At 44.7% G+C, this 144179-nt stretch overlaps 1 protein-coding gene across 3 annotated transcripts; it reads left to right on the plus strand.

Annotated features, from left to right (window-relative positions):
* Window positions 1–10443: 10443 nt before the first annotated feature.
* On the plus strand, window positions 10444–61159 carry Ndfip1 (Nedd4 family interacting protein 1). Of its 3 annotated transcripts, none has more exons than XM_059246040.1 (8): window positions 10444–10707; window positions 32896–32983; window positions 40450–40580; window positions 44192–44279; window positions 45341–45465; window positions 50909–50975; window positions 54329–54434; window positions 60209–61159. In XM_059246040.1, the coding sequence occupies exons 1-7, from the start codon at window positions 10645–10647 to the stop codon at window positions 54430–54432; spliced, it is 666 nt and encodes a 221-aa protein (XP_059102023.1). In that variant the 5' UTR covers window positions 10444–10644; the 3' UTR covers window positions 54433–54434; window positions 60209–61159. The 3 variants fall into 3 exon arrangements, with proteins under 3 accessions (XP_059102023.1, XP_059102022.1, XP_059102024.1); XM_059246039.1 differs by having other exon boundaries at window positions 60225–61159; XM_059246041.1 differs by lacking the exon at window positions 60209–61159 and adding an exon at window positions 60097–60191.
* The last annotated feature ends 83020 nt before the right edge of the window (window positions 61160–144179 follow it).

Genomic DNA, 144179 nt, shown 5'->3' on the forward strand with positions numbered 1-144179 from the left:
CATGCCAGGTCCAGCATGTCTGTCTGTCTGTCTGTCTGTCTCTCTCTCTCTCTTCCTGATGCCTGCAGATCCAGATAAAGAGCTCTCAGCTCCTTTTCCAGCACCATGTCTGCCCGTGTGCTGCCATGCTCCCCACCATAATGATAATGGACTAAACTTCTGAAACTGTAAGCCAGCCCTCAGTTAGATGCTTAAAAGTTGCCTTGGTCATGGTGTCTCCTCATAACAATAGAACAGTACCTAAAACAGTAGGTAAATTAGGAGAGCAATCAGGAAAAGTGAGCACCGTATTATTATAGATTTAAATTGGAGCCTTCACTGATAGAGTCTTTTGAGATTTAGAGCTATTTTTCCTGGCAGGGGAAGGAAGACACATGTACAAATAGAGATTTCATTTTGTCTCAAGGAAGCTGTGTCAATCATGTAGAGGACATGCGTATGTCTTTCCACAATGTCCAGATTTATTAAAAACAATAATTGATAAGCTATGCCAATTCCATTATCTTTAAGTCCATGTCTTTAATTTCACCTGGCACTTGTGACCACTGGCAAACATGGGTTCTTTCATTCTGTTCCAATCTTGATTTTGAGTATTAGCTCTCAGTTCCTACATGACATGTCGCACCATGATGTGTACATTACAGAATGGTTGAGAAGGGGTTAACCTGGCTGCAGGGTCTGAGGGAGCCTCACTGAAGGTAGCAGAGAGCCGATGTAGCTGTAAAGGGAGAGTTACTGCATGAGGTTGGCCATCAACATAACGAACCCAGTCACATACTCTTCAGGGGAAGGGCTGTCAAAGCACAGTAGGTCTACACAAATGACAGTTCTGGTGGGCAATGAGAGGCTCAGCTGAAGCCTCAGAGACTAGGTTGGAAGTTTGTGACCCGTGGCTCCTATGACACACGCACCAAATGGCACACCTGTTGTGTTGGGGGGTAACGTGCCTTACTGTGTTAGGCACTTTTCCTTTTACATGACCCACATGAGGGTGTTACATTATTTGTTAGTCTAGTAGCCCTGCTTCTTCTGACCTGGTTCCTGTTGTGTCCATGTGTGCCCGATTTAAATGGGTGGGTTCCTAGGTGGTGGTGTTTCATTGGCATCAATGAGTTGTCGGTCTGTGTATCACGGTTTGTGTGGGCAGATGGTGATTGTTCACACGCACCGACTAGATGCAGAGTCACTCTGCTTCCCAACTGCACTGCTTTTCAAAATGGAGTCAGTGAGGGTGAGGTCTAGCCTGGGAGCTTCTGATCTCTGCAGTGAGGGGTAACAGAGCAAAACACAGTCAGATTTCTACAGCTATAGACGCAATTTCCCCTTACAAAAGAGTCGCTTCTGCTTTCATGGTGGCTCACGTCTGCTATTTCATGAAATAATCAGTTTGGAATAACAGTGAGCATCATATGTCAGGAGCACAGAAGAACATGTTTGTGTCTTTATACAATATCAGAACTTATTGATTAACAACAAATTAACACGGTATGGTGGTTTCAATGGCAGTAATTTGCCAGATAGTCCCACTTTCTTCAATAGCCCTGAATAACATGAATACAGATTCTTTTTTTTTTTTTTTTTTTTTTGGTTTTCTGAGACAGGGTTTCTCTGTGTAGCTTTGCGCCTTTCCTGGACCTCACTCTGTAGGCCAGGCTGGCCTCGAACTCACAAAGGTCCGCCTGCCTCTGCCTCCCAAGTGCTGGGATTAAAGGCATGCGCCACCCCCCCACCCCCACCCCCACCCCCACCCCCCACCCCCGCGAACACAGATTCTTTGATTCCAATATTTTAAACAATTCTCACTACATCTCGTTTATTTATTTGTTGTGTGTATGCACTCACACTTGTGCCTGTATACTTGCCCACAGATGCTTGTAGGTCAGCAGGAATCTTGCAGGAGTTGATGCTCTCCTTCCGCTTTGTAGGTCCCAGGGATTGAACTCAGGTCATCAGGCTTGGCAGCAAGTACTTTTACTTGCTGAGCCATCTCGCTGGCCCCTTTGATTCCAATCTTAATTCCTAATAGTAACTCCTAGATCATAAATTATATCACACAGTAAGTTATCTGTCTATCTATCTATCTATCTATCTATCTATCTATCTATCTATCTATCCATCCATCTATCCATCTATCTATCCATCTATCCATCTATCCATCTATCTCTCTATCTCCTATCTATCTGTAGATAGGTTACAAAAAGGGTTAAGGGGGCAAGGATCTTCGAAAAGGCATACGAGGCCAAGGTTTGGCAACTGATAGGGATGCCAGAGTTTCGATAAGATAATGAACCCAATTGAGCAGCAGCAGAAGCTGAGGAAGCTGTTATCTGCTGGCCATAAGGTTAGGCGTTCGGATCAGAGTTCAGCTGCAGGAGCAAAGTGAAGCCAAGAGCAGTGCCAGGTCTAGATGAACAAGTGTGCAGATGGGTAGAAGGTCCAGATGGACGCACAGCAATCTGAGTAGGCCACATCAAAGGTGGGGTCCCGGTCAAGTGGAAGCTCCCGAGATAGTTGAGAGTTCTCTCCCTGTCTGTCCCTTGATGCACACACGGGGTGGTCAGATGACAGGTGAGGGGGTGCCCTCGCCACCGGTGCTGTTTGTTCACCTCTCTACTGGGCCCAGATGAGAGAGTCACACGCGTCCCTTCGTCTGGTGTGTACACTAAGTTCTTGGGATTGGTTCTCCTGATATTTTAATACACACATTTGTCCCTAAAATCTCACCTCACACAGAAGTTTATAGAGAACATTCTACTCCCAGGAATAAGTCATTTATTGGTCCCTGCCATGTGGGCGGTGCCAGACAGATGGTGCCGTTCACATGTCCACTCAGGGGATAGTCATCCCACACCTTCAAAATAGAGTCAACTGCTGCTTGTAAAATGGAATCTCTTGGGGCAAGGTGCAGTTTGAAAAAAAAAATCGCTGTTTTGTTTTGTTTTGTTTTATGGTTTTTGGTTTTTGGTTTTTGGTTTTTGGTTTTTCGAGATAGGGTTTCTCTGAGTAGCTTTGGAGCCTGTCTTGGAACTCACTCTGTAGCCCAGGCTGGCCTCGAACTCACAGAGATCCACCTGCCTCCGCCTCCCGCGTGCTGGGATTAAAGGCGTGCGCCACCACCACCGCCCGACAATATCGCTGTTTTATACAATATAGATTATCTTTGGGCAGGGCGCAGCCTGATCCCCACACAATCCTCCCCTCAAGAGTCACATTTGGGGCTGGGGACATTGTTCGGTTGGTAAGATGCTTGCAGAGCAAGCCTGAAGATCTGGATTCACATCCCCAGCACCTGTGTAAAGGCTGGGTAGGGAGGTGTGCATCTGTAACCCTTGCACTGGCAAGGATGATAGGTGGAGGCAGGGGATCCCTATGGCTTGCTGGCCAGTCAATCTAACCAAAATAGCACGGTTCAGTGAAAGATTCTGTCTCAAAAAGCATGGTGAAGAACAGTGGAAGGAGACACCCAAAGGCAACCTCTGGCCTCTATATGCACAGAAGCAAGTTCAAGTTTGGGCAAGCACACACACACACACACACACACACACACACACAGTTGGTTTTCTTTTTTACTCTTTGCTCTTTAGGGGCCCGCCATTCAGGTCACAAATAAATACATGGAGATTTATTCTTTCTTATGAATGCCCGGCCTTAGCTTGGCTTATTTCTAGCCAGCTTTTCTAACTTAAATTATCCCATCTACCTTTTGCCTCTGGCTTTTACCTTTCTCTTATTCTATCTACCTTTCTTTACTTCCTATTCTGTAGCTGGCTGTGTGGCTGAATTCTGGTGTCCTCTCTTTTTCTCCTTTTCTTACTCTTCTCCTCTTCTATTTATTCTCTCTTCATGTCAGCCCCACCTATTTCTCTCTCCTGCCTAGCTATTGGCCATTCAGCTCTTTATTAGACCAATCAGATGTTTTAGACAGGCACAGTAGCACAGCTTCACAGAGTTAAACAAATGCAACATAAAAGAATGCAACACATCTTTGCATCATTAAACAAATATTCCATAGCATAAATGTAACACATCTTAAACTAATATCCCATAACACACACACACACACACACACACACACACACACACACACACACACACACCTTCAGAGAACAAAAAAAAAAACCATAAAGAAGCATATTTTTGAGGTGGCATATTTTGGTCTCTTTAAACCCTTAGCTATAAAATAACTAGTAAGCCATTTTTCTAGGAGAGGGATCACTCAGAGCCAGGTGTGGTGGTGCATATCTGTAATGTCAGCACCTCAGAGTGTAGGCAGGAGGAATTCTGTGAGTTCAAAGCCAGCCTGGGCTACACAGTGAGTTTCCAGGTCAGCCAAATTTGACACAGCAAGATACTGGCTCAAAACCAAAACCAAAACCAAAAAAGCACCAAAAACTAATCAAACAAAAAAGAATAAAAAGAGGAGGAAGAGAAGAAGGAGGGAGAAGAGGAGGAAGAATTACTCAAACATTTTATGGGGCAAGCTCCTTTGACTGCATGGGTTATATTCTGTCCAAATACAGAGTTGGACATGTCATTTGAATACAATGTGATGTCTGTCATTGGAGATGGGCAGTGCACATTTGTACATTCAAATGTGGCAACTCATGTGGTCCAATTGTAGCATCATTCCTGGGATGAAGGGACACTCAAACTTGGTGGGCTGGAGAGATGGTTCAGTGGTTAAGAGCACTTGTCTCTCTCTCTCTCTCTCTCTCTCTCTCTCTCTCTCTCTCTCTCTTGTTTTTTGTTGTTTTTGTTTGTTTGTTTGTTTTTGTTTTTGTTTTTGAGACAGGGTTTCTCTATTTAACAGTCCTGGCTGTCCTGGAACTTGCTTTGTAGATCAGGCTGGCTTTGAACTCACTGAGATCCACCTGCCTCTTTCTCTCTGCCTCCCAAGTGCTGGGATAAAAGGCATACACCACCACACCCAGCTTGCACTTGTTCTTGCAGAGGACCTGGATTAGATTTCTAGAAACCACATGTTGGCTCAGAGCCATAGTCTATATTTCCAGTTCCAGGAAATTTGATGTACTCTTCTGATCTCCCTGGACACCAGGCACACATGTAGTGCACAGACATACATGTGAGCAAAACACTCATAAACATAAAATAGACAAATCTAAAGCATTTGCTTTGTTTCAGATAAAGGATTAGTTCTAGCATATTAATAATCGTCCCCCCCTTTTTTTGTATTTGTAATTGAATGCTAGTGATCATCCGTGGAAGAAATTTTTCTATTGGTCTTGGTGTTATCTCTTAACTTCATTCATCTCAGGGTCATTATTAACTATGTATCAACCAGGCCTCTAACCTAGTTGACTCTATGTCAAACCTATGGTGTATTTGTAACATTTATAACCTTTTGTTTGGTTTTTGAGACAGGCTTTGGTTAGGTAGCTTGCACTGTCTTTGGAGTGGCGATCCTTTGCTTCAGCTCTTCAAGTTCTGGGATTACATCATGACTGTATCCATACAGCTGCACTGGGAATGACTTTTGGGCAATGTTCAAACCATAGCAACAGCCATGCCTGTTTGTTTGGTAACATCTATGGCAGCGTTTGTAATCCAATGATGACAGAATATCTGTGATAGCCAGTTTATGGTCCACAGAGCCGCAAGTATTTACTATTTGTGCCTTTCCATAAAGGGTCCCTGAGTTCTGTGCTAAGCTGGGCAAGCACACTCATGATTTGGTATGCTCTCCTCTTCCCCGCCACAGCAAAGCCCGTTTCTCATTTAAAACTCATTCTCTCCAGTCCTTACTTAATTTTCCCACCTGCTCGCATCATTTCCTCCACTATTCCTCAGCTCAACAGTACTGCAATTAAGTGGTACTCTGTGTGTGTGTGTGTGTGTGTGTGTGTGTGTGTGTGTGTGTTGCTGAGTGTTAAACCCTTGCTCATGGCACACAAGCACTCTATTACTGAGCTGTCGCCTTAGCTTCAACTTGGAATTTTTTTTTTTTTTTTTTTTTTTTTTTTTTTTTTTTTTTTGGTTTTTCGAGACAGGGTTTCTCTGTGTAGCTTTGCGCCTTTCCTGGAACTCACTTGGTAGTCCAGGCTGGCCTCGAACTCACAGAGATCCGCCTGGCTCTGCCTCCCGAGTGCTGGGATTAAAGGCGTGTGCCACCACCGCCCGGCTCAACTTGGAATTTTTACATGAAAAATAATTGTAAATGTGTGCTTACTAAGCCGGGCAGTGGTGGTGCACGCTTTAATCCCAGCACTCAGGTGGCAGAGGCAGGCAGATCTCTGTGAGTTTGAGGAGAGCCTAGTTTACAAAGTGAGTTCCAGGACAGCCAGGGATACGCAGGATTACACAGAGAAACCCCGTGTCGAAAAACAAAAACAAAAACAAAAAGTGTGCTTACTATCTACTCTATTTATCCGTAAAGACCCAAAGGTTGATCCTTCAATGTCCTGTATTTCTTTGTATGCACTGAGCAGTGGTCATGTCTTTAAGTCAGGCAGACCTGAATCTTCACTTTGGCCCTATCCATCCCTAGCTGAACAAATGCCATGAATTTCTTGAATCTCGTCATCTGATGAGTGCATTTGTTATGAGGATTAGAGCGATGGTGTATGTTAGCTTCCGAGACCCAGGAAGTGCTCTATAACAGTGTTGGTCACCAGCAGCTAACCTTTATTTGGAATATGAAGAAATTACCCTTGCCCTTAAGAAAACTCATGGTGTGGCAGTGTGACTAAAAGAAAACACTCAGCCAGGAGAAATGAAACTGCATGGTTCAGGAGGAGCCCTGTAAGATTAGCTGCTGCAGCTAATGCCTCAAACGAGACGCTAGACTCACGAGGCTTTGAACAAATTGAACAGACACTTGACTGCTTAGGGACCTGAGCGCTGCCTAGGCCGAGCATCCTGTGCATATGGAAGACAGAAGACCACATTTATTCCAGAGATTTTTATCTAAGTTTGAGGAGGAGAGCTGTGCAGACACGAGCTACGTTCCCACTTCTCCATAATGTCTCCTTTCTCTCCTAGGATGGATGCGTCAGCAAGTCCCATAAAGAGGATTGCGCATGGAATGTCTGACTATGGCTCTCTGGGGAAATAAGTTTCTAAGTGCAGCAATCTGAAATTAATAACTTTCTTAGGGAAGTTCTTTTGACAACATCTGGAGATGAAGCCTGGTGCAATTTTCACCACCTTGAATTACCCTCCCTGTTTGCTTGGCATGTACCAGGCACGGATCCACCCGGCAAGCAACACAGCCTCCTCCTTTCTCCTGCAGTCTGCTCATCAACTGGAGACCTCTTACAGCAGTGACTTGGGGCACTCTGGGGCTCTGACCTGGAGGCTTTCGTTCTTTCTCTCAGGGTTCATTGGATGTCATTGGAAAGTCAGGGAGAGAGAAAGATGTTTTTCAATTTTCAGTTTAGACACTCATTGAATCAAGACAAAATAAATCTTGACTTGTGTATTAAAAGCTTAGGGATAGTTGAGTGGTGGTGGCATGCGCCTTTAATCCCAGCACTCAGGAGGCAGAGGGAGGTAGAGCTCTGTGAGTTCGAGGCCAGCCTGGTCTACAGAGCAAGTTCCAGAACAGACAGAGCTGTTATACAGAGAAACCCTGTCTTGAAAAACAGAGAGAGAGAGAGAGCAAAATATTTGTTACTCAAAACGCTATGGTTGAGGGTATCAAAAAAAAAAAAAAAAAAAAAAGAGTTGGGAGGGGGCATTAGAAGGGAGAGATGGGTTTTCTTTGGCTTTTGAGAGCGATTCCTGTACGAAAGGCTGTTGTTTATAGTATGCTATTATCTAGGTTCACATGCAAGCGGTATGTAGCTATTAAGGGAGAAATAAGAGTGAAGAACAGCAACTCCTCCTCCAGAGGAAGTCTTCGAGATGATGGCAGTTGCTGCACTAGCCATATGTGACAGGACAGACATATGCTTTTTTATTCCTCCTTACTTATAAATTTAGACAAAGTGGCCTGATTTCTATTTTCCACTGATGATATATGCTTTTAAATTTCAAATCAGTCTTTCCCCTTTCCTTATATAAGACCACATGGAAGGACATTGTGTTTGTCTGGGTCACTGTAGCACATAACATTCAAAGTTTGTCCTTCTGGATTTGACATGCTGCTCAGAGGTAGAGTGCTTGTGTGCTCAAGGCCCTGGCTTCAGTTCCCAGCACTGAAGAGGAAAAGGAAAATTAAAAGAGAAAGGGTACAAGCAGCCTAGCGGACCTCTCAGCTTAGCACGTTGCTAAGTATCTCCTCTCTCAGCACGTAAATAAATATCCAACACTAATACTTAGAAATAGGGAGCTATATAGGGGCTTGGATGTGGAAAAATGCCAGAGTGAAAAATATGCACATCTAGATATTATTCAAATGCAATTTAAAAATTATTTTGTGTGTATGGGTGTTTTCCCTGCATGTATGTCTGTGCACCATGTGTCTGCAGTGCCCTTAGAGGCTAAAAGAGGAGTCAAGTCGCCTGGAACGGGAGTTACAGATGTTTCTACCATGTGGGTGCAGAGATTGAATCCGGGTTCCCTGAAAAAGCAGCCAGTGCTCTTAACAACTGAGCCATCTCTCCCTCTCTATAGATTTTTTTTTTTTTTTGAGACAAGGTTTCTCTGTGTAGCCCTGGCTGTCCTGGAACTGGCTCTGTAGACCAGGCTGGCCTCGAACTCAGAGATCTGCCTGCCTCTGGCAGAGTGCTGGGATTAAAGGAGCAAGCTACCACTACCCCACGAATTTTTATTTGATTATAATGCACTCCTATTTATGGAAATCTTAGGGTAGTTCAAAACAGCTATGTTTTTAAAATATAGCCGACACAAAGATATATCTGAACTTCAAAATTAGAAGCTGAGATAGCCCTACTATTATAACCAACTGCAGAGTACTGACTTGGAAAGACAGTAAAAAAGATACAGGAACCAGATGGCAATGGTGCACACCTTTAATCTTAGCACTCTGGAGGCAGAGGCAAGCAGATCTCTGAGTTCAAGGCCAGCCTGGTCTACAGAGTGAGTTCCAGGACAGCCAGAGCTATACAGAGAAACCTTTTCTAAAAAAACAAACAAACAAAAAACAAAAACAGGAATTGCAACATGCTTTAAGGAGTGAAGGATTCTCCCCATCCCTCTTCCATGTTAGACATGTGCTTAGAAGTAATTCTAGACAGCTGATGTGTTAAAAAGAAACAACCCCTGAACTATCTGCTCTGCAGGCATACTGTTCATTCGCTGTAGAAAATGGAAGGCCTGTGTTAATCCCACCGGTCGAGAATAAGACACTACCACAGTTCAAAGTCAAATCTGAAGCAAGCTTTAATTAAATACTGGCCAGGTTGATGGACTCTCGGGGTAGGTCCATCTCTGGTTTCCCGGAAATGGCCCCCCAGTCACAGTTTGCAGGTCTTAAAGTATTTTCCATGAGGTCCAATCAAGGGCAAGCATACATCCTGACGTATTTCCCACCCATGAACTTCCTACCCACATGTGATCAAGTCCATCCCGTGCAGGTGGGTCAAACAAACTTGTTTAGGGGAGTGAAAACATGTGACTTGTTATCTCCCATAAACAATAGCCTATAGCAATTCAGGAACTCTCTGTCCTTGGGCAAAGGGCTTGCAGATCAGAGGCATTTTTGTCTCATAGATCTCTTAGACACAGTAATTAACACTTAAAACTTAACTGGCTCTCACACCTGAGAGACACTCTTCACAAAGCTTATAATTTACACTGTATGATAATGGTTGAGAAAGCTGGCTTCACGGGCTTGCCTTCCAGCTTTTCCTTTCATCAGCCCAGGGTCAGTGGGTGAACACTGAATCCTTACACACAATTTCCTCATCTGTGAACCACTGCTCACAGTAACTCCTCCACCCAAGTGCTGAGAGCCTTTCAGTTCTGCGAGGCTAGCTCTCTGTCATGGCCTCAGCACATGTTCCGGCTATCTGAATAAAATCCTTCAAGTTTTGACTTTTATACCACTTCCTCAGAGAGTTCTGTTTCAGACAATACGGTTTCTGTATCAACAGGAGATCTATCAAAGGGTCACATACATTAGGCTCTATTATAAATAACCCAGTCTAAGATTTAGGGTCAGCATTTTTTTTTTTTTTTTCCTATAAAGGGTCAGGCAGTACATTCTTTATAGAGTTTGCAAGCCACACTCGACGGGGAAGAGGCCGTGTTACAATAAAACTTTATTGGAGGATATTTAAATATGAATTTACATATATCCTCGAATTTACATACATCCTGAGGCTCTCGACTGGAGGGATGAGGCCCCTGCTCTACGGCTGGTTGACGTCTGACGTCTGAGGATGGCAGGTAGGAAGGGAACCCGGCAGAAAGGCAACTTCCCGGGGCTGGGGCCAGGGGCGCGGCCCGGCGGGGCGGGGCGGGGCGCGGAGGGGGCGGGGCGGGGCGCGGAGGGGGCGGGACGGCGGCGCAGCATCGTCGTCGTCGTCGTCGTCCCCGCCTCCTCCCCAGGGGCCGCGGCGGAGCCTCGGCGGCGGTGCTCAGTGCCTGAGGAGAGCGTCCCAGCGCTAGCAGCGGCCCTCCGCACGCCGCGCCGCGTACCTCTCGGCGACCCTCGGCCGCGGCGTCCGCGCCCCCCCTCAGCTCGCTCGTTCGTCCTCCTTCCCTGAGGCCCGCTGCGCCATGGCCTTGGCGTTGGCGGCGCTGGCGGCCGTGGAGCCGGCCTGCGGCAGCGGGTACCAGCAGGTGAGCTGCCCTGGGCCCGGCCCGCCCTCCGCCGGCCACTCGACGCCGGGGCTTTACAGGCCTCGCCCGGCCTGGGCCGGACCCCGGGGCTTGGGCCTGTCGCGGCTCGGCTCCGGGCCAGCCGGGCGGGGACCTCGTTGACTCTGGTTCCTAGGTCGGGCGGGGCCCGGAGGCCGAACTCGTGGCGCTCTGGGGGCTCCGACCTGGAGGCATCCGTTTTTTGTTTTTTTGTTTTTTTCATTTTCTCAGAGTTGGTTTGATGTCATTGGAAAATCAGGGGGAGAGAGAAAAAAATTCTTTTAAGCCAAAAAGGTAAAGGAAATGGGTTCAGAAGCAAAGATCATAATCGCTTGTGCTGCCGCGGGCGGCTGTCCGCAGCGAGGTGCGATTACTCAGGGTTTCAGAGCCTCGTTTCTGTCCAAACCCATCCCCCTCGTTCCCTTTTAAGACTCGAGTCAATAAATTGAAGCGAGAGACGAGCCCTCAGCTTTCAATCGATTTGCAAGAGGCGATGTTTGGCTGGAGAGAGGCCCCAAAATGTAGGGCTACGGCGAGGCTGCAGGGCGTGTGCCCGGGTGTATTTTGCACGCTTGGAAATGACGTTTTAAGAGATTTAATAGCATATCTAGGGAGGAAATATAACCAGATGATTGGATTATTATCTGCTGTGTGATTCTGTAAATTGAGGCCCCAGGGAAAAGAGATTTTTTTTTCCCCCTCCCAATCTGTGGCTGTGTTTCCTCGGGAATTTAGAGACTTTGGGGCGGGGGGTAGGAGGGTGGGATTAAAGATATTAACCTAAAACATCCCGTAATTGTGGGAGTTGAGCCAAACAGTTGTTGACTGAACCGCGGGCAACTGTTTGTTTTGTCAATTTTCAAATGTTTTCAGTATAACTTGCATACAAAAATGTCAGTCCTGATTTTTTTCGATATAAAATGGCGTGATTTAAGTGATCTACGTTTACTACGTTGTAGAAATAAAACCAGTACGATTAAAGCGTGTTACAGATTAACCCTGCGCGGTCAGTTACTGGTTTGTTTTGCTGTGTTCAGCGGTGTGTTGTAATCCGTCCTCCTTCCCGCCCCCGCCCCCGCCCGCGCTCGGACTCCTGAAATGACTAGTTAAGGATTTAGCCTCTTGGTTTCATAAACAACCAAAATTGTGGCCGCGCAGCCCAATCTTTAAGTCTTCACAGCCTTTATTCTGTGACCTTGGATGAGACTCCGGGTGCTTCCCTGCTTTAATAAATTCAAGTCATAGACTTTTTGATCAACCTGTTTACAAATCCCCTGAACCTTACAGTGTCAATCTTTTCATCCCGACTTGGATAGGCAAACGAGCAGAAGAGCTGGGGATTTTCTTTGTACTGCCATCTTACTGAGCTATGGGGTAATGCTGGTTAGTGGCTAGAATAGAGAGAATTTGTTAGAGTATTAAAATTATGCTTTTGTTGGCTTACGTGTTTATTAGTTTTTTGATTATGCAGAATTTAGGTATGTTAGAGATAGGCCATCTTTTTATCATTACTCTAAAAGTAATTATTTTGCTGGGCGTGGTGGCTCATGTATATAATCCTAGCAGTTGGGAGGCTGAGGCAGGAAAATCAAAAGTTTAAGGCCAGCCTGAACTGCCAAATTAGTTGCAAGCTGCCTGAGGTACAGGAAGATCCTGCCTCAACAAAATAAATTTGAAGAAATAATCTTCAATAAAACAAGAAAAAAAATCTTCCTAAAAAAAATTATAACATATGAAAGCAAAAAAAAAAAAGTCTCAGCAAACACCAATCTGTCCCCATAGAGGTAAGCAAAGTTAATGCATGGGTACATGTTTTTATGGATTAGAACTATGTAGATAATACAAAAGTGTGGTCAGTGCGCATGTGCATAGATAAGGAGTGCTAGTGCTGATTTACTGTGTACCAGTCACAGCAGACTCAGTTTAAATCCATCTTCATTGAACCCTTACAACGCCTTTATGAGTCAAGGTTTGTTCTCATTTTATAGAAGACATTTTATAGAAGTCAAGTCTCTAAGGATCTCAGTGACTTGCTCAAGTTCACAAAGCTGCTAAATTGTGATTACAAGAGAATTTATATACTTGCCTACCTAAAAGGCTTATGGCCCAAAGACAGGCTGTATCCATTAGCAGATACGTATGTATGTGTACGTGTATATTACGTGCTCATGAAAGTCTATACAGGCACATCTTTATACATTCATGTGGTTCCACGGGCTCCTAATCTCACTTGGATGTGTCCATGGTCTCAGTCATGTGCATTCATGTTCATGTGTGTGGTCTTGCACATATGTATGTAGAAAGACACACAATTATTAATAAAATTGGATTTTTATATCTCCTGGTTTTCTTTCTTTTTTTAATCTGCTGAGAGTAGGGCCTTACACTTTCTAGGTAAACCCTGTACCACTGAACTATATCTCTAGCCTCTTTATCAGACATTTTTAATGCCTGTGTGGCATGTAATTGCATGGCTGAGCTATAACCTAATTATCTACTGGTAGTCCCTAAGAATGTTTATAATTTTTTTCATTCATTGAGTTTGTTTTCCACACACTGTTCCTTTGTAGTGTGTGATCAGAGACTATACATATTTAAAAGGCTTTTGAATTATAGAATGCTGGTGAATTGTCCAGGCCACTTGATAGGAACATGCTACTCTTTTGATCTGGTTAGTCTAACCGAGGTGGTCCTCCAGCTCAGTGACTGTAATGGAAACTTTATGATTCATTCAGAAATGCTAACACTGCTGGTTTCCTTTTCTTTTATAGGTTTTTATTAATGTGTGCACATTTGTGCACAACTTGAATTTAGTATAGTGACAATTTATAGACAGTCTGGGCTCAGTTTCCCTGTAATATGGTCCCACCCCCACCCCCCATCACCCCATTTTTTTGCAGTTTTAATACAGACAGTATCCAAATATATGGAGCAGTGTTTCAGAAAGGTTTAGCTGTGGCTAGCTCAAAGAGGACATTAATTGCTGGTCATCCATTTTCTTTATTGTAATAGATCTTTGCCTCTATATCATGAATTTTGCTACCTCATGCCAGATGTTTTAAGATACTTGAATTTGAGCCTGGCAGTGGTGGTGCACACCCTTGATCTCAGTGCTCAGGAGGTAGAGGCAGGCCGATCGATCTCTGTGAGTTCAAAGGCAGCCAGGGTGGTTACACAGAAAAATCCTGTCTCAAAAAACAAAAACAAACAAAAAAGTTTGGGTTTGGGTCCTATGTAAATGGACAGTGCTGCAATATATATTAAAAAACAAACCACAGGCTGTGCCTGTTCCTTGCCTGCTGAGGAAGTTGCCTGCCTGTAGTCCTCACCACTAAGTCTGTATAGCACTCAGATGACATCATAAACCAGGCATGGGGTGATAGGTTTTCGGGTTAAGTTCTGAGAAGTCTGGAAGGGCATTTTGACAGATTGGGGATGCATTAGGCAGAGTCACCTCTAACAGGTGAAGCCATGTATTTGGTGAAGTTAAGATGTTGGAGGTCTAGGTAGTACCCACGTGGTTGTTTTTTGCATGTTTGTTACAGAGTTTCAGAAGTTACAGCTATATCACAGGTTATCTCTTTTGTGTCTTGTCATTTTTAAAGATTATTGCTGCATTTGTGGCCAAATGGCTAGTCATCAAAGACAGTTATAAAAGCCCTTGAAGCAGGCAGGACACAGTGGTTGGTGCACTCTTGTGATTTCAGCCCTCTGGAGGCTGAAGCAGTAGGATTGTGACCTCTAGTCCTGCTGGATTACATAGCGAGATCCTATTTGAAACAAACATGGGTAGATTGTTTATGGAGGATAGATAAATTGTTTCTTTGAAATGCTTTAGAATTGTGTAAAATAAACATAAAATATACCACATTAACTTTTCATCCCTTGCCTCTGTTAGTGCCAGGGATTGGACCTAGGGCTTTATACATGGTAACCATGTGCTCTGCCACTAAGTACCTCCCACCCTAAGCATTTTTATTTATTTGTATTTTATGTGCATTGGTGTTTTGCCTGTATGTATGTCTATGTGAGGTTGTCAGATCTTGGAGTTGCAGACAGTTGTGAGCTGTCGTGTGGGTGCTGGGAATTGAACCCTGGTCCACTGGAAGAACAACCAGTGCTCTTAACCACTGAGCAATCTCTCCAGCCCGCACCCTAAGCATTTTTAAGTATAAAGTCTGACAGCATTAAGTGCATTCACATATGTATGAAACCAGTCCCGTGTCTATTACCCATGAAATAATACTTCACCTTTACTTATTCCAGCCTGTGTCAACTAGATACCAGTGTAAGTGCAATCAGCTGTTTATCCTTTTGTAACTGTCTTTTTTCATGTGACATGTTGCCAAGGGTCATCCATATAGTAGGTGTCAGAATTTCTTTCTTAAGGCTGTTTGTTTATACTTTCTTGTTTGTTTGTTTTGAGATGGGGTCTCTTATATCAAGGCGTGACCTCACCGTGTGTGTGTGTGTGTGTGTGTGTGTGTGTGTGTGTGTGTGTACACACATATACTGGGGCTTAGCTTGAACTCCTTATCCTCCTGTTTCTACCTCCCAAGAGCTAGGATTACAGGCTGATGGCACCAGGCCAGCCTGTGCTACATTCATTACATTAAAAAATAATTCATTTGCTGATGGACATTTGGTCTTTGTGCATAATGCACTGAGAACATGGGTATACACCTATCTCTTGGTCCATCCTTTTGAGTTTTATGAGACTATACCCAGAAGTGGGATTCCTGGATGGTTTGGCAATTCTATTTTTAAGTTTTCTTAGAACTACTGTTCTGTTACCTATAGCAGCCACACCATCTTGAATTGTTGCCAACATTGTACAAAGATTCCAGTTTCTCCATATTCTCAACAACAGTTTCTCTTTTTTGTTGCTGTTGTTTTGTTGTTTTTTATGGTGCTAGGGATAGTAGCCAGGCTTTGTTCATGGCTGGCAGTCACTACCCACTTGAGTTCAACACCAGCCCTATTCTGGTTTCTTACAGTAGACATCTATTCATTGGTTGTGAAGGCATCTCCTTAGAGTATTGATTGCTGTTTCCTAAATGATTAGTTATGTTTTTCATTGCATTGCCTGTTTGTATATTGTCTTTGGAGAGATGGCTATTATTATAATTGTTATTTGAGACAGACTAGCTTAGAACTCTCTATGAAGATCCAGTTAGCTTTGAACTTACAGAGCTCTGACTGACTCTGCCACCTATAAATCAGGATTAAAGGTGTATATCATCACACCTAGCCTGTAATTATTTTTATTTTTAGATTTTTTTTCAATTTTATGTGCGTTAGTGTTTTGCCTGCATGTGTGTATGTGTGAGGGTGTCAGATGCCCTAGAACTGGAGTTAGAGACAGGTGTGAGCTGCCTTGTGGGTGCTGGGAATTGAATCCAGGTCCTTTGGAAGAGCAGCCTGTGCTCTTAACCACTAGCCATCCCTCCAGACCCCTTAATTATTTCTTAATGGTTTTGTATTTTCAGATTCCCCCCCTCCCTTTTTTTTTTTTTTTTTTTTTTTTTTGAGACAAAGTCTCAGTACTAGCTCTGTCCTGGAACTTGCTATGTAGACCAGACTGGCCTTGGACTCATAGAGACAGATCTGCCTGCCTCTGCCTCCCGAGCACTAGGATTAAAAGGAGTGTACCACTATGCCTGGCTCAACTTTTTTCAAATACATACAAAATAGGATAGTATGATAAACTTTATGGAAGCCATCACCTGCATTCAGTAAATACCTATCAATAGCCAATCTTATTTATATTCCTGGATCCAAAATTCTCTCTTGCTATTATTTATTTATTTATTTTAATGTTTGGAGATAATAGAATATTACACTGTAACTCGGGCTGACCTGGAACTCTCTGTAGCTTAGGCTAGCCTTGAACTTGCAACAATCCTCCTGCCTTACTTAGTCTCCAAAGTGCTGGGCTTACAGATATATACCACTATGCCTGGCTGTAATCCTATAATTTCATTTACAAATATTTTAATGTGAAATAGAGAAAAGAATGATACTTCAAGTGGGTATTGTCACATGAGGTCAGTATCATGAGAGCGTTAAAAAAAAACTTTTATTATGTTTATTTTTTTATTTGTGGGTGTGAGTAGAGGTCATAGGACAGTTTTCAGGATCTGGTTTTCTCCTCCCGAGCAGTTCCTGGAGATGGAATTTAGGTTGTCAGGCTTGGTGACTAGTGCCTTCTACACGATGAGCCATCTTGCCAGCCTTGAGAGCTCTCTTTGAATCTGTTAGAAATGTGGAAATAGGATTTATAAATGTCAGGAACACAGAGCTGTGAGTCCTTTGTTTTTTGAATTGGCTCGCTCTTGGCAAGCCTTGTTCCCTGTGTCATTTTTGGTGGCACTGGTAGATTCTTGATCCATTCTTGCTTTCTGGCTGTGTCCACTGGTGATCACTTGTTAGGGGAGATTTATTGGCTTCATCACTCTGTGCTCTGTAAACAGAGCAATACTTCCTGGTTTGCATAGAAACCAAGACTCAATTGAGCTGCCCTAGAGAATCCTGTTCTAAGGACTGGTCACTACTGGCCTGTACATACATGTTTGTTTAAAAAATTAGTTATAATACACTATACTATATTAAGTTATAAAAATGAATTTTACCATGAAAATAATGTGGTTTTTTTTGTTTTTTTTTTGTTTGTTTGTTTGTTTTTTCGAGACGGTTTCTCTGTGTAGCTTTGGTGCCTGTCCTGGATCTCACTCTGCAGACCAAGCTGGCCTCAAACTCACAAAGATCTACCTGGCTGTGCCTCCCGAGTGCTGGGATTAAAGGAGTGCGCCACTACTGCCTGGCTTGTTATGTTTTATTTTAGATGAGGTTTTACTGTGTAGCACAGACTGGCTTTGAACTTGAGACCCTTGTGTTTCAGCCTTCACAGTGCTGGGATTATAAAGGCTTTAAAATAAATACTTGTATTTCTTTATTTTGATTTTTTTTTGGATAAGTACAATTGCTTAGTGAGGAGCATATTCTTGTAGAAGGCCATACCTATCTAGATGAAGAAATTTACTTTAATTGCAGATTAATGCTGAAAATAAGGTTGAAGATCTTTTTTTCCCTTTCAAGTAATTGTTGCCAATAAACTAGACAAGTAGTAAATGTGTATCAAATTTATTGTGCTTTGCAAACATTTTAAGTACAATTGCTTCTGGTGGCTGGCAGGTAGAAGAACAGTTTCTATTAGTAATTTCAAATGTAGTGTTAAAACAAGTGTGATATCACCTAGTATATACACCCTGCCTGTAAATTAAGCTCTCACTCAGTTTTCTGAGTACATAATTTCTTTTTTGTTTGTTGAGACAGAGTCTCCTCCATGTAGTCCTGGCTTCCCTGGAACCTAGTATATAGACCAGGCTGGTTTCTGACTCTTAGAATCCACCTGCCTCGAGTGCTGAGATTAAAGGTGTGCACCAGACTTTGTGTTGATTTCTTATTCCACTAACAATTTGGAAGTATGGCTCAGTAAAAGCACCTGCAGTCATAAGGACCTGAGTTCTGATTGCCAGCACCCATGTGAAGTGCAGGCTGGTAGTATGTATATGGCTTTAACTCCAGAGTTGGGTGTGGAGACAGGAGGATGAGGATCCCTAGGGCTTCCTGGCCAATCATCCTTGTTTAATCAATGAGCTCCAGGTTCCGTGAGAGATGCTGTCTCAACAAGTGAAATGACAAATTGAAAAATGATAGAGGAAGACACCCTCAATCCACCCTTGGACTCCACACATGGCTGAGCACATTACTGCTTATGGCTGTGGTAGTGTTTGTCCGGTTCTCTGTGTAAAGGTACTCTTCCCTCCTGCAGGCCATGCTGTGTGAGAAGAATGGCACTCGCAGCTTGTGTGAAAGGGGTGACACTAACACTGCAAGCAGGGATTGACATACATTATGTGCCATTTTTATATGTGGAACATACATTTCTTCTCTATTAACTTATTTAGTCATTTATCTCTGGACTCAAAAATATTTATAATTACTTGAGAATATAATTCCAGTACCGCTATTAGTGCTGCCTTTGACCATTGGGAACTCTTAGTTGGTCCTGTGTCTTATACTTGGTTCCCTTTGGCACACCTACATCTTTGTTTTGTTTTAGAGCACTTCGTTTTTGGACCAGTCTCATCTAATGCATTTCTTACACCATCTTACCAGAAACCAGCTCTGTGTCCTTGTCCTGGGTGTTGTTAGTTTTTGGCCTTCTATGGTGGCAAAGCCAGGAAATAAATGCCTGTGTACTTGTTGTTTCTTTAAATGCTGAGCATTGAACCTGAACTCTTCCATGGGCTGCATGTATGCGTTAGAACTCAGTTACACCCTCAGCCCCATGAACAGTATTTGTATACATAAATTATCCAAAGCCAAGTTCACACAGTGTCTCTAACTTTAATTCAAGCATGTGCATCACGCCAGCTTACTCCCCTAATCTATAAACTCCCACTTCAACAGTGAGAAATTTGGCTCCCACCATATAGCATCTGTTTACTTAATTCTTCAGCCTTAGTATGCATATATAAAGTGGTCTCAGAATTATTAACTCATATGCATATGGGAAACTCTTATTCTCCAGAAGATAGGACACATACACAGTTGTCAACTACTAGGTTCTAGGGTGAACTAAAATGGCATCTTTGTCCTCACCCTCTTATGAGAGGTGGTTTCCTACTTTTTTTTTTTTAAGTTTTCCAAGACAGGGTTACTCCATGTTGCTCTAGCTGGGGAACCTAGGGATTTGCATGCCAAGAATTGTGTTCTGGTATACAACAGATAGCCTGTATTCAGTGTTTGTTATTGGGAAACTTAGAAATGTTGAATGAATTCAGTTCTGCATCAGATACATCTTGATTTTCTGATGTGTATATGTGCGTGTGAAGGTCCTAGGACTGCTCCTGGGCTCCAGGGAATAAAACTAGATCATCAGACATAGTAGGAAATGCTGTTACTTGCTAAGCCAGTCTTGAGGGCTGGTTTGGTATTTTTACTTGTTTTGAGTGTCATTATCTTTGAGTCTTTTCTTTTGGTCTGGCCACTGTCTGCTAGTATCCTCAGAAGTGATTGGGGGAAGAGGTTGGGAGAGCTCAGCATTTAGTATACAAATCTTTCTACCAGTTTTTTTTCTATTTCACCCATTTCCTTAAACTGATGTCTTATCTGGGTGGTAGTGGTGTCCACCTTTAATCCCAGCACTGAGGCAGCAGAGGCAGGCAGATTTGAAATTGAACCCCTCTGAGTTCCAGGACAGCCAGGGCTGCGTAGAGAAACTCTGTCTCGAAAAAACCAAACAAACTAAAAAACAAGACACTGATACCTCCCCAGAGCTCCCTCCCTGTCTTAATACTCTCCCAAGCATAGCTTTTTTTGTACTGGGGATTGAACCTGGTGAGCCTTCCAAAGGAGACCTGGTAGCTGCGTGTTTAACTGTTCTGCAACCTTCCTTTCGGTCTTTAAATCTTTTTTTACTCAGTTTATCAGTACCTGGTGTCACCAATTTCTGAGATTTTGGGGTGTGTAAAATAGGTAGCTTGTTTTGTGTTCTGGTTTAGGATTCAGCCTTTCCCTGTCTACTGAACCAGTCCCCTTGTTAATCTTACTTGTAATTGTCAGGGTTTTGTTACTTTCTGTCTTGTTTCTTGGCTTTATAGGTTTTTCTGTTTTTTGGGTTTTTTTTATGATTTGTTTTTATTTTATGTGCAGTGGTGTTTTGCCTGCATATGTGTTTGTGTGTGGGTGTTGGATCCCTTTGAATTGGAATTATAGATAGTTGTGAGCTGCCGTGTAGGTCCTTGGGAATTGAACCCAGGTCCTTTGGAAGAGCAACTCTGAACCACCGAGGCATGTCTCCAGCCCTGGTTCATTTGTTTTTTTGTTAGGATCTCACTATGTAGCCCTGGCTGGCCTAGAACTCACTGTATAGACCAGGCCATCATGGAACTCATCTGCCTCTGTCTCCCAAATTTTGAGATTAAAGGTGTGTGCACCATGCCTGGTTTTTTTGTTTGTTTGTTTTTTCTTTTTGTTTTTTGTTGTTGTTAGTTTTGTTGTTTTTCTTTTTTTTATGAGTTTATTAAGTATACAGCCAGCAAAAGTAAAAGAATAAATAGCAAGTGATACAGATAGCAAAACACCATCAAATTGATAGCTTATAAACCTTGACCAGAAGTAACTAGGAAAACCAGTTGAGGCAGCCAGCTGGAGTTCCGGATTGAGAGCTACCTAGGCAGAGCAGAGTGTCCCCTCCAGTGAGGCCCCCAAGCAAAAGAACAAATAGCACAGACAGATATCATCATCAAATCTGGCACATACAGCACCCAGCAGAAACCTGCTGGGGAAGTTGAGGCTGTCGGCTGGAGTTCCTGATTGAGCTTTCGCTTCATGGATGGGTTCCCATGCGTTTTTATATTTTGGGATAAATAGTAGTAGCCTCTGTTGAAAATGGTTCGCCTTCTAGTTCTCAAGGACACAACGTTTCTACTCTTGAGCTGTTTTGCTGTTTCCTTTTGTCTCTGTTACAATTAGCAGGGAGGAGGATCAGCCAGCCCATCCCTAGACAAGGAACCCTGAAGGACATTTTGAGATAAACATGCCTGATTCTGAAGGGGAGGGGAGCAACCCTATTTCCAGAGCCAGCTTTTCAGTATGCTCAAACAGCACACCGTGTTTACCAATGTGATGTACGTTACAGTATTTCTGTTGACTTTCAGCCTGTACATCTAATTGTGCTATCTTGTCAATGGAGAATATTGTATTTAGTAAATATGCTAGTTGATTCTTTTTAGAAGGAAAAACATTTTAGGAATTACAATGTGATAAAAATACCAAATTTTTCTTTATGTGTACCACAAGCATCTATTAAATACTTACTTGTATTCAGCAGGCTATAGTATGTGTTAGATTGACTAATGAACATCCAAGGTTTCTTTCTTTAAAAAAAAAAAAAACATGTATTTAGTGGGCATGTGCACACACGTGCGCATGTGCGCGCACCTGCACCTGCATGTGTGTGTTCACACCATAGTTACACATTGGAGGTTAGAAGACAGGACTTACAGGACTCCATTCTGTCCTTTCTCTCCTTCCACCATGTGGGTTCCTGGGATTGAATTTGGGTTCTTACTCTCAGAGCCATCCTGCCATCCTGTCACCCCATTCAATATTGTTTTTTAAGGAGAATAGACTTAGAGATATCTTTCTTTTTTTTGTTTCTAATTTTTTGTTGCCATTTCTTTTTAAAGTCATTAATTATATGACTACCATCTCTTCCCTTATGTTACTAATTTGATACACAGGAAAGGAACATACGATAAGTGTGTGTATGTATGTATGTATATGTGTGTGTGTATATGTGTGTGTGAGAGAGATGTATATATCTCTGCCCCTAGGAAGAGTGATGATAAATCAAGCACTAGTGGCTTTATATCCTAGGGCATAGTATGTTTTATTTTGTTTAACGTTTGTTTTTCAAACAAATTTGCTTTTACATTACATGGTAATGGTGAGCCTTCCGTACTTCATAAGGCTCTTTCCCTTAGTGTCTGTCTGTCTGTTTCTAACACATTTATTTCCATGGACAGTAGTGATGGGGATACTCCCTGCCTACAGATCCCTCCTGGAGCCATTGTCATTGTCCTTCCTTTGGTTGTAGCATTCATCTATAAGTAGCTCAATTTTTCAATTACCTTTTTAAAAAAAAAAGGAAAGTTATTGAATATTGCAAGGGACAGAGTACTGCCTGTCTTCATTAAATTTTAATAAAGTTTTTTTTTTGAGATAGGGTTTTATTGTGTAACACTGGCTGGCCTGGTGTTCACTATGTAGACTAAGTTGGCCTCAGACTCACAGAGATCTGACTGACTGCCTCTACTTCCTGGGTGCTGGGATTAAAGGTGTAACTAAACACCTTTTTTTGCAGTGCTGGGAATTGAACCCAGAACCTTGTGTGTTAAGCAGGTGCTCTACCAGTGAGCTGCATGGGAAGCCCTAGCTTGTATATGTGGGTGGGGAGGGGAGCCCTCACACTTGTGCAGTGGCACTTTATTTACTGAGCAGTCTCTAGCCCCTGTAATTTATCATGTTATGAGTAGTTGCTTTGAGCATCCTTATATGGATTTTTTTTTTCTTGCGATAGGGTCTCACTATGTAGCATCGAGATCTGGTGTTAACTATCTGAGTTTGGGCAGTTGTCCCTCTTGCTGTATAAACTGATGACATGACTGCTGTTGTATACCTGTGTGGGTGTGGGTTCACACGGGTCCCGTGGAATCAAGAGGCAGAGGCACCCTGAGGATGAATCCTTAGACTTTCCCAGCTGCAGGGGGATTTTGTGTCTCTACTGACTGGTCCACTGTAGCTTAGCAAAGGGTCCTTTTATTATTCTCCAATTTACACCTTTTAGCAAGTTAATCTTCATCCTCAACACCTCTTATCTAAGCTTCCCCAAGGGACAATACCAAATGCAAATTCTCAATTAAGGAATATCACAGTTTTCTGGATTGTTGCGCAGCCAGGTCTGCATAGGCTTTGCACCCTTAGAAACTCTTGGAAAGATTCACATACAGGGTAACAAAAGAAACAAAGGGTGGGTTAAGGATAGGTGCTAGCACTCTGGAGCCGAGCCAGGGGTAGCTCTGTAGAAATTGTCCCCACAACTGTTCCATGGTATGGTTAATGGAGCAAGTGTGTATTGTAGATATGAGAGAACAAGCAGAGGCATCTGGAAGAGTCCAGAGCTGAGAGAGAAAATAGTAGACTGAACATGGCCAGCACACTGGACCTGGCCATGAGAGAAGCAGGAGCAGAGCAGAGAGATGGTGGGGAGGGAGGGGAGAGAGAGAGAAAGAAATAGCAGGGTTATATGGAGAATGAATACCTGGGGGAGGGAAGCCCATGAGTTGAAGGAGTTTAGGGTAGGTGGGGAGGTGAGAGCTAGATGCTAGCATGGACTTTGAAATGTGTAACAGGTACTTGTGATACTGAGGGAGCCTGGAAGCCAGCTTGTGCTTTGGTATGCCAATAGGCACCACAGGTAGCCATTTGTCTCTTCTGCATTTTGGAATTTGGGGAAATGGCCTTTCCTTTAGACCTGACACATCTCCTGTCTTTGTGAGATCCTGGCCCACTGAGGGCAAGCGATAGCCTGGAAGACTCTCCTTGGCTTCAGGTTTTACTGAAGCCGGGTACCATTTACTTAAGTGTCTTGGTAGAGCCATCAGTTCTGGAAATAATTTGGATGTAAGACTGATTCCGTAGGTCAGTAGGCTGATGACAAAGTGCTGGCACCATAGTTGCAGATAAGCAGTGACTTTGCTGAGAGTTTGGCTTTTTAGGTGAGTTGAATTAGAGATGAGTGCCTACTTTGTGTCCACCTTGTATCTCTTGTCAGTATGACCTAATATGGACAACAGGAAGTTGAAGGAAATGCAAGATGGTGAGCTCAAGTGGCAGAGTTTGCTCTCATTTCTAAGGATTTCTATAGATAGAGACTGCTGGTATTTCCCCCTGTAAAACCAACTGTTAGTTGGGCAGTGGCGCATGCCTTTAATCCCAGCACTCAGGAGGCAGAGCCAGGTGGATCTCTGTGAGTTCAAGGCCAGCCTGGCCTACAGAGCGAGATCCAGGACAGGCTCCAGAACTACACAGAGAAACCCTGTCTCAAAAAAAAAAAAAAAACCCAAGTGTTCATCTGTTGTATTTATGTTACCAGCCAGAGACAGCCACTAAAGTCTTTAACCATAAGCTCTATGACCGTGGCTTTTCTAAGAGTAAACATTCTGTCTGTTAGGCACTTTTAAGTCATTGTTCTCATCACTTAATTTTCCTTGCTTTGGTGCATTTTTATGTTTTCATTTTGGTATTAGAAGATTTACACACATTTTTTACTTCTGATAGTCTTAGATATTCTAAATGCTGCAGTTGTGCGAGATACACACACACACACACACACACACACACACACACACACAGATGGCTCTGAAGTGCAGTATGGGTGCTGGAGATTGAACCCCAGGTCCTCTGGGAGATTAGCCAGTGCTTTTAATTTTTACCTATTCACAGACATGTTCTGTGGTGATTTGTGGAGCTGTTGATGGGATCCTTTTCATTGAGGGCAACAGATACTGACTTAATAAGGGAACAGTGATATAGGATAGTTAAATTGAAATTTTATTTAAGTAAAATTATACAGTACAGATTTGGCTCTTCAGAAATAGAAAACACTATTACTCTATTCTTTTGAGATTAAAATTTATTCCTTTAAAAATCTTTAGATTTATTTATTTTTATATTTACATGTGTGAATGTTTTGTCTATATGTTTGTACACTCACCATGTGTGTGTCTGGTACTTTGGATGTCAGAAGAGGGTTCAGATCCCTTGGAACCGGAGTTATGGATGGTTATGAACCACCACGTGGGTGCATGAAATTGAACCCAGGTTCTCTGCAAGAGCAGTAAGTGCTCTTAACCTCTAAGCCATCTCTCCAGCCCAAGCGTATTCTTTTAAAGTATAGAGTAATTAAAAAAAAACTATTTCCATTAGGCTATATAACCATTATCCCCATCTAATTTTTAAACTTTTTTTATTACTATCCCTGATCCTACAAGAACCTCAGACATAGCAGCAGTAAGCTGCTGTTCTCCCCCTTTATCCTAGTTACCAACAAGCATTAATCTTTCTCTATGAAATCGGTACTCCAAAAGGGAGCATTTTCTATAAAGAGAAGCATACAGCATATGGTATTTTGTTAGTGGCTTTATTCTTAGTATAATGCTCTCAAAGCTCATTTATGCTGCAGCAATTTATCTTTTTTTCTTTCTTTTTTTTTTTAAAGGTTTATTTATTATGTATACAGATTCTGTCTGCATGTGTCCTTGCAGGCCAGAAGAGGGCACCAGATCTCATTACAGGTGGCTGTGAGCCACCATGTGGTTGCTGGGAATTGAACTCAGGACCTCTGGAAGAGTAGTCAGTGCTCTTAACCGCTGAGCCATCTCTCCAGCCCCCTATCCTTTTTTCTTGATGAATAGTGTTTCATTGTATGGATAAACCACAGATCTTGTATCTGTTTGTATGTTGAAGTATTGCTATACCATCAAATTTTGTGTGGACATATGTCTTAACTATTTGAGAAACACACTTTCCATTCCCACTAGTAGTTTGTTAGAGTTCTAGTTTTTTCACATGCACAAGAACCTGTTACTGTCTTTTTAGTGGATATGAAGTATTAATTAGCTCATGGTTTTCTCTGCTGACCTAACAGTGTTGAGCATTTTGTGTCTGCTGGCTGTTTGCATACTGTCTTTGGAAAAATGTTTGTTCAACTCCTGCTAGTGTTTGTTTGTGTGTGTGTGTGTGTGTGTGTGTGTGTGTGTGTGGTTTGAGTGTGCATACATGTGTGCAGGTGCACTTGCCCATACAAGCATGTGTAGAGGCCTGAGGTTGATTGACATCAGGCTGCCTTTCTTAGTTGCTACTTTATTTTTTGAGATAGGTTTCCCTGAGCTTGGAGCTGGACCTTGCCATTAGGGCCACACTGACTGGCCAGCAAGCCCAAGGCATCCTTTTGTCTGTGCCCCATTGCTAGGGTTGCAGGCCTGCAGTTCTGGGGTCTGAACTCACTGCACTATGCTTGCATGGCAAGCACTTTACTCAGTGAGTAGACTCTCCAGCCTTTGCTCATTGTTAGAACAGGTTGCTTTTCTTACTTAAAATATACCTAATACATTAATAGCAAGTTAGTGGAGAATTCTTCTTGCAAGTAAAGAATTTGGAGCTGGAAAGATGGATGCTCAGTGCTTAAGAACACTTGCTAATCTTCCAAGTTCAGTTCCCAGGGACTGTCAGGTAGCTCACAACTGCCTGTAACTTGAGCTTCCCTTCTAGCCTCCAAGTGGGTGTACACACACACACACACACACACACACACACACACACACACACCATACATACATTTGTACAAACACAAGTTAAAAAACACTTTTTTAAAGAAAGTAAAGAATTTGATGAGGTTAAAGTGTCACAGTAATTGCATTAGATGTAATAGAAAATGTACAGTTCTTATTCTCTGGCTGGATCTTTTATCCTAGGCAGAGTCAGAGGTAGATCTCCGAGTTTGAGGCCAGCTAGTACAGAGCTAGTTCGAGGATAGCCAATGCTACACAAAGAAAACCTGTCTCAAAATACCAAAATAAATAAATAAAGTAAAATTAAATAGGACCCAACAACAACAGATTAAGTAGTGTGAATATTTGTAATGTTAGGGATTTCTTGATTAGTTTGGCATTATTTATCATATATTTTTTGTATTTGTGGGAGGTCGATGTTGACATCATAGCTCCTTGGGTATAAGATTTGTGAGTTTGGTTTGGTTTGGTTTTGGTTTGGTTTGGTGGAGACTGAGTAGCCTGAGTAGCCTGGATAGCCCAGAACTCAGATGTAGATCAGGGTGCTGAGCTTGTAGAGATCCCTGCTTTTGCCTCCTGAGAGCTGGCCCTACAGGTGTGCACCACCACACCTACTTTATTCAGTAGGATTTTTTTCACTTTTTTTCAGTCTTTAGAGAATGTAAATGCCTGTGGCTAGTACCACTCGTTGTAAGATTAAATGTTGTCTCTTAGTGAGACCCATCCTAGCTCTGCTTTGCTGTTCCTCAGAACACAACTGAAGAGGGGTGTGTGTGTGTGTGTGTGTGTGTGTGTGTGTGTGTGTGTGTGATCTATGTATGTATGTATGTATGTATGTATGTGAATATTGGCACTTACATGATGTGGAGTGCCTGTGGAGGTTCTCTTCTTATACCTTGTTTTTGAATAAGGCCCTTTCTTAATTTCTGCTGCTTGACACACTCTAGGCTATATGGCCCAAGAGTTTCTGGGAAAATTTGTCTGTTTCCAATATCACAGTAGGATTGCTGGCCATCACTGAATCTCTGGCTTATATGGCCCAAGAGTTTCTGGGAAAATTTGTCTGTTTCCAAAATCACAGTAGGATTGCTGGCCATCACTGAATCTCTGGCTTACCCTGGTTGTCAGGTTTGTGGCAAGCACCTGTCTCTCCAGTCCCCTAAGTGTCTTTAAACTAGTTAAATTCAAAGTTGCTTCTATTAGAACTAAGTATCACTGGGTGATGGTGGTGCACACCTTTGATCTCAGCACTCAGAAGACAGAAGTAGGCAGATCTCTGTGAGTTCGAGGCTAGCCTGATTTACAAAGTGAGTTCCAGGACAGCCAGGGCTATTAGCCAGAGAAACGCTGTCTGGAAAAACAAAACAAAACAAAAAACTGTATGATTTCTGTAGTGAGGATTTCTGGCTTCTACTGACTATATGCAACCAGGGATGACCTTGGATTCCTGATTCTCCCATCTCTCAATCTCCCAAGATTTGGAGGCTTGTGCTGCCATCCATACCTACTAGATTTTTTTTTTCTTTTTTTAAAGATAGGAATATGCTTGGTTTCCATGTTCCACAGCTTGGCCTAGGTCATTGAGGCTTAAGTGATTCTTTTGTCTCAGTTTCCCCACAAGTTGGGACTACCAGTGAGTATCATTGTACCTGGCTCTTGCAGATTTTGATTTTAAATGCTGTATTTATTTCTAATAGGTGCAATACTTAGATTCAAAGGAGGGGGATCCCTTTGTTTTAGATGTACTATATTTTATAGCCTTAACCTTAAAAACAAAACAATAGCACCTTTTTAAAGATTTATTTGTTTATTTTTGGTTTCTTGAGACAGGATTTCTCTTTGTAGCCCTGGCTATCCTGGAACTTGCTCTGTAGACCAGGCTGGCTTACAAAGTTCTACCTGCCTCTGCTTCTTGAGTGCTGGGATTAAAAAGGTGTGTACCACCACTGCCTGGTTTAAGATTTATTTTTATAAGCTTTTGATCATTTTTATTTATATGTCTATGTGTGTCTGTATGTATGTATGCCAGGTGTGTGCAGGTACCTGAGGAGGCCAAAAGAGGGCATTGGAGCTTTTGAAGGTGGAGTTATAGGTAGTTGTGAGGTATTTGACCATGAGTACTGGAAACAGAACTCAAGTCCTCTGAAGAAGAACAAGCATTCTTAACTACTGAGCTGTCTCTAGTCCCAAAATACATATTTAAAAAAAAATTTAATTTTATGTGTATGTGTGTTTAGCCAGCATATATGTTGGTATACCACATGCATAGTTAACAGATGGTTGTGAGCTACCACGTGAGTTCTGGGTGTTGAACCTGGGTCTTCTGGGAGAGCAGTTAGTGCTCTTAACCACCAAGCTATCTCTCCAGCCCCCAAGACACATATTTTTAAAATCCAAGGTTATTAGGCCAAGGAGTATTATGGCAGATTGGGATCATGCACCAAGTGGGAATATGGGAAAGAAGTCAGGACGCAGTGTATGAGTGTGACAAAGCAAAACACCACTTGAAAATTCAGACTGTTGGATTATTGGCTTATTTCATCTTGGTAGAGACATACGTAGTTTCTCTGTATTAAACTCAGCATTGTGTATGGCTTTTCTGATGGGCAGGCAGGGTCTCACTGTATAGCAACCCAGGCTGGCCAGGAACTTGCCTTAATGTTCCAGCTTCAGCCTCCCAAGTATTGAGATTACAAGTGTAAGCCACTACACCTGGCTTTTTCTATGTCATTTGTGAGTAATTTTATAGTTCTATTTGTAAACAACAACAACAAAACATTTTTTAAATGCCATTGGTGATCACAATAAAGATAAAATTGGTCCAAAATTTAACAAAAGTAATGGGGTGAAAAATCTAGCTCCAGTAGTATTTATTAGTCTCCAGAGTCACCATCAGAGACTATTCCCTCCCTCCTCAGTTACACTGTGTGTGCTCTGAGGTAAGTTCCCTCTTTCAGACCTGCATCAAGGACCCGCTACATTGAGGCCCATACTGTGACAGTTAAGCTGGATCTGGGCTCACTCGACCCAGCTGATGGAAGAGTGAGAGCCTTTCTAATGTTGTCCCGGAAGTAACATGCTCACTCTCTGAGCACCCGGAGAAGGATCTCCAAGTTGAAGGGACATGGCTGGGTAGGCTGCACCAGAAAGGTTCTCAGGGACATAACAGGAAAACGTGCAGAACTCATCGTGGGACCAAGTGAACTGTATCCTCAACAGTCTGCACTCTAGTTCATGGATTTCACTCCTTCATTGGTGATGGTGGACTTGAGGTCCCACTGTTGTTCAGCAGGTCATTACTAACATAGATGGTGGTCAGCATATATGGCCTTTGGAATGTGATTACCATTGTTCCCTCTCCCCATAGTGTTTTTACAGCAGCTTTCTGAGCCCAACCTTATCACCAGCAGTGTAGAAGTAATTAGGTTTCTATGTGAGGAGGAGGCTGTCAGAACAGTGAGGTGGTGGCTCAGCCCAACATGTGGAGCCTCCATAGTTGTAATGGGTTTTTTGGGGGGGGGGGTTGCTTATGTTTTTTCCCCTTTTTAGTTTGAAATGTATGGTTCTAAAACACTGAATTTTAAGGGAGAAAAATCTTGACCTGGTAATGTTTCTCTTTTCTTCACCAAAGAGATAGCGTTTCTGAGAAGGCTGGAATTTCTCTGCTGTTATCTGTTACTGTGCTGGGGAGTGATCACATTTCACATTTCTAGGTTGCTAGGAGACAGGCAACCTATCTTACAGCTACTGGCATGGCAGACCTTTTTACCTTCTGATTTTTTTGAACGTCTATGTTTCTTAGAACTGCAGGCTTCCTTTCTGAAACCAGATTGTGTAGAGAAAACACGCTTGCTTTGACCAGACTCCAGAATTAATAAAGCAGGTTAGAAGTGCCAAGCTCGGTTGAAATACAGAATGGTACTAGCTGCCACAGATAGGACTGCATTCTTGAATAATCATTTTCTTCTCTCTTGGTGCGCGTTCTCGTTCTCTCTCTCTCTCTCTCTCTCTCTCTCTCTCTCTCTCTCTCTCTCTCTCTCTCGGTGCTGTCTTCCCATACAATGGTGATTAGTCATGAGGAGGCTAAGAATATCCTTCTAAGGCTTCAGATAATGTTAAGATCATTGATTGAGGAGACCCCTGCTCCCAGAAGTTCTTTAAATAAGTCACTGTTTGATGTTCCTGGAACATTTGCTTTCCTATAGCTATTTTGCCTGTATGCTTTCTTTTCCAAGGGAAAAATTGCCTTAGGTTATAATACAATTATTTTGGGAGTGCCTTAAGTTTAAGTTTAGATTGTTAGAACTTAAAAATGTACCTGTAATCCCAGTTTTTGAGACAAGGAGATTAGAGGTTCCAGGCCAGCCCGAGGTACACATGAAAATCCTGTCTCAAAAAAATCAAGGCCTGGAGATGAAAGTCAGTGGTAAAATGTTTGTACTAGGTTTCATACCCAGCACTGGGAGACAAAAAGGGTCTAGATGGTAGATGCTGCTAAGAATATGGCCCAAGAACCCATGTCAGATTGAATTCTTTGTAGTAATCTGGTTACCTAATTTATAGATAAATTTGTGTTTGTAGTAATGTAGTAGATGGTACAGCATTGGAGATAGATGCAAGCTCTGCTTCATGTCAGAACCCCAGGCTCTGTTCTGTCTCAACTCACCTTGGACTTCTTTGTCAAGTGTGCTTAGGAGCTGGTGTGTTTTACAAGCACCTCGGTTGACTTCCTGTGTGGTAATACTGAAAATAGGATCAGACCCTTATTGCCTACATCAGCAAATTCCCTTTATAGTTTAACGCCTGTGTAGACCAGCTCATTTAAAAAGTACAATCTATTGAGACATCTTTGTTTCATGACAGTGACTTGGGTGAGCCATCCATGGCAGCAGCAATAGGCTGACAAACACACATTTAGTGTGAGATATTTAAAATAACTGGAGGAGCTGGAGTCAGCTCTGCTCTAGAACATTGCCTGGGATTCTTAAAACCCAGGCTTTGATTCCCAGCTCTGAAGCACTGTCAGATAACTGAAGATTTAGCCACCTAGAACAAGGCTGAGATCGGGAAGGACAGCGCCGAGAGAGGTTAGAAGTTTGTTTTCGGGGCTGGAGAGGTGGCTCAGAGGTTAAGAGCACTGCTTGCTCTTCCAAAGGTCCTGAGTTCAATTCCCAGCAACCGCATGGTGGCTTACAACCATCTGTAATGAGATCTGGTGCCCTCTTCTGGCCTGCAGGGATACGTGCAGACAGAACACTATACATAATAAATAAATAAATCTTTAAAAAAAAAAAAGAAGTTTGTTTTCATAGCTATCTTAGTTACTTAATGTTCAATTTCTGTGCATACACTAAATAAAATAGTACATTTTCAATCTTTGTCTAACTTTAAAGAAATTATACAAGCAATGAATGTTCAGTCCCAAAATTAGAGCCTCAATGTAAACAAGAAATCTTTTATACTTTGATTACCTAGAGATAGTGCTGATTGTAGATACCTGTCATTCTAGCACTTATTTCCGTTATATAATTATCTTTTTACAAACAAAATTATACAATGCATATTGTTTGACAAAAATCAGACTTTTTTCATGTAATAGTTCTATGAATATCCAAGTTGTCAACTTTTCTTTGTATTTTTGACCCGCCCCCCCCCAAAGCTGAGGACCGAACCCAGGGCCTTGTGCTCAAGCACTCTACCACTGAGCTAAATCCCCAATCCCGATTTTTTTTTTCTTCTTTTTTTTTCCCCTTTTCTTAATCTTATGTTTTGATAACTGGGCACAGTGGTGTATACCTGAAATCGGGAAGTAGAGGTGGAAAGTGAGGCAGGCTTGGGGTAGGTACATTTGGCTTTTTCTGTTTTCTTTTTAGATAGGCTTCATATTTTATGTAGCCCAGGCTTGTCACAACTCTTGGTTATCTGCTTCAGCTTCTCAAGTGCTGGGACCACAGGGGAAAATATATGTGTGTATACACACACACACACACACACACACACACACACGCACACACACACCCCATGTGTACTCAGAATATGATTCTTATGTAACATTTTCTTTTTGTCTCATTATTTCCATAAAATAATTTCCTGGGAATATAGTACTTTTAAAAAGGGATTGCACACTTTAAGACTTTGGAAACAAGCACAATGCCAGATAGCCTTCCAGATAGGCTACTCTGATTTTTAGGTTTGCATCTTTTGATTTTGTTTTATGCGTATGTTAATATCTGACGTTTTTATTCAGTTGCAGAATGAAGAGGAGCCCGGGGAACCCCAGCAGACTGCAGGTGATGCTCCTCCACCATACAGCAGCATTTCTGCAGAGAGTGCAGGTGGGTACTGAGGCCAGGGCCAACACTTACACATAGACTTGTCCAGGAGATGCTGTTTGCTTTTGTCTCTCATCAGCTTTCCCTAAGTTGTCTTTGCCTTGAGTTCTCACTTGTAGCCCAAGGTGAATACTCAAGTTGTTACCTGACTTTAAAAACCAGATTAACACTTCTCTCTTTTTTTTTTCCCCCCAGCTGGTAAAGAAGGGCTTTCATTAGTGGTGAGGAAATAGACACACACTGGAAGGCACATAGAGAGGGTGACCCTCTGCACAGCAGAAGGGAGACTCCAGAAGCCAAAATCCCAAAACCCACTTAAAGGGCTCGGTTTCATTCCAGCTGATTCAGAAAGGAAGGGGAAACTGAGGAACAGGCTTGATGTAGTGTCATATGCCTGCAGCCTCAGCACTGGAGAAGTGCTTAGCAAGTTGGAGGGCAGCCTGGACTGCGTGAGACCTTGTCTCAAAAAAACAAAACAAACAAAGACACAAGGAAGAAAGGAATGAAGGGTTGAGAAACCTAGCAATTGCCTTGTTTATGAAGTTTCTTCATTATAGAAGAGCTCCCTCCTGTGTAGGAGAGAAGAAACAATGTCTAAAGGACTTTTGATAACTAGAGTTTCTAATAATCATTTCTTTATAGTTCTTAAAAGTTCACCAGTTTTGTTTTAAAATTAGATTTATACATTTTATTTTATGTCAGAGTGTTTTGCTTGCATGGAGGCCATAGGATTACTGGAACCGGAGCTACAGATGGTTGTGAACCACCATGTGGGTGCTGGGAATCGAACCCAGGTCCTCTGCAAGAGCAACAAGTGCTCTTAGCCACTGAGCCATTCATTTCTACAGCCTCAGTTCACCGGTTTGATAGAGCTACTTCCATATTCTATAAAACAGGATTGTGGCAGAGTGGCGAATAGAGAGCCATGTGCCCCTACTGAACCCCAGCCTCCATTTTATCATAGGAAAATTGAAGACATTCATCCGTGTAAAGCCTTGACAGACTTTGCATCCTTTTATTATGGCACTTTGGGAAGCCGTTGACAGTTGATATGAGATTGATTCCTTTGGTATTCTGGGACTCTGAAGCCACCGTTTTAATTGTGTGGAACGCCAAGAGATGGGAGTGTAGTTCAGTGGTGGAGAACTTGCCTGGCCTGTGTGAGGCCCTGGGTTTGTTCCCCAGTCCTGTAGGCAATACAGTTTTTTAAAGAGTAGAACACCAAAATTTGGAAAAGAAATCACACAATTCACGGCTTTCCTACTGTGCGGTCCTCTTGCTCCCCAGTGCTGGGATTACAAGTGTGTGCTGCAATACTCAACCCATGGTCATAAATTCTGGTCTTCTCTTAAATGTACCCAACTCATTAATAAGAGTTTGGATTCACTGTTTCATTCATGATCAAAAGTTCTTTATGATTTGCTACCCAGAATCATCATTTTTTGACTAGTATTTGAATATCTACCCTCTATAGTTGTAAATTTTTTTGTTCTTTGGGGGGTTGGTTTCGTTTGTTTATTGAGGCAAGGGTCTCAGCCCATACAAGCAACTCTGTGTAGCTGAGGCTGGCCTTGAACTCCTGACCCTCCTGCCTCCAACTTTTAACCATTTTAGATATTCTTTCTCAAATACTTCTGCCTTATTCATCTACATTTTATATTTCTAAAAATTCTTTTTTTTTTTTTTTTTTTTTTTTTTTAAAGTACAGATAGTGAACCTAATGTACCAAGTATCCTTTATTTTTTTAAGATGTATTTATTTATTATGTATACAGCATGTATGCCTGCAGGCCAGAAGAGGGCACCAGATCTCATTACAGATGGTTGTGAGCCACCATGTGGTTGCTGGGAATTGAACTCAGGACCTCTGGAAGAGGAGTCAGTGCTATTAACCTCTGAGCCATCTCTCCAGCCCCTAAAAATTCTTTTGACATAGAGATTATAACTGGAAATAATCTGATAGATAAATCCCATTAGATAGTAGAGTCTGTCTTTATCAATTGAGGTTTATGGATTGAGTGTGTATGTGAGAGAGACAGATAGATAGACAGATTGACAGAGTTTGAGACAGAATCTCGTGTATATCTGTATCCACAATGTTAGTGGGCAGAGATAGGTGGATTCCTGGAGCTCTCTGGCCACCAGTCCAGCCAATTGGTGAGCTCCAAGTTCAGTGAGAGACCTTGTTTCAAAAAACAAAAAACAGTGAGAGTAACAGAGGAAGGTATCCATTGTCAGCTTCACATTCGCACACACAAACATGTATACAAGCATACACCATACACCCAGACACCCTGTCCCACACAAGCCCATGCACAAAAAGGGGGAGAAAAGGTTGAAAGTAGCCAGGCAGTGGTGGCACACACCCGCATTTGGGAGGCAGAGGCAAGTGGATCTCTGAGTTCAAAGCTAGCTCTGTCTCCAGAGCAATTTCCAGGACAGCCAGGGCTACACAGAGAAGAAACCTTGTCTCAAAAAACTGGGGGGGGAGGGAGGGGGGGGGAGTGATAGCGGAAAATAGGCAGTGTTGACTGACTTCTAGCTTCCTTCATCATGTGTATGCATACTTACATACATGTTCACCACAAACATATATGCATATACCACAGACACACACACACACACACACACACACACACACACACACACACACACAAAAACAAAGTTAGCATCTGTGTAATGCCTTCCAACTTAGGAACATGGTCAAATACCCCCCACCTTATTTATTGAGATTTTGTTTGTTGTTGGTATATGCAGGTACACATATGGCTTATATTATATCCAGAAACATTGCTGTTCATGCACTTGACTAGCCTTTGGATTATTTTGGATTTTCTGTGTATGCAGTATCATCTGTGATTGCCAATTACCATTAAATGTTGCTTTCTGGTTCTTCTTCTTTTTTTTTTTCCATATTCTTATTGTATTGCACCAACTAAGATTTCTGAGAGATTTGGTTAGAGATGGTGATGGTAGACATTTTCATCTTGTTCTCTAATCTATCTATCTATCTATCTATCTATCTATCTATCTATCTATCTGTCTATCTTCCTTCCTTCCTTCCTTTTTTTCTTTTTTAAAGATTTATTTATTATGTATACAGTGCTCTGCCTGCATGCCGGAAGAGGGTGTCAGATCTCATTACAGATGGTTGTGAGCCACCATGTGGTTGCTGGGAATTGAACTCTGTTCTGCAAGAACAGCCAGTGCTCTTAACCTCTGAGCCATCATCTCTCCAGCCCCTAATATTTATTTCTTACTTGTTTGTTTTTACTTTTTTTTTTTAGTTTATATATCCATGCTTTTGTATGTGTATGCAATGTTTGTGTGGGTGCCAGCAGAAGCCAGAAGAGGGCATGGGACCCCTGGAGCTGGAGTTAGAGGGGTTGTGAACTTTGCACTCGGGGTTCTGGAGTGGCAGCAAGCACTTAGAACTGCTGAGCTGTCTCTCCAGCCCTTTTTCTCTAATCTTGAGGAAAAAACTTTCCATAATTTACCGATGACCATGTTTTCTTTGGGTGTTTGTTTGTTTGCATTACTGGAGACAGGAAGGAAGCAGGTGCTTTGCCACTGCGGTGTTATAGCCCAAGTCACACTAGTGAGTATTTTCTAGACAGTTGTGACCAAATTAAGGACGTTTTTGTATTTTCCTTTTTTTAAAATGGATATTGAATTTTCATACCTTTGTTTTGAGAAAGTATCTCTATAGACCAGGTTGTCCTCAAATACTTTGTATAGGGAGAGTGACCTTGAACTCCTGGTTTTTCTGCCTCCACCAGAAAAGTGTTAGTATTATAGACTGGGCATGATGGCTCATGCTGAGACTGGAGACAGTTTGAGTACAGACTGAGTACATAATCCTTTAAAGATTACTTATTTATGTATTTTGTGTATATGAGTGCTGTATTGGCATGTATGCCTGCATGACAGAAGAGGGCATCAGACAGAAAAGGGCATCAGATCCCATTATAGGTGGTTATGAGCTGCCATGTCCTTGCTGGGAATTGAACTCAGGACTTCTGGAACAGCAGCCAGTGCTCTTAACTACTGAGCCATCTCTCCGGTCCCCCAGACTGAGGGTTTTGTTTTTTTTTTTAACATGTTTGTATATTTCTTTTTTTTTTTTTAAATTACACTCATGATATTCATTAATTACACTCATGATATTAATCACATTTGTGGTATTCATAGATTACATTCGCAGTATTCATTCAATTTTTATATATATATATTTTAATTTTCAATGCCTAATGTCATTTATTGAAGGAGGGAGGAGGTCTTAAATACAGGCTTACAGCACAATGGGAGAACCCCGGAGGGCAGAAGTTCGCTACTGATGTTTTACAATCTTGCATCTAAGCTGTTAACACCCATTATTCAGGATACACGGACAAGGAACTTCTCTTAAGCATTCAGGAGGGTGGAACCTGGCAGGGAATTAGCATAGGGAGGATATCAAGGTCAAGGTCAACAAGCAAGGCAACAGTTAACCCAAAACAGGGGCCAGGGACTTTATTAAAAAATGAGCTTCTGACTTGGGTTGTGTGGGACGTCAGCAGGTCACCTTACCCATCATGGAGACGCCTGCCCAGAGACGCCTGCCCAGGCCACACAGGTGCTCTGCCAGACTGAGTTTTATATGGCTAGACCCTATTACAGAAGAAGAGGAGGAAGACAAGGAGAAGAAAGAGGGAAATTATTATTCTCTTTTTGTTTTCTGTTAATGAGGGGCATTGATGATTGACAATTTCAGTAATGGATTATAGTAAAAATGTTAAAGTTAGCTAGTATAGTAGTTCACACTTCTAATATCAGTACCCTGGAGGTCAAGGCAGGGCAGTGGTAGTTTTAGGCCAGCCGGGGCTACACAGCAACAAAAAAATTTTTTTAAATAGATTTATTTATTATGTATACAGTGTTCTGCCTGCATGTTTGCCTGCACACCGGAAGAGGGCACCACACTAGAAGAGGGCACCAGATCTCATTATACATGGTTGTGAGCCACTATGTGTTTGCTGGGAATTGAACTCAGGACCTCTGGAAGGGCAGTCAGTGCTCTTAACCTCTGAGCCATCTCACCAGCCTGCGACAAAATATTTTATGGAGAAGTTAATTTATAACTAGAGAATAAAAGTAAGACAAATGTTAGATGAACTGTAGAATTTTCTTTTTTCAAAACTTAAAAAATGCTTAGAAGTTTTCTGTTATGCTACTTCTTTTGTAATAGAAGCCAGTGAGCATGAAATACAGTGTTCAAAAGAGGAAAGGAGTCAGGTGGCGGTGGTGGCGCATGCCTTTAATCCCACTGCTTGGGAGGCAGAGCCAGGCGGATCTCTCTGAGTTCGAGGCCAGCCTGGTCTACAAATCGAGATCCAGGACAGGCACCAAAAACTACATAGAGAAACCCTGTCTCGAAAAACCAAAAAAAAAAAAAAAGGGGGGGGGGATGAAAGATTTCTTAGAGAATTATTTTTATAACCAAATTAGTTACCTCAGCTCATCAGAAAACAGTATGAAATAAAAACATGAGTCCAAGTACAGGAACACATGGGTATTAAGCCTTTTCTTTTTTTCTCCACCCCTCCCCCATTAATGAGGCATTTAATGTTCCTTATATTCTCTTCTATTAAGCATTTTAACATTAACATTGTTAAATTGTGTTGACAAAATACACACATTGGGAGTACATCATCTATTGTTGGACTTGTATTCAGGAGGCAGTCACATGAGGATCATGAGTTCAAATGTATCCCTGAATAATTACTGATATTCAAGTCAGGGTGAATAACAAATGACAAAAATCTCAAGAGAATATGTGAAAACATGAAAAACAAAACCAGAAACAACAACCCACCACCCTTTCACAGACACCCACTTGAAAAGTGTGATCACACACTACCTGGTATTTAAATAAACAATGGACCACTTAGATGATGTGGATCCAGTTCTGTACATCGCAGCAGAAAAATACCTGTCACTAAGTAAAAGCACAATAGAAGATGAACAAAAGCCACAGAAGGAATATAAAGACCACAAAATAAACTTCACTAAATAAATTTGTCACACATATAGCACACTTGAGTATCTACCTAAAATGTTTCAAAATAGAAACCACAATGCATTGATCTCCACCATCAGTGTTGAATGAACATGCTAAGTAATTTACTTACTTCAAGGATATGATGAAAAATCAATGAAATGTGATTTTTTTTCCTCAAAGCTGAAGATAACTCTGATGTATAAAGTCTTTATCAAACTGTTAACATGAATAGGGTTTTTCTCTTATGAGTTTGTCCCTATTCCATAAATTCAAAATGACATAAGTAGGTTTTAAAACATTTACAGCACTAGAGACAGTTGGGCAGTTAAATCTTCATTCCCAGCACCACAGTCTGATTTTTGACAAATTCCTGCTACAAAATCTAAGTGTCTAACATTCTCAGCAACCAGAATGCACAGTCACACACTACCACAAACACACAGTGACATCAAACAATTACAAGTAAAACAACTCTTTAAACAATTTTACATGAAGGTTTTTCTCTTGTAGGCGTTAATTCCTGTTAAAGGTGTTGGAGCATCGACAGGCTTGCAGTTTTTCTTCATCATGAATTGGTTTATGTAACAGAAAGCTAGCATGTAGGCTTGAAGTCAGAAAAATCAAACCTTCCAAGTAGGTGGTATCATTTGAGAAAACATGAGTCCAAGTACAGGAACACATGAGTATTAAGCCTTTTCCTTTTTCTTAAGGTTGATTTTTCACCTTTTTTTAATAAGAGGAAACCACAGTATAGATCTTAGTGCACATGTGAAGGCTTTTTTTAATCCTTTGACAGGAGATCTTGCTGTGTTTCCTAGGCTGGGCTCAAGCTTGTGACCCTATAACATCATCTTCCAAGTATCGGAGATCACAGGCACGTGCCACCATGCCTGGCTCATGTAAAGTGTTAGCCTAAGTGTTTTCCATGACTATTTAAATTTCCAGGTCTGGTGGTCACTTATGAGTCTGGGACAGGAAGATTCTAAGTTCAAGGGCAGCCTGGGCAAAATAAAAAGTAGAATGGGTTGGAGATGCAACTCGATGGTAGAGTGCTTGCACACAAGGCCCTGGATTTGATCCCCAGTACCACAGAATAAATGTCTCTTAAGAGTGGTCCAAACAATTGGAAAGAAGGATATAAAGTGAGTTTTTAATTTTAATTTATTTATTTTCATGTATGAATGTATGTGTGTATTTTGAGGCAGGGTCTCACAATGTAGCCTTAGCTGAATTGGAACTTGCTATGTAGAACAGGTTGACCTTGAACTCACAGATATCTACCTGCCTTTGCCTCCTGAGTGCTAGGACTAAAGGTGTGGTGAATCAAGTTTTTAAATATACACTTAAAAATCATCCCGAGTGTCACATTCATTTATAAATAAATGTCTTTTGCTTCAGATGGATTTTGTTACTTCCTTTTTTTCCTGCAGCATATTTTGACTACAAAGACGAATCTGGGTTTCCAAAGCCCCCATCTTACAACGTGGCTACAACACTGCCCAGTTATGATGAGGCTGAGAGAACCAAGACTGAAGCCACGATCCCATTGGTTCCTGGAAGAGTAAGCAGTTTGTTTTGTTTGTTTGCTTTTGTTTTTGTTTTATCTATGTTTTGGGGCTACTTAGTTGGAATTAAGTTACTTTCATTATCCAATATTGAGTTGTCTTGGTTACAGCTGATTTTAAGCAGGGAAAGACACTACATAGGGCATGGGGTATCTGAGGGAAAGGAATCTACATTACACTACGCTCTTTTGTCCGTTAACTTTATTCCTCAATGACAAAACTCTATACAGCTTCAGCTCTGTCCTCACAGTCAGCTCCTCTCTGTGCCCAGTTTTCCTGTCCTCGTAGTTTTAGTAAGCTCCTATGCTTTTGACCTGTTCTTCGTCCTCCATCTATCCTTCCTGGCTCCTTACCCCTGGCCCTGATAAACTCTACAAGAGATCTACTTTACCCTCTACAGAATCTCTGTCTTCCTCTCCTCTCTCTGGCCAGGCCGTTCTGTGTCAGTCTGTGGAATTCCGCTCCACTCCTTACTGCACCTAGTTATGCAGAAAGCCCTATAGTTCTCAGTCAATTGCTCTGGAATGCCACTAGGCTTGAAGGCAAGGGATGGTATGAGCTTCTTTTGCACAAGAAACAAAGCTATGCATCTGCCGCTTGCTAGTCTCCTAGGCCTTGTAAGGGTGTTAGCTATTAGTGGATCAGCATCTGAGAAGCTTAGCTGTTTGCCAGTATAGTCTAGGAGTATTTGGGTACGCAAGAATTTCATAGCAGAAGACAGCTGAAATATTAAGGCTATATAACACCAAATATTCCGTGATAAATGGCTTCCCATTTGACGGACCTTTGGTCGGTCAAAGTATAGCTTTAATACACAGCTGGATCTCTATAATATATTCTTGTGGCCCGCAAGACTCCTGGAGTGGAAGGAGAGGACTTAGAAAATACACTGACTTTGCTTTGATTTACACACCTAATATTTTGGTATTAGCTCATAGCTATAAGGGATGCCTGTGGAGAGAAGAAATACAAATGACATAATTGAATGAAACTCATAAGAGACCTAGCATCATCTAGGTAAACCTTGTGCCTCCAATATCCCAGATCATGCCATTTGTAAGTTCAGATCTTGTCTAGCTTGCTGGAGATGGGATGGGAGTGGGATGCAGTTTTAGCAGAGATTTAAGATTGATGCAGATTGGAATAGGAGTGTAGCTCAGTTGGTAGAGTGCTTGCCTACCAAAGCCCTGGGTTCCATCTGCAGCACAGCATATACCAAATGTGATGGCGCACACTTGTAATCCCACCACTCAGGATGAGGAAGCAGGAGGATCACAAGTTCAAGGTCATCCTCAGCTGCACTCTTGAGTTCATAACCAGCCTGGGATACATGGGATGCTGGAAGGAAGGAATCAAAAATAAGCAAACATTCAGCAAAGTGGCAGCAGCAGGCAGAGCCTTCTAGTGTGCCAGCTCTTGTGCAGCCTTGGATCCCCTAGCTCTACTTAAAAGTAAGCAAGTAAGCTGGGAGTGATGGTACACGCCTTTAATCCCAACACTTGGGAGGCAGAAACAGGTAATCTTTGAGTTCGAGGCCAGTGTGGTCTACAAAGTGAGTTTCAGGACAGCCAGGGCTACACGGAAAAACCCTGTCTTGGCCGGGCGGTGGTGGCGCACGCCTTTAATCCCAGCACTCGGGAGGCAGAGCCAGGCGGATCTCTGTGAGTTCGAGGCCAGCCTGGTCTACCAAGTGAGTTCCAGGAAAGGCGCAAAGCTACACAGAGAAACCCTGTCTCGAAAAACCAAAAAAAAAAAAAAAAAACCCTGTCTTGGAAAATAAAAAATTAAAAAAAAAAAAAAGAAAGTAGGCAAGTAAAGACCACATGAGAATCCTTTATTGGGTCTAACATTGCAGCACTGAGGAGGCAACAAAGAGAGTTAGTCTCCTAGCCAAGTTAGCAAGCAGACCCAATAGTCAGTGAAGGGGTGTTTGCACCAATTACAGCAGATCTTTCATGCAAGGGGAGGGTTCTGTTTATGCCGTTCATGTATCTTAAGGCCACCAGAAGAAGTGCTCCCTCTCTGGAGTAGCCCTTTTTTTTTTTTTTTTTAATTTTTTTATTATGTATACAGAAGAGGGCGCCAGATCTCATTACAGATGGTTGTGAGCCACCATGTGGTTACTGGGAATTGAACTCAGGACCTCTGGAAGTACAGTCAGTGCTCTTAACCTCTGAGCCATCTCTCCAGCCCTGGAGTAGCCCTTTCAATAGTACTTAACTTCGGGCTGGAGAGATGGCCCAGCAATTATGAGTACTGGCTGTTCTTCAAGAGGTCCTGAGTTCGATTCCCAGCAACAACATGGTAGCTCACAACCATCTATAATGGGATCTGATGCCCTCTTCTGGCATGCAAGCATTAATGCAGACATACATGCAGACAGAACACTCATACCTCAAAAAATAAATTTTAAAAAGAAAAAAGTAGTTCTTAATTCCTGCCCAGTGTTCCAGTGAGAGGTGGGTCTCCTTTATGTATTTCATGTACTCGGTCCATGTACTATACTCTGCAGACCTGTTGGACTAGACCAGTGTAGAAATTAGCTCTGATTAATTACAGAACACTTAAAATTCTTTAGACAGCTGTACATACTTAGGAAATTCTTAAAGGTAGATATATAGAGGTACTTTTTAAGGTATAAAATAGAGGTATTTTGCAGTGGGTAAGGAGATTTGTTTGCATCAGTACATGGAGCTTAACATCCAGCTTAGTTGTAAAAGGCTTCCAAATACTTGTATCCATACTACGTAAGAGCTGTGGACATCAAGAACTGTGTCTTTTTACTAGATGATCCAGGTTGGCCTTGAACTCACAGAGATCTGCCTGTCTCTGCCTCCTTAGTGCTGAGATTAAAGGTGTGTGCCACCACCTCCTGACATATCCAGTTTCTTTCAAATCACTCAATACATAGTCTACATCATTTGAAAAGGTAGGCCACATACGTTGGCCAGGAACATGTTCTTCTAGGCTGTACTAACTGTCTTTTCAGATTAGGATGGACAGATCCCGTCTGTCAGTAGGGAGGCACTTGAGCTGCCAGTGTTACCTCTTCAGTGGGCTCTAGATTCCTGATATTATAGGCCCCTAACAGATGCTGGGTAGCTGGTACTGTAGAGTTTAAGTCACATGTGTAGATAACTTTTTTCCTTTTTGAGGTAGGGTCTTACTATGTACGCCTTAGTGGGCTAGAACTTGCTGTGTAGACCAGGCTAGCTTGGAAGTTAGAGATCTACCCGCCTCTGCCTCCTGAGCGCTGGGGTTAAAGGTGTATGCCACCATGCCCAGCTGAGGGATTTTCTTGAAAGGATTTGGTATGGGGCTAGAAATGTAGCTTATGGTAGAGTTCCTGCTTAGCATTTGTGAGATCCTAGGTTTAGTTCCCCCACAAATAATAACTAATAATAAGAATAGTAACTTGGACTATAAATAAAAAATAGTTTGGAAAGCTGGAGTTACTAAGATGCTGAACCTTTAAAGTTCTGAATTCAACCACAGTAATAAATGCACTCCTAGATACTTGTATTCACTCCTTGTGTTTTCCTGATGTCATTCCTTTGTCTAGAAATAATTCATCGTGACTTTGTCTTATGCTTTTTCCTTCATTTAGGATGAAGATTTTGTGGGTCGGGATGATTTTGATGATACTGACCAGCTGAGGATAGGAAACGATGGGATTTTTATGTTAACTTTTTTCAGTAAGTATATACACAGCAGTCACTTCCTACAAACACAAGTGCTCTGAATTCATCAGTGGAAAGTATGATTAAAGGAGTTAAGATGCTCCTTTTTGTTTGTTTGTTTGTTTGTTTGTTTGTTTGTTTGTTTTTTGAGACAGGGTTTCTCTGTGTAGCTTTGCGCCTTTCCTGGAACTCGCTTTGTAGACCAGGCTGGCCTCAAACTCACAGAGATTCGCCTTCCTCTGCCTCCCGAGTGCTGGGATTAAAGACGTGTACCACCACCGCCCAGCAAGATGCTTCATTTTTAACACACGCCAAGTCTCGTCTTCCAGGCCCACCGGGCTCATTGCTGTTACTGCTGCTTATAACCAGGCGGCAGAGTAGGAATGCAAAAACTTTGTCTGATGGATTTTGTTCTGTACATTTCTATTTTTCTGATAGATCAAAGTCAATCTGACTTTCTCCTTTTTTTTTTTTTTTTTTTTTTTTTTTTTGGTTTTTCGAGACAGGGTTTCTCTGTGTAGCTTTGCGCCTTTTCCTGGAACTCACTTGGTAGCCCAGGCTGGCCTCGAACTCACAGAGATCCGCCTGGCTCTGCCTCCCGAGTGCTGGGATTAAAGGCGTGCGCCACCACCGCCCGGCGACTTTCTCCTTCTTAATATTGTTTTATATTCATCTTTTTATGCACCTCCCTTACCAGTGAGCACCTATTTTATTTACTCTATTAAAACACAAAACGCAGTGCAGAAGAAGTGATGGCTGTGAGCTGTTAGAAGACACAGAGCAGGAGGACGAGTAACTTGAGTCACGTTTATCTGGAGGCTCCAGTTTACTTTCCAAAGTGTTTAGTTTACTTACTAACCTGTGTGGTAGCAAAGACAGGAGCAGGTTGGTGGGCACGGACGGCAGCACACAGGATGCAACCTGAGATTCACAAAGTCCTTCCTTGCTTTGGAGGGAGATCGAAGAAGGGGCATTTGTGGGGAGGCAGAGATGCTTTGTCAAGGACGGCTGCAGAGGCTGCTGCAGAGAACACTCCTGTCCCTTGGCTAACATATCTTCTGCTTCCACTCTTACAGTGGCATTCCTCTTCAACTGGATTGGGTTTTTCTTGTCTTTTTGCCTGACCACCTCGGCTGCGGGAAGGTATGGGGCCATCTCAGGATTTGGTCTCTCTCTAATTAAGTGGATCCTTATCGTCAGGGTAAGTTGCATAGCAGAGAACATAGATCGTAGAGAGAGGCAGTAATTAGAAGGACTTTGAGTATTTGATTTTCCATTTTCATTTTTTGTTATTTTGATATTTAAAGTGATAATCTGGTTTGTCTTTGTTCTGATTCCATGATAAAGTGAGCTAAAATCAGTTGCATACAATTCCTGTCTCCTTGTTCTATGTTCAGATCTAGGAGATGATCTGTAGTACAGCTGGTTTTGATGTGTATGAAGTGCTGATGGGTGTGGACACCTGGAGTTTCTGTGATACAGAGGGTATCAGTTCTTTGCTGACTCAGAAAAGGCAGGCATTCTTTTTGTTAATTCTGGTGAAATTTTCATTTCATGGCATTGTCTACCCTTCCCTAATTTTTCCTTCTAGGACTGATTATGCAGAAGTGTCCACTGCTCCATTAGGGAATTTCTTTTGACAAAATTATAGCAATGTGTGTTTTCTGTGATATGTGAGTTCCCAGTTGATATTGCATAAAATAGTTTAAATTATAGAACATATAGACACTTTTAAAAAAATAGCTCGAATTTCTTCAAAGCCCCACAACTGTATAGAAATGGTTTCAAAGATGGAGCCTAGGTCCACAAGATGCTTGGCCTAGGGTTCTAGAAATTCTTCAATAAGCCCAGGATGTGCTTATGCTCAGTCTCTTGGAACTCAGGGCTCTGGTCATCTCCAGTGTTCTCTGAATACTCCTTGATGATATGCCTGATGATGCTGATAGAGCTGCTGTGCATGTCAGGATCTGCTACAGAGTATACTTGAAAAACCTGGATGTTGAACCAGATTACCAGTGGGTTCAATACATTTTTTTTTTTTTTTTTTGGTTTTTCGAGACAGGGTTTCTCTGTGTAGCTTTGCGCCTTTCCTGGAACTCACTTGGTAGCCCAGGCTGGCCTCGAACTCACAGAGATCCCGCCTGGCTCTGCCTCCCGAGTGCTGGGATTAAAGGCGTGCACCACCACCGCCCGGCCAAGGGTTCAATACATTTTTAAAGTATACTTTGCTGCCATGCATAGGGACATACCTTTAATCCCAGCAGAGATGGGTAGATCTCTATGGGTTCAAGGCCACCCTGGTTACATAATGAGTTCCAAGCCTGCCAGGACCATACAGGGAGATCCTGTCTACAAACAGCAAACCAACAAATGAGTTTTCAGATGAGTTTGTTGCTATTGTCAGCCTGGCAGAGAAACCAGGATATTTTAAACTGGTTTACTGTGGCTGGGGAGATGGTTCAGTGGGTATGAGCACTTGCTCTCAAGCATGAGGACCCCAGTTTTGAGTCCCCACTCACATAAAAGGTGGGCATAGCTACATGTGTCTATAACCCCCAAGCATTGGCGAATGGAGTTAGGCAGATCCCAGAGCTCACTGCCCAGTCAAAAAGGCAAGCTTCTGATTCAGTGAGACTTTGTCTTGAGGAAATGAGGTGAAGAGTGATAGCGGAAGACACCTAAAGACACACACACACACTCTGGATTCTGTGTGTGTGTCCATGCACACCGGTGCATGTTTGCACCATGCATGCACACCACACATAAACAACACATATAACTAATGGATGTTAATTGGCCCTTGCAAATTTTCAAAGCAGTTCTAGAGAACTCATTGGCTATTTTAGGAATCTAAAATCCTTTGAAATTTAGGTAATTGTGGGTCCCCCTCACCCCCCCATAGTTCATTTATATTCACCTAAAAACATGAACTTTAGGAAGCACAAAGAAACAGTCAAAACCAATGGACTTTAAGACCCAAGTCCAAGAGAAGTTGTCATTTCTTTTATAGATTTTAATTGTTGTTTCATTAAGAAATAACATATTAGGAGCTGGGAAGATGGCTCAGTGGGAAAGTGCTTACCACAAAAGCATGATGTTCTGATTTTGGATTCCTAAAACCTGAGTAAAAGCCAGATACAGTAGTATATGCTTTGTATTACCAGCATTCCTGTGAGGAGATGAGAGGCAAAGACAGAAGAATCCCTGGAAGGGAGCAGGCCAGCTAGTGTCTCTATGTAGCATGGGGAGACCCTTTTTTTTTTGGTTTTTCGAGACAGGGTTTCTCTGTGTAGCTTTGTGCCTTTCCTGGAACTCACTTGGTAGCCCAGGCTGGCCTCGAACTCACAGAGATCCGCCTGGCTCTGCCTCCCGAGTGCTGGGATTAAAGGCGTGCGCCACCACCGCCCGGTTGAGACCCTGTTTTTAACAAGGTAGAAAGCTAGGACCAGCACCTGAGGTTCTTCTCTGCGCGCACGCGCGCGCGCGCGCTCGCACACACACACACACACAGAATAGAAGGTATGCATGCACAGAGCCTCCTGTATCTCTGCTGCTCAGCTTCTGAATTTTTCAGAAACAATTGATAAGGTTTGTTTTTGTTTGTTTCAAGACAATGTGATGGGTAATGTCCTTTTGTATGCTATGAATATGTGTTACTCTGATTGGTTAATAAATAAAGCTGTTTGGCTAGTGGTGAGGCAAAATAAGGTTAGGCGGGACATTCTAACTAGAAAGAGGGGAAGGAAAAAGACAGAGCAGAGGAGACACTGCTAGCCACCGCCAGGAGAAGCAAGATATAAAGGTACTGGTAAGCCACAAGCCATGTGGCAAGGTAGATTTATAGAAATGGGTTAATTTAAGATATAAGAGCTAGCTAGCAAGAAGCTTGCCATGGCCATAGTTTGAAAATAATAAGCCTTTCTCTGTATGTTTATTTGGGTCTGAGTGGCTGCAGGACCGGGAGGGTCACAGAAAAAAATCCAGCTACAACAGTGTCTCATTATTTAGCTTTGGCTGGACTGGGACTTGCTGTGTAGACCAGACTGGCTTTGACCTCACAGAGATCCACCTGCTTCTACCTTCTGAGTGCTGGGATCAAAGGCATGCACCACCATGCCTGGCCCCAGTTCATGAGTTTTAAATGGCATACCATACAGAACAGAATAAATTCTCAAGCCACCCTGTTCAAAAATTACCTTGCTTGGGAGCCATCCTGGTTATCAGACCATCTTGGTATCACAGTGCTTGTGGTTGGTAATCCTTATTTTAAATGGTGATGGTCCCAAATTGCCGACATAGTGATGCTGGTAGTTTGGATATGCCAAAGAGAAGCTACGTGCTTTTAGTGAAAAGTGAAAGTTTTCATACAATAATGAAAGAAAAAAATTTATATTGCGGTTTCTAAGTTCTTTATGGCAGCAAGATTTTTTTTTTTTTTTGGATGAACCATGTTTATATAACTTATCACAGTATATTGTTAGTTACTTCAGTGACCCTTATCATTAATCTCTTATTGTATTCGGGTCATAATCAAACTTTATCAAAGGTCTGTATGTATGGAAAGACTATATGCATAGGCTTTGGAACTGTCTGCCATTTAAAGCATTCATGAGGGTCTTGGAAGCTATCTCCTTTAGCTGGAGGCTTTTCTGCTTCCCACCTGGTCCTGCAGCCGCTTATAAAATAATCACTCAGAGGCTTATATTAATTATAAATATTTGGCCTATTGCCCAGGCTTATTACTAACTAGCTCTTACAACTTAAATTAGCCCATTTCTATTAATCTATATTTTGTCATGTGGCCATGACATTACCAGTCTGCTGGCATCTTGCGGCAGGATAGTGTCTGCTTGACTCCGCCTTTCTTTCTCCCTGTATTCAGTTTGGCTTTCCCACGTAGCTATATTCTGCCTTACCATAGGCCAAAGCAGCTTTATTCATCAACCAATAAAAGCAACGCATAATCGAAGCATACAGAAGGATATCCCATATCAATCTCCCATAGACAAAGAGGGAATATGACATTTTAATTCTCAGACTTTGGACAAGGGGCCTCCAAAGAGAAGTAACATTAGTACAGATCTATTAAAACACAAAATTTTTAACTGAATGGCCAAAAAAATGTAGACTATTAAATAGACTGAATTTATAATATTAGGTATCTTTGGAATCTAAATGAAAACAAAGGTCAAAGTAAGTTAGCAAGTCAGAAAAAATAGGGTAAGTTTTCATTCCTCACAAAAACAGGTCCTGCCGTAGAGGTTCATTAGATCAGCAATCAGCATTGGCAGGGAGAGCTGGAATCTCAGTTGTTGCTGTAGTTCTTGCTCCCTTCAGGGTTAAAGGCTGGTGGTTTAGGTATCACTCTAAAACACAGCAGTACTTCACAGAAGAGCGTGAACTGCACATGCATTTAATATATTTACTCTGCCGAATGGTACAGCGTGGTATCATAGTATGCTAGTGCACTGGCTGTTTACCCCATGATCTCAAGGCTGACAGAGAGCTGCAGCTGGCTACTACCCAGCATCCTGAGAGACTTTGTTTCATCCTGTCTATCACAAGGCTAGGGGAAGACTCAAATGCAAAAGATGGTTTTTTACTGAGTGCATATTGCTCTTTGTTCTGTCATAAAATTAGTTACTATTGTTAGGGACCATCTGTATTCTTTTTCTCTTTTAAGAGACCTTTGGTTCTTACTTGCCAAAAGAATACCCTGTGCCAGTTCCTTGCAAAGGTATAGGATTACCATGAAGTACATGATACAAAGTTCAGAATTCAAGGCTAGGAACAATTTGGACCTCACTGGCCAAGGAGACAGTGACGCCAACCAAATAATCAGCTCTAGTACTGAGTATATATAGTGAAACTAGACACATGCTTAGGTGGAAATGCTTTGTGGAACATTGCCAGGATTACAGGCATGCACCACCATGCCAGAGATTTTAAAGATTTTCTAACAATGAAGAGTTGAGTGTGGTGGCACAAGTGTGTTATCCCAGTGCTTAGGAGGCTGAAGAGAAGGAGTGTGACTAAACCTGCCTGAGCTATATCCCAAACCCATCCTCAACACAAGCAAAACCCATTCTTTGGTGTACTTGCAAAATAAGGAGTTCGTAAGAGAACTTTATAAGTTTCTTCCGTTTGAAGAAGTCTATTTGCATTTGTTGAAACAATTTCAAATTAGATGTAAATAGACCTTATTTCCAGCATCCACATGGTAGCTCACAACTTTTCGTATCTCCAGTTCCAGGGGATCTGATGCTCTCTTCCAAATTCTTCAGGCACCAAGCTTGATGCATGTGGTGCACATACAACAATACAGGCAAAACATGCACATTAAATAAATAAATTTAAAAAAATCTGTACGTGGTCTAAGTGACAGTTGTGTGGTTTGGTTTGGTTTGGTTTTTCAAGACAGGGTTTCTCTGTGTAGTTTTGGTTCCTGTCCTAGGTCTTCCTCTGTAGACCAGGACGGCCTCAAATTCACAGAGATCCGCCTGGCTCTGCCTCCTGAGTGCTGGGATTAAAGGTGTGTGCCACCACCGCCTGGCTGACAGTTGGGTTTTGTGTGCCCCAAAATTAGTAAATTAAATTGCTCTGTTAGCCTGTGATAAAGTCTCTGCCTTTTTTTCTTCTTCCAGTTTTCCACCTATTTCCCTGGATACTTTGATGGCCAGTACTGGCTCTGGTGGGTGTTCTTGGTTTTAGGTAAGTGCTTTTAACAAAAGAAAATGAAGTAAGTTAAAAAAAAAAAAATCTTAAATTAAAAAAAAAAAAAAATGTCTTGAGCCGGGTCGTAGTGAACCATGCCTTTAATCCCAGCACTTGGGAGGTCAAAGCTACACAGAGAAACCCTGTCTCGAAAAAACAAAACAAAACAAAAATGTCTGAAATTAGACAGCTAAAATTACTTCGGTAAAGCCTCATCTCACTGTATTGTATTTAGCATCAATTTAAAATGCCGTTTTTAGATGTTTCTTCCTTGAAGCTTAGGGAGTCTCCACCTGTAGAGTAGCATGTTAAAACAGGTCTGTGAAGTGCTTTTCCAGTTCATTTATTGTGATCAGCGGGGCACACTAGTGACAGTACAGTGTGGATTTTTTCTACTTAGGAGGTGTTTCCACAGAAGGTTTGCCAACTTAACCCCAAGTTAATACAAATGTATTGTAACCAATTGAATTAATTCATGTCCATTTGTGAGCCATCTTTAGTTAAACCTGTCAGTAGTCCACAGAAAATGTATAGCTCTAATACATTATAACTTCTGAAATTATGGGGTTTCCAGAATTCTGTAGTTCACCATTGATAAAAAGACTTACTTTATAGCGAAAGGAAGTTTTAAAACTATATACACACACACAGAAGTGAGGCAGTGGTAGTGCTCGTCTTTAATCCCAGCACTCAGGAGGCAGAGGCAGGCGGATCTCTGTGAGTTTGAGACCAGCCTGGTCTACAGAGCAAGTTCCAGGAAAGCCAGGGCTACCAAAGAAACCCTGTTTTCTTTTTGATTTTTTCGAGACAGGGTTTCTCTGTGTAGCTTTGTGCCTTTCCTGGAACTCACTTGGTAGCCCAGGCTGGCCTCGAACTCAAAGAGATCCGCCTGGCTCTGCCTCCCGAGTGTTGGGATTAAAGGCGTGTGCCTCCACCGCCCGGCGAAACCCTGTTTTCTTAAAAACCAAGAAACAAAACAAAAAAAATTGGAAAGGAAACTATACGCACACATACTCATACACACACACACACACTCTTACATACTTACATATGTGTGTGTTCATGCACACATGAAGGCAGTCTGGCTGTTAGTCTCCAAATTATAATTACTACTTTGCTTGTTTATTTTATATTATTTTCTTTTTAAATCATTAAAGCAAAGAAATTAGTATTGGGGTGAATTTTTTTTTTTCATGTATATGTGATACAATAACAGAAACCACCCTCATTACTGTTGTGTCTGCAGAGCAATAGCCACCCAGGAGCTTTTAAAAATGATGGGGCTGGAGAGATGGCTCAGTGGTTAAGAGGTCATAGTGTTTTTGCAGAGGACCCGAGTTTGATTCATCATCACAAGATTTCTCTGTGTAGCCCTAGCTGTCCTGGAACTCACTTTATAGACCAGGCTGACTTGGAATTCAGAGATCCGCCTGCTTCTGCCTCCCAAGTGTTGGGATTAAAGGCTTGTGCAGCTACACCTGGCCTTCTTTGTGGGCTTTTTTTTTAGAGTCCCAGTGTAGGTCAGGCTGTTCTTGAACTTGCTATGTAGCTGAGGATGACTAAATTACTGATCTTCCTGCCTATACCTCTCAAGTACTGGATTATATGAATGCACCACCATGCCTGGTATTCAGATTCATAATTTGACTGTCTTCTTTTTTGAGACAAGATCTTGCTATGTTCCCTATGGCTGGCCTAGCACTCACTGTGTAGATCAGGATGTCCTTGAACTTGCTTTGATCTTCCTGCCTCTGCCTCCCATGTGTCCACCACCATGTCTAGTTCCTGCTTTACACACCTTGAATCCTCTGTTAAAGCTGTAGGTGTACTGTTGCTCATGACTCTGGCTGCTCAGCCTAACACCTAAGCCCAGCAGGAACTTGAGTTGAGACCTGCCTTTCTTAGCCAACAGATCCTTGCATTTGATCCTGCAGCTTACTTAGAAAACTCAACTTGTCCATAGTGCCCTTCCCTGACTCCTCCACTGAAACATTGTCTACTCCTGCTCACTGGAATCTAGTGACTCCAGAAAGGGAAAGGGTGAATTTGCTCCTCCTTCGAGTTCCACAAGTTTAGTACCAGTGAGTGGCAAGAGAGTAGCTCAGAAGGAGTCAGTTCTTGGCTTATTTATTCTCTCAGATGGACTCTGAAAGGCTAGGGAGAATGTTGAGCTCAGTGGCCTAGGACCTCTGGATCATAGGAGAGACAGTAAACATTTTCAGATCGGTTGTTTGCAATAAAATTTAAAGGATTGATCTTCATATTAGTGTTTCATGGAAGACAGGTTGATATTTTACTATTGATTATTCTTGCTCTCTGCTATTAATGTATTATGAGCAGAAAGGGGGACTTTGGAGGGGCATTGGTGGCACAGGCCTTTAATCCCAGCACTCGGAAGGCAGAGGAGGTAGATCTTTGTGGGTTTGAAACCAGCCCAGTCTACAGATTTCTAGGACAGCTAGGAGGACTGTTAAACAGAGAAACCCTGTCTTGAAAAACAAAACAAACCAAAAAATATATATATATATATTGTGTTATACAAGTCAGTAAATACATTAAAACCCAGTGTATTGTATTCAGTGAACTTTATAACATGCAATTGTATCTCAATAAAAGTATTGAAATCTTGCTCAACAAATGTCTTGTTCAGAGTGTCTCTGAAGAAAGGTCAAGAGTGTGTTTTCTTTGGAGGGACATCATCACCTGAGGGGTGAATGTGTAAAAGTCTGGTGCTGTCAAACCACCTTTGAGAGTCGAAAACTGGAGTTTACACAGTGGATGCTGACACCTAGTGGACAGTATTATGTACTGTTGCAAAAAAAGAAATAACAGAAAAGATTAGAATTATGCTTGAGAAAAGTAAAGTTGTTATGTGTTCCTGTAATCCCAGAACACTCCAGAGATGGAGGCAGGAAAATTAGGAGTTCAAGACCAGCCTTGCTCACATAGCAAGTTGGAGACCAGCCTGTGTACTGAGATCATATTTCATAAAACTAAACAACAAAACCCATCTGTAATCTCTCCTTTTGGAGTTAATTGTGTGGATGCTGTTTGGGAACTTGGCAGGGAGATTCTGTAGGCTTCCCAGTGAGACCTCCACATGTAAATGTTTGGTCCCATTTTACATTCCTTTTGAGACCAATTAGATCCTATGCAAAAGAGGTGTTTATACTTGAGATTATGTCTTCCCATTGAAAAGTAGATAATTTGATAGGAAAGCCCCTTGGCAATGACCATGTTAATAGGCTTCAGCAGGAAAATGACACGTTCCTGTTACAGGGGGATGGTTCTGGGGAAGGATTTAATGTAGAAATTAGAAGTTCACTCTTGACTTTTCTTTTTTCAATTAGGCTTTCTCCTGTTTCTCAGAGGATTTATCAATTATGCGAAAGTTCGGAAGATGCCAGAAACTTTCTCAAATCTCCCAAGGACCAGAGTTCTCTTTATTTATTAAAGGTATTAGAGGGATGGGGGAGGTGTTTGTAGTTCCATTGTGATCATGTGATACATTGCAGAATTCCAGTCAGTTTGGAGTGAGACTTGGTGGTAGGGGTACTACAGATGGTAAGGAGGGCATAAAAAGTCCTTGCCTTTCCCTTCTTGATTGGAGGGTTGGCATCTGCAGAAAGCAGTTGAGGAGGGAAAGAGAGAAATGTTTTGGTAACATAAAGGCCAGGGGCACAGGCAGTAGCAGTAGGGAACAAGTAGGGTACTGATGGTGTGACTGAGCCTCTCAGGCCCCTCCCTCTTCCCGAATCTCACAGAGCCCAGAATTCCCTGCACAGGACGCTCTGAGGGATGTTGACAGGCACATTTGAAGCAGTCCTTTTGCTTGAGCTACTGACAAGCCCACTAAGGCATCCATCTCTTGAAATTAGTCCCTGAGCCTTTTTTTGCTGCCTGTTTCCAGGTCATACCCAGATTTTACCACTCTGGTAGAGGGGAAGCTCAAATCCAAGGGAAGTGCGGAGCCCTGTCCTTCACCTGGAACAGACCTAAACCCTGAACCGTGTTTGATTCACACGGTTTCCCCAATGGCTGACTCCCGGCTTTCACCAGCAGCTACCTGAAGGGGAGGGAGATAGCTTGAGAAAGAAGATGGCGGAGGGCCTTCTTGACAGGCAGGCAATGCCTTTGTGAGCTGGAGTCTTTGCCTCTTGGGCTTGGGGATTTGTGTGTTGGATAGAATGAAGTCTGAAGCACCACCTGACGGAAGGCCCAGAAAAGGCCTTGTGATACCTGTGTGTAGCACTTGTCACAAATCTTAAATGATGGGTCGAGTTCAACTTGTGGCTCGTGTGGGAGAGAACTTCAGGATGGCTGTGGGCTCTCTTTGTAAACAGTGCTGAAGTCACTTAGTATCTCTCCAAAGCATCACTGCTAACCACAGTAACCTAATGGGACGGACTTACCTATCCTGGGGAATGGGATAATAACTGAATTTCCCTGTGGACTGAGATCACCCCCACTGTCTCTTGTCATCATTTCTCATTTTCAAGGACATTTGACAGGCTTGGGGTTTGATTTCCCCTTTGAAAAGGGAACGGAGGAAAAGGAGAAGCAGGGAAGGTTTGAGTATGCTCTGGGATTTCGTACTTTCTTCATCTTCTAATGTAGAACAAATAGTAACGAGGACGAGGGACTGCCTAACACTCCATTTTCCTATGTTAGGGATTTGATGGGATTGTATTATTCTACAGCTTTGATTTTAAAAATTTTGGGATATTTCCAAGTTGTCTAGATTGAAAGTCATGAATCTGCTGGGCCATGACTTGGAGCACCAGTCTTTAGGACAGTGGTGTGGGAGCTGGTCAGGAACTGGTTTGAGCAGGGCTGCTGCAGTGTGCTTTAGAGGTAGTCAGAAAAAAGAAAAAACAAAAAACCAGCACACAGGTAAATGAGAGGCCCTGTCTGAGGGCACCAGACAATATCAGTGTACTGGTTGGTGTGACATCACTCAGATATGCCCAGAGAGTCTAGAGTGCCAGGGGAAGGGAATGAGATTTGAAAGCAGTGCTCACAGTTTTGATTGCTTCCCTACCAATTGGCTCTTGGAGAATCCTTGGAGGGAAATGGTAAGGTTCTGTAGGTATGAATGATCCTTGTTTATTGAAAAGACTAAAATCTCTGTCCAGATCCATATGTAGAACACTTGCTTTCTTTAGTTGACAGACATTTTGGTTAGAAGTTACAGTAAAACCTCATTGTGTGAAGTATTACGCCATTACTTCATTGCGTCTGACTTTTTTGGTGGTGATACCCTTCATTGAAAGCTAGCTGTGGGTTACCTGTGCCAGAAAGACACAGGTAAGGAGTTTCAGAAGTAACTCCATGGCAGAAAGTAACACACCTTTCATTCTGAACTCAGTTTGGTGCTTATAGAAGAGGGTGTTAGAATAGAGACTTCTCTTACTGGCTGTGATGGGAATCAGGCAGATCTCTGTGAATTTGAGGCCAGCCTAGTCTATATAGAGAAACTCTGTCTAAAAACACAGAAAACATAGAGACTTCTTTAGGCTATCCAAGATCTAGGACAAACAAAAATACTTATAAAGTGATCCCAGTAGACTCATCTGTGGGACTGGAGCAGTGGCTCTGCAGTTAAGAGCACTTGCTCTTTCAGAGGGCTGGGTTTTGGTTGCCAGCTGTCCTCGAACTCTGTAGACCAGGCTGGCCTCAAACTCAGATTTCACCTGCCTCAGCCTCCCAAGTGCTGAGATAAAAGTTGTGCACCACCACCACTTGGCCCATAAGTATCTTAAATAAAAAGGCCCATCTTTAACTATCTGAAGCAGGAGTTACAGTTTCTGACTGTGGTAGAGAGGACTCAAACACCCTTTTACAACTCCCTCAGGCTCCAGGGGAAAAATGGTACACTGATTGGCCATCATCCATAGTTCCAGTACTGGGAAGACAGGAGGATGGGAAGTTTGAGGCCCAAGTTAGATAAGGTAGGTAGTGAGTTAAGGGCCAGCTTTTAATATGTCTCAAAAAAACAAATGAAAGTATATAGTTAACTAACTAGCTCAGTCAACACTTTGCCCTCTTTATAAGAAAAGTCAGAAGGGGTCTCTGTGGGTGGGCATAGTGGCATCACTTGTGTGGCTGTGGAAGCAGAAGAACAAAAAATACCTTTTGTATTACTTAGAAGCGAGCCTGTCCTTCCTTCACTGGAAAGTGTGCTTTGTAGAGTACACCTTGGTGCTGGCCGGGAGCGAAGGCAGCTGCTGTGCTGGAGGTGGTGGATGGTGCTGGAGCTAGTGGCACTCCAGAGGACTGCACAGTGAAGCACCATGGAGCTGACTGTCTTTTTTTTTTTAGCTGCATTAACCCTTTTACTTCTGAACTTGAAGAGGAAAAGGTTATTGCTTACTTTTTTTTTTTTTAAGAATTTCATACATGAGCACTGTATTTACATCTCCACCTCTTCTCCCCTCCAACTACTCCTGCATCTCACAGCTCTCTGTCAAATACATGACTTCATCTTCAATTATTTTGTTACACACATATATATTATATATACACACATAACTTGCTGAGTCCCTTTAGTGTTGCTCTGATTTTTTTTAAAACAAACTTGTTGGGGCTGGAGAGATGGCTCAGTGGTTAAGAGCACCGACTGCTCTTCCAGAGGTCCTGAGTTCAATTCCCAGCAACCACATGGTGGCTCACAACCATCCGTAATGAGATCTGGTGCCCTCTTCTGGCCTGCAGGGACACATGCAGGCAGAATACTGTATACATAATAAATAAATCTTTAAAAAAAAAAAAACAAACTTGTTTTGTTTTTGATGGTTGTTTTGTTTGTTTTTTTGAGACAGGGTTTCTCTGTGTAGCCCTGGCTGTCCTGAAACTCTCTCTGTAGCCCAGGCTGGCCTCAAACTCACTGAGATCAACCTGCCTCTGCCTCCTGAGTGCTGATATTAAAGGTGTGTGCCACCACCAACCAGCAATTTTTTTTTATTTTTAAAGACATTGTCTACACAGATAACTCAGACTGGCCTTGCCACTGTGATCACAGGCATGCCACCAAACCCGCTGCAGTGGTTACTTTACTGTGTCCAAACACCCACCAAACCCACTGCAGTGGTTACTTTCCTGTGCCCAAACACCCACCAAAACCCGCTGCAGTGGTTACTTTACTGTGACCAAACACCCACCAAACCCGCTGCAGTGGTTACTTTACTGTGTCCAAACACCCAACAAGCAACTTGAAGAGGAAGGGGCGAACCGTGCCTCACACCCGGTTTGAGGAGACAGTGGTGGGGAAGGTGTGGGAGCATGACCTGAGCCAGCTGGTCACGCTGCACCCTGCATTTGAGAAGCGGGGATGCAGGAGTGCTGCTGCTCAGCTCGCTCTCCTTTCTTCTTCAGTCTGGGTCCTCCAGCAGGATTTTAAATGACTGCTGAGTGTCAGGTTTCGACTTTGTGAATCCTGTTAAAGCTGTTTATAAAGCAGCTTGAACTCTGTGGCTGGGGAAGTTAGCTGTACTCCAGTGTGTCCAGCACTTTGACTTAGTAGTCATTGACTATTGGTTCATCTGTTAAACAAAGCTGATAAAGGTGAAATGACCTGAGTTTGTTAGGCCTCATTAGAACAGCCTCCGGGCTGTAGCAATAAGCTTTCCTTTCCTGCTCACCTTTCCAGTTCTGACAGTCCTCTGTGGTGTCAATAGTGAGCTGTAGTCTATTTGTCACTTTGTCTTCTTGATGTAAAAGACAGACACACTTGGATCAGTCATATCAGTGGTCTACCAGACACAGCTGAATTTGGAGTCGTGGGAAATGTTGACAGTTGTAAAAGATTATGTTCATTTCCCCCACTGTTGAATCTTCTTTGCATGTTGGTGCCTTTTAAATTTATACAATCTGGGCTGGAGAGATGGCTCAGAGGTTAAGAGCACTGGCTGTTCTTCCAGAGGTCCTGAGTTCAATTCCCAGCAACCACATGGTGGCTGACAACCATCTGTAATGAGATCTGGCGCCGCCTTCTGGCCTTCAGGCATACATGCAGGCAGAACACTGTATACATAATAAATAAATAAATCTTTTTTAAAAAATTTATACAATCTAAGGGGAGACAAAACAAAAGGAACAGCAAGGATCTGTGTGGTTTTTACCGTAATCTGGAGAGATGGAAAAAAGGACACTAAAAGACTTCTAGATGGGCCTATCTGGTTGTCACCCAGTATTGGGTGCCAAAAAGTAATTCCTTATACTTGTTAAAGTAGTTGGTGTGCCTTGTTAGTGCACTTGACATTTTTCCCCATACTGCTTCCACAAGAACTAAACCAGTGTGTATATACAGGACTGGGAACATGGCTCAGTGACACATCTCTGCTTAGCATTCAAGGCCCTGAGTTCAGTTCCCAGAGCAGGAGAGGAAGGCAGAGACACACATTGACACAGATATCACCTTAAAAATATCCATTTCTATCCTATTACTTTTTAAAAGTTGGTTAGGAATTGCATATATTCTGAAAAACATGCTTCCCGGACATAATGGTTCTTGAAATTTTCTGCAGCATATTTGTGGGATAGGACAAGTGGGTTTACGTTCACTTTTTAACTTTGCCACAGTTTACGTAGAGAGTAACATCACTAGTATCCTCACTGGAATTTTCCTGTGTGAGATCTGACAGAATTGTCAAGTGAATGGTAACAACAGGTGTTTTAGGAAATGGTCCTGTTTTAGTCTATCCTAAAGAGAGTAATTGTAGGATGAGGAATCGCCACTTCTGTTTTGTGCTTAGAACAGAAGAGAAAGGAGTGAGAAACTCCTGATCTTGTTTTTAAGAGAGAACATACGGCGACTGGAGAGTTGGCTCAGCAGTTAAAGAGCACTCACTGCTCTTCCTGAGGACCGGGGTTTTATTCTCAGCACCCACATGGTGGTCAAAACCGTCTTTAACTCCAGTTCCAGAGGATACAGTACCTCTTCTGATCGCTGAGGCACTGCACACATGTGGTGCAAAGATACACATGCAGACAAAACACCCACACACATAAAGTAAATCTTGAGAGAGTGTCAGTTATTTGGAGAGTGTCAAATCTTTAGAGAGGGGGTGTGGAGGGCTTAATGTTAAGAACTGAAAGTTGACTGTTTATTGGCTACTAGGATGTCCATGTATGGTCATCTTCAAATTATGTTGAAATACAACATCTTGTCTTCTGTGACTACATCCTGCTCTGAGCCAGAATAACAGGCTAACTAGAGATTGACTATGCAGTGTCCTTCTCTGGCAGATGTTTTCTGGCAAAGGCCTTCCTGCACTGATGAAGTCCTTCGAGAAGCGAAAGAGCACCTGCAGGAAGTGAATCACCACCAGAATGGAGGAACAGTCACCTGCTTTAAAAAATAAAGTACTGTTGAAAAAGATCATTTCTCTCTATTTGTTCCTAGGTGTAAAATGTTAATAGTTAATGCAGAATTCTGTAATCATCGAATCATTAGTGGTTAATGTTTGAAAAAGCTCTTGCAATCAAGTCTGTGATGTATTATTAATAATGCCTTATATATTGTTTGTAGTCATTTTAAATAGCATGAGCCATGTCCCTGTAGTCAGTAGGGGGCAATCTTGCTTTTTTCATTCTCCATCTCAAAGCAGATTTGAAATTACAGATTAGTGTAAGCTATGCATAAGGCTGGCTGTTTGAAAAGGGGTTTTCTCAAAAGTCAAAACTTTGGTTATGACTGCATTTCTGCATATAATCCATATTTCCTGTTCAAATTAATCTAGAAATATGTTTAATTGTACTGTGTGTGAACATCTGGAAGCAAAACCATAGTGCAAAGTTCATTGTAGTGTTAACAAAAAAATGTTCTCAATTGGTAAATAAGCATTAATTTTTCATAGTCTATATTCAGAAATTACCTTTTCATTCTGTAGTTCTGTGTACAAAGAAATTCTAAAGGTGTTTGTCAGTATATAAAATGGAAAGGGCAAAGACAGATTCAGACTAAATACTAAATATTACTCTGAAAACTGCGAATCCCAGAGGGTCAGGAACCAAGAATTAGTGTGGAACTTTTGAGAGGATCCCTAACATTCTGTACTCCTTGCTTTTACAACTGTTATAACTGTAGAATGATGTGCTTGCTGCCCAAGTGCTAGCTCACTTTGGTTGCTATATTAAACTGTAAATACAATAGAACATTAATAAATGTCTCTTGTGTAGCACCTTTTACTGTAATCAGTGTTTAATTTTGGAGTTTAAAGTTGCTGGTTGTGACTACATTTTCTAATCTTACACAGTAATACAGAATATATTCTAAAAATTAAAACTTTGTGTCTTAGTTATGGTTTTATTGCTGTGAAAAAAAACAAAAACAAAAACACCACGACCAAGCCAGGTATGGTGGTGCAGCCTTTAATCCCAACTCTCAGGAGGCAGAGGCAGGTAGCTCTTGAGTTCAAGGACAGCCTGGTCTACAGAGTGTGTTCAAAGATAGCCAGGGTTACACAGAGAAAACCTGTCTCAAAAAAGCACTATGACCAAAAGCAACTTGGGGAGGAAAGGGTTTATTTCAGGTTATAGTTTTATTTCAGGTTATAGTTCCACAGCAGAGTCTATCACTGAGGGAAGTCAGGGTAGGAACTCAAGGCAGGGACCTGGAGGCGGGAACTGGAGAAGAGGCCATGGAGAAGTGCTGCTTACTGGTTGGTTTCTCAAAGCTTGCTATATTATACCTCCCAGGACCACCTGCCCAGGGTTGGCACCACCTGCAGTGAGCTGGGCCCTCCTGCATCCATTATCAGTCACGAAAATGCACTACAGACTTGCACACAAGCCAATCTGGTGGGGGGGGGGGGAGCGGATATCTTCTCCATTGAGATTCCTTCCTAACTCTAGCTTGTGTCAAGCTGACGTAAAACTAGCCAACACACTATGATTGCACTTCTGCACACAGTTCTTTTTGTATACTCACAAACTGGAGTAGAAGTCTCCTCTTTCATATCTCACTTAGTACCTTCCTACAAATATGTGAACATTGCCCCTACAAAAGACAGTGGACCAAAGGAGGAAGAACATGGAGAGCCTACAGAAGCTGTTGTGGAATTTCCAGGAGGCTTCATTCTGGAGCCACAACCATAGAAAGCCTGCGTGGACCATTGGCTCTTTTCTCCATTCAACACAACCTGTGACTTAAGTCCTACCTGAGACAAAAGGGCCTTCATTCCTCCACATCTTTATTCCTGTTCGCTTGTATTGAGTTTAGAGACTAGTGGTTATATCAACCATTTGATTTTTTCCCCCGTATTCTATTTAGATGAAATATGAAGAAAAATACTGCCACAAGGTTGTCAAACTACCTCATAAACCAGCACTAGCATGTATGATGGTTATAAATTTTTAAGTGCTTATTTGCTGCCTGGGAACAACATAGGAAGTCTTTGGAGTGTCAATATACAACACACAGAAACATCAGAGCCTCCTGGAATTGCTTTGTTATGTATGTGTGTATGTTGTGTTATTTTACTTAGTTTTTTTTTTGTTTTTTTTTTTTTTGAGACAGATGCTCACTGTGGAGCTTTGACTGGCCTAAAATTTAGTGTAGACCAAGTAGGCCTTGAACTTGTATCAGCTCTCAAGCCTCCTGAGTTGCTGGCATTAAAGGTGTGTATCACTGTAACCTGCCTAGATTGACACGTCAATAATTGCAACCAGGTTATTGGCTGTTAATGCTGTTTTCTTCTTGTTCTGTTTTGTTTGGGGGCTTCCTGTAGAGCCCAGGCTGGCATTGAATTCTCGGCCCTCCCGCTGAAGCCTCATAGAGGTGTCTACCACCACGTCCAGCTGTGTGTGCTTGTTTAAAGGTTATAATCTCTGAAATCCCCTGCCACTAGATAAACCAACAGTAGACTGTAGATGTTTTTATGACCTCTTATGTCTAAATTCCTGAATGAAAACAACCTGAATAAATAGAGAAATGCAGGAGAACTATTAAAATTGTCTTGCAGAACAGAGTGAAATAGGATAAAGGGTAGAGATTTGGAATAAATTATTTTAGAAGAAGATAGGAAGGAAACAGTATTTGCTGAAGGTTTAGAATAAGTTGACTTGAGTCAGCACCAGGGATCATTCAGGGCCACAGAGCTCTGTGTCTAATTGCCATTTGAAGTAGGCATGCTTATGCATAAAGGATTCTGTAATTGTTTCTTTTTCTAGAAAGATCGAAATTGTTTGTGTGGCAACAAAAGGCATTAATAAATTTCCTTATTAAGAAATAGTAAACACAGGGTTGGAGAGATAGCTCAGCGGTTAAAAGCACTGACTGCTATTCCAGAGCACCTGGGTTCAATCCCCAGCACCTACAAAGCAGCTGACAACTGTCTATAACTCCTGTTTCATAGGTTCTGACAACCACACAGAGACATACATAATGACAAAACAATGTATATGAAATAAAAATAAATACATTGTTTAAAAAAGAAATAGTAGACACAGGGCTGGTAAATGTAGCTTAATAATTTGTCCCCTTTGCTGGTATCTAGCTGGCCTGTTTCCAGCTAGTTGGAAGATACCTTTCAGTAAAGCTGATTTGGGGAATAATGGGGGTGTCACAAGATGCAAAGGGTAAACGTGTTTCCGTAGATGGGTAGGATTTTTTTGTTGGTGGTGGTCATTTAGTTTTGTTTTGCCTATTTTGGAGCCTATATAGTATTTGTATCTACTGCAGTTGGTAAGATGGATTGGCAGGGATCGTTTACCAAACCAGGACTGAAGGATTCAGTTTGGGTGTGCACCCGTGTAGTGTGGCACAGTAGTTCTCCCTGAAATCACCCACACGAAGTTCTTCGCAACAGGAAGGCTCTGGGGATTCATAAGCCACTAGGGGAAAGACACCTCAGGAAAAACTCACTAGGAGTTTCCAAAGGGAAAAGGAAGTTTAGGTTGAGAGGAAAAGAGGAAGAAAAGATGGTTATGAATCTGTTACTTTATCATCCTCATTCTTTGTTGAAGATTGGTTTTATTTATATATGTGTGTATGTGTGTGTCCCTATGAGTGTTTGTGCTAGGGTGGAGGTTCCCATGGAAACCAAAAGAAGGTATTAGATCCCATGGAGCTGGGGTACCAGTCGGTGATTGTGAACTGCTGGGGTTTGAACTCAGGTCCCCTTTATTGGGGAGCAAACACTATCCAGCCCTATTTTTGTTTGAGACAAAATTGCTTTTTCTCTGCTTGGCTAGAATTTACTGTATGCCTAAGGTGGCCTTAGACTCAACAGCATCTTCCTGCCTTAGACTCTCAAGATGACAGACGTTTGCCAGCACACCCAACCTCATACCCATCCCAGCAGGAGGCTGTTTTGTAGCCAGCCCAGTGTATCACCTACGACTTCGTGGCTATGAAAGAGCTGCTTTTGTGGAAAGTAGAGAGAGGCTGATTTCCCTGTTGGTAAGATAACGTTTTCGTTTTGTTTCATGTTTTGAAGCAGGATCTCACCTTGTAGCCCAGGCTATGTAGACCAGGCTGACCTTGAACTCATAGTTTTGCCTGTCTCTGTGTACAAACCTGTACCACCACACTCAGCCCTACTTGCATAGTGTTTAATCCCCTCGTGCATCCTTGCCACAATTTGCTGCTTGAAGGGTAAGTGTATTACTAGCAGGTTCCAGTTTAATTTGATCCTGATCTTACTTAACAGTTTTGTTTTCGTTTCTTCTTTTTCCAAAAAGCATTGTCTTCTGATTGTGAGTTTTAATCCTAAATTCACCAGTTAGCAAAGTAGCGGGGATGGGGTGTAGAGTACCTACCTGCCTAGCATACCTGGGGATCTGGGCATATCTCCAGCACAGCCCCTGCTTCCCCCCACCAGCAGCCAAAAGTCAGATGAGGCTGGAGAGATGGCTCAGGGGGTTTACCACTTGCTCTGCAAACTTGAAGGCCTGAGTTCAAGTCCTCGGGACCCATGTTAGTGGGATGCGATAGTGGGTGTCTGTGACTGGTGCGTCTAACGGGAAGATGGGTAGAGACAGGAGCACCCCTTGATGCTCTAGGAGCCAGTTAGTTTGTCATTCTGGGGGGGAAAAAAGAAAACCTGACTCAAAGTAGAAGGCAAGATGGTCCTCTGACCTCCAGACATCATGCATTCTGTAGCATACATGTACACACACACACACACACACATTCACACAGATTTTTTTTTTAAAGAAACTAGTAATTTCAGTGTAAATCATTTAAGATTTGTTTTTGTTTATTAGCTTTTGAGATGGCCTTACCACTTAACTCTGACCAGCCTGAAACTTGCCTCAATCTCAGAGATCCACTTGCCTCTGCTTCCCATGTGCTGGAATTAAAGGCATGCTTCGCTTTTTACTATTTTTTGACTATTGCACATGTGTGTTGCTCTGTGTGGGTATGTGAATGTGAGTACAGGTGCCTATGGAGCTGCAGTCACAGGCAGTTGTGAGCTGCCTGACGTGGATGCTAAGAACCGAACTCCAGGAAGAACAGCATGTGCTGTTAACCACTGACTCAGTGGAAATATCTTAAACCCAAGTGTGGAGTACTGCAAAGGAGGAAGGGTGGCCATGCATTTGTGCAGATGCTTGCACAGGTTGGAAGCTGGCATGGGAGTTGTGTGAAATCCACACCACCCAACTTGCTTCGTGTATCGTTCATCCTTCTCCAAAAGCAATTAATTAAGATCACTTACGGGCTGGGGTACAGCTCAGTGGTAGAGCATGTGCTTAGTATTTGCAAAGCCTGGCGACCACTACTCAGCACCACAAGCACAGCCCAGTCATTTATGTGGGAAATGAAAAGCTGCTTCCCATCTGTTAGTGATCATGTGCTGATAAATATCCAAATTGAGGAGAGTGGTTTCCTTGAAATCTTAGAACATGTGTCCTGGAGGTCTAGGAAGAAGACAGTGTCCGTTGTTTTGGTTTAGTTGTCTGGTGTATTAGTTAATTTTATCATTGCTGTGAGCAAAGGGAAGGAGGATTTCCTTTGGCTCCGGGCTTAAGCAGGGAGACAGAGCAACATGGAGGGGAAGGCATGGTGGTGGGAACAGCTTGGTCCATGGCACTGAGCAGCAAACAGAGAAAAGGGAGCTGGTGCCCCCCTGCTTTCTGCCTTTTCCTTTAGTGTGGAGTCAGTACCCAGGCCATGCCAGGGTGCCTGCCACCCTCATTCAGGGTAGGACTTCCCTCACATGAACCTGGCCTGGAAACAGCCTTATAGGCATGTCCAAAGGTGTGTCTCCTAGGGGATTCTAAATCCAGCTAAGGGGACACTGAAGATTAACTGTCACATCTGAAGAATGATACAGCCTGGGGGGAAGAAAAGAAAATAGAACAAAATCTAAAGAAATCTTAAAAAAAAAAAAAAAATCCCTGATACAGCAATATTAGAAAAAGCAGAATCCAAATGTTACTTTTTGGTTAAGAAGTGCTGCCTGCTGGACAGTGGCGGTGCATGCCTTTAATCCCAGCACTCAGGCAGAGATAGACGAATTCTGTAAGTTCAAGGCCAGCCTGGTCTACAAATGGAGTTCCAGGACCACAAGGACTGTTAAACAGAGGAACCCGGGTGTGTGTGTGTGTGTGTGTGTGTGTGTGTGTGTGTGTGTGTGTTTCCCTTGCACACGTAGGCCTTGCACAGGTTCAAGCCACACAGGGTCCCAGGGCAGAGAGGAGAAGTGGACATGAATTCCCAACCCTAACCCAGAAGCTATCTCCAACTTTGATCAGCTTTCAAAGGGAAAATTAGTTTTCTGCTATGGAGTTTCACTGGCTGTATTAACCACGATTGGGTTAGACCCTATACCCAGCATTAGATGGTCAACACAAAATTAACTCCCTGGTATTTGTTAAACTTTATGTCTCATATTGCTTTTGGGGGCATTTTTTTTTACTAGTCTTTTGCTTGTATATTATGGTTTCCAGTTTTTGGTTTTTTTTTCGGGGGGGGGGCTTGTTTGGGGTGTTTATGTGTATGCCTGTGTGTGTGTATGTGTTTCAATATGCTTTTTTTTAAATCCTGGGTTGGTTTGTTTGTCTGCCTGTTGGCTTTATAAAGAAAGAGAAAAAGAAGGGTGTAGAGTTTGGGGAGGAGGCTCTGGGAGGACTTGGGCGAGAGGAACCTGATTAGAATATATTGTATAAAAATTCTTTTTTTTTCCGAAATAAATCCCAGTATCATGTGTGTGTGTGGGTGCCTTGGTGGATCTCTGTGGGTTCGAGCCAGTCTGTCTACATAGTGAGTTCCAGGTCAACCAGAGCTACATACACACTGAGACCCTGTCTCAAAAGAAAAAAGAAATGCAGCCTAAACAGAGCGCTGCAGCTTTCAGTGTGCGCTTGTGTTCGCATGTGTGGCCCTACTAAGAATCGCTCCCTCTGTGGGCGGCAGGCTCCCAGAACCAAGTGGAGAGGACTGGTTATTACATCCAGCCCAACACCCCTGGCATTCCACCCACTCCTGGTGATTGTCACACGAGTCACCCTTGAGGGAGCATCCCACTTTATTTGCACATGTACACACAGAAGGGCACACACACAATAAAATGTAATAAAAACAAAATCATGGTAGATCCTCCTATAGTTGGAATGGTTCAAGGGTGAGGAATCAGAAGCTTCTGCAAGACCTCTGAGTTCTGGAGGTTTTTAAGGGCCCATGTCGGTGACAGTATGTCCAACAGATGTCCTGTCTGCTGCTCTCAGCCTGTGCTTTCTTTTCTTTTTTAAGATTTATTTATTATGTATACAGTGTTCTGTCTGCACATATCCCTGCAGGCCAGAAGAGGGCACCAGATCTCATTACAGATGGTTGAGAGCCACCATGTGGTTGCTGGGAATTGAACTCAGGACCTCTGGAAGAGCAGCCAGTGCTCTTAACCTCTGAGCCATCTCTGCAGCCCCAACCTGCACTTTCTTTGATGGGACCTTCTGTGTTGTCCTAGGTCATCTTGCAAGCGGGAAATGAGTGAATGATTGACGCTCCTGATAAACTCTGGGTCAGCTTATTCCTATTGCTACTTCATCTTTAAAGCTCCAGTGATTCAGAAAGGTTTGATCTGCCCAGGATTTTTTTTTTTATTTTTGTGTGAGAAGTGTATGTGTGGGAGTATGGCTGCACATGTGGAGGTCAGAGAACTTTAGGGAATTGGTTTTCTCTGTCTTGGGATCCAGGAACTAAACTCAGGTCGTTAGGTTTTCAGGACAAGCATCTTTACACACTGAAGCGTTCTCACCTCTCACCAGCCCTTTATCCAGAATTCTTACATAAGGAAACAAAGAAAATCACTGTCTAGATCTTAAGCTATTTTCAAACGTGTTGATTCTGAAGGAATTTTTTTTGATGGGCCATTCTAATGTTACCATTAGAATACTTCCACTAAGAGATTGTAGGTAGAGAAGATGAGAGATCCTGGCAAGGACGATGCCCTGGGAAATGAAGCCTGCTGCGGTGATAAAGGAAAGGACTGGGAGGAGGGGGAGCAGATGAACACCTTCTGGTTTTTGTTCCACTGTGATCATCCAGACCCCCTGTGTACACTGCCAGATGATCTCAGGAGCTCCCTGGCCCCTGTAAGAGGAAGTTAGCCTAAGTTAAAGACTAAGGATTTTTAAAAAGTCCTTTTCTCGGGTCATTTTTCTTTACATGTGCATCTGTCTCCAGGAAGTGGCTGGATACCTACCTGGAGGTTCTCCTTTGCTGCCCCTCAGTAATTTCGTGAGAATGTGAATTAAACTTGCCAGACAGCAGTTTAAAGTTAAATAAACAAAACAAAACCCCCAGAAGTCTAATGTGTTTTATGGTGGCATTTTTACACAAGTGACCCATTGCTAGAAGTATATTGGCCATTTTAACAGGCAATCCGATCTTTCAGATGGAGACGCTGAAACTCTTGGGACAGACGTTGCACTTGGACAAATGACTGAGCTTGTGCCTCGGCACTAATCTCAGTCCCGTCCTCATTGGGTGCTTGTTTTCAAGTAATGCCCGATCCATCCAAAAACAGTATATTAAGACTTGTTGGTGAAAACGTCAAGTTTAATAGCAGGCTGTAGATATTTTTACTGCCTTTTATGTATTAGTGAGTGTGTTTTATTAGAAGGAAAGGTAAATAAATGTTTGCAAAAAATAATATGTAGTGTAAGCACCGGTAGCTGTTACTTTTTAACTGGATGGCGGAGCATTTACACACTTAGTTTATTAGTGACCTTCCCATAAAAGTTTTAGGATCCAGGGCCAGGCAGAGGTCATAAGTTTATCCAAGTCTTCTCTCTGGGGCACTTGGGTGACATCAGACAGCTGAAAAGAAGCCAAGAAATGTTGCCTACATTTTCAAACCCCAAGCCACTGAAGCATCCTCTCCATATATGGCCTTTTATCCTCCTCAGAAACAATAAAAATGAGAGGTGGGTAATCTCTTGTGTGAGCAGGGACCAAGTTCTATATTGTTTTGTTTTTGTTTTTTAATGATTTATTTGTGTATGTGTGTGTCCCCGAGTGGATGTTGTCCATGTGAGTACAGGTGTGCCCATGGAGGCCAGAAAAGCCCCGGAGCTTGAGTTACAGGTGGTTGTGAGCTGCTGACATGGGTGCTGGGGACCAATCAGCTCTTGTAGGAGAGCAGCAAGCACTTTTGAAAAGACCTTTTTTTAAAAATGTGTCTGAGTGTTTTACCTGCATGCATGTAAGTGTACTGAGTTCATGCGGTGCCTGGGTAGGCCAGGAGAGGGTGTCAGACCCCCTGGAATTTGAGTTCCAAGTTGTGAGCCACTATGTGGGTGCCAGGGATGGAACCTGGGTCCTCTGTAAGAACAGCAAGTGCTCTTAAACTGTGAGCCCCAAGTTCAGGTCCGGCTGTGGTGGTGCATACCTTTAATCCCAGCACTCAGGAGGCAGAGGCAGGCAGATCTCTGAGTTTGAGGCCAGCCTGGTCTACAGAGTGAGTTCCAGAACAGCCAGGGCTACACACTGAGAAACCCTGTCTTGAAAAACCAAAGCCAAACAAACAAAGTTTCTATATATTATTATACATAATTGCACTTTGGCTTTGTTGTTGCTTTGAGACAAGGTGTCACTATGTATGTATCCCTAGCTGGCCTAGAACTCACAGAGACCCTTCTGCCTCTGTCTCCTGAGTACTGGGATCAAAGAGAAGCATCACCTCAGCCAGCAGAGATTACTTTTTTTTTTAAATTCATTTCCATATTTCTCAAGTTTGTTTTGTTTTGTTCAAACAAACAAACAAAATGAACTAAAGCCATTTGCTTGCTTAAAATAGCGTCTTACACTGTGTCTCAGGCCTTTGGAACTTACTGTGTTACCCAAGCCATGGCCTCAGACTGAGCAGTCTTCCTGCTTCAGCCTCCTTAGTGCTGGGATTGCAAGCCTGAGCCACCAGGCCTGGCTGTACATGGTTTCTTGTAGCATTGTTTGGGTCTCTATTTGATAAATACTTACTCTGTACAGTTGTGGGTATGTGACACTGAAAATCAGCCCTATGGCCTTTCATGTTTCCAGGTAGCCCTTCTCAGGAGCTATACCTCGAGCCCAGTAAACACTGTTTTTACAATTCACACAAAGTTCCTCTGCCTTGATATAATGGTTAATCCCAACTGTTGATAAGATCAGCTGGGAAATGTCTCTGGAGATGCCTGCGGGGGTGGGGTGTGGGGGGGTATGTATATTGATTAGGCTAGTTAAGATGGAAGAATCCTCCACTGTGGGCGGCACCATTCCCTAGGGTACAGTCCTGGACTGTATAAAAGGTGAGCTGAACAGAAGCATTAATGGTGCTCTTCTTGTTGTGACTGCTGCCTCAACTTTCCCGGCTTTGGTGGACTGTGCCTTGGACTAGGAGCCCAAATAAACCCTTCCCGTGGCTCTTGTCAGGACACTTTATGACAGCAACAGGAGAGTAACTAAGACTTTGAGTGGCACTGGAAGCATTTTCGCCTTTGAAGCTGTGATTATCATCTGCTAATTTATTTTATTTGTTTATTTACTTATTATCCAGAAGTCTGCCAAAGTTCTTCATAAAGCTAAATGCTTCAAAAGAGGGAAAGCTGACTGCTCACTGAAAAGGCTACCCCAAAGGGGGCCTAGAAGGATGCAGAGGGAAACACCCCAGGACTGTGAGCCTGCGTCTTTGAATTAGCTGCAGAGGGAGGTTGTTGGCCTCAGGTTCAACCCTGCTGCCCCCTGCCAACCAGCTCATTTGCTCATCCTGCCTATACTTTGGTGTTCCTGTCTGTATGCTAACTAACCTATTTTCTCTTAGGCTGTTTTTATTTATTTTTCTTTTGAGACAGGGTCTCATGCAGCCTTGTCTAGCTGCAAACTCACTCTGTGCCAGAGGATGACCTTGAACTTCTGATTCTCCTGCCTCCACCTGAGTTCTCAGATTACAGGCATATAATACCACACTGGGTTTATGAGGTCCTGGGGATTGAACCTGGGGCTTTGTGTGCTGAGCCAACTGAGCTTCATCCTCAGCCCAGGGCTGTTTTAGTTCTAAATAAAGATAATGTAGGTAAAGTCTGGAGAGATGGCTCAGCAATTAAGAGCACTTGCTGCTCTTCCAGAGGACCACAGTTCAGTTCCCAGCACTCATGTCATATGGCTCACAACCTGTGACTCCAGCTCTAGGGGATCTAGCATCTTCTCTGGCCTCCATGGGTGTCTGCACATACATGCATATATTCATACACAAACACGTATTTGGAAAAAAAAAATTTAAGAAGATAAGATAGGAACTGGACAGTGGTGATGCATGCCTTTGATCCAGCACTTGGGGAAGCAGAGGCAGGCAAATCTCTGAGTTCAAGGCCATCCTGGTCTACAGAGCTAGCTCCAGGACAGCCAGGGCTACAGGGAAACTCTGTCTTGAAAAAATAAAATAAAGTAGGTTAAGATGCCGTGTCCATAGTACTGCTCTTTGCAGGGCTCCAGTCAGCTCCAGCCTCAAATCCAGAGACAGGACACTAACAGCCTGAAGCTGTCATCCAAACCTAGGTGTTCATTTCCTTCTCAGGACTGCAGTTTCTTACACACACACCCGCCTCACTCCTGCAGTCCTGAAGGTTGTCATTAGGCTATCCCTGATTAATCAAGCCATTCTTTCCCTCCCACGTTCCCGCAGCCCGAATGAGAGAGTATGCGGCGTGCTGCTTTCCCAGGACTGCCATCAAGTATTTGTGTGGGAACTCCTGTGCGTGTTTGCTTGATCCCCGAAGATTACTAGAAAAGGGATTATTGTGCATTCTTTACCACCAAGCAAGCAAAGCCCCTCTCCCCAACAAATAACTGTCAACACTCAGTCCCCTCAAAACACTGTAAGTTTCATAAGCACTCATTGCTGAGTTCTAGAGGCTGAATCTGCAACGCCCCTTAAGCCATTTTACGTGACAACATTGGTCATTGATGATCTTTGTAGGGTTTAGGTCTTCCCCTATACAATATACAGAGACCCAGTTTCTCTGTTGATTAGAAATTCACACAAATGACTCCATGTGAAGCATTAAGTATGTAATGACTGTCACAGACGCCTGTCATGCAGACAAGTGAGTTTCATTATTTACTATGTTCTCAGCACTCGGTTCCATTCTTCCTGGGCTTTATTTCCTTTAGTTACCTCAGGGTTCAAACCCAGGACCTCGTGCAAGTGCTCTCCCACTGAACTATACCCCCAGCCCTGTCTGTGTCATTAGATGCTGTCCACTCTTTCTTTTTTTAATTTTTAAAATTTTTATTTGTCGTTATTGTATAGTATATGTATATGAGGTGTGCATACATACATATGCATATGTGTGTGAGATGTGTATTTGTGTGTGTGTGTGTGTATTTGTGTGTGTGTGCATGATAGGTGTAGGGGGTATTGCATGTCACGCCCATGTATGGAGGTAAGAGAACGAGTTTGTAGAGTTCTCTCCTTCCACCTGTATGTGGGTTCCCGGTATTGAACTCCACGTTCTCAGCCTTGCATCTTCAGGTCACAAATGCCCTTTGCAGAGCCAGCCACCAGCCCGAGCTACCTGTTTGTTTTGAGACTGTTTCTCACTGGCCTGGAGCTCACCAAGTAGGCTAGGCTGGGTAGTCGGCAAGCCCCAGGAATCTGCCATCTCTCCTTTCCCAGTGTTGTAGCTACGAGTGTGTGAGGCCATCGACTTGGGCTTTGTGGTGCAAACTCACCCCTCATACCTGCAAGCACTTTACTATAAGCTGATTTAATGTCTCAAAGTGGCACTCACGCTAATGCATTCAGGAAGACTCTTCATGTGAAGAACACACAGTCTTCAGACCTCTGAGGCTCCTCCAGTCTTCAGAGAAGACTGAAGCTGCTGAAATGACTGAAACACTGAGATATTTATAGGAACGAATTCATTTACATTTAGAGAGCTCATGATGGTTATTAGTCTCCTCCAAGTTGAACTTAAAGATTTATTAATTTATTATGTATACAGTGTTCTGTCTGCATATACACCTGCAGGCCAGAAGAGGGCACCAGATCTCATTATGGATGGTTGTGAGCCACCATGTGGTTGCTGGGAATTGAACTCATGACCTCTGGAAGAACAGCCAGTGCTCTTAACCTCTGAGCCATTTCTCCAGCCCCCAAGTTGAACTTTTATTCCCCTTTGAGACAGGGTCTCTGTGTGTAGCTCTGTCTGTCTTGGAACTCGTTCTGTAGACCAGGCTGGCCTCGAACTCACAGAGATCAGCCTACCTTTGTCTCCTGGGATTAAAGGTGTGTGACACCATGCCTGGCTTGAACCTTTTTTTATTTTAAAGTCAATATGTAAGTGGAGATCTACAGCAAAAATGTAAGGCACCAATCCACACCTCTTGCTCTATTTTACATATCTCCCATCAGTTTCATGAATACCCAGTCCTGTGCTTCCTGACATGAACTTGGTGGGAATACCCTGGGCATGGTGAGACTGTGAACTTGGTGGGAATACCCTGGGCATGGTGAGACTGTGAACTTGGTGGGAATAGCCTGGGCCTGGTGAGACTGTGAACTTGGTGGGAATAGCCTGGGCCTGGTGAGACTGTGAACTTGGTGGGAATAGCCTGGGCATGGTGAGAGTATGAACTTGCTGGGAATAGCCTGGGTCTGGTGAAAGTGTGAACTTGCTGGGAATAACCTGGGCATGGTGAGAGTGTGAACTTACTGGGAATAGCCTGGGTCTGGTGAGAGTGTGAACTTACTGGGAATAGCCTGGGTCTGGTGAGTCTGCAGCTGTGACTCTATGTCTTAACCAGAAGGCCCCCAGGAAGCCCAGATTGCCCAGGGTGGCAGAATCAAACTCTAACCCACAGTGATAGTCAAGAAAGATTCACAGCCAGGCGGTGGTGACACATGCCTTTAATCCCAGCACTCGGGAGGCAGAGCCAGACGGATCTCTGTGAGTTCGAGGCCAGCCTGGGCTACAGAGTGAGTTTCAGGAAAGGCGCAAAGCTACACAGAGAAACCCTGTCTCAAAAAACCACAAAAAAAAAAAAAAAAAGAAGAAAGAAAGATTCACATGGGGACACATAGCTTTACAGAGCTGTAAGTATTTAGTGGTTGTAGAAAAAAAAACTCACACAAACCCTATCTGAGATATTCGGATTCCAAAGGAGTGTTTCTTGGCTTGATCTAGGAAGGAAGAGCAGGTAAACTCCCCAGGTCCTGAAGGACCTCTCCCCATCTAACACACACCTCTGCTGTGGACTGAGTGAAATCTCTCTTTCCAGGGTGATAGAGGAAAGGCCATGGTTTGAGCTGGCCACATGTCCTGCTTGGATACTCCGTAGAGAATTTTTAGAAAACTTTTTCTAAATGTTGATAGTTGAGAATCTGTGAAGTGATAGATGTGGAGTCCCCAGGGCTAACGATAGTCTTCTCTGTATATGTTTATCTGATAAGATGTAGGAAACACTGCCTTTTTCTCACCATACTTCACCACCGGGAGCCACGGCTTGTCCAGATTGGACCCCAGATGGCCGCTGTGGATGCTTAGAACACAGAAGGCTTTCTGCTTGCCCAAGGGTCTCTCAGTGTTTAAACAGAATGTCAGAAGCCCAGGCCCACTCCATCAGCAGCTCATCTGGCCCAGATTTTTCCCTCTAGACTCACCCATCATCTGAATGTATCAACCCCTTCAGTGCATGGGCAGGCCCTACTGTACTGACAGAGAGCGGACACAGCAGGCCTTCTACCCATGTGGACACTACAGGTGGCATGGCCTGGGTGCTAAGGGGCTCCCAGGGGCAACGGGAGTCTGATCAGGAGTGCACATAGAGGCAAGGCGACTCCAAGCCTTAGGAGTGGGGAAGTAGATGGAGATGGCCCTTGTTCACCAGGTCTGTAGTATAGGCTAAAGAGGGTACTAAGTAGAGCTGGAGGTTTGTGAGCTCTCTGAGATGGGAAACACTTGAAGATATCTCTGTGCTTATTTCTCAGGAACAGTTCTTTGGCAAAGATGGTCCTGGACAGTATGGGTTATACCTTCCTGGACACTTATCTCTGGGTAGAGAGGGAGGATAATAGCCCGTTTTGGAAATGAGACCTGTGAGGGCAGGCCTGGTGTCACAGGCCTGTAGCCCCACCCCTCAAGAAGCAGAGGCAAAAGGTTCTCTATGAGTTTGGGGCCAGCTTGGGCTACATAGTGAAAGCCTGTCTTGAAAAAAATCAAAACAAACAACAAACCAAAAAGCCACACTAGTGACATGGCTCAGCATGCTGCCAAGCCTGAGGACCTGAGTTCAATACCTGGGCCCTGCTGATGGAAGGAAAGAAGCAACTCCCAGGAGTTGTCTTCTGACTTCCATGTCTGTCCACCCTGCCCATTGGGGCACACATACCACACGTGTGCACGTGCACACACACACACATGCACACAAACACATAAAGTCAATTTTTAAAATAAAAAGTTCTTAAAACAGAAAAGTGTTCTTTGCATTTGTTTGAACGCCTTTTAGATTTATTTATTTTATTTTTACGTGTGTAAATGTTTGCCTGCCTTCATGTAAGTGCATCTTGCGATGCCTGGTGTCTGCAGAAGTCAGAACAGGGCATCAGATCCTCTAGAACTGGGGTTACAGATGATTGTGAAGCACTATGTTGGTACTGGGAACTGAACCCTGGTCCTCTGAAAGAACAAGTGCTCTTAACCACTGAGCCATCTCCCAGGCCCCTGGCCTCAGCCTTTTGACTAAAAGCAAAGGCAGTATTAGTTTTTACACTTATAAGTCCCCCTGCTTTCCAAGCCCTTAATATATGCCAGTTGCTGCTAATAGCCTCATAAGTATTACTTAATTCTCTATCTTCTGGGGTGGAATTTTTAAATTCTGTCTTACAGATAAAGAAGCTGAGGCCTAAAGAGCTGTGACTTAGCTGAAATCCCAGCACTTGGGAGATGGAGATGGGAGGATCAGAGTTCAAGGTCAGCTTCAGCTATCGAGAGAGTTTGTGGCTAGCCTGGAGTACATGAGAGCTTGCACAGAGAGACACAGAGAGATGATTTGCCCTGGGTGAGCAAGGTAAACAATACCTCTAGGATCTGCACCTTTTCTGGTACATTTCATTTGGTTTGGTTTGGTTTGAGACAGAGTCTTGCCGGTCTAGCCTCAAACTCCTGATCATTTGCCGAAGCATTCTTTTTTTTTTTTTTTTTTTTTAAAGATTTATTTATTACATATACAGCATATATGACTGAAGGCCAGAAGAGGGCACCAGATCTCATTACAGATGGTTGTGAGCCACCATGTGGTTGCTGGGAATTGAACTCAGGACCTTTGGAAGAGCAGTCAGTGCTCTTAACCTCTGAGCCATCTCTCCAGCCCCCTTGCCGAAGCATTCTTGGTGCTGAGATTACAGACATGAGCTACAATGGCCAGCCCTGAACCTGGGTGTTCTGAGCTCACAGCTCGGGGGGTGAGGCCATCTCTAGACCCTTGTGTTTTCACACACACTGGTTAAACTACCTAGCTGGCACACAGCGAGGAGGGAACATTCCTGTTTCCTGGATTTTGTGCTACTTGTATATCATTATACCAATCAGCTTATTACTTAAATTATCTAATTAGATTGGTCATCCTAAATAATATCATCAGCCTCATCCTAATTAATTTAATCCTATTTAGGTCAGCCTCATCCTAAATAATATCCATGAGCTAGCCACTGATGTGCTAAAACTTTAAAATGAGAACATCCTTTAGCACACAAACACTGTGTAACTGTAATACCATGAAAGCATCCTTTAGCATGCCATCATCCAGTTAGTATTACCTGTGAGAACAACCCCAGCACTCCAGCACTGTGTTGGTATTACCCTGTGAGGACAGCCCAGCACTCCAGCATTGAGTTGGTATTACCTGTGAGGACAGCCCAGCACTCCAGCATTGAGTTGGTATTACCCTGTGAGGACAGCCCAGCACTCTAGCATTGAGTTGGTATTAGCCTTGGAGAAACACGGTACAAGATTTAAAGACTATGTGTCTAGCAGAGTGGTGGTGATTACATGAACAATTGTGGTGCACACCTTTAATCCCAGCACTCGGGAGGCAGAGGCAGGTGGATCTCTCTGAGTCTGAGGCCAGCCTGGTCTACAAAGTGAGTTCCAGGACAGCCAGGGCTATACAGAGAAACTCTGTCTCAAACAAACAAAAAAAAAAGAGAGAAAAGAAAAAGGCTGTGTCTATATAGATAAGGGCAAATTAAAATCACCTTCACACCACCTACCCCAGGCAGTATCTCTTATCAGAAGTAGCTAGGGGTGTGGTGGTGATGCCCAGAGCCTCACCAGTGACTGGGTTGACCCCACAGATGCACCTCTTCTGAGGGAGACGATGCCTTTGTCTTTCAGGACCTGCTTCAATTACTCTAATGAGGCAATGGGACAAAAGAGAAAAACTTAATTCCAGAAACCGGCAAGACTCTTGGTGCTTTAGCTGTGTGCTCCAGCCTAGGGACGTGGCTGGATCCTTGGGTGGGGGTAGAGGGTAATGGAGAGTAGTGTTGCCCGGGGGGGAAATCGGACAAAAAGCAAAAAGGGGTCCCCGGAACCTCTGGCTAAATATCCCCTGTTCCGTTCCCATTCTTACCCTGTACTCCTTCCTAACTAAACCCTATCCCCACTTAGGCAAAAACTAAAGGGAAATTTAGAGCCCTGTTATCTGAAACTGTATGCACATTTTACCTGCCCAGCTGTCTTTAATACAAACAGGGAGAGAACAATTCCTAATTCCCTGCCTTCACTGTTCCAAAATGTGCAAAGGGCCTGCATGACTTTCTCCTCACCGTGACAGAATAACCAAAGGAGAAACGGTTTCCACTCACTAGGCAGCCAGGGGTCTGGGGATCAAGAAGTGAAGGTCTCAGACCTGAACTTGAAGAGGATGTCACCCTCCAGACCCACTCCCAGCATCCCATTCAGCTAGTCAGGCTACAGTCCTAGAGGGTGTACAACCTCCCGGAAGAGGAGGCCACCAGCTGGGGCCCTAATGTCAAACACATGAGTCTGTGGGCCACATTCCTCATCAAAATGATAACAGTGATTATGAGCCACCACCCCCAACCCTCAAATAAAGCTGCATTTTACATATTAAACGATTAAGGGGGGGGTTGCTTTTGGACCTGGCTCGCGTTTATACTTGTGTGTTTCAGCAGTAACTGTCTAGTATTCTTACCCCCACCCCACCCCACCCCACCCCACCCCACCCCACCCTCCATTCGTCTTCTACCCCCATTCCTCCCAACATAATTCCCAGTTCTCTTCGGGTGCACTTTCTAGTCTTCCTCGACTGTCTCCACCTCACAATGTCGTGGTCTGGCCAAGGGCTCCCCAGCCCTGGTTTTCAGAAGGCTCCTTCCTCGGCAGCCCCGAACAGCGCCCGCCCGCGTCCCCTCCTCCCTGCCAGCCCGGCTGGAGTCCGCAGGCGCGCCAGGCACACGTGGAACGCTGCCAGTCGCAGGAGATCCCGAGGGAGATAAAAAGCACATCTTTGACCACTTCTTTACCAAACAGACCCAAGATGTGTAATTAAAGGCCCAGGGACTCTGCTGGAAATAGGTTTAAACTTGAGGTAATCCCTTCTGGCACTTCCTCTTCCTAATAACCATCAACAGAAATCAAACAAATCCACCTGGCTCCAGTCAGTAAGTCTGTAACCAGCAAAGGTCACGGGAGGAGCGATAAGAACAAGAAAGCGGCCACAAACCGCGTTACTGGAAACACATGTTGGGACGTGTTGGAAGGCGACTCCCGCCCGGCCCGGGCTAGCTCTGGGACAGCGACAAGGGGAGCAGCATTCCCGCCTCTGCCTCCCCAGCCGGCGCTTTACCGTCTAACCCGACTAGACTGGACCTGGGCATGGGGGCAAAGGCAGAGGTGAGACCAGCCTTCCAGGGCTGACCTGGGACGGCAGATTCACCCCTCCTTCTGCAGCGAGGACCCCCTGCAGACTGCCCGGGGGACCTGCCTGCAGTCTCCTCCGTTTTGCATGTGCAGATAGCCAGAAACACAAGCACACTCGCGTGGGAAAGTGTTTCTTCAAACTTGGAGACCGCGCTGCGCTGTTTTATTACCCGGTCGGGCGGTTGCAACATACCTGGCCAGCGTGGCTTAAGCAACACGAGTAATTTTCTCACAGCTCAGGAAGCTGGGAAGTTCAAGGTGTTCGGCTGGTCCCTGGTGAGGACTTCCCTTCTTGCCTGGCAGTGAGAGAGCTGCTTCTCTTTAGAAAGGTGGCACTCAGTGTGTACACCATTAAACCCGTTACCTCCTCACTGGCGCTGTCTCCAAAGGCAGTCACCCTACGTGGCTACAGCTTTCCCGGAGGAATTTTAGGGGACACAATTCAGTTAGTGCACACCACTCAAGTGTGATTGGAGTGTGTGAAGGACAGCGAGGGGAACAGGACCACTACGTGATGGGTCTTCAAGTCCCACTCAGAGAAGGGGTGTGTGTTGGGGGGCAATCAGTATACCACAAATTCAGTGTCTCCCAACACAATCGAGGAGCTCCTAAGCTGAGCTGTGGGTTGTGTGTTCGTGAGAGGAAAAGACCCCACTGGCCCCGGGTGAGTGTAGCAGCTGAGGAGAAGCCTTGGTGACCACAGCCTGCAGCGAGGGTGGCACTCTAGTGAGTGACTCTTAGGGTTTTCACAAGGGGTGGTGAGCACTTTTAAGCCAGAAATGTGGTTTTGGTCTCTGGCTCCCAACAAATCTTACAGGATTCAAAATCTATGGTCAATGGCAACCAGTGCTTTTAAACTGACCAGCTAGCCTTGAATCCCGTGGCCAGGTTGGGGAGGGGCGGGGGGACGACAGATATTTTGAAGATTATAGCCTCAAAGACCTTTAAAGACACAACGCAGAAAAACTTCATTTTCAAGGACTGGTTAACTGAAGTTCTGTCTTCACTGAGAGTTTTCCGAAAGCAACCACCCATCGGCTGAGCCACCCTTGGACAGTAACTTGCTCTCTCTGATCTGCTTCTCTAATCTTAAGAGTGGGTAACAGTGCCGACCTCCAAAGAGCTGAAGAGCTTCAACTTTATAATGTGCTCCGAATATGAGCCTGCCTACTTAGGGCCAGAGAGGTCAGACTTTTTCTATCCAGTCTGGCTCTTCCTAGAACCCCCTTCTCCGTTCTGCAAGATACTATAGACATCCAGGAAGTGGAGGCTAGAGAGATGGCTCAGTATTAAGAGCATTTACTGCTCTCCCAGAGGACCTGAGCTCGGTTTCCAGAGCAAAGTTCACACTTCACAAGTGCCTGTAACTCAAGCTCCAGGGCATCTAAGATCCACCACCCTCTTCTGGCCTCCACAGGCACTACATACATGTGACAGACACTCACACAGACATACATACGTACACATAAACTAAAATAAAATAAAGAAATCCAGGAAAGGGACCAGTCCTCAAGATATAATACACAAGGTAAGGTGTGCGTGCGTGCGTGCGTGCTTGTGTGCATGTGTGCGTGCTTGTGTGTGCGTGTAAGGCAGAGGTAAATGGTGGGGGTCTCTCTCAGTTGCCCCCCACCTTATTTTATTTTTGCCGTATTATAGTGTTGTCTGTAGAGACCCAGGAGCCAGAGGCCAGAGGAGGGCATTGAGTGTCACAGAAGTCTCTCCCTGAACCTGAAGCTTGCATTTTTCCAGCTAGGCCGACAGCTAGATATTCACAGCAATCCTCCTGTCTCCACTCCCCACAGACCTGGAGTTACAGGCCCATGCAAGACCACTTCCAGCTTGTCCCATGGGTGCTGGGATCTGAACTCAGGACCTCATGGTTGTGCAGCAAGTGCTCTCAGCCACGGAGCCATCCCTCTGGTCCTCTGAAAGAACACTGGAAAGCTCGCCTGCCTTCCTCTCTCTTAATTAATTATGACACACGGTGTGAGTGTGTGTGAAGGCCTGAGTGTGGCGTTCACAGGGCGACTTTGGGAAGCCAGTTCTCTCCTGTCTCCTTTATGTGATTTCCAGGGATCTGATTCCCCCAACTCTACCTCCTGTTAGGGTGACGGACCAGTGCCACCATGGCCAGCCTCTATTCAGTTTTCTGTTCCTATTACTTTGCCTGGGATACCTTAGGTACCACATTTGCACATTCACCGCTGGAATCAGTTATACTTGGTCATGTTTGCTAGGACCTTTTTTTTTTTTCCCTGAGACAAGGTTTCTCTGTGTAGTCTTGGTGCCTGTCCTGGATCTCTTTCTGTAGACCAGGCTAGCCTCGGAACTCAGAGAGATCTGCCTGGTTCTGCCTCCCGAGTGCTGGGATTAAAGGCATGTGCCTTTGCCACCCGGTGGGATTTTTTTTTTTTTAAGCCAAGTATGTTACAAGCGATGTGCAGTTTCCCTGAACATTTTGTGTACATGTGTACGTGTTTCTCAATGACTCAGTGCTGTATCACAATGTATAAATGTCTTTAATACTGTTAGAAACAAATCTACATCTGCATTCTTTAGTTGTCCCCAGAATATATTCTACAACGGACTTAATTCACATCAGGACCAAATATCATGCCTGGTGGTTATGGCTTTTAAGATACTTTTATTTTAGAACATTCCTATTCTAGAACATTTCCCTCCTTCTATATGGTATCAGACGCTGCCTTGTTAAGAAGCTGGGCAAATTGCCTGCTCCTGTGGGGTGGGTCTGATTGTCTCCTGGGAGCAGGGTTGACTCCTCCCCATCTGTCACCTACGTGCTGTGAGGCCGGAAGTTAGGGTTGCAGGCTTGATTACATTCTGGCAGGTCACACCCACCCTTCCTCTAGCCTCCCATCAAGAGGACTATCTTGTTTGTCCCTGTGATTCAGACTGTGTCCGGGACAGAAACTGGTCTAGATAAGGAGATCCAATCAGTGTTAAATTACCTTTGTCATTTGTTGGACTTGCAATCAACATACAGTGCAGGGGCGACGTGACTATCCGGTTCACCAAAGACAAGATTTGACCAGTAGTGTTGGAGTCCTTTCTTATCCCTCCGGGAATCATCCATTTCACTGGGCGTCACAAAGGTGACCTCCTAATTGTTGGCTCTTCTATGCTGTAGTCTTGAATCTGTAAAGAAGACTGGCCCCCTCCTACTACCCTGAAAGTTCCTCCTAGCAAGTTGGATTAAAGGCTGAGTTCTGATTTTCCAAGGAAGAAGCCAGGGAAACTCTGGTCTTTAGGAGACTGAAGACTGGATGTGACTGAGAGGTTGAGGTTCTCTGAATGAAACTTCATTCCTCCTCTTTCCCCTGAGATACCTAACTTTTTGGAAACCAGCCAGAGGCCCACACATGTGTCCGTGCCCTCGAGTTCTTGCAAGTTCATGAGTGCACCCGTTTGTGGCTGGCAGCAGCAGAGCCCCTGGAGCTTTCTGCCCAAGCAGAAAGGATCTATGTTAAACATGGTTCCCTTCCTCCCCAAATACTAGCGGTCTTCATTCTTCTGGATGGATGGAGAGCATCTTTGGAGTAGAACTCTCATGCCAGGGTCCTTCACCCTGGCCTTATCTATGAAAGGACAAGCTCTCATCCGACTCTTTCCTAACGGCCGCGTGTTTCCCATCTTCGCTTTGCCCTGAATAACAACAGGCCAAAGGGTTACTGTCCAACATTCACCTCATGGTAACAAAGCATCGTCTGTGGGTTCAGTTTATTACCCAGCTAACCACAGAGGAGGCGACCTGAAGGAGCCTGTTCAGCTTGGGATGACTGCTATGTGCATGTAGGAGATGGAATGGAAGACGTCAGCCCAAATGGATTTGTGGAAACAAACCCTAAGCCCCAGCCTGATCACTTATCGGTCTCCTGGCAAATATCGATCCCTTATCCTAAAGGCGTCTGGGAAATGGATAGAATTGTCCTATATTTTGGATGCAGAAAGTATAGCTTTCCCAGAGCCAGCTAGATCTTAAATCCAGGCTCTGTCTGAACCACACCTGTGTTCCATCTAGCATACCCTACTGTTCTCTTACCATGTGTTCTATGAAACAGGAGGGAAATGAGGCTGCCATGGTTACTATACACAAGGTATTTGTTACTTTGGGATTCCTCTCCCCCATTTTGCATGTAACTATTGAAACAATATTGTGTTAACTATGTATTAAATATATTGCATAGTATAGAAAATCTTTGTAGGAAAAAAATATGCCTTATAACCACAACACCTTAATTTAATAAGTGCTTTTATTTTTAAATATCTCCCTCAGATCTTTGCCCCTAGGCGCTGGTATTCCTGTGTAGTACTGATCAGCATAGAGGATGTTTCATGCTTTCTTGTTTGACTTTATATGCATTATAAATATTTTATGAAGCCTTTATATTTTCAGTGTTACGGACTGGATGCTACTCCACCCAGTGGATAAAGTATTATTTACTTAGCCAGTGTAACTCTCCTAGTTCTCATCTAGATAGGTTTATATTTTTGTTATTTAAAAAAAAAAAAAGTGAGCTGGGTGGGCATGACGCACACCTTTAATTCCGGCACTCAGGAGGCAGAGGCAGGCAGGTCTCCGAGTTCAAGGTCAGCCTGGTCTACAGAGTGAGTCCCAGGACAGCCAGGACTACACAGAGGAACCCTGTCTTGAAAAACAACAGCAAAAAATCCAAAAACCAAAAAAAAAAAAAAAAAAAAAAGAAGGAGAAAATGAGATTCTCTATGGAATTTTCTTCTGAACCTCTTGCGAGTTCCTGATGAAAATTCCAGAGCCGAGCTTGGACATGTGTTGCTGAGTTGCTCGTTCTCTGGAAGGAGGAGACCGTCAGGAGGGGACCAAGGTCTCGTCAGTGCTGGGTGTCCTCTGGGCTTGAGTGCTGCCCTCTGCTCATGAATAGGTGGAGTATGGCGCTGCCCGGGCTTCATGGATGATCGTTGATTATCAAGGAGCTTGAGTTTGGCTCCGTTTGTTTACAGCTTGGATTGCCTTTCCTGAGCCTTGGCCTTGGCTTGTGTGGGGCCTTGGCTGTCACTGTGCGTTCTGAGATGTGCACTTTACCTTTGTACCGTGCACGAGTTTAATAAACAGTAGTTTGTAAAGGAGTCGAGGGAAGAACAGGGGACATGGCAGCTCCTGGGGGGACCCAGAGCCCACCCAAGGAGGGAGTGGGAGCAGGTCCATTAGGGTGCTGTGTGGAGATGGTGTGTGGCAGGCGCCGTGGCTCTGATTGGAGGGGGCCAGCCGAAGAAGATTGTGAAGGAAAGAGCAGGAGACACCCCAACCTCGTCCTGCTCCCTCCCCTCTCTCCTGAGGTGCCCAACTATGCCCTCACACCTGGTTCCCCAGTTGTCAGGTGATTGCAGAAAGTGAAGGGCTTTTTTTTTTTTTTTTTTTTTTGTCATGCTTAAAGTCCCCACATGCACATCTATTAAATGTGTCTCTTCCCTGTGTCATAAAATCAATTCTTTCCCAGATTGGTTCCTTTTGGTTTAAGGTTAAAACCATGTCCTTATGTTTAAAAAGGACTTAGGTACTGGAACTAAGGCATGGTGGGTAAAGTGCTTGTGATGCAGGCGTGAGGACCTGAGGTCGGATCCCCAGCACCTGTGGAAATGCTGATGCAGCATGCATCTGTAATCTCCGTGCTAGGGAAGACGTGTGGATCCACGGGACGTGGTGGTCAGACTATCTGGCCAGTCAGTGAAGTGAGCTTCTAGTCCAGGGAAAGACCCTGTCTCAGAAAATGGCATAGAGGGGGTTCAAGGGAGGCGTTGGCTTCAGGCCTCATGTGTGTGTGCTCCTCCAATAGTTCTTTTTAAAAGGACTTGGGTTGACAGACAGTGTGGTACATAGACCTGGTGAAGCTGAAAAATGGAGGAAGCCATTCTCCCCAGAGACTCATGCAGTCCTCTGATCTCTCTCTCTCTCTCTCTCTCTCTCTCTCTCTCTCTCTCTCTCTCTCTGATCTGTCTATCTCCTCCCTCTTTTTCTCTCTGTCCTCTGCAATAACCTGTCAGGTAAAGGGTTTTGGTCACCAGTGACCACTTACCCCTGGTATTGCAGGTTACGGGGAGTTGCAGAAATGATACAGTCGAAGATTTCTGAACCATCACTCCAGGACAATTTCTCAGTCTACACAGGGGAGCAGTCTACTCAGCTGACTCCGTGCTGGGTGGAGGTGGGCTGTTCCTGAGTCCTGCTGCCCTGAACCCACTCTCTAGCCTGAGGACTACTCCCCAAGTAGAGCTAGAAGGGAGGGAGGGAGGGGAGCAGGGAGTCCCCGCCCACATTCTGACCTGGGAGAAGCACAATCTTTACCCCTGTCTCCCTAGAGGATGCTACACAGAGGGACTCTACTGCAGAGGTCAGGGGCCAGTGGTAAGACACCTGCCCAGTCCCACCTGGGAAGAGACAGTTAAAGGTGTCTCGGGAGCAGCATCGTTAGAGCTACTCTTCAGACTCAGGGTTTTGTGCCATCTCCTGCTTCTCCACTTAGCAGCTGCTTTACCCAGAAAGCGTCCCGTGGCATGTGCCTTGTGCAGACCGCCCGAAGCAGACAGCAGAGCACGTCAGGCAAAACTCACCCACTGTTATGACATCACGCATCTCTTGCTGTGACTCAGGGAAGCAGGCTGCCAAACTCTGAGAGAAGCGACCGTTTCTTCTGGGAAAGTTTGAACAGCAGCCCTGGCTATGAATCTCAGCTCTATGTAATCCTGGCTTTTAGGGAGGGTCCTCTGGCCTCAACTGCACAGGTGCAAGGATCCGGCTTCCCAGTTGGCCTGGGGCAGGCCCAGGTATGCCTGGATCTGCTTTCATTTGACAAGGATCCCTGTCTGAACAGTAAATGACAGCCACCCCTGCCTGTAGGCACCTGTGATCTGTCTCCAGAAATATCTTGGAACCTGGGGGGCTCAAGGGGCCTTCTAGAAGCTTTTTGTCTGTCTCTGGATAAGCAGGGCCCCCCACTCTGCCAGCCAGGGGGACTCTGGCACCTGCTTTAGTCCAAGCCAGGGCCGTTGTGTGCCATTTCAGCGGTAAGATTTACTCTTCATCTACCTCCCCACTTTGCTCAAAGCCTCTGATGAGAGATGGGAAGACAGGAGCAGCTGGGCTTGCTGGAGAAAGGAGCTCCTGTTCCCACTGCCAGAAGGCCTGTGGGGCTGGAAGGCAAGCACCTTCTCCTGCCTCCCTTGAGAGAAAAATTTTACTATCTGTGGTGGCCTCTCAGATACACAGGCAAAGAAGCCAGTGAGCGCGAGGGACCAAAAAAGGAATGTAAGGTAGAGATGGTGCTGCCTGGCCTGTCTGTGGAGTGAGGGCCAGGTCCACCCTGGACTGGCTTTGAATTGCTCGGGTGCCTTCCTGCCCAGGGCTGTCTGAAGTCTCCCTGATTCTCTTCCTTCGGTTTCCATCCCATCCTGCCCATCAGCTGCTTCCCAACGAGCAGAAAGGGCCAGCATGGCTATATACTGGGACAGAGGGCTCCCTTCTTCCTGTTTTGCTGGGAGCCATAGACATAATCACAGGTCCCGTCAGGTATCAGGCTGGTCACTCTGTGAGCTGCTGAAGATCCAGTGACAAGTCCTGATTCCTGCCCAGGAGTGTGGTAGGCTTGTGGCCTGGTGTCCTGAACTAGAGATGATTCTACCCTTGGCCGTGAGGACTGTGGGAGACTGCAGAAAACGGCAGCCCTTGGACAAAGCTTTGAAGGGCAAGGGGGCCCAAGGAAAGCACCCAGCGGATGCCTGAGGGTGGGACAGGGGCTGGGCTGGCAGCACAGAGGGGACAAGCCCTCTGGAGTGGAGAGGCCACGTGACCTCAAGCATGTTGTCTCATGTCTCTCGGCTGTGTTTTTTGTACAGTGTGAGTAATATAACCCACACTATAAAAATTGTGAACATTAAGGACTGTCTGTGCTGTCGTTCAAACTACTCCAGAGGCAGAGATGGAAGAAGTGCTTGAGCCTGGGGATTTGAGTCCAGTTCGGGTGACGCAGCAAGACCTTGGTCCCCTTAAAAAGCTATAGCAGATGTAAGTCAGCCAGCGTGGTGTCGCCATATAAATGCCGAGCGTCCATTATTGGACCTATCCCTATACTGCTGAACTCCTTCAAGTCCCTGGAGTGACCAGTACACTGTGATCTCAGGCCAGGTCTGCTCTCATGGTCCCATTTAGGAAGATGCTATCTGGGGCAGGCAGCTGGTGGAAGGAAACACACACAGCTGCCTGGCTCAGGCAGCGCAGTCACCTTTAGACAATGGCATCAGTAAATGCGATTATTGATCACCTTTTATTCCACGCTCATTTATTACAGCCTGCAGTGTGTCCGGTGCTGAGGCCACTGACTTAGGAAGAATGTGTAGATAAATGAAGAGGTGAGGAGGACAAAACAAAACGTCTTTTCTAAATGAATTTTGTAGGATAGAAATGGTTCTGGAGGTCACCATTGTTGCTGGATCCTAACGGTTCCCTTGGGGAAGGGGGTGGGAAGGCGAGGCGTCAACGGCATAGACACCGGGAGTCAGTTGAAGGCAAACAACAAACTCGTTTATTTAATGACGGGGAAGGCCTTCTATACCCTCTTCCCAGCACCCAGTCTGTGTCACAATCTGGTGGCATTGCGTGGTCGCCCCTCACTGGCTGGGCACGATCAGGAACTCTGACAGCTCCTCTTGCTAGGCCCCCAGGCAGACTCCAGGTTGGCTCTTAAGGAGTATGTTATGTGCATGCCTTGGCAACTGGTCTGAGCCGATTTCCTCGACCCTATGGGCCTGTCCTACTACACACCATTGAACTACTTTTTTTGGATCCTACAGCTGGGAACGTTGTGGCAGGGAGAAAGATTCATTTGAGTCTCTTTCATCTTCGTGTAAGTGCTGAGAGTAGCCATTGGGTGGGCTTGCTCACGTCTGTCCCTTCAGGCACTAAGCAGGTATTTATTGCGTACCTACTCTGTTCTCCCTAGCTGTTTAAATGAGGTTTGAAGAGCACTTTCAGGGTCATAACAGCAATCTCTAAAACGACTTACTTTTGCCTTGGAAAGAATTAGTCCTGGTTTGTTTATTTGTTGGTTTTTCCTGCTTGTCCTCACACAGATTGGCCAAGTGGCTACCTGGACCCGTGTCACTGAACTATCTTAGCAGCCAGTTAAGATAGCGCCAAATGCTGTTCAGGAGTGTTGGGCAGGGAGAAAGTGGGGACAGGAGGCCTGGTCGTGGGAGGTCCTTATTTCCCTAGAGGGCTGTGGCTGAACTCTCCCATCTAGGGTGCCACATTTCACTCTCAGCTAACATGGTAGGCTGGGTCAGGTGGGAAGGGCAGTGGCTACTTCCTCTCCGCCCCACACTCTGAAATCAATACGATCAGGAGAAAGCTCATTGCCTTATGTTTCCCTAGAGGAAATGACTACCTCAGACATGTTAAAGAGGAGACTAGGTAAGAAGGAAGCTAATTTAACAGTGGCGGGGAGTGGCCACTACTTCTGGAAGCTTGTGGGTGGGGCAAATCATCCCCTTTCATGTATTATCTCTTTTCTCTCTTAATCTTGACAACAACCTTGTCCAGGCCACACCATCTTCTTCCACAGACTAGGAAAATGAGATCAGAGTGTGAGTACACAGTAACACAACAGTTAATCCAGAGGGCTGGGAGTGGAAGCCATCTCTGTCAGGCTTTGAAAGTCATGCCCCTCCCCTCCCCTCCCCTCCCCTCCCCTCCCCTCCCCGTTTTCCTCTTCCCTTGTCTCCAGTCTTCTTCCCATCCCTTTCTTTTTTTCCTTTTCTTTTTTTTTTTAAAGATTTATTTATTATGTATACAGTGTTCTGTCTGCACATATCCCTGCAGGCCAGAAGAGGGCACCAGATCTCATTACGGATGGTTGTGAGCCACCATGTGGTTGCTGGGAATTGAACTCAGGACCTCTGGAAGAAAAAGCAGTGCTCTTAACCGCTGAGCCATCTCTCCAGCCCACCATCTCTTTCTTAATGATTATTCAGTTAATAAGGCTTAAAAACTCCCTCCATGTGGAGCTGAGGAGATGGCTTGGGGGAGGAACCTTGTGTGAAAGCAAGAGATTTGCCTGGCGGTGGTGGTGCACGCCTTTAATCCCAGCACTCTGGAGGCAGAGCCAGGTGGATCTCTGTGAGTTCGAGGCCAGCCTGGTCTATGGAGTGAGATCCAGGACAGGCACCAAAACTACACAGAGAAACCCTGTCTCGGAAAAAAAAAAGGAAGAGACTTGAGTACAAATCTCCAGCATGGCTGCTGTCACATGTGCCTGTAATCCTAATCTGGAAGGCAGAGACAGGCACATGCTGGGAGCTTGTTAGAAAGACAGTGTGGCCCAAAAGGCTGCACTTCCTTCTCAGCAATTAAAGTGAAGAAGAGTCGAGGTAGACATGTACTCTTCGGACTCCCACCTGCTCATATATAAATGCCACATGCACTTCTAAAATTAAGTGGAGTTAAATAAATATCTCCCTTCTGTGTTTTCTCTACCAGCAAGACCATTACTATAAAGGCTCAACCCTGGAGTGGCAGGAGTTAAGCCACTCAGTGCTTTGCCCATGGATTGACAATAAAACCACTTCCACAGTTAAAGTCAAATCTGAAGCAAGTTTTAATTAAATACTGGCCAGGTGGATGGACTCTGGCCAGGTCCAGACTTGGGTTCCCAGGAAATGGCCCAGAGTCATGGTTTACAGCAGCTTAAGAAGAAAAACCCATAATCCATTGCATTTCCCATCAAGTCCAATCAGGGCAAGCATACATCCTGATGTACCTCCAGCCTACATCCATTCAGGAGCAAACACATATACTGACATATTTCCTGCCTGTGAACCTCCTACCCACATGTGATCAAGCCCATTTGGTACAGGTGGGTCAAACTAACTTATTTAGGGGACTGAAAAACATGTGGCTTGTTATCTCCCATAGACAATAGCCTCCAACATTTTAGGAGCTGTCTGTTATTGAGCAAGAGGCTTGCAGATCAGAGACAGTTTTGTTTTATGGATCTCTTAGGCATAGTAATTAAAACATAAAATGTAACTATGACTCTCACATTACCCCTTGAATTGTATTCTGAGTCAAATCCTTGACTTTGGGTACCTGTTTATATTGGGATCTAATAAACATCAGCTTAATGGTACCCAGACAGGAATTATCATTTAGTTAAGGCATCAGTGACGCAAGAGCCAACTGCAATCAGCAGAAGCAGAAGGGCTAAAGGCCCTGTAATGACTGACATCAGAGTTTCTATCTAGAAGGAACCTGGAAATGAGAATGGGGACCAGGTACTTATTTCATCTCAAGTCCCCTTTTTTCGCAATGATTTTTTTTCAAGTACAACTAGATTATTTCTTTCTCCTCCCGCCCCCCCCCCCCGAGCTGAGGACCGAACCCAGGGCCTTGTGCTTGCTAAGCAAGCACTCTACCACTGAGCTAAATCCCCAACCCCAACTAGATTATTTCTAATGATTCCTGAGTAGTTTGTATAAAAAGAACAATTTTCTCTTAAAGCTATACAATAACCTCTCTCTGTTTTACATAGAACAGGTTGGGGGCCCTATCATATTGTAGAACTATTTCAGCTAATGAATCTACCTGTTGATAGATCTGGGTCTATTTGGTTTTAGCAAGAACCTTTCCTGGTATGCCAACAGGCACTATAGGTAGCTATTTTGTCCCCATTGGCAGAGAGTTTCCTTTTGATATAACATTACAGCCTATTGGGGGACAAGGGGTGACGTACTCTCTTCTGTAACTACTTCCTGTTGAAGACTAGGACATTGTTGTCAGGGCTTAGGAAGGCTGGAATGCTAGTCAAAGGCAAGGAGGGAATTCAGACAGTGGAGCATTCATCAGAAGCATCTGGTTCACTGACCCAGCAGAAGAGACAGGGAGCATTCACATCAGCTGGACTGGTCTACATCAGCTTTCAGCAAGTTTGGAGCAGGTTGTACTCAGCAGCTGATGCTTGGATGTGTCTGTCAGCCAAGTGGAAATCTGCTGAGACAGATACTAGGGACAGAAGTTAAAATTTATGAACTTAAAGGAAAATCTTACATTTGGAACTTTCAGACCCATTAATCTGAGTAGTTAAGGGAAGGGAGGAGCCCCAAGACCAGGAGAGAAAGAAAGAGAGATCCCAGCCTCAAGAATAGACAGGTAGAGGAACTTAATACTGTAGTTATTTGGAATCCTTTTGACCTGTGAAAGATGGATCTAAGTCTTATGACTTCCTCAATTTTCTGAAGCTTACATGAATTTTTAGTTTACAAAAAGACATAAACGTTTTAGATATTATTAGCATTACCATAGACTCACACCTTTGAGTTGTAGCAGAAGCCATAGATCTGGGTTAAAAAGCATGAACACATTTCCTCTGTCCAGGGAGCTAGATATAGATTGGATAGAGATGTCTTTGGTCTGATGAGACACTCCTTTATGTCTATATTTAGAAGACAACCAAAGGAAACTTAAAATCTTGAGCTTGTGACTAAACAGTAAGTAGTCATTGCTCTATCAGCTTATCAAAACTCCATTGATCATTGTTAAAACTCTGAACTTTTGAAATCTTAGTGTAATAACAGCATAGAAGGGGAAAGAAGTCTGAAACATTACCATTCTCATATACTTTAAATCACTTACTTATACCTTTACAACTTGCATTTATATATCTTAAATCATTTTCTGAGACCCTCAGAACTTCCTTAATCTTTTCTATCCTCTGATCTTTATATATCTTAAACCCTCAGAACTCACATAGACTGTCATGTCCTCAGACCTTTATATACCTTAGACATTTTCTTAGACCCTCAAAACTTGCATATACTCTAACATTTTTCCATCTAATCATTTGCCAGAGATAACAGTTATTACTGAGAAAAGTCATTTCAAATCATGTTCTGTTAGTGGAAAGTTACATCTGAAACCAGTTTATCTTTTAATATGAAGCCTGTTAGCAAGGCAAACCTGTCTACCTTTTCTTTACAAGATATCTAGTAGCTCTAGAAAAAGCAAGGCCTAATTTGTACATATGAAATAAGCTAACAAGCTGGCTGCAGCCTTGAGGAAGACTCTGACTGCCTGCTGCTGCTAAACTGACAAAGCAATAGTTAGCCTAGCCACCAATAACATCAGAGATCTGAGAAGGATAAAGTATAGCAGAAAATATAACAAATGGCCTGTATATCAGTTAAAATGACAGAGACTAGTCCATTACCTAGATGGTCATCCCAGGCTCCTGTGGTCTCCATGGTGTTGGGGGCAGAGGTATCAGGACAGCGTCAGTCTTCAACTTCCAGGCCCATAAGATGAGAGGTTTTCCTGTGGAGGAGGAACATGGAAGAGACTGATCTTACTTTGTCTAGGCAAAGTGGGGCAATCAATTCTCCAGTGTCCTGCTTGTCCACAGTTTGGGCAGGGTCCTGGCAGCACGTGTGGCATTGGGGCAGTCTTATCCAGAGATTAGCATTACCACAATCCAGGAGAAGTCATTGTAGTGACCCATCATCTTATTTGGAGACCCTGGGGTCACTGCTAGGAGCTTGGAGTCTCTGTCTGTTATAGTAAACTTTATCCATTAAACATTTTAAATGCCATATTCACCAGATCTCTGACAAGTTTGAGGACCATTATCTATTAAGTATATCTGAGCTAAACAAACCTAGACTCTTAACCTCAAAAACATACCTACTATGACTACAAGTTTGATTATAGATGACTAACTACTGACCTGTATTTCTTAATTATACACTACATTTTTAAATGAGATGCATAGGTACAATATCTTAAAAAGAGTAGAAACATATATACAGTATAACAAAAATAACCTTAAAATTGTATCAATATACAAAAATCCATACCAATGTGAAATATTTGAGATAAGTAGGTTTTTTTTATTTTAAAAGTAGATTCAATAATCTGCCCTTTGCTATACCCACCCCCCTTTTTTTTGGAAAAAGATCCCTGAATCTAATCTCATTTGTATAGTTTCCTCCCTGACCATGACCAATAACAACTTGCAACCAATACCCCCCAAACAATAACAAACAACCACCAAATGACCAGAAACCAACCACCCCATGTCTTGAGAATGTGGGTGTTGTGATCTCTAGACTGCTTCCCGTTGCCTGGGGGCAATGGCATCTTTAGGGGACTCTTAGAAAATTGGGATAATGGTCAAGTCCTGGGAGCGCTAGCTGTATTATTTTTTGTTTAGACTCTGTGTGATAGGAAAGTGTAGAGTTTATCTGAAGTCTTGGTTGGAGCAGTCTGTGAGGCTGGACCATTTCAGCTAGCAGCTTTGAGGAAAGTGTAACTGAGGCATTCTGAGAGGCAGGATCATTTGGGCTACTTGTCTTTATTCATGTCTGATTCTTTTGTTGTGAAAACATACAAACTTTTATAGATAACATACATATCTGTACTAATACAAATATGAAATGTGCAATGTGCACTAGTCAGCTAAAGATGATTTGTTTTATATTTGAGCAGGTAAAAGACATCCGTCAACTTTATAAGTCCATTTGGACTGTATAACCAAACTGTTATGAGGACTCTGTAGCCAACAAGATTTATCATGTCTCATCCAGTGTCATAGCTGTTCCCATCCCAGGGATCAACATACACATCAATTGTCCTGTAGTCTTTCCTGGATTCCTCCCTCACATCTGTGTCAAGATCCACAGGAGGTCTCCCCTGGTCAAATCTGATCTTTATTAATTTTGAAGGAATCGAAAGCTTTACATTTCCTGTGGAAACAAAAGCACAACCTTTCCCAACACAACACATTTCCCAGCTTCCATTCTGAAGCCAACACATCCCTAAAGTATATAGGCTGGTTTAATTCAGCAGTTCCTTCTACAACCATGTCTCGCAGCAGCTGTCATTTAAAAAATTAAAGTCAACAAAGCAACACACACTATCCGGGTGCCCTGTGTCTTTCCCACCCTTAAGTGGCTTAATTTTTTTATATTACTTTTTTCTTTCTTTAAAGACTTTACTTATTATTTTTAAACCATTGATTTATTTTTATGACTGGCTACACCCATTTTTTTTCTCTCTTTCTTTAGCACCTAAACACATTTTTAAGCACAGTGTAACCTGTTCAGGTTTTCTCAACCTGAACTAGGCTTCCTTCTCCCCCCAAGTCTGTAGTGTTCTCTGACTGTGTGAGCCAAAACTGAAACTGTTAGGCAGAGGCAGTGGCCAGACTCTCTGCTACATGGCTCTGGTGGCTGGATCCGACCCCCTTGGTGCCCTGAGAGTCTAGCCTCATGCTGGTGAGTACTGGCAGGAGCCGCATTTACCACCCCAGCTCTGGAAAGTTGTTGAGCCCACTTTCCAGAGTCCCTGAGAGTGGCAGCCTACTGTTGTGAGTGCTTGCAGAGAGGCCCAGATGGTGACTGCAGCAGCCCCAAGTGGCATGACTTCTCCATCCATGTAGTTGTGCCACACGTTAGACACCAAATATAGTCAGACTTTTCTTAATTATCCTTTACGGTTTACAATAACTTATTAGCCTTCATAAGACTAGGGCTTGCTGGGATAGGGCTTGTGAGCAGGGATTAGGGGAACCTAGAGGCTAGCAATGCCCTTGACAAGTTAATAGGTACCACAGCCATATGTTAATGGAAGGGCCAGAAGTTCCTTTTGCCAGAGATATAGAGAATGACTCTCTTTTTAGCAAGCTGAACTTTCTTCAATCCTCTGAGGAAATGGGGGCTTTTGTCTAAATGCCTGACCTCAGGAAAGGACTTTATAGCTTTATCTCTGTTAAGTTCGACCCTTAAAAAACAGTTTCTGGGGGCTGGAGAGATGGCTCAGCAGTTAAGAGCACTGGCTGTTCTTCCAGAGGTCCTGAGTTCAATTCCCAGCAACCACATGGTGGCTCACAACCACCAGATCTTGGTGCCCTCTTCTGGCCTGCAAGCATGCATGTAGGCAGAACACTGTACACATAATAAATAAATAAATCTTTAAAAAAAAAAAAAAAACAGTTTCTGAATTGAAACTCCTTTAGTATCAAAATAAACCTTTTAACTCGTAAACATAGTCCACAGAGAGATTGGGAAATTTCCTGATCCTTTTATTAGTACACCATTACAGAATATAACAGTTTCTTATATGACTCAGTTTATCAAAATAGCTTAAGCTTAACAAAGTTAGCAAGGACAAGGAGGCTACATATACTTTCTTAAGCATGAATGGACCTTGGGTAAGAGGAGACATTCTCTGAGCCAGTGGTTCTCAACTTTCCTAGTGCTTCAACCCTTCAATACAGTTCCCCATGTTGGGTGACTCCCCTGCCCCCAAAATCATTTTGATTGCTATTTCACAACTGCAATTTTGTTGCTGTTATGAATCTCAGCGCAAACATTCGACACGCAGGTGGTCCTAGGCTACCCCTGTAAAAAGGTCTTTCAAGCCCCAAAGAGTCTAGAGAAGCTGCTCCAAGCCTTTGCCAGACTGCTTAGATCATTGTCCTGCTGCATCATAAGATAGCAGCATCCCAATTTCTGGTGTTTAGTATTTGGTGCTCATAGCTCTGGCCTTAATTTTTAGCCTTTTATTTATTCTTAAGTTCAAATATTAATAATGTAAAACATTTTAGAAACTTAAAATGTTCCATAGCTTTATAAATTTAAATATTTTAAAAACTGTTACTTAAAAAAATCCAGTTTTTAAACTTTCTGTAAAACTCTAAAATGTCCTCTTAAAAAAAGTTTAAAATCTCTCAACTGCGTGTTTCTGCAATATCAAAAATAAAGTACCCTCTCTTTACTTCAAGAGGGAGAAAACAGAGCATAACCACAATCTGCATACAGCAAAACCAAACTCCAGTAGCGCAAACAATCCAAAGCTCAATATCTGGGATTCATTCACAATCCTTTTGGTATTCTCAGGAGGCTTGGATCACCTCTCTGGCCCCACCCTCGGCAGCACATACACAGCCTGCCTTCTAGATCTCAGCCTGCTCCATTTCATTGTGGCTGGTGCTTCTGGTGACTACCACATGGCACCGGCATTTCCAAAACTGCTAAGGTCCACCATTGTAACTGGACTCTTTAGGAACTCTAGCCCTGCTACACATTTGCAAACCTCAGCTGTTCCCGATGATCCCTTAATGTCTTTAAAACCATTATCACCTGGGTGACATTAAATTACAACATTTAGCTGCCAGAGCAAGGTACAGTCTTGCCTATAAAAGCATTGAGGGGCAGCTTTAATACCTTATTAAATAAACATTGTTTTTAAATGCTACCTTTCATAAACCTTGTTTTCTAGACAGGACAGAAATTATCAGACAAAAATCCATCCTAATTCAAAATACCTTGGAGACCTGTTATTGCCTCCTTGGTAGGCCCACTCACTGTGGCCACCTTTAATCAATATGGCAGTGAAATCACATGACATCCATCTTCTCTAACCCTAGCAAAGGTGGCTGCCAGCCATGTGGCTGCCTAAAGATGGTGGCAATCCAAAATTGAATCATGCCCATTATTCCTTTAAAATCACCCATGCACAGATTTTTAATTTTTAATTTAGTCACTAGTTTTAACTTTTATTTTTCAGATTTTACAGATTTTTAACCATATCCAACCAAACAGGAGACTTTTAAATATGTTTGGATCTATCAAAGGGGGAGCCATAAACCAGCTCTAGAGCCAGCTTTCAAATAAAATAGAATAGTATAAAACAACTTTAATACAGCACTCGGGAGGCAGAGGCAGGCGGATCTTTGTGAGTTCGAGGCCAGCCTGGTCTACATAGCAAGATCCAGGAAAGGCGCAAAGCTATACAGAGAAACCCTGTCTCGAAAAACAAAACAAAACAAAAAAAACTTTAGGATATCCACACCCAAAAGACATCTGAACTCCTACTAACCCAAATCCAGTGACCAGAGAGCTCAGAAATAAACTCTGAGCCCCAACCATAAATGCAGCAATGGGCAGTGGTGGTGACTGGCTGCTGTCAGCATCAGAGACAGCAAAAATATCCCACCCATTTTCTGTCTCAGCTCCATGCTTGCAACAAAACTTACAGACACACCAGAAAACACAGAGACAAAACTTTCCAACAAAACAAGCATACGCAACTTTCTCAAGAAATAGACAAAACTTTCCAACAAGACAAACAAAATTTTCCCTGAGAAACAAAACTTTCCCACCAGAACCAGACAGGCAGGCAATGTTTTACTATATTCCCTGGAAAGGAGAATATTGGGGTCCTGTTGAATCACCTCCATGTTCCAGATAGGGATCCCACAAAACAGAGCCAGACTATGACTCACCAGGAGGCCTCTGTAGATGCTGGCTGCTTTTTTTCAGCATGGCAGTTCACTCTGATAGTCAACAAACTGAAGGTAGCCTCAGAGCCTTGGAACATCTCAAGGCATGTGTCTCCTGAAGCCGTTCCTCAGCCCCAGAGTTCCAGAGTGAAGGTCCAGCTTTAAAATCTGAGTGGGTGATCTGAATCTCACTGGGGCCTCCAGAAATGTTAATCCCACCAATCAAGAATAAGATCACTACCATAGTTTAAAGCCAAATCTGAAACAAGCTTTAATTAAATACTGGCCAAGTGGATGGACCCTGGCCAGGTCCAGACTCGGGTTCCCAGGAAATGGTCCAGAGTCATGGTTTGCAGCAGCTTAAGGAGGAAAACCCATAATTCATTGCATTTTCCATCAGGTCCAATCAAGGACAAGCATACATCCTGATGTACCTCCAGTCTACATCCAATCAGGGGCAAGCATATATACTGATGTATTTCCTGCCTGTGATCCTCCCACCCATGTGTGATCAAGCCCATCTGGTGCAGATGGATCAAACAAACTTGTTTAGGGGAGTGAAAACATGTGACTTGTTATCTCCCATGAACAATGGCCTCCAGCATTTCAGGAACTACCTGTCCTTGGGCAAGAGGCTTGCAGAGGCATTTTGTTTTATGGATTCCTTAGGCACAGTAATTAAAACTTGAAATGTAAATTTGGCTCTCACACTCCCTCATGCTAACTAGAAGAGTGTGCGAGTTTGTGTACAGTGTGTGCCTAGCACTTTCTCTTGCCTGTTTCATACATAAATTGACTTTTTTTTTTTCTTCCAATTTATGCACGTGGACTGTGTGTGGGGTTGGGACTGTCTGTTTGCAGTCAGGCTTACATTTAGAAGTTGGCCAGTCCCACTGAGCCTGACTGACTGCTGTGGGTTCTTATCCTCCTGCCTCAACCTTTCTGCAGGGTTTGAGAGGGTTCTTACAGCATGAGGAAGGCTGGGAGATGGTAGCACAGAACCCCTCTTTGGGTAAGGCACTAAAGACTCTGGGAACTAAAACCCCTTCAGAAACATGTGTTTCCTTTCTCTAAGATTTGAGGGACACTAACCCAGCTGAACCAGCCTCTCAGCCCTGCTGCCTCTGCTAATTGACAGGCCCTGCAGACCCCTGGGGGAGTCTAGAAGCTGACTGGCTTTGGACTACGTTCCCTAAAGAGCATGTTAGCGGCCTTCACCTGTCTGTGGGTACATTTAAGAGAATGGCTCTTGCTGGGCCATGGAGACCCCACTGTGTATCCCTGTCAGAGAGGAGAGTCAGCACTGCTCCAGGTGCCTGCTCAAAACTCTTCATCTCCCAGTGCAGGAGACTGGTCTCAGTGTGCTCATTTCCAGCCTGGCACTCCCCTGGCAGTTTTCCTCTTGTTCTAAATGGGATCAAACCAATCATAGACTGAGAATTGCTTAAAAGCCCACAGATCAGTGTGACCCAAGAAGAACCTGCGTTGTGGGGTGTACATCTTTCAAAGAACAGGTTCTGTGGTCTTGAGCACAGGCCACAGGCTCTAACCTTCAAGAACCTTTGGGTGATGAGAAGGGCTTGGGGAGGAGGGGGGAAATAATCCAAAGGGGTATGGGGTAGAAATAATTTGTATTTCTCTGTAGAGGCGACTAATCTATTTTTATATGCTCTTAGCTTTGTGTATGTACAATGAGTACAGAGTAAACTGAATTATTCGTAGCCAGAGTCCCTGACTTGGAATAATCCATTTTAAAAGTATACTTCCTTTTAATCACAATATTCTTATCTTCTTTTTGTTTCTGAGCTGAAAAGAAATGCTGTGAGGTTTGTAGACCAAAGACTACTGTTTTCTTCCTGTGGGAACCCTGGGGTGTTTCGGGTTAAAAGGCCTGGGCTGGCCATGTGTGTTTAAAAACAAGGCTGACTGGGAAGCCTGCGGCTCCAGCCTGACTCCTGCCTGCTGTTAATGGAGGACAGAGGACCACTTACAGCTTCCTCCTCACCCTGTAACAAATAACCCACTCTGTGGCTTTCCTATGAAACCCGGGCCACCATCCACCCTCCTGCTGGGGGCAGCAGCCAGCTTGCTGGACTGCTTTCTCTGTGGTCAGCCCAACTCCGCCATGCATCAAGGCCCAACTCCTCTCTGAGATAAGGCCCAGCTAACCACATTAGTAGGAGCTTGGCAGTACCTCTGTCTGGTGTGGGGACACTGCGGAGCCTTCAGGGCAGGGTGAGGACTTGTTCCAGCTTCCAGTGAGGCTCCCAATATGTCCCCAAGGAAGTCCTCTTGCTTGTTCTGGCCCAACTGGTGGTCTCTTAGCTACATTCAGCTAACATTTGTTGGGCACCCTTTACAAATCTGTTATTTCAGCTTGTGCAGACTGGGTTAGTACATCATCCCCAGTTATTGGTAGTCATTGTGCACTCAACGCTAAGCGTCACACTGGAATGGTTTTGTCCACTCAGCACAAGAGTCTTGTGAAGGTAGCTGTTATCCTATTTCACAGACAAGGAAATCGAGGCATTCTCCCACCCACCCATCCCCCTGCCTCTCTCATGTGTATGGGTGTTTTGCCTGCTTATCTGCTCTCCGATTTCGTTCCTGGTGTCCACAGACATTAGAGGGGGCTTAAGGTTCCCCGGACCTGGAGTTACAGACAGTTGTGAGCCACACAAATGGGAATTGAACCCCGACCTTCTAGAAGAGCAGCTTCTGTGCTCTTAACCACTGAGCTGTCTCTCCAGACCCCCGCCCCCTTTTAATTATTATTATTATTTGGAGAGAGGGTCTCATGTGGCTCAGGCTACTCTTAAACTAGATATTTAGTGGAGGATGACTGAACTTCTGATCTTCCTGTCTCTGCCTCCCAAGTCCAGGGAATACAGGCATGTGCCACCACTCCTGGTTGACATAGTGCTGGAGATCAAACCCAGGGCTTTGTGAATGCTAATAAGCACTCTACCAACTGAGCCACACCCCAGCCTCCTGCATTCCTTCTCCTTAGCCTTCATCTCGGCACTCACATCATGTGGTCATTAGTTGTTTCATATTTGGCCCCTGGCTTATATCATGAACTCCAAGGAAGCAGGGATTTCTTCCCAAGGGGCTGGAGACCCAGCACTAACAACACCTGGTCCCTAGGCTTGTTCAGTGGCCGAATGAGACAGGATGCTGTCTTTTTCTGGGGCAGCACACCTGGCCAGCAGATGCTGCACTCAGCACTTCCTTGTCTGTGTGCTAATTCCTTCCCCATGGGGGATGGGGGTGGCCGACTGCATTCAAACACTGCTTCCACTACTGAGATGTGTGATACTTGGAAAGTTATTAATCCATTCTGAACCTAAATGGTCACATTTCTAAAATAGGAAAGAATAATGCCCACTTGGCTAGGTTTTTGTGAGGATTAGAAACAGTCCATGGACCTCGCAGTTTATCAAAGGGTCCATTAGTGGAAGGCTTGCTTAAACCTACCTGTTCTGTGCTCTCAGGAAGTCAGGGACCAGAGTGAAAAGACTTCGGATCCATCCTCCATCTTTCATTAGATTAAAAAGTTCAGAAACAGAGTGGGGCTGGTGTCAAAATGTGGGCCAGGTGTGTGTGTGTGTGTGTGTGTGTGTGTGTGTGTGTGTGTGTGTGTGTGTAATTCCAGCGCTCTAGAGGCAGAGACAGGAGGCCAGCTTAGTCTACACACAGAGTTTTGAGCCATTCAAGGGATACATATTGAGACCATGGCTCATAGACAAGTTGACACAGAAGTACCCAGAAGCTTTCTGTAACATTTTTGACAAACCAGTGCAAGGCGGAGTGTTGTGGCACACACCTTTAATCTTAGCACTTGGGAAGCAGAGGCATAGCTCTCGGTGAGTTCAAGGTCAGTCTGGCCTAAACAGTGAGATTCTGTCTAAAAAAGGAAAAATCAGTATAAGTATAGCACGAATCTTAAAGGGTCTTATTAATAAAAACAAACTCGGAGCCAGGTATTGGGGTGAACATTGGAAGATCAGCCACAGCCACCTCACCTCATCAGTTCCTCAGCTGATCCTGTTTCCTCAGACTGGAAGCTTCTGTGTCCTCATCCAAAATGAATCTCAGCTGGGCGGTGGTGGCGCACGCCTTTAATCCCAGCACTCGAGAGGCAGAGGCAGGCGGATCTCTGAGTTCGAGGCCAGCCTGGTCTACAAAGTGAGTTCCAGGAAAGGCAGAAAACTACACAGAGAGACCCTGTCTCAAAAAACAAAAAAAACAAAACAAAATGAATCTCAGCTGAACTGCTGCTCAAAAGCCTAAAAGTTTAACCAGGTTCTAGTTCCTGGTCCTCATGCCTTATATACCTTTCTGCTTCCTGCCATCACTTCCTGGGATTAAAGGCTCTTGTTACCACGCCTGGCTGTTTCCAGTGTGGCCTTGAACTCACAGAGATCCAGACGGATCTCCACCTTTGGAATGATGTAGCATGAATCTTAAAAGTTCTTATTAATAAAAACAAACCTGGAGCTGGGTATTGGGGTGAATGCTGGAAGATCAGAGAAGCAGAACAAGCCACAGCCACCTCACCTTGCCAATTCCTCAACTGATGCTTTTTCCTCAGACTGAAAGCCTCTGAGTTCTCATCCAAATGGATCTCAGCTGAACTGCTTCTGGAAAGCCTGAAAGCTTAACCAGCTCTAGTTCCTGGTCCTCACGCCTTATATACCTTTCTGCTTTCTGCCATCACCTCCTGGGATTAAAGGCGTGAGTCATCATGCCTGGCTGTTTCCAGTGTGGCTTTGAACTCAGAGATCCGGATGGATCTCTGCCTTTGGAATGCTAGGATTAAAGGCATGTATGCCACCATTTTCTGGCCTCTGTATTTAGTGGCTGTTCTGTTCTCTGACCCCAGATAAGCTTATTAGGGTGCACAGTATTTTGGGGAACACAACATCACCACATATAAGCCAGGCATGGTGGCAGACATAAGCCCAGCAACTCAGGAGGCAGAGACATGAGGATAGATGTAATTCTGAAGCTAGCTTGGTCTACATAATAAATTCCAGCCCAGCCAGGGCTACATGGCAAGACCCTGTCTCAATAAGTAAATAAATAAAAAGAAATTGAAATGTAAAGTTTGAGTGTGGACCAGTAATAAAGCATCTGTCCAGCATACACAAGGGTCTGGGCTCAACATCAATACTGTGTGTGTGTGTGTGTGTGTGTGTGTGTGTGTGTGTGTGAGAGAGAGAGAGAGAGAGAGAGAGAGAGAGAGATATTTTTTCAATTATTATTAAAAGTTTATTGTAAAGAATTTGTGGGCTAGAAAGATGGCTCAGAGGTTTAGAGCACTTGCTGTTCTTCCAGAAGATCTGAGTTCAACTCCCAGCACCCACATGGTGGCTCACAACCATCCATTACTCCAATCCCAGGGAATCTGACACCTTCTTCTGACATCTGAGGGCACCAAAAGCACGCATGTGGTGCATGTACATACATGCAGACAGAATCTTCATACATATAATAAACAAATCTAAGAAGTCATTTTCTCACCAGGCAGTGTTGGTGCACGTCTTTAATTCCAGCAGTGTGGAGGTAGAGGCAGGGGATATCTGTGAGTTCCAGGCCAGCCTGGTCTACAAAGCAAGTTCCAGGACAGCCAGGGCTGTTACACAGAGAAATCCTGTCTCAAAAAACAAGAGAAAAAAGAAAAAAAAAAAAAAGAGGAGAATGCTGAAACCAAACCCAGAGCCCAACCTTCCTAGGCAAGTGCTCAACCACTGAGCTAAATCCCCAACCCTGAGCAGCAACTTCTTATTTCTCGTATTTCCATGGATTGCCTGAGTGGTTCCTCTGTCCTGTAATGTTGATGAGTGTCCTTACATAGCTCCAAAATGTCCTGACTCACATAGCTGGCAGTTGGTAGCTGGGTGGCTCTGTCACCGGGAGAGACCACTCACATCTCACTAGTCTCTCCATGTGGCTTGGATTTCTCATGGAAAGGGACTAGGTTCCAGAATGTAAACCCCGCCACAGCCTGTGATCAAAGCCAGTTGCAAGTCCAGACCAGACTCTCAGGGACTGGGATTCCAGCTCTGTCTCTTGAGATGAGGGGCAGCATGTGTGTGGGAGCTGGGAGGGGTGAATGCCTGGGGACTGGCTGTGAGACTGGATGCCACAGATACATAAATATATGTGTATGGTGGCTGGCCTTGTTCTTCATATACCCCTGTAACTAGATGGGAATGGCTTTGTAGGTGAATTCCTCAAAGCAACTCATTGGCACTAAGGTATGCATGTTGAAAACCAGCCAGCCCCGGCCAAACTGCCTTCTACAAAGCTATGGTCACATGTGCTGCTTACACAGGACAGATCCAAGTGTGTTTCTTCTTCCGCGCCCTCACCAGGGTTGGACATTTCCAGGTGTTTCCGTCTTTGTCAGTCTGATAGATGAATAGTTATACCCTGTCACTATGGTAGTGTTGGAGCGTCTTTTTATATGATTTATTATTCTTCACATGGAGAATTTGATCTGTGGGTTAGTTAATCCATACATTTCCTGTGCCATCCAAGGAACAAGATGAGAGTGTGTGTGTGTGTTGGGGTGGGGCTTAGTTAGAGAGGATGAAAATATCCCTCAATCCAGGGCCTCTGCAGACAGTTCAGTGACCTGCCTCAGTTTCCGAGTGTGATGAGCAAATCATTAAGCCACCTCTGTCCCTGGCTCCTTACTCACTTACCCAGGCATGTTTGTCCTTGATGCCCTGAAATTCCCAACCAGAGAAGATTCTGTGCTTTCTTGGAATTGTGAGGCAGCGTGGCCCTGTGAGGCCAGGGCTGGGCTAGTAAAGCCTCCTAAGGAAGGTACAGGCACTTGGTGGTAAGACTGGGGAGATAAGCTGTTATTTCCTACCCATTTCAGGTTTTCCCATCTCCTAATCCTGCTTCCCTAAGAGAAGGGCAGTGAGAAGATGCAGGCCCTGGTCAGGTGGAACTGCCTAGGCCTTAATTCAGACACTCACTGCCTGAGGTCAGGTCCCTCTGAAAGCTCTGAGTCCAAGCCTCAGCATCCTAGACCTCCCACATGAACACGTCAGTCAAGATCTTCTGAGGGGGGTGTTTGGGACGGAGTGTGTGTGTGTGTGTGTGTGTGTGTGTGTGTGTGTGTGTATGTGTGTGTGTGTGTGACGATGTCTCATTATATCTAGATCAGACTGGCTCAAACTTGCAATCCTCCTGCCTCAGCCTCCCAAGTGCTGGGACTACAAGTGTTTGTCATCATACCTACCTTAAACAGGGACTAATCTGGTTATAAGATAGAGTAAAGCCATTACACACTCCGGCTTAAGGTGACATCATTGGCTCACATGTCAGGTTGTCTGGAGTGGAGAAGGGAGTAAGTGGACTTGGGACCTTCAGGAACCCCTCGTCAGCACAGGACTCACCTCTTCAGTCCCCTCACCCAGCGCCCTGTGGCACCCGAATCCCTTCTTCTCTGGGTTGAGTCTGGCTAAGGAGAATGCCTGGTTCTGAATCTGTTTGCTGGAACATGTCTCCATGACCCGCTGGTTCCCTTTTTCCTTCCCTGTTCAAGCTCAATAGCCTGGGAATCTGACACGCGACAGGCTTAAACAAGATGCGGTCGTCCCCCCCGGCCCCCCTTTCACATTCCGAAACTCCGTTTTGGAGCTTCACTTGAGAGGGAGCAGAAAGGACCTGGGAGCCCTTTCCTAAAGGCAGAGGATGGACTCTAGGGAGGGATGCCACAGACAAAATGGCTGCCCCGGCTCCTCCTTGGTGAACATGCCTCTTCATCTCTGCTGGCATTAAGGGGAGGTGTCTGAACGGCAGCCAGGCAATCGAGGAGGGGAGGAGACTGGCACCAGGTAACACGGAGGGATTCCTTCGGAAAATCAATTTCCAGGATTATTATAATATTTGTAAAACAAAGTATTGCGGGGGTGGTGGGGTGGGGGTGGGCAGCTGGAGAGATGTCTCAGTGGTTAAGAGCACTGGCTGTTCTCCCAGAGGTCCTGAGTTCAATTCCCAGCAACCACATGATGGCTCATCTGTAATGAGATCTGGTGCCCTCTTCCGGCATGCAGGCAGAACCCTGTATACATAATAAGTAAATAAAAATTTTTAAAAAACAAAACAAACAAACAAAACCCCAAAGTATTGCAAATGATCCATGAGGGCTTAGGTCAGGGTACATATTTTCATCAACCTTAAACCTATATAATTTGGGGGGTACAAAATGTGCCTTCTTGCCAGGCTGGGGAATAGCCCTGAATGTGCTAATAGACCCAATGGGATCATTAACCTCCTGCTAATCCTTTTACGGCTTACTCCTTTTTTTTAAGTGAAAACTCAGGTTAAATATTTATTATACAGGAAAGGAATGCCGCTGCTTCCTTCTGCTTTTCCTGTGTTGTTGCTGTTAATAATTTAATAGGTTATAGTACCAAAATAGTCAAAATGTGATGTAGCTGAAGTTTTTTTGTGTCCCACCTGGCCTGCAGTCAGGACAAATCTTTCTTACCCGCTAGTCCTGCAGCCACCTGGACCCAAGTAAACACAACAGAGGCTTATATTAAAACTGCTAGGTCATTAGCTCAGGCCTCCCACTGACCAGCTCTTACATTTAAACTCAGCCCATTTCTGTTAATCTATATGTGGCCACATGTTCTGTGGCTTTACCTGTGTGCCATTATATGCTTCTCTCTGGACGGCAGGCTGGTGTCTCCTGACTCAGCCTTCCTCTTTTCAGAATTCTCCTTGTCTGTTTATCCCGCCTATACTTCCTGCCTGGCGACTGGCCAATCAGCATTTTATTTATCAACCAATCAGAGCAATACATTCACAGCATACAGAACATCCCACAGCAATGTGAAAGACCCAAAATGCTATAAATCCATACCCCAATTTCACCTGAAGAGGCCCTTTCCTGCATCTGAAAGCCCACGGCTACTCACACAAAACCCTGCACAACGTACACAGCATTTAATCATTGTTTCTTCTTTTGTTATTTAAAAGAAAATTATTAAGGGGCTGGAGAGATGACTCTGTGGGTAAGCTCATCGGCCGTTCTTCCAGAGGACCAGGGTTCAATTCCCAGCACAAAAAGTGGCTCACAACTGTCTGTAACTCCAGTTCTAGGGGATTCAATGTTCCTGAGGGCACCAGGCTTACAAGCAAAACACCCCCACACAGAAAAATATTTTTAAAAAGAAAATGATTAATCTCTTTTTACTATAGTGACTAAAAGGCCCCTGGTGTTAGGGAAGCATCTCTGTCAGCTGGTGTAGTCACAAGTTCAAAGGGGTTATACACACTTGGTGTTCACTCTTGCCAGACTCCTCCATTCACAGAGCCTGATCTGCTCCTAGTAGTTTTGACCAAAAATGGTCTCAGCATTATTTGACATGTTCTCTTTGGCCCTGGGTTTGCTTTTTTTTTTTTTTTTTTTTTTTTTTTTTTTTTTTTTTTTGCTATCTAGGTTCCAAATGCCCATTTCCAAAAATAAAGTTGAAGACTCATCACCAACCAAAGCTGTGCCAGAGCTGATGGCTCTGAATCTGAAGCCCCATGAACCAAAGTGAGGTGCCACCAGGAAGGCTCCACCGGGAAGACTCCACCGGGAAGGCTCGCAGAGCTCAGGGGAGGTGCTCACGGAACAGCTCTTGTGTTCCAGGCCTCGGGCTGGGCTCTAGGGATCCAGGCTGGCAATGCAAGAGCGCAACTCCCCAAGGAGCACAGGACTGCCCTGGGGCCGCCTGTCACTAGGAACAGTGTGGGGTGGCACTGTGAAGGTGACCTTAGACACAGAAGTTCTACTTGGTTAGTTTTTTTTTTTTAAATAAAATTCACTCTGCAGTCATGTGTCTCACAGTGCAGCAGGAAGAAGGGAGTGGCGGTGGTAGTAGTAACAGTCTGGACGTACTGACAAGCAAGCTGGTCACTGTTGTGTCCGGAAGCCAAAGCCAGGGCTTGTAGTGGTGGCTTCCTAAGCTCTGCTCTCCCAAGAGCCCTGCCAGTAACACCAAGCCCTAGTTTAAGGTACAGCACTTGGCTTCAGAGATAGCAAGTTCACAAGTAGGGGTGTAGTAGAAAAAAAAAATTCCTACCCAGAACCTCCTGGTTTCAATGCCCAGACAGTAGGGTCTAAGGAAAACCAAAGCCACTGTGGTAGCTAGTTTTATGTCAATTTGACACAAGCTAGAGTTACCTGAAAGGAGGGAACCTCAATTGAGAAAATGCCTCCATGAGATCCAGCTGTAGGGCATTTTCTCAATTAGTGATTGATGGGGGCGGGCCCAGCCCATTGTGGGTGGTACCGTCCCTGGGCTGGTGGTCCTGGGAAAGCAGGCCGAGCAAGCCTTGAGGGACAAGCTAGTGAGCAGCACCTCCGTGGCCTCTGCATCAGCTCCTGCCTCCAGGTTCCTGTCCTGACTTCCTTCAGGGATGGACTACAGTGTGGCAGAGTAAGCCGAGTAAACCCTCTCCTCCTCCACTTGCTTTTGATCCTGGTGTTTCTTCATAGCAGTAGTAACCCTAAGATACCCCATCCACCTGGCACTGGGAAGCCACTGACCCACCCCTGACAATTTGTTCCAGAATAAAAACATCCTATTAAAATAAGCAATTCGCTATTTATAGATGTAATGGTTTATTCCTGGGCTGCTGTGTTTCATTCTGTAGCTAGGCTACCTCACTGTGTTCTGTCCTGAGCATCATGATTTCATAGAAAGCAATACCCACAAGTTGGTAACAGGGCCACGGGACTTTGTTCCGAATTTCTCAGATGAGCAGAGGGAGTGTAGCTTCCACACTTCCGCCTGTAAGGGTAAAAACAGCGCCCAGCTCCTACTTGCTGAGAGGCAGGAAGAGCAGACACAGCTAGCAACTGCAGCCGCCAAAGAGGTTTAAGGTCTGAGCTTTTCGACCACCCTTGAGACTGAACCCCTCCTGTCTCCCCCATCTGAACAGTGTGTAGGGGAGGCACTTGTGAGAATTCATGGTCTTTCTGCCTTGGGTGAGAGCTGGATGTTATCACAAGTTTGTCCATGGTCCGTCCACTCTGGTGTCTGCCACATCTTCTGCAGCTGTAGATGGAGCTCAGTCGACCTCGGCCACAATTTCCCTCCTCCAGGGGGTAGGAGTGCAGCTGCCATCAGCTTTTAACTCCAGACACGCACCAAGCAGTACCAGCGGAAGGCACCGAGACCTCTCCAGGGACCTCACTCCTTGGCTGGCTGCTAGGCTGGTATCTTTCTACACCACAAACTCTCTTCACCACGTTTTCCTCGCCTTGCCTACCTGCTGCCCTTCTGCCCAGAGACTATCTTTACCTCTACTCTAGATTCTCCTGACACTTGCTCTCCTCCCACAATCCTTTGGGCAGGAAAGGGTGGGTTCCGCCTGGCCTTCCTCTACAATCAACTTTGTAGCTAAGTCTTAATAGCCAACTGCTGTGACCGACGCCGAACTCAATTATTTTTCTCCAGCGGAATGGTGGTCTCTATCTCCATCTCTTCCTTTTATGCTCTGAAGTCAATGTTTGCTAAGGTTCCAAAATCATTCTTCACAGCTTCCTTTTCAAATCTCAAGTTGGCAGGCTAGTGCCTTACTTTGACACGTAGGATTGACAAAACCTTGGTTTTGGTCAATGGACTCAGTGAAAAATGAAGAAAGTCCATCTCTAACACCTGTGGTCTCTCGGGTTGCAGAGAGACCATCTGTGCGTGTGTGCATGCTTGCATGTACATGCATGCATACATTCTGAGCCTTTCTGAGTGTCGTATTTTACCTTTTACAGGAAAACTCAATCTTGTTTTATTTTAAATTTATTTATTTATTTTACATCCCTACCACAGTTTCTCCTCCCTCCTTCCCCCAGCCCCTCCTTTAGTCCCTCCTCCACCATCTCCTCTCTGAGCCCTGCCCCTGACTCCTCCTCTGTTTCTATTCAGAAAAGAGTAGGCCTTCCATGGATATCAACAAAACGTGGCATATCAAGTTGCAGTAAGACTAAGCACCTCCCCATGTATTAAGGCTGGGCAAGGTGACCCAGTATGAGGAATAGGGTCCCAAAAGCCAGCCAAAGAATTAGAAACAGCCCCTGCTCCCACTGTTAGGAGTCCCACAGTTAGACCAAGCCACACAGCGGTCACATATATGTAGAGGGCCTAGGTCAGGCCCATGCAGGCTCTTTGGTTGTTGGTTTGGTCTCTGTGAGCTCTTATGAGCCCAGATTAGTTGATACTGTGGGTTTTCTTGTGGTGTACTTGACCCTCTCTCTCCCACAATCCTTCCTCTCTCTCTCCAGCAGGATTCCTTGAAGGATTCCTTGAGCTCACCAAAGCTCTGGGTCTCTGAATCTGTTTTCATCAGTTGCTGGATGAAGCCTCTCTGATGACAGTTGGGCTAGGTACCAATCTGGGGTTCAGGATGCTGGCCTGGCCTTTGAGTAGGAGGCTTCCACTAAAGATGTGCGGGAAAACTCAATCTTTTTTTTGTTTTTTGTTTTTTTTTTTAATTTTCCGGAGCTGAGGACCGAACCCAGGGCCTTGTGCTTGCTAGGCAAGCGCTCTACCACTGAGCTAAGTCCCCAAGGGGAAAACTCAATCTTAAAGAGTAAATGTCATCAGTCAGGTGTGGTGGCACTTGCCTCCCAGCACTTGGGAGGCAGAGGCGGGTAGATCTCTGAGTGTTTGATTCCAGTCTGATCTACAGAGCAAGTTCCAGGACAGCCAGAGCTACACAGAGAAATTCTGTCTCCAAAAAAAAAAAAAGAAAGAAAGAAAGAAAAAGAAAAACAAACACACACACACACAAGAAAAACAAATAATAAACGTCATGGGCTGGAGCAATAAAGGAGTTTGTGGTAGACATTGTTGAATTTGAGATATTTCATCTAATTATAAATTTTCATTTTTTTCTTTTTATTTCTTTCTTTTTCTTTTCTGGAGACAGGGTTTCTCTGTGTAGCCTTGGCTGTCCTGGAACTCACTCTGTACACCAGGCTGGCCTCGAACACACAGAGGTCTGCCTGCCTCTGCATCCCCTCTCCCCCAGGGCTGGGATTAAACGCGTATGCCACCACTGCTGACATATATTTTTTTTTCCACTGCTAACATGCATTTTTTTTTCTTCCACAGCCTTATTTTACTTTGGTTTGATGTTGTTTGTCTCATTAAGGTCAAATTTCGCTTTATGTAGGAAGCTTATATTAATTATAAAAACATTAAGTCTAGGCAGCAGTGGTGCAGGCGGTTCTGAGTCCGAGGCTAGCCCACTCTACATAGTAACTAGAGTGGTGGTAGCAGGTGTGTGCTCCCCAGCCTACTGGGCTCAGGAAGGGCCTTCTCTTCTCTTTCTCCTTCCTTCTGCTCGTTCTCTGTCTTTCTCTCCACATGTTCTTATACATCTCAGAGTGGTTTTGAGGTTGCTATTCAGCCCAGACTTCACACTCATGCTCCTCTGGCTTCAGCCTTCAGTGTTAGGATTATAGGCAGGTACCACCATGACCAGCCCCAAACTTTATGTTCTATTCTTTTAAAGAAAACTACATTATTTTCTGAGTGCTTGGGATGCAGGCACTGAGGGCAAGGCCTTGTACATTCTGGGGAAATGTTGAACCACTGAGCTACATTTCCAACCACTGACAACCCAACATTGGTTTCCAGCGAGCCATCCGATAGACTGATACAGTGAGCCATCCGATAGACTGATACTGCATGAAACACATTCTAAGAAGTACTGATCTAGAATGACCTATGCAGAAGAAAACACTTCTTATTATCTTGCTGTTTCCTTGTGAACATCCATGGCCCCTGAGTCAAAGGAGGAGCCAGTAAATCAGACGAATCCCACAGTCAGCAGAGAATCTCAGTGTCCTAGAACTTGTCCCATCCCCCACAGCCCTCCATAAGCCTTGGAGGAAGCTCATTGTTCTTGAAGTTTGCTGTGGGGAATGTGCTGCTTGACTGAGAGCTGTGAGCCGTGAGCTCTGCTGTTCAGCCCCAAGAAGTGAGTCTTCTCAGTCTTACCTGTACCTGGCCCTATATCCAAAGCTGAAGCTTGCCTCCAATCTCAGCAAGAGCAGAAGAGTGGGAAAGGTGGGAAAGGAGTGGAATTCAAGAATGCGCATAGCATGGCCTTCTTTGTTCTGGCTGCATTTTACTTTAGACTGAAGATGTGATTCTAACCCTGTGAGATTTTAAGTGACAAGCAAAATTAGTTGTGACAGAATTCTGCCTGTTTTGTTATGAACCCATTTGACCAAGGTCATAGTCAAACTAACTAGAGCAGGTGGATTCCAGCAAATTCCTTAGTAGGCAACTGTAGTGGTTTGAATGAGAATCGGCCCCACCCGCTCATAGTTCTGACGGCATGGTCCCTAGTTAAACTGTTTAGGAAGGATTAGGAGGTGTGGCCTTGCTGGAGGACGTGTGTCACAGGGGTGTTTGGGGTAGGGGGATGGGATTTGAGGTTTCAGAAGCCCTTGCCAGGCCCAGTCTCAATCGTTTTCTGTCTTCAACTTTCCAATTAGATGTGAACTTTCAGCTAATGCTCCAGCACTAACTAAGTCTGCCTGCTTGCCTCTGCTTTTCCTACCGTGATGGTCATGGACTAATTCTACCGAACTGTAAGCCAGCCCTCAATTAAATGCTTTCTTTTATAAGTTGCCTTGGTCATGGTGTCTCCTCACATCAGTAGAATAGTAACTGGCTGGGTGGTGGTGGCGCATGCCTTTAATCCTAGCACTTGGGAGGCAGAGGCAGGCAGATCTCTGAGTTCAAGGCTAGCCTGGTCTACAGAGGGAGTTCCAGGACAGCCAGTGCTACACAGAGAAATCCTGTCTTGAAAGGTCAAAAACCAAACCAATGCAAAAAATAGAACAGTGACTAAGACAGTGACCAAAAACTAAACCTTGTAGGCAATTGGGGTGGGGTGCGGTGGCTCAGTGAACATTAAATGCCTGCAGGACGAAGCCAGACCCCCGTGTCCCAAAGCCATTGGAGCATAGACTGGGTTGACTTTTCCGGGGATTAAAGTCAACGTCAGTGCAGCAACACCAGGGTTGGGAGGACTGCAAATAGATTCATAGATGACAACAAAACCTTGCTTACCTGGGAAGGACCTCTTGGGCCACATGCCATTCTCTAGCAGATTTATATGAGGGAGGTATAAAGCCAGTTTGAGGGAAGCAGTATTATAAAAACAAAGCCACAGAGGTCTAACTTTGCTGACTGCACAGGCCATCAATCAGTGGTGTGGTATCCATGGCCCTGGAGAGCCCGGTACCTGCAGAGAAAATGGACACTGTTGCTCAGGGGCCTCTCCCGGGTCTTCCTTTTCCACTACAATAACCAAACACTTGCCCCACAGCCTCTGCCCTGTGAACCCAGCACTGCTGATTACAGTCTGGGGGAGGTGGGGCTCAGGTCAGTTAGGGAAGTGGTGGGTCCTTCTCCAAGCTCCTGCCATATAGAGCTGCTGCCTTGAGGTCTTTCTTTTTTTTTTTTTTTTTTTTTTTTTTTGGTTTTTCGAGACAGGGTTTCTCTGTGTAGCTTTGCACCTCTCCTGGAACTCACTTGGTAGCCCAGGCTGGCCTCGAACTCACAGAGATCCGCCTGGCTCTGCCTCCCGAGTGCTGGGATTAAAGGCGTGTGCCACCACCGCCCGGCCTTGAGGTCTTTCTTACTGTTCCAAATGTCTGTTCCACTCAGGTTCTGTATTAGCTTGGAGGACATGGTTTCTATATTTCTCTTTCTGTGGACTTGAGTACTTTACAGCTAATCAATCCTTTGTGTATAAAAGGTGACCAGGCTCGAGAGATGGTTCAGCAGTTAAGAGCGCTTTCTACTTTTGCAAAGGACCTGAGTTCAGTTCTCAGCACCCACATGGCAACTCTCAACTGTCTGTAACTCCAGTTCCAAGGGATCTAACATCTTTTCCTGGCTTCCATGGTCACCAGGTATGCATGTGGTACACAGATATACATGTATGCAAACCACCCACACATATAAAATAAAAATAAATCTGCCAGGCGGTGGTGGCACAGGCCTTTAATCCCAGCACTCAGGAGGCAGAGGCAGGAAGATCTCTGTGAGTTCAAGGCCAGCCTGGTCTACAGAGTTAGTTCCCGGCCAGCCAAGGCTACCCAGAGAAACCTTGACTCGAAAAACAAAAATAAACAAATAAGTAAAGCAATCTAAAGAAATTTAAAGGTGAATAGGTAGAAAAGTTGTTTTTATTTACTTTTATTTTCTGTTTACAAGAGTTTTGTCTGCATTTATGTCCATGGACCACTTGCATGCCTGATGCCTGAGGAGGCCAGAAGAGAGCACTGGGTCCCCTGAAACTGGAACCACAGATGGTTGTGAGCTTCCATGTGGGAGGTGGCAATCAAACCCAGGTCCTCTTGAAGAGCCACTGTGCCATCTCTGCAGGCCCAGGTAGAACATTTCTAAAGGTGAACTTTCTGACTGTGTCTGACCAATCCATCAACCTCCTTGAAAGGAAACTATCAAGAAAGGGCCCAGGAACCAAGTTTGTGCTGTGTCTCCCTGCCCCTTGGCTATAAGAGGTGGGCTGCTAACACACTAGGTCATTCAGATTTGCCCTTCTGGAAATCCAGTCTTTTGAATAGGGGCCGTGACTCCTCGTTGCCATCTTCCACCACATGCATGGGGACACAGGGGAGATCTACTGAGAGAAAATGTGGAACGCGTGCAGGAAACGGGATTGATGGCTGTCCACGTGGGTAGAGGTGAGGGGATAGGAGGAGGAGGGAGCCGATCCAGGCTCCAGGTCCTGGTTCCTGCCCCTCATGAGGTCCACCTGTGGGTTCTGAGAGCTACACCTGAATCTTTATCAGGTCATCTTTTTTTACTTATGTTCATCTGGGTGGAATTCTACATGCAACCACAGACCTTAACTAAGCAAGAATAAATGATCCTTGAATTCCCAAGCATTTCATGAGCGCATGGCATCAACTCTTTTAGGACAGATCTAGAATGGACCACTTTTCACCCCCATGACTCACTGTTACCTAGTCTTCATTACCTTGTTTAAACAGTTTCAGTAGTTCCCTTGGCTGGTCCCCCCTCTACCCTTGCCTCCCTCAGTCTAGTTTCCATCTGGCAACCAGAGCACACACACACACCCCACCCCGATTGATTTTTCATCCCTTTCTGAACTAATTGGTCCCCAAATCTGTAGGTAGAGACAGGTAGGACCCCTGCTGCCCTAGAGGAGAGTTGCCATAGTCCAGAAGGAGGCATTGGCTGGAGTTAGGAGAGTGTCAACAAAGAAAATATGCCTGTTGTGAGGTCTAGAACCCAAAGGTATGACGTCATGCAAGGAGTAGGGCTGCAGAACCTTGAAGGGTGCATGAAATGTCCCTTTGATGTGGAGTAGCACTATCATGTAGGCAGAAAGAGCCTGGGTAAGAGAGGACCATGAAACGTTTATCTAATTACACTTTATCAATAAAAACCCCGTCAGACAGTCAGAGATCAGGGTAGGAACCTGAATGACCTTCTCTCTGTCTCCTTCCTCGATCCAAAAGGGCCAAGAATCTTTCTAAGCCCCACCCTACTACTTCCGGTGTCTCTCTCTCTGTCCTCGGTCCTCCAAAACCTCTATGGCTAATTTTGGTCAGGTAGTAGCTAGCTCCACCCTGTGCTTCAAAGTCACTTTTATTGGCAGTCTTGGGAGTGTCTGAGTGTGATTACCAGGACAGTGTCCACGGGGATTCCAGACCCAGGCTTGACTGTCAGGATCTAGAGTAGGAACAATATCTGCACAGGGAAGACCTGGCCTTACAAGTCGGCATCTGAGTACATAGAGGAATGGGCTGGGTCAGAGGCGGTGAGAGAAAGGGATGATAGCAGACTGATGGCAATGGGAAACTGCTGTAGAATATTATTTTAGGCTGTGTTACTTTTGTTTATGTTGCATTTCTTTAACTCTGTGAAGCTGTGTTACTGTGCCTGTCTAAAACACCTGATGGTCTGATGAAGAGCTGAACAGCCAATGCAAGGCAGGAGAAAAGATAGGTAGGGCTGGTAGTCAGGAAGAATATATAGAAAAGGAGAAAACTGGGAGGAGAGATCCAGCAGCCAGAGAAGGAGGAGGACTCCAGGGGCCAGCCACCCAGCTACACATCCAGCCACGGAGTAAGAGTAAGATTTACAGAAGTAACAGAACGGGAAAAGCCCAGAGGCAAAAGGTAGGTGGGATAATTTAAGTTAAGAAAAACTGGCTAGAATAATAAGCCTCCATGTGTGGATTTATTTGGGAGCTGGGTGGCGGGCCCCTCAGAAAAGAGCAAAAACAAACAACAACAGGAAACTGACCAAACAAGTGAATACGTGGGAACTAATGTGTAGTTCAGAAGCTTTCCTGTGTCCCGGCTGGCTGGCGGTCGGGACAAATCTCTCCCACTCGCGTCCCCCAAGTAAATACACAGAGGTTTATATTAATTATGAACTGTATGGCCATTAGCTAAGGCTTATTACTGACTAGCTCTTACACTTAAATTAACTTATAAATCTTTTATTTTGTTTGTTTTTGTTTTGTTTTTTTGTTTGTTTGTTTGTTTTTCGAGACAGGGTTTCTCTGTGTAATTTTGGTGCCTGTCCTGGATCTTGCTCTGTCGACCAAGCTGTCCTCAAACTCATAGAGATCTGCCTGCCTCTGCCTCCTGAGTGCTGGGACTAAAGGCATGTGCCACCACTGCCCAGGCCCATAATTATTATTTATGTTTAGCCACGTGGTTTGGTACCTTTTCTCAGTTCTGCCTTGACATCTTGCTTTCTCTGTGTCTGGCTGGCGACTCCTGACTCGGCCTTCCTCTTCCTAGAATTCTCCTTGTCTGCTTATCCCACTTATACTTCCTGCCTGTCTACTGGCCCATCAGCATTTTATTTATCAACCAATCAGAGCAACACACATTCACAGCATACAGAATGACATTCCACAGTGCTAATGGGAACCACACTTGATGATCGGGGGAGCAAGTTATAGTTGTGGAGAGTGGTAGCAACTAGGAAGGAATTAATGTATTTATTAGAACTCAGGGCTTTTAAACCCCACGTAGGTATAGAAAACAGATGATCACACAGACAAACTGTAAATGCTTGGTAGCTCTTTACACAGAGGGCCTGGGCATAGAGACACCTCAACTAGCACTTAGCACTCCTACCTCCCAGATCTGGCTTCTGGATATCGTTTTACAATCTCAGGAACCATAGCCATGAGAAATGGTTGATTGCTCTAATGTGACATAAGAAGTACAAAAGGACCACAGGGCATTCTATTGTGTCAGAAAACAAGGATGTAATTAAATAAATAAAGAATGGGGACATGTGAAATGCCAGGACTGAAAGACCTTCTACTGGTCAAATCTGTGACAATTTGAATATCAAAATAAGTAATGCCACCGGGTGGTGGTGGTGGTGGTGGTGGTGGCGGCGGCGGCGGCGGCGGCGGCGGTGGCGGTGCACACCTTTAATCCCAGCACTCGGGAGGCAGAGCCAGGTGGATCTCTGTGAGTTCGAGGCCAGCCTGGATTACCAAGTGAGTCCCAGGAAAGGCGCAAAGCTACATAGAGAAACCCTGTCTCGGGAAAAAAAAAAAAAAAAAAAAAAAAAAAAAAAAAAAAAGTAATGCCACTGCTTTGGTTTTGCAATGCTGGGGTTCAAACCAGAAGCTTTTTTTTTTCACATGATGCAGGTAAATTCTCTACCACAAAGCCATGCCTTCAGCCTAATGGTCCATAACCCATAGCTTGAACAGAGAACTGTAGCTGGAGTGTTTCTTTCCGGGTCCCGCCAAGCCCCTGCAGTCCCACAGCCCACTTATAAAATAATCACTCAGACACTTATATTACTTATAAACTGTATGGCCGTGGCAGGCTTCTTGCTATCTGTTCTTCTATCTCAAATTAACCCATTTCTATAAATCTATACCTTGCCACATGGCTCGTGGCTTACCAGTACCTTACATCATGCTTCTCCTCATGGCGGCTAGCCGCGTCTCTCTGCCTCAGCCTTCCACTTCCCAGAATTCTCCTCTCTCTTTGTCCTGCCTATACTTCCTGCCTGGCTACTGGCCAATCAGCATTTTATTTATCAATCAATCATAGCAACATATATTTACATCATACAGGACATCCCACAGCAGAGGACCACAGTTCAGTTCCCAGGACCCACACTAGGCAGTTGACTATCTGCAATTCCAGTACCATATGATCTGATGCCCCCTTCTGGTCTCTGCAGGCACTACACACATAGGATCAAACATACATATTCTCAGATACACACACATAGACATATAACAAATAGTAAATTTTCTATAAAAAAGAATATCATGACTGCACACAAATATAAATAAGTATTTATATGGTTTCCAGTACATGTTCCTCTCCTCATATGCCCGATAAATTCAAGGGCAAAAGAGTAACTTGACAGTGGAGTGTGAAGGCCCTCACATTAATCAGGCAATCAGAGTGAACTTCAATTAGCAATGGAGCAAATGAAAGCACATGCCATTGATCAGATGCAGTGAAAAACAGCACCACATCCTGAAATGCTTTTGAATGCTGCACAGCCAGACTCCAATCAGAGGGCCCAACAGAAAGACGTTCTGTGGAGTTGCTGACCTTTCACGTTGAAGAGAGCCAGACTCGGGCAGGCTTACAGAAGTGTTTGAAATGGAAGGAGACTAAAGAAAGACTCTGACTAAATGCAGTATGTAATGCTGAACTGTCTGGCCAACTGGGGTCCAGGGAGCTAGGCTGGCCTCTGAGGTCTTGGCTGCAGGCTGTAGGTTTAGTCCAGGTCTGCACTGCATGTCTCTCATCACTCTTGGATCAGCAAGTGGCTCAGGCATATTGTTTTCCTGGAAAAAGAGCAGAGCCACTTCAACTGGGCAATTGTGTTTCAAGTTCAGGTCACTTCACAGCTGGGAATTCTAATTAGCTAGAGCAAGTCACAAGGTCAAGCCCAAGAGATGGAATATAATCATGTTACAGCAGGCATGGAAGAAATGAGACCAGAATGTGATTGACCATACTTTCTGTGTCCTATATACCCTTTTCTTTCTTTGGTTCCCCCCCCCTTTTGTTTCTTTCTTTCTTTAATAAGGTCTTCCTCTTGTAGGGAGTGTCCTGAGTGAATGTGTGTTGTTGACATGGGCACAGTCATATCAAGAGCCTCAATGCCTTAGACCCACAGGAAATGGCAAAGCCTTCCATCCTGGTCTGAGTGTGAATATTGACCCTTAAGCTGGGCCTTTCTACTAAAATATAAAATTTGCAAACTTTTTGAGTTATCAGCTTTATTTTTTTTCTCCTGGAAAAATAATCACAGATATAGTTTTAAAAGCAAATATGAAATTGGGTGGTGATGGCACATGCCTTCAATCCCTGTACTCAGAAGGCAGAGGCAGGCAGATCTCTGAGTTTGAGGCCAGCCTGGTCTACAGAGTGAGTTCCAGGACAGCCAGGGCTACACAGTGAAACCCTGTCATGGGGGGTGGGGCGGGAAGCAAATATGAACAAGAGTACTGCTGCCTCTGTTAGGGTTTCTGCCACTGTAATAAATACCATGGCCAAAAGCAACTTGGGGAAGAGAGGATTTATTTCACCTTACAGCTTTTAAGTTCATCATCCAGGGAAGTCAGGGCATGAACTCAAGGCAGGCCATGGAGAGTGCTGTTTATTGGCTTGTCCACTCATGTTTTTCGAGACAGGGTTTCTCTGTGTAGCTTTGCTCCTTTCCTGGATCTCGCTCTGTAGACCAGATTGGCCTTGAACTCACAAAGATCCGCCTGCCTCTGCCTCCCGAGCGCTGGGATTAAAGGTGTGCACCACCACCACCACCACCACCACCACCACCACCACCACCACCACCCAGCTTCAGTCTCCTTTCTTATACCTGGACCACCTGCTCAGGGCTAGCACCACCCACAATGATCATCAACCAGGAAAATCCCAAAGGAACTTGCCTACAGGCCAGTCCTATGGAGACATCTTCTCAATTAAGATTCCTTCTTCCTACAGGACCCGAGCTTGTGTCATATTGACATAAAAAACTAGCCAGCAAGGTGTGCTGCGTGGTTTATAAGGACAGGGTGGAGATTTTAATGGCTTGCCTGCCTGCCTTCCTGCCTTCCTTCCTCCCTCCCTCTCTCCCCTCCCCATCCCCTCCCTCTTTTGCCCTCCCTCCCTCCCTCCCTCCCTCCCTCCCTCCCTCCCTTCTCTCTCTCTCTCTCTCTCTCTCTCTCTCTCTCTCTCTCTCTCTCTCTCTCTCTCTCTTTCTTTCCTTCCTTCCTTCCTTCCATGTGTATGAATGTTTTACCTGCACATATATCACACTGCATGTGTGCCTGGTGCCCACAGAGGCCAGAAGAGGTTGGTGAATGCCCTGGAATTACAGGCCACCTGATGTGGATGGTGGGAATCAAACCTAGGTCCTCTGCAAGAGCAGCAGGGCTCTTAGCCACCGAGCCACCTCTTCAGCTTGACTTTCTTTCTTTCAAACAATCAAACAAAAACTTCATTACATTTATTCAGTCATTTTGTATGGGGGAGAGGGATACAGGCACCACAGTGCACATGTAGAGGTCAGAGGACAATTTGCCAGAGTCAGTTGTCTCCTCCTGCCATAAGGATCCTGGAGAATCAAACTCAGCAGGTTGACAGGCTTGGCCACAGCACCCCTACCTGCCGAGCCACCTCACTGGCCCCACAGTGTTACTTCAGTAGAAGGGCTAAGAAAGAAGTAGGGGGGGGGGGCGCCTATGGCTCAGTGGCAGAGCCCTTGTTTGGTCTTTTCTGGTTAGCTCCAGCTGTCGATTTGACACAGCCTAGAACTGGAAGAGGGAACCTCAGCTGCAGAATTGCCTGGATTAGATTGGCCTTTGGTAATGTCTATGGGATATTGTCTTACTGGTGATCGGTGTGGGAGGACCCAGCCCACTGTGGGCGGAGCCGTCTCTAGGCAGCTGGGGCTGGGTTGTATAGACTAAGCTGTTCTAGCTAAGCACTAGGTAGAAGGAGTAAACCAGTAAGTAGATTTTTCTATTGGTTTCTTCTTTGAGCTACAACAAAGGACTGAAACCTAGAAGCTGAAATAAGCTTTTTTTTCTCCCTAAGTTGCTTTTGGTTATGTTGTTTTTCACAGCAACAGAAACCCTAACTAGGACAGTATGTAGGAGGTCCTGTGTTTTGTTGTTGTTTTGGTTTTTGAGACAGGGTTTCTCTGTGTAGCCCTGGCTGTCCTGGACTCACTCTGTAGACCAGGCTGGCCTTGAAAACAGAAATTCACCTGCCTCTGCCTCCTGAGTGCTGGGATTAAAGGAGTGCGCCACTGACTCACTTTTTTTTTTTTTTTTTTTTTTTTTTTTTTTTTTTTTTTAGGTCCTGGTTTTGATGCTTATTACTGAATTGAAAAAGAAAAATGTTGCAGGGATAGTTGTACTCTGTGTGAAGGTGTATTGCTGTGATTGGTGTAATAAAAAGCAGAGCAGCCAATAGCTAGGCAGGAGAGTATAGGCGGGACTTCTGGGCAGAGAGAGAACTCTGGGAAAAAGAGAGGCGGGGACACCAGTGAGACACTGAAGAAGTTGGACATGTGATACAGAGCAGAGGTAACCGAGCCTTGTGGCAGAATGTGGATGAATAGAAACAGGTTAATTCGAGTTATAAGAGCTAGCTGGGGAAAAAGCCTAAGCTAACGCCAAGCTTTCATAATTAACATAATATTAAGTCTCTGTGTCATTATTTGCCAGCTGTGGGTCCAAGGAAGGCGCAACTACAGAAATAAATAAGTAAGTAAGTAAGTAAGTAAATAAATAATAAATTTATCATTACCACTGCACTGTGTTTGGTCAGTTCTATTAGAGAAGGGGAGCCAGGAGGAGGTACACCATGCATGTGTGTCATCGTGTCATACAACTGGGGAGCTGGGACAACAGAATGACAGGTGGAGAACAGGAGGTGACAGCTGACCAGGCAGTGTGGCAGACTGATAGGCGGTGTGACAGACTGACCAGGCGGTGTGGCAGACTGACCAGGCAGTGCGACAGACTGACCAGGTGGTGCGACAGACTGACCAGGCAGTGTGGCAGACTGACCAGGCAGTGTGGCAGACTGACCAGGCAGTGTGGCAGACTGACCAGGCGGTGTGACAGACTGACCAGGCGGTGTGGCAGACTGACCAGGCAGTGTGGCAGACTGATAGGCGGTGTGGTAGATAGATCAGGTGTAATAGATAGATCAGGTGGTATAGTAGACTGATGTAGTAGACTGATCAGGCAGTGTGGTGACTGTGAAAGCAGCCATTCCTTCGTTCTGTCCTGACCAGAGACCACAGATGCCAGAGGAGGAGGCTCTAGTTCTGGTGGGTTTTGTCCATTACAACCTTAGCAGTGATATTATTCACCTCTGGACCTTATGTGTTCAACCACTGCCTGTTCACAGTTGACCTCTCAGATGTTCCTGCTGCAATCTGTCTCCATTTATCTGAGTCCCCTGATCACCCTCCAAGGTCCAAAAGTCAGCCAGAGTAGAAATCCTAAAGCCTTTATACCCCAATTTCAGATCACCTCCTAAATGGTTTTAGGATTTCAGTCATTGAGGAAGAATATCACAGGTCTCAGCTTCAAGGCTTGAAAGCCATTTAAGATGACTCCCTCCTTCATGGTTGGTATGGTCCCCCATCTGTTTCCCTGGTAACACTAGAAAGGGAGACATCACAACGGCCTCTCCTTAGGATTTAAAATACTGTATGAAAACATAGAAGCATCAAGGCTTTGCTGAGGCTCAAAGTTACTTCTTCTTGATCAAAGAGTGGAACCTGAGTTCTTCCAATGGCCCGGGTAGCAGACCTGACAGTCTGAGCAGCTAAACTGATTAGAATATTACATGATACTGTCTCCTCACTTCTGAGTCAGTCTAGCTGGGCCCATCAATCCCCCGGGCAGGAGACCACTGCTCAGGAAAGCTAATTCACCTGAGGATATACTAAAGCCATGGTAGGAATAATTGCCCCTTTAGTGAGACACTATACTTCCCAGAAGCCCCTCTACCGGTGCTGCTGCTTATAGCATGTGTGGCATAACAGCCCTGCTCAGCCCAGCCACGCTCCTTTTTTCTTTCTATCCTTTTCTTTCTGATACCCACCGAAAGCACAGGCATGTTTTCTCGGACACTCTGGGCTTCCTCACTCTTTCCTGACGTCGTCTTCCTCCCAAGGTCAGCTAGTAGCTGCTTGCCAACATCCGTTGATGAAAATGTTCACTTCCAGCCGGGCGGTGGTGGCGCACACCTTTAATCCCAGCACTCGGGAGGCAGAGCCAGGCGGATCTCTGTGAGTTCCAGGCCAGCCTGGGCTACCAAGTGAGTTCCAGGAAAGGTGCAGAGCTACACAGAGAAACCCTGTCTCGAAAAACCAAAAAAAAAAAAAAAAAAAAAGAAAAAAGAAAAAAGAAAATACTGGCTTCCTTAGACCCTAACTCAAAAAGCTTGACCATCTTCTTCTCCATCTTTCTCCCCCCAACCCCAACTTGCCCTTTTATTATTTTTTTTCCAAACTCTAATAAATAAAATGGTCTTTGGTCTTTCTTCTGAGTCCAGTTTTAGATTCTTTCCTTGCCAAGACCCGAAGGGGGATCTCCGATTCTCCAGGAAGGCTATTGTCTTACGAAGGCTATTGTCTTACCTGATGCTGGAACTTGGGGCCTGCGGGCCTGGTAAAGAACGGGGATATAAAGTAGGAGAGGGCAAGAACCAACTGGAGCACACTCGGCTGCCTCTAGTTGGGATGCATGCCTGGCAGGCAGCCTTCACCACCGAACTTTTCATCCATAGCTGGCCAGGTGGAGCTGCTGAAGGGGGAAGGCGAGAGGGGGCAGGCCCACCTGAGCTGGCCCCACACAGAGAAGGAATATCTGGGTATCAGAGTCAGCACTACCTAAACCGATGCCTTGCAAAGCCAAGAGTGCTGATGGTTTCCAGGCGCGTGTGCGTGTGCGTGTGCGTGTGCGTGTGCGTGTGCGTGTGCGTGTGCGTGTGCGTGTGTGTGTGTGGCGGGGGTGGGGGGTGGGAGGGGTGGGGGGATAAGGGGTGGGAAGCACGCTTCTATAAAAATCAGTTCCATCTGTATACACATAGGAATGTGTATACATTGTGCATGCTAAGACAAGCTTGGAGAGATAAACACCACCTATGGTTACCTCTGGAGAGGGATGGTAACCAGAGAAAGGGGGTCAAGAGGAATGTGAGCTTATCTATATTTAAGAAGAATTGAAAGTAAATATTAAAAACGGAAGAAAGAAAAATGCCCTCCTCTGATCGTCTCTTCCCAGATCAGCAGTGCGTTCCAAAGGGTCGCCTAGTGTTCCTTTACTAGTAAGACAGATGATCCCCTATTTATAGATCTCAACTCAGCAGCCCCCTACTTTACAATGATGTGAAAGGAAGCATCCCACGGAAACTGTGCTTAGAATTTTGTCTTTAGTCAGGGTCTTTCTTTGTAGCCCTGGCTGTTCTAGAACTTGCTCTGTAGACCAGGCTAGCCTCAAACTCACAGAGATCCACCTGCCTCTGCCTCTTGAGTGCTGGGATTAAAGGCATGAATAATCAAGCCTGGCTCAGAGCTTGGCATTTTGATTTACTCTTTTCTTTTCTTTTCTTTTTTCTTTTTTTTTAAAGATTTATTTATTTATTACATATACAATGTTCTGCCTGCATGTATGCCTGCAGGCCAGAAGAAGGTATCAGATCTCACTACAGATGGTTGCGAGCCACCATGTGGTTGCTGGGAATTGAACTCAGGACCTCTGGAAGAGTAGTCAGTGCTCTTAACCTCTGAGCCATCTCTCCAGCCCCTTGGTCTAGGGATATGTGATTCAGGCTTCTCTCGGGATGCTAGGTGGTGGCAGAGAGCCGAGTCTGCTAGTCAGCAGCAGGGAGGCTGTATGGTTGGCGTGGTACTGCTACAACCACACTTCATTACTGTGATTGTTACGTAAACAGTTCCCTTGAGACCCTGCCATTGTGATTTCCCCACCATGATGGACTACTCTCAACTGTGAGCCGGAATAAACCCTTGTCCCTTAAGCCGCTGTGGTAGCTGATGCTGGTTGTCAACTTGACTATAGCTAGAATCAACAAAATCTCAAGCTTCTGGGCACCACTGGGAGGGATTTTCTTCAATCTGGACCACACACAACTGGTGACTGCCCAGAGAAAAGGATACGGAGGAATGGAACTTTGCTTTTAGCCTTTTTCACTCATTCTCACTGGCAAGTCGGTCAATCCTGTTCCTGAGGCATCCCTTTTATGGTATTAGAACTAACTTCTTTGGGATTCCAATGTGGACTGAAGAGCAGCAGCTCTCTAGGAATCTTCTAGGATTCTAGTGCTAGATGGGGATTGCTGAGACGCCACCCTCAGGGACTTAACAACCGCCCGCTTCTCAGTCTTTCCGTCATCCGACAGCCATTGTCAGACCACCCGGACCACAGCCTGTGAGCCAGTCTAATGGCGCCCCATATCTATATCTGTATCTACAGCTCGATCTATATAGCTATAGCCAAGTTTATATCTATCTAATCTATATCTCTATCTATATATCTATATCTATATGTATCTGTCTATACATCTATGTATATATCTGTAGCTGGAATTTTCTTTGGGCCACCAACCAGCTCCCAATAAAGACACAAAGACTTATTATGAATGCTCAGCCTTAGCTTAGGCTTGTCCCACTAGCTCTTTTAACTTAGTTTAACCTGTTTCTATTCATCTATGTTTTGCCTTGGGTTGATTTTTTTTTTTTTTAACCTTCTTTCACTCTGTATGTCCTAATTTCTTACTTCTTCCATGTCTGTCTGTCTGGCCCCTGGTATCTCTTTTTCTTTCTGCCCTGAGCCTAAATCCCTCCTCCTGCTTATTCTCCCTATACCTCCTCTCTTGTTATTGGTTGTTCAGCCTTTTATTAGACTAATCAGGTGCCTTGGGCAGGCAAGGTAAAATAGCAACACATCTTTACATAGTTAAACAAATATTCCACTCTTGTGGGCTGCAAGAATATATTATAGAGATTCAGCTGGATATTAAAGCTATAGCTAGAAATTTTAAGATATTTTTTCTAGAGGTAGCCATTTATCATGGAATATTTAGTGTTATTCGGTTTTTAATATTTCAGCTGTCTTCTGCTATGAAATTCTTGTGGGCCCATATACTACTAGACCATATTGGCAAACAGTGTAAGCTCCTCAGATGCTGATTCCTCTAGGTAACTAACTCCACCCCCCCCACCCCCACCCCACACTCAGAGCCTAGGAGACAAACAGGCTGGAGATACATAGCTTTGCTTCTTGTGCAAATGAAGCTCAGACCATCCCTTGCCTTCAGGCCTAGTGGCATTCCAGAGCTATTGACTCAGAACAAAGGAAGTTTTTGCATATTCAGGTGGAGTAAAGAGTGAGGCAGAATTCCTGGGGGCACAGAATCATGTGGCCAAGAGAGAAAGAACAAGACAGTTTTTCTGTAGACAGAGCCCATGGCCAGAGAGAAGAGAGAAAGGCAGAGATTCTGTAGATGGTAAGGCAGATCTCTTGTAGAGTTTATCAGGGCAGGAGTAAGGAGCTAGGAAGGATAGATGGAGGACAAAGGAACAGAGGACAAAGATGAGACCAAAAGCATAATTAGTCATTACTAGGGCTATAAGGGGACAGAAAAAGTAGGTACAGAGAACTGAGACTTAGGATGGAACTGAAGTTGTATAGATAGAATTTTGGCATTGAGGAATAAAGTAAACGGACAAGGAGCATGGTGTATCTAGATCATTCCCCCGCCACTGGTAGTGTCTCTTCTGGGCCCCTGGGAAGGAAATGAAGAGGCTGGACCTCAAAATTCCAATATTCCACATTATAAACAAATGTACACTTCTTTACATAGTTAAACAAATATTTTGTAACATATATCTATATCTATTATCACTATGTAGCCCTGGATGGCTTGGAACTTGCTATGTAGGCCAGGCTGACCTTGAATTTACAAAAATCTGCCTGACTCTGCCTCCCAAATACTTCCATTAAAAGTGTTTGCCTGTCGGGCGGTGGTGGCGCACGCCTTTAATCCCAGCACTCGGGAGGCAGAGCCAGGCGGATCTCTGTGAGTTCGAGGCCAGCCTGGACTACCAAGTGAGTTCCAGGAAAGGCGCAAAGCTACACAGAGAAACCCTGTCTCGAAAAACCAAAAAAAAAAAAAAAAAAAAGTGTTTGCCACTAGCAGGTGCACGCCTTTAATCCCAGCAGAGGCCAGCCTGCATTACAGAGTGAGTTCCAGGAAAGGCACAAAGCTACACAGAGAAACCCTGTCTTGGAAAAAAAAGTGTTTGCCACTATGCCTAGCTTGTCAGAGTATTTTCATTACAGCAATAGGTAAAGAAACTAAGACATTCTACTTCCTTAGTGCTGGGATTATAGGCATGTACTATCATACCTGGTTTACACACTACTGAGGATCTAACCCAAGTCATCATGCATGTTAGGCAAGAACTCTGCCAACTGAGTTATGTTCTACATAGCTATGTTTACCTTAAGGATCCTGTTTGAGCTAAGTTTTGTAATAGAAGGTGTAAAGTTTAACTCAAGGCCACACCCCTCCCTCCATGATTAAACCCATTCATTCATTTCTTCATTCATTCAACGAGTATTAATTGAATACTCATATCATTCCAGGAGTTACACTAGGCACTCAAATATACCTCTTATCATAGAGTATTTGACAGTGGAGGAGAGTGAGGATGAACAAGCCAAAAATATCTAGCTGCTACTCTGAAAAAGCACTCTGAAAGAAGAGAGAGCCTTATGGGAGGAAGAACATGGGGTATGTGACCACCCAAGTGGCTAGGGAGCCACACTCAGAGGAGGAAACACCTGAGCTAAGACCTTAGGATTTGAACAAAGGGGTAGAAAGAAACCCCATCTCCTCTTTCAGCTCCAACTTCAGATCTGGAAAAAGCATATGACAATATTCTTCATCAGCGTTAAAATAGACACTGTATAACTCCATCCCTCCACACAAAGATATCCACATAAACTAGCAGTCAATAAAAAACAACAATAACAGCCGGGCGGTGGTGGCACACGCCTTTAATCCCAGCACTCGGGAGGCAGAGCCAGGCGGATCTCTGTGAGTTCGAGGCCAGCCTGGGCTACCAAGTGAGTTCCAGGAAAGGTGCAAAGCTACACAGAGAAACCCTGTCTCGAAAAAAAAAAAAAACAAAACAAACAAACAAACAAACAATAACAACAACAACAAAACCCCAACAGTTTCTGGGGGTTGGAGAGATGGCTTAACAGTTGAGGACACTGGCTGCTCTTTCAAAGGATCCAGGTTTGATTCCCAGCACTCACATGGTGGTTTACAACTGTTTGAAACTCCAGTTCCAGGGGATCCAACACACTCTCCTAGCCTCCAAGGGCACTAAGAACACAATTGGTACACAGACATACAGACAGAAAAACACCATACACATAACATTTTTTAAAGAAAATAGTTCAGAAAATAAGGTCATCTTCCCCCATACAACCTTCCGGCTCCTAGGTTCCCCAAGCCTCTGATTTCTTCCCCTTAGTTAGAAGTTAGTGAAAGACAGTGACAAGGTCACAGATATTTGAGAAGGTTCCAAGCAGTCTCCATTACTTACTGACCTGAGCTACATCACCAGCTACTTCTCTTTTCCCATTCTCAAATCTACCCCAGGAGAAAGCAGATGTTCACAGCCCACAGAGATGGGACATCAGCAAAGCCTGGCAGAGAGAAAGCAGATAGATACCCGCCACTGCTCCCCAGAGGGTAGACTTCCTGGTGGGCCCCACCATGGGAGAAAGACCAGGCAACACCCCCAGCCTTGGCTTCCTTTGCGATTGCTTGTCTACAGCCCAGTGTGGTTTTGTGGTTCCTTACGGATTTTGGATGTTCATAAAACAAGCTGCCAGCTGCCGTCTGCAATGTTGGAGGAGGCTGAGAGACAAGTGCCTTGCTGGGATCTGGTGGGCTAACAGGTCCCAACACACTTGGACCAGGAGCCTCCTGGTTGTTGACCTAGAGCCCTTCCCCAGAGCTAACGAAGAACCTGTTGGCCAATCAACAGTGGACAGGCTAGACTTCATGCTGCATCCTCGCAGGGTTTTCCAAAGGTTTCCATAGTTTTCTTTTGGCTGCACTCTGCCCCCAGCTGTGTCCTTCAGCACCCAGATCCCAGATCTTCAAAAGCATGCTAGTGTTTAGCACAACACTGGGCACAAAGTTGGGGGTCCCCTGCCTTTCTAGGGCATTCTTAGCCTGTGTGTGTTTGGGGACAAGTAGAGTTCTATCTAGAGAGAGAGGCCTGAGCTTTCATTTCATAGATGGGTGCTGTGGGATGGTCTGTATGTCAAATGTGTTGCTCTGAATGGTCAATAAATAAAACACCGATTGGCCAGTAGACAGGCAGGAAGTATAGGCAGGACTAACAGAGAGGAGAATTGAGAGAACAGGAAGGCAGAGGGAGACACTGCCAGCCACCGCCATGACAAGCAGCATGTGAAGATGCCAGTAAGCCATGAGCCACGTGGCAAGGTATAGATTTATAGAAATGGATTAATTTAAGATGTAAGAACTAGATAGTGAGAAGCCTGAGCCATTAGGCCAAACAGTTTAAGTAATATAAGCATCTGTGTGTTTATTTTATAAGTGGGCTGTCGGGCTGTCGGACTGCTGGAGCTTGGCGGGACCTGGAGAGAAAACTCTCCAGCTACAGATGGGGTCAGCCAGTAGGAAGTGTGGGGCAGCTACAAAGCAGAGGAAATGTCATCTCCATTAGAGGCTCTGAGAGCTCATCTGTTGCTAGTGGGCAGAGAGCAGTGGAATTAAGATGCCCGGGTCCCAGAATGTGGCCACCTGCTCGGGCACTCCTGTTGCAGCCTGGGGGTGGGGGTCACTGGATGCTATGGTTACCCAGGCTGCATCTCAAAGAGCCCAGTAACTCATTACCCTTGTCTTGGGCATGGCCTGAGCAGAGCAGGCAGGTTTGCCTTCTAGGGTTTGGTTCCCCACCCTTCCCCCCAGATTTCCATCTCTGGAAGTATGGTCCTTACTGTCCACACAGCTGGGGTAAGACTGACTCAGTTTCCCCTTGAGCTTGACAATCCTCTCGGACTTAAAAGCAGCCCTTCTCCTCAGCTATTTTTAAAAACCATCTTACTGTGTATCCCAGGGTAGCCTTGAACTAACCATCCCCCTGCTTCAGCCTCTCCAGTGGTAGGTGCATTATAACCATGTACCATACTCCACCTTCCTTTACCTTCTCCTCAAAAGGCCTGGGTAGCATGTCTGTGATGGCCAAACTGAACTGTAGCCCAAGGGTCACTCATTATATTCATGACATCATCTGCTCTTTTGCCTTAGTGTCGCTGCAGGGACTCAGGTCACCAGAGTCTAACCCTATCACATCTTCTAGAGTTCTAGATAATGCCTCAAGTCTCAGATAAGGTTAAGAAAATTGGGTCCCTGGCACACTGCTCGTGTCCAAGCCCTGATGTCATTAAGGCTCTGCTCTTTGGTCTTGGGCAAATCTGACCGAGGCTTGGACTCCTTTCCTGTAGCACAGGACTGAGACCCTGACTCCTCAAAGGCACTGTGACATGATTAGATGGAATAATAGTAAGGATAGCACAGTGCCCAGCACACAGTGAGTGCTCATGAAATGGTCCCCCTTGTCTTTATCGACCTCTACAAAATCGACCTATCCTGATTCTGGAAAGCTCACTCAGCGGTTGACACTTAACTGTTCTTATATAGAGGGCTCAAGGTTAGGCTCCTAGCACCGACATCACACTGCTCAAAACTGCCTGTAAGTCCATTTCCGGGGCATTCTACACCTCATTCTGGCCTCCAGGGGCTCCTGCACACACATGGTACACATACCCGTAAATAAATAAACCGATCTTAGAAAGAAAAGCTACTCATCTTGAGTTCTGTTCCTAACTTGGATCGGGGACAGTGACCAGAAGAAAGTTAAGTTGATTCACTAGGTAATACTTTAGTAACTAGCAACACATTCTACAGCAGTTGCTTTGTGCCAGTGTTCTCAGCACGAGATGCACCTTGGTTCTCCTAACAACTAAGAGAGGCATTGTTACTATGCAAGCATCAAGTGAGGAAAATGAGGCACAGTGGATTAAGTGGAGAAGAGATGATTCAGCCTGACATCCTAATTAATTCCTGGGACCCAACTCCTGAAGGTTGTCCTGTGATCTCTATATGTGTTGCGGTAGCGCCCACGCTACCACCACCTGATCACCATGTCCGAGCTAGGGGCTGTGGATTAAAAAACAGAGACAAAAGGCAGTGGGTCATTCGCCCCAGAAGAATGCCCAATGCCGTTTATTGAAGGAGGGAGGAAACCTTACATACAGGCTTACAGCACAATGGAGGATCCCGGAGGGCAGAAGTTCGCTACCCAAGGTTCTACATTCTTGCATCTAAGCTGTTTACACCAAATGCAGGATACAGGAACAAAGAACCTCCTGTGAGTGTTCAGGAAGAAGGAGACCAGCAGGGAATCAGCATAGGGAGGACATGTGGTCAAGGTCGGCAAGCAAGGCCGCAGCTACCCAAAATGGGGGGTCAAGGCCCTACATATATGTATACCACGACTCATGTGCACACATGCACGCACACTGAAAGTAATTAAAAGGAAAAAAAAAAAAGGCCGGGTGTAGCAGCAGGTGCCTTTAATCCCAGCACTCAGGAGGCAGAGGCAGGTGGATCTCTGTGAATTTGAGGCCAGCCTGGTCTACAGAATGAGTTCCAGGACAGCCAGTGAGACCCTGTCTGCAGCCCAGAGTGTTGAGGATTCCTTAGTCCTGGCTCTGGGATCTACAGCCCTAACCAAGACACAGTTGACTTAGTTCCCTCTAGAAATGAGGCCGTGGAAGAGGAGGCCGTGGGGTGATGACAGGTTGAGTTGTGACTGTCTCTCCTAACGGGGCAGGCAGAGAGCCACCAACCTTGCTTAGTGCCTGGCACGTCTGTGGCATCTTGCTGATGGCAAAACAGTTTGCAATTTGCAAGGCAATGTTCACACTCCTGCAGTTCATCTGCCTCTTCCCGCAATCAGGTGAAGTGGGCTGACGTGAGTAACTGTCGTTTGCAGGAAGTGTCAGAGCCACCTGCCTGACATCACCTGTAACAGGCCCCAGATGCAAAGTTGTTCTCTTCTACGATCCTGCCTTTTGTTTGATGATGAAGGACAAGTTCCTAGGCCTGAGAGCTTGTGATATAGAACTGAACCCTTAGAGTTAACTGGTTCTTAAAACCACTACTCTATATTGAAATATGCTTGAACACCTCCAGTGATGGGAAACTCACTACCCATAAGAGCAGAGAACAGAACCCTGAGGGTGTATGAGTCGGAATGGGAGCCGCAGGGACAACTCAGCGGTACCACTTGCCTAGCATGTATGTGTGAGGAGGGGCTGGCCTTGGAACTGAAGTGAGCCTGTGGGATTAGCATCTCTGAGGAACATGCCTGGCCCACGAGGTCTGCCTTCTAGCCCTGCCCCAGAGCCCCGGGGCTCAGTTCTTTCCTCTCTCTCAAACCGCAGTCCCGCCCTCGGAAGGGAACCTTCTCTGCATAGACTGGTTAAGGTTTATTACCCCTTAAAATTCCTTCGAGATGAGTTGGTATTTATTTCCCTGCAAAGCTTATGTAACTATCAGAGGCTACCGAGGCTGCCAAAGCTGTCTGTGGTTTGGATGGGACTCACAGTGGTTTCTTTTGGGAGCTAAATATTATAATGAATGATCTCATACTATCATTTTCTTTGGAATCCAGTCCTCCTTGTCCTGTTGGTACCTGGAGCTACCTCCCAGTCCCCTGATGTATTGATTCAGGCTGGTACCTGACAGGTCAGATAAAAGAAACAGGAAGGACAAAATTAGGCGCTGAAGTAACGCAGCCCTTCACCTTCTCCAAGGAGGCGCTGGTCTGGGGCTTCACCCAGGCCTGAGCTCTGGCTGACCACTGGGACTGGACTGCTGAGGAGCGCTCGGAAAAGGCAGCCTTTCCACCCATGGTCTGTTCCAATCCTGCACTTTTGCAAGAACACAGATGTGAGACTTGGAACAGGAGCAGGTTCAGAAGGTCTGGCTGTTGGGTGATTCCCAGGCCCGTTCTGGAGACCAGTCAGAGCCGAGGGAGCCTTGTACCAGAAGCCCCCAGCTACTCAATAAGCCATATTGTTACTGGAGTGGTTAGGATCAAGCCTGAGCCCTGGCAGCCCCTAACCAGTTGGGCTCAGCCACTTGTCCTTAATAGGCTAATTAAAGAAACAAGTAACAGTGAAGAGCAGGAGTTTTATTCCATCTCCACACTGAGAAGAGGAACAAAGAGGTCCAGTGATCCCCCTCAAGTCCACTTTTGGGGTCCTGACATGAGGTTTATATTTAAACAGAGGACAAGAGGTGTATGCATAGCTAAGCCCCGCCCACCATCATTGCCTCTGGCTCATCCCTCCCGTGAGATGGTCTGATGTGTTATCAGAACTGTGTTCCCCTCTGACTGGCATCAGGGTCCCGGCCTTTTTTGGAGAAATCCCAACTTCTTAGGGTCCCTTGTCCCAGTAGTCTAACAGCTGAAGAGAGACACGGTGTCTTTCTAGAATATCTTTGTTTCTGCCAGGACAGTTACGACACCACTTATAGGGCCCTTTTGCCTGCCAGGCTCCAAGCCGCGTTCATGGAGGGGCTGTGTAAGTCAAGGGGTCATAGTGTAGACTAGGGTGTAGGGTGATGGGGTCTGCATCCCAGCCCCATGTGGCACTGGGCCATGATGTGAAGCTGCCTGTCTCACCTCGAAAATAAGGGGTATTAACGGTCTTCCCCACGGGGTCCTTAGGAAGATTAAATGTGATGATCCCGACAAAGCTTCTCCTCTGGTAAATGGTTCACATGACTTTTGAAATAATTATGATCCTTGTTGAACTTGATCCCCTGGCAGTCCTGTGGGCTCGGAGCTCTGGAGCGCCCTCGTGCAGGTGAAGAAATGAGGCTTTGAGAGGTGAGACACAGCACTGGACTATGAAAACATCCCTCCTGGGCTAGGGATGTAACTCAGCTGGTAGAGTGCTTGCCTAGCACACACAAGGCCTAAACCCGATGTGGTCATGCACACCTATAATCTCAGCACTGAGAAATGGAGGCAGGAGGATCAGTTCAAGGTCATCCTTAGCTCCACAATTAATTTGAAGCCAGCCTAAGTCAGATTCTGTCTGACTCTATAAAGGAAGGAAGGAAAGAAGGAAGGAAGGAAGGAAGGAAGGAAGGAGAAGAAAACGATTCCTAGTGTTCCCTTGGCTTTTAACTTGGAGGAGGTGGGTTGACTGTGTGGGTTTCTTCCTGGGGTCAGGGGTGGCTGGGGAAGCTGGACTCTCTGCTTTCAGAGGTCTATTCTGGGGGACAGTGGTTCTGGAGGACTCCAGCCAGCCCACCAGATGGTGAGCACCAACAGTCTTGACAGCTCTGGCCATGTCTGGGACTCACAGTCCTTTACTGGACAGACAAGCCCTGTGATGATGGGGAATAATTGTCTAACCTGGAGCCTGATGAAAGGAAGGAGTGAGAGGCCATAGCAGATCAAGTTAGAGAGGCCTCTCTTCTAGTTCCCTGAGGAATTGATGAGTCTTCTTAGGGGCAGTCAGTCACATCTATCCACATGATCGGGCCAGACCTTCCCACGCGTTCAGTTATAGGTAGAGCCCCAGGGTCCACGGGGTGCCGGTGAGTTAATCTATGTGACGCTCCACCAGGTTAGTCTGGGCTTTCTTCATCTCGAGGGTGGTTGTGTCAGCTCTGGAGTTTGCTCTACCCATTTTCAAAGCGGCTTCAAGCTTCAATCATCTCCACCTACACCCAACAGCCCCTGCCACTCCACCATCAGGGCCTCTCCCATGCTCCCATTCTCCCATCCCAGTCCCAGCCTCCCCGCTGGCCATACCGCCCTCTCTCCAGGATGCCTCTGCATGCTTCCTGAGCTCTGTCTGAAGACGCTGTCCTTTTCGGGCATTCTTTTTACAATTGGAAACCAAATTTAGAGAAGCCACTCTCCATAGGCTTTGCCTGTGACCTGGCCTCTGGTCCCTCTCCATCTTTGTCCTTTGGTCCTTTGCCCTTGGTCCCTCCTCTACCACTCTCCATCCCCAGGATTTTATCTCTCTGGATGAAGTCTATGCTCACGTTGTCACATCCTGGCAGGATGCATTCAACATAAACAATGGAAACAATTTCTATTTCCTTGCTTAGTAGCTGGAGGCAAGTTGCTCCAAAGAGCCTGGGTTTCCTTATCTGTCCTGTGGCTGGCTGAGGAAACCCCACCTTGACAGATCATGCATAATGAATGTTAAAATCACTTCTCTATTTAGATAGAAACAAAAGCCTCTCCTTAGTGCATCACGCATTTTACACTTCCGGGTCACGTCCCCATTCTTTATTTTACTTAAAGATGTTGCAACCCTGCAGGGTTGGACACTAGGCTTCCTTATCAACCAGAGAGTTTAGAGACCTCTTCAAGGTCACACAAGGAATAGACAGCAAAACCAGGACTGTGAAGGTGTCCACACTTGACCTTGCCCTGAAGGTGACATGAAGAAGCCTGATGAAGAAACAGATCCAAACCAGCTAGTGTGTCCGAGGGTGTGGGCTGGTCAGCTCCCATCAGAGCCATCTGGACACAGGGAAATAACTCAGGGAGGTGAAGCCCCTGCATCCCAAGGCTGAGGTGCTTACACACAACTTCTCATGACTTTCATCTTCTCCTTGAGCAGGGAAACTTACTTCAGTGACCGTAGTTTGCTGAATGTCCTTGTCCTGTGACTATCACCCACTAGGCAGTGTGGGGAGCGTGGGCTGGGGTGGGGTTCGGGATACAACTCAAAATTCTGCCATCAGCTTTCGCTGTTCCCCACGGTCCAGGGCAGGGGGAATGAATTTCTGTGAGGAGGCTGGGTCCTTTCCTAAAGCCTCCCAGGTGGAGAACATGGGGTTTTCCATCAGTCTTATGCCTCTGGACTTTTGGTTCTTGGGGCAGGAGAAGGATAGCCAACCAGGAGTAAGCAAGGGGCCTCTGTGGGGAGTTTAAGCCGGAGAAGATTCTTTCCAGGGTAGGGACAGACCAGCTATGAACACGTGACTTGGCTAAAGCCAAGAGTTAGGCTGAAATTAGAGAGGAGCTGGAACAGTGGGGGAGAGAGAGAGGGTCCCACTGAGGAGAGCAGATTTGGCTTGAGCCGTAGGGCGTGGTAAGAAGTTAGTTCCACTTACGTTCAAAGGGGAGAGAGGTGCAAATAGCTAGGCTCACCCAGGTCCCCTACAAAAAATGTCCTGGGAGCTGTAGCGATAACTCAGTGGGTAAAGGCCCAAGCCTAACAACCTGAGTTCAATCCCTGTGACGGAGCTGTAGAGATAACTCAGTGGGTAAAGGCCCAAGCCTAACAACCTGAGTTCAATCCCCGTGACTCATGTGATAGAAGGAGAGAACCAACTCCTGTGAGTTGTCCCCTGACTTCTACATCTTCTACATGCTCACTGTGGTGTGTGTGTGTGTGTGTGTGTGTGTGTGTGTGTGTGTGTGTGTGACTCCAAACACACACACACACAATAATTAAACATAACTTTTAAAAATTAGGAAGTAGTACGGACTAAGGATGTTGCTCGTTTGGTAGAATGCCTCCTAGCTAGCAGGCAGGGAGCCCTGGGTTCAACTCCCAGCAACACAGAGAAGTGGTTATGGCAGCCTAAGCCTGTGATCCCAGCATTTGGTAGATGAGAGCAAGAGGACAGGGGTTCAAGGTCATCCTTGGCTATAATAAGGAGTCAGAGGCTAGCCTGAGCTATGTGAGACCCGGTCTCAAACAAATAAGTAGGCCAGGTAGGGTGACACACACCTTAACCCCAGCTGTTGGGGGGCCGGAGGCAGAGGCAAGAGCCGTTGGGCACCATTTGTAGCTACAGAGTTTTCTCTCCAGGTCCCACCAGTCCCCGGCATCTGACAGCCCACTTATAAAATAAACACATAGACGCTTATATTATTTAAACTGTTTGGCCTAATGGCTCAGGCTTCTTGCTAGCTGTTCTTATATCTTAAATTAACCCATTTCTATTAATCTATACTTTGTCACGTGGCTCGTGGCTTACCGGTACCTTACATCTTCCTTGTCATGGCAGTGGCTGGCAGTGTCTCCTGCTTCAGCCTTCTACTTCCCAGAATTCTCCTCTCTCCTTGTCCCGCCTATACTTCCTGTCTGGCTACTGGCCAATCAGTGTTTTATTTATTAACCAATCAGAGCAACACATTTAACATACAGAACATCCCACAGCACAAGTGGATCTCTATGAATTTGAAGCCAGCTCAGTCTACATATTGAAGTCTAGGACAGCCAAGAGTACATAGTAAGACCACCTCAAAAGGCCACAAAATAAGCCGGGTGATGGTGGCGCACACCTTTAATCCCAGCACACGGGAGGCAGAGGCAGGTGGATCTCTGTGAGCTCAAGGCCATCCTGGTCTACAGAATGAGTTCCAGGATAGCCAGGACCACACAGAGAAACCCTGTCTCAAAAAACGAAACAAACAAACAAACAAACAAAATGAATAAAATGTCGTGAGGTAGTGGAAAAGGAGCTTGAAGTGGGGAGAAGAGGCAGGAAACAGATCTTATAGGGCTTTAGTGGCCTTTAATTTGATCGAAGATGTGAGTTTGCAGGCCGGGCGGTGGTGGCGCACGCCTTTAATCCCAGCACTCGGGAGGCAGAGCCAGGCGGATCTCTGTGAGTTCGAGGCCAGCCTGGGCTACCAAGTGAGTTCCAGGAAAGGCGCAGAGCTACACAGAGAAACCCTGTCTAGGAAAAAAAAAAAAAAAAAAAAAAAGATGTGAGTTTGCATTTGCCAAGACCACTCCTTGAACTTGCTGACCCTCATTTTTCCCATCTGTAAAGCTGGGCATAATAATATATATGTCACAAGATAACTGAGAGGATTAAAAGACTCAAAAGCAAGGGACACACACAGACACAGACGCACGCACGCACGCACTCACTCACTCACGCAGTCACGCATGCACCCACGGCTGCAGAACAAATGTAAAGCCTTGTAAGGATGTGAAGCGATCTGCTTGGGAGTGGCTCCTACAGGGTTAATCAAACCTGTCTCAAAAGCAACCCGAGCTGCTGGTGGAATGGTGAGGGATGGGAGGCAGGTTGTTTATGTTTCAGGGATGCTGTACTTCTATTAAGCAATCACCCTGTTTATGTCACTGCTAATTGAAGTAAATTGCTTTCTGCAATCAAATCGGGAAGTTCTTCCTTCCGATCATGCAGGGACTTGGACTCCAGTTCCTAGTTTCCAGTATTTAGTCTGACTTGAATCTTGCCCTTTAATTAATTGCGTACATTCCACCAATTTCTTTAAACATGCAATTGGTTTGTTGTTGCGTCGTCAGTGTGGTGAGCTGATTCTGAAATTGCCCTCCAGGGTAGGAAACGTCCCCCTTCCCCTCCCATCACCCCAGTCTGAGCAGGATGCTGGGGCTGCTGGGCTTTGAGCTTGAGGGCACGTGTGAGAGGTGAAAGTAGCTGAAGATACGATCAACGTCTGTCTGGAATCCTCTCTGTGCTCCTGCCTGGCACTCCAGGCTATCGGTGTTCCGGGACCACAGGCTGGGGTGGGGGTGTGAGCTTTGGATCCTCTGTCACCTCCGGTGTCTCGACTTTTGTAAGCTACACAGGAGGAATGGGGGCCAGGCAGGTACAGAGCAGGACAGCCAGAACAGCATAGATACAGAGGAGTCCCCTAGTTCCCCGATGTGCGCCTCCACTTACCCCATCCCAACTCTGTCATGTGCGGAGGCCCTGGACAGAGTTACAGTCCGGAGCAGAGGAGGCTTCACTAATCAGAAGATGACAATTGGCCTGGACCATGCTGGGGAGGGCCCGAGGAGTAGCCGGTCATCAGGCCAGAGCTCCGGATGCTCACTGCCTGTTCCCAGTCTCTGCCATAGGCAGAAGATAAGGGGGAGGTGTCTGCCGGCAGACCTAGCTGTTAGCTTGGGTACCCCAGAAGACCTCTCAGTTTTTTCCCAGGAAATCAAGATAATAGGTAGAAAATGTTCCCAGTTGTTCATTCTTACCACTAAAGAAAATAAAGAGGATTGTCTATGAGGATCTGTGTTGGGTGTCACACCTTGAGCTATATAATAGGTTGCCATGGACTTAACCCTGTGACCTGCAAAAAATGTCTTCCAAGTTTGCTCAGTGGCTGTTCCCCATGATGTCTTGTCTGATGTACTTGGCAGGAATCCCCCTTCTCCCATACCCACAGCACACTGTATGTCTCTGGCACGGCACTATGCATGCCCCTTCTGCCCTGCAGTGGGTCCTGATGTTGAATTTCCCTATCCATGGCAAAGCACCTGCCAGGTGTTAGAGACTCAAGATAAAGGCTCAAACTCTCCGGAGTGTGTCTCCTGGGTCATTCTAAGTGCAGCCAAACTGACAGTGAAGAGGAACTATATCACAAGAGCCGGTGCTGGAAGAGGAGAAGGAAGACATCACATCTGTCCGCTGCAAAGAAAAGCCACGATCCCTGAGGGATTCTAGAGAATGCTTTGCTGGAGCAGCCAACAGGCCTCGAGGTCAGGCTCTGGCCCAGCCTATGTCCAAGGCTGGTTCACATGGGCAGCCATGTCTATAGGCATAAGTGTCCTTGGCCTCTTGCCCTCAGGCAGCAAGGCGGTTCATGCTCTTCGCATGGAAAAGGGCAGGAAGGCAGAGATAAGCAAAGGCTAGAGAGAGCAGTTGCCCAAATGTTCAGCTTGCTCTTGGTGACTTAGTCACAGTGATACACCATGAGCAGGTTTGTGGGAGCCTTCCCTGAGTGTGAGAAATATGGGAAGTGCATGAGGAAAAGTAAAAATTAAGACAGATGTGAAGGATGGTTATCCAGCAGCTGGAACAATGTCCATGATAAAATATTCCTTTCCTCTGTCTGGCTGCTCATGAGCCCTGCGTGGGGATGGGGGGGGGGTGTAGGCTCATGACAGACTGGGTCAGGTGCAAAAGGAAGCGTGTTCTTGGACACCGGGGTCCCTTGGGAAAGAAGCTTCTGGAAGCTGCCTGTTTTTCCGCCAGGACACCGTGGCACAGCTGGCTGCGGCGCGCCCCGACCAGCGGGGAAGCAAGACACGACTCCAAGATTCTTCCTCTATCACGGTTTTATTGAACGCTGCTCGGTTATGGCTTCTCGGGAGAGCTGGTACGGGAGGAGGGCCCCGGGCGCCGGGGCAAGCTGGCTTATATGCAGGTTCTGGGGGCGGAGCTTGGGCGGTAAGCTGATTGGTCAGTACTATCGGGCGGGAGAGCGACACGTTAGCATTCGGGATAAACAGGAAACCAGCGCCATCTTGTAATGGCGTTTGAGCCAGCGGACTGCTGCAGTTCCCCCTTTTTGTTTTTGGCAACCCAGAGCTAGGAGTCTCCTCATGATGAGCTTCCTGCTCGATGGGCGAGTGCTGAGTAGGAGGAACAATGATACTCTCAAAACGGGTGCAATGAGCATAGCTCTCCGTGTGCAGGAGCAGTATCATAGGCTTCCTAATCGGGTGCAATGGGCAGAGCCCTCCGAGTGCAAGGACAGCCTACAGTTCCCTCAGCTGGGCCAACCAGATACTTGGGGAACCGCCAGCATCCAGGGCGGCCATAGCATAAGTGTACGCTCTGTACGATTGCGCTTTATCAACCTACAGAGGATCCAACCCAGTATGACTAGACCAATCAAGCCCACTGTTCCCATCGCCCACACCCCAGCCCATTCCTTCACATAAGATGCAGCCGTGACCAAAAAATCAGTAAATTCTCCCAAGGTGGTCAAATGAGCACGCGTCTGATTTAGGGCAGCAATAGAGGCGGTGAAATTCAATTGTAACATTTCAAATTCTCAGGAAGGTCAGCATCATCTTCTCCATCTTCCTCATGTTGTTGTACCCCTCGTGTTAGTCTTGTCGGCACCCAAATCGGGTCTCTTGCATTCTGTGGGAAAACACAAAGAGATCCCCTTGACCTACGTAATACGGGGTCAGGGCCCATCCATTTATTTGTTAGCACATCCTTCCATAACACCATCTCCCGAAGGACTGGTGTTGCGCCCACATGGCGATCAGCAGAGGTCTTAGATGCTTCATCCAAAGTTAAAAAATTAAGAGTGAAAAGAGCCAAGGAGAGGCGCTCGCCAGGGGTGCGCCCTATTCCCCCCTTTTGTTTTTGAAGCAGTTCTTTAATAGTACGATTTGCACGTTCCACTATGCCTTGTCCCTGTGGATTATAAGGGAGGCCAGTGGAGTGTTGAACATCCATTGTTGCACAAAAGGAATGGAATGAGGAAGAAGTGTAAGCCGGACCATTATCCGTTCTCAAGAACAAAGGCTTACCCCAGCTGGCCCATGCAGCTAGACAATGGGCAATGACATGGCGTGTCGTTTCACCAGTCATGGCAGTGGCAAAAATAATGCCAGAAAAGGTATCCACTGAAACGTGAACATATTTTTGTTTCCCAAACTCTGAGATGTGGGTAACATCCATTTGCCACGAGGCTAGGGGTTTCAGCCCTTTGGGGAGAACTCCTATATGCGGTGGATGGTGAAAGGCAACACAATGTTGGCAGTTTTTGACAATCTTACGAGCTTGTTCCCTGGAAATATTGAACTTCAGGCGCAAGGTGTTAGCAGATACATGAAAATTATCATGGAACTTTTGTGCCTGTTCACAAGGTGTACTCATAATCCAAGCAGCTATGGCTATGCGGGTGGCCTCATCTGCCAACGTATTCCCGGCTGACATTGGCCCTGGAAGCCCGCTATGTGCTCGAATATGAGTCACATAAAAAGGTTGAGAGCGAAGTAACATCAAGGCTTGAATCTGTCTTAATACCGGCGCCACCATACTAGAAGGTTGTATATAGGCAGCAATTTCCAAATTTTTAAGTAAATTGACAACATATAGGGAATCAGAGACCAAATTAAAAGAAATATTAGGATATTTCTCAAAAACCTTTTGTATAATAAGACATTCTGCTACCTGAGGGGAGGTGGTAGGAAACTGGAAACTGTAGGTCTGACCATCGATGGACATGGCACCCTTGCCGGTCTTTGAGCCATCAGTATAAATTACAGGGGCATTCATGATGGGATTTTGAGATGTGATTCGAGGAAAATAAACAGTATCCTCCGAGGCAAATGTTAACAGAGGATGTTTAGGGTAATGGTTATCAATATATCCTGCAAAACTAACCACAAGAATAGCCCACCATGAGGTCGCACCTGTTAAAATCTCAATTTGTTCTTTGGTGTAGGGCACTATCAATGTTGCTGGTGGCTCGCCGAAAAACTCAAGGCACCACTTTAGACCATTTAACGCCTGCCTTGCCACTAAATCGGGATAATAGTGGACATTTTTAGATCCCAATCCTTGTCCATGCAGCCACCAAAGAGGTCCATTCTGCCAAACCACTCCTAGAGGGACAACCTTTGTGGGGAGGATTACTAACTGGAATGACTGTGTATAGTCTAATCTCTTTAATTGAGCTGTTTTTAACGCTTCTTGTATCTTTTGGATAGAATTTTGAGCTTCCAATGTCAATTGTCGGGGAGAGGTCAAATCAGGATTACCTTCCAATATCTTATATAGGGGCATAAGGTCTCCTTTTGGAATTTTCAAATATCCCATTAGCCAATTAACATTTCCTAAAAATTTTTGAAAATCATTCAATGTATGAAGGCATGAAGTTTGTAAGGTAATATTCTGGGGCATAATCTCATCTGGGGAAATACGGGTACCAAGAAAATCAACAAGTATGCCCTTTTGTAACTTCTCAGGGCTAATATAAAGCTCTGCATTTGCTAAAGCTTTCAAAAGGCTTTGCAAGCATTCTTCGACTTGCTTAACCTTTTCTCCAGTTATAAGAAGATCATCCATATAGTGTATAATTTTCAAATTGGGAAACTGACTTCGAATAGGGTCAATGGCGCGGCCAACATAAAGTTGGCACATAGTCGGGCTATTAGCCATGCCTTGTGGTAAAACTCGCCATTGAAAGCGTTCATCAGGAGCTTCATGATTAACGGCTGGAACTGTAAAAGCAAATCTAGGTCTATCCTCTTCATGAATGGGAATAGAAAAAAAGCAATCCTTTATGTCTATTGTTATCACAGGCCATCCTTTTGGTAATGCTGTAAGCATAGGGAGACCTCGTTGTACGGGTCCCATAATAACCATCTGTGCATTTATGGAGCGTAGATCATGTAACAATCTCCATTTTCCTGATTTCTTTTTAATAATAAAGATGGGAGAATTCCACGGTGACGTGGAAGGCTCAATATGATGTAACTGAAGCTGCTCTGCAACTAATTGTTTTGCCGCTTGGAGCTTCTCTTTTGACAAGGGCCACTGAGGTGTCCAAACGGGTGTATCAACTTGCCAGGGTATCTTTAATGGTTGCTTATCCTCAGAGGCCCCTATGAAAAACCCAACCCTTCTCTATACCTATGGGATGACGGCTGAACTGGACTACTTCTTCCCTGAAGGTTCCTTCCCAACCCCTTTCCTGGAAAATATCCCTGTTTCCTCATGATAGCTTGTGATGCAGGGGAATACTCATTGGTAAGCTGCAAATGCATCTGTTGCTGCACATCCCTCCCCCATAGATTAATGGGGAGGGATACGACAAAAGGTTGAAATTTTCCGTCTTGTTCTTCTGAGCGCCAAGTAAGTTCTTTAGCACTCATGCTAGGTGTTTCTTGGTACCCTAAGCCTTGAAGGGATTGGGAGGCGATAGTAAGTGGCCACTTTGAGGGCCACTCTTCCAGTCTTATGACACTCCGGTCAGCTCCTGTATCCAATAATCCAAGGAATCGCCTTCCCTCTATTATCAATTCTAACATAGGTCTCTGATCCAAACCCATGGCAAGCATGAAGGCATTTTTCCCTGTAGATCCAAACCCATTAAGGCCTCGTTCCCTATCAGAAGCTGGAAATCTAGAATGATGAGAGGGGAGAACTAACATCTGAGCTATGCGGTCTCCTGGAGCAATTGAAAACAATCCCTTGGGAGACCAGCACATAATCTTGATTTTCCCCTGGTAATCAGGGTCAATAACACCTGGCAAAACCATCAATCCTCTAATGGAACTACCTGATCTCCCAATTATAAGGCCCACCTCATTTTTATTTAATGGATTCATAAGATCAGTATCAATGGCCTGCACCCCCATAGAAGGAGTCAGTACCATTGAGGAGGCGGCACACAAGTCCAACCCTGCGGCTGCTGACGTGGCTCTTTGCCCTGATTGGAGGGAGGCGGGGGGAATTCCCCCGATGCCTCGTTCTGAATAGCCCCGAACACTTTCGGGCCCCGGGGTC

The sequence above is a fragment of the Peromyscus eremicus genome, chromosome 19 (genome assembly GCF_949786415.1).
Source record: "Peromyscus eremicus chromosome 19, PerEre_H2_v1, whole genome shotgun sequence".
Taxonomy (NCBI): domain Eukaryota; kingdom Metazoa; phylum Chordata; class Mammalia; order Rodentia; family Cricetidae; genus Peromyscus; species Peromyscus eremicus.

Excerpts from the sequence above, each read along its gene's own strand:
- Ndfip1 (XM_059246040.1), top strand. The coding sequence starts at position 10,645 with ATGGCCTTGGCGTTGGCGGCGCTGGCGGCCGTGGAGCCGGCCTGCGGC. Across the intron at positions 10,708-32,895 it reads GCGGCAGCGGGTACCAGCAG|TTGCAGAATGAAGAGGAGCC; the intron begins GTGAGCTGCCCT and ends GTTTTTATTCAG. Across the intron at positions 40,581-44,191 it reads TCCCATTGGTTCCTGGAAGA|GATGAAGATTTTGTGGGTCG; the intron begins GTAAGCAGTTTG and ends TCCTTCATTTAG.